This window comes from Eumetopias jubatus, unplaced genomic scaffold (assembly GCF_037043125.1).
Source record: "Eumetopias jubatus isolate StellerSeaLion01/CBP00866 unplaced genomic scaffold, mEumJub1_p1.0 scaffold_1, whole genome shotgun sequence".
Classification (NCBI taxonomy): domain Eukaryota; kingdom Metazoa; phylum Chordata; class Mammalia; order Carnivora; family Otariidae; genus Eumetopias; species Eumetopias jubatus.
Window position 1 is genome coordinate 200,221,660 of NW_028274807.1, and position 110,585 is coordinate 200,332,244.

The 110,585-nt window shown below is 41.5% G+C and overlaps 1 protein-coding gene and 1 pseudogene across 1 annotated transcript; both read left to right on the forward strand.

Annotated features, from left to right (window-relative positions):
• The first annotated feature begins 972 nt into the window (after positions 1-972).
• On the forward strand, positions 973-103,071 carry PRKAR2A (protein kinase cAMP-dependent type II regulatory subunit alpha). Its single transcript, XM_028124451.1, has 11 exons — positions 973-1,496; positions 54,754-54,789; positions 65,829-65,881; positions 68,604-68,687; positions 73,631-73,737; positions 75,569-75,722; positions 83,062-83,163; positions 83,332-83,406; positions 96,104-96,169; positions 98,636-98,777; positions 99,239-103,071. Exons 1-11 carry the CDS (start codon positions 1,244-1,246, stop codon positions 99,370-99,372), a joined length of 1,206 nt encoding a protein of 401 aa, XP_027980252.1. The 5' UTR covers positions 973-1,243; the 3' UTR covers positions 99,373-103,071.
• A 614-nt stretch (positions 103,072-103,685) lies between these two features.
• Positions 103,686-104,819, forward strand: LOC114224990 (ubiquitin-related modifier 1 pseudogene; annotated as a pseudogene).
• The last annotated feature ends 5,766 nt before the right edge of the window (positions 104,820-110,585 follow it).

A 110,585-nucleotide genomic window follows, 5' to 3' on the forward strand; every position in this document is an offset into this window, starting at 1 on the left:
TCCTATGCCCACTGGGACTTTCTTCAGCACTGTGACCCAGGACAATCACCTTTTTCTATTCCGTTTGATCTGGTGTGGGTGAAGGGGGCAACTTGGGAAATAGCCTAGCCTCTCCACTTCACCTATGCCCCCTCCCTAGGGGCAAAGGATAACTGCTTTGTGGTCTGCTCAACACCACCAAACGGTGTGGGCCCAGGGTGGAGTGTGGGAAGAGAAGAGGCCTGCAGAATCCTGGTGGGAGTGCTCAAGAGGAGGAAGAGACCCAGAGGTGGTTCCTGCTCTGCGCCTTATTCCAGTTTCTCAGGGTACATATTTGGCCTAGTGACTCTTCCAGGCTTATTTCTCTGCCTGTGGCTCCCAAATTACTATATCACAGAAACTCCTACCATCTACCACGCCTTTCCCGTCTGACATATCACAGACCTCCTGCCAGACTTCTGAAGGTCCTATTGTCATGCCACCATTCCACCCCGGGGACCAGGGTGGTCCTGACTTTTTACCAGCCCTTTGCGCTTGCTGTCCTCTGTGTTCAGATGGCTTTCCTCAAGATTTTCCTGTAGTCGGATCCTGTCCAGGCCTCGGAGTCAGCCTGAATGTCACCCCCTAAAGTGGGTCCTCTTGCTCTCCACGACAGCCGGAACCACACTGAGGTTGTAATGTGCGTGCCAGGCGTCTGGCTATCTGGCTCTAGGCTGTGTCCCTGGAGCCTACCAAGTGCTGGCAAGCAGAAGGCTTTTAGTGAATGTTGAAACAATATGTGAAAGGTCTTCGGGACTAGGTGGGAAGCACTGACGACTCCCTTTAGCGGGCAGATCTCTCATGCCCTCGACTCGACGCGGGACTGCACGGTACCGGCGGGCGGCCCAGCGGCGCACGCGCACTGGGGGCCGGCGGTCGGCGGGGGCGCGCACGCCCGCGACCGCGTGCGTCACAACCCGGGCTTCTGCCCCGCCCGTCCCGCCTGCCCGCTCGTCGGTCCCCGCGGCGGCGGCGGCGGCGGCAGCGGCGGCGGCGGCGGCTGCCCAGTGACAACGGAGGCGGCACCAGGCCGGCCGTAGAAGCTTAGGGTCGTACGGCCCGGAAACGCACACCCGGCCGAAGGGCGGCGCCGCTCGAGGAAGGCCAGAGCCGGGTCGCGCGGGAGGAAACCTCGCGGGCGCCGGGCGAGAGGCCGGCGTGAGGGAGCGCGGAGGCAGTGGCCGCCGCCGGCCCGGACCCGCCTGTTCTCCCGGCCGCCGCCGGCATGAGCCACATCCAGATCCCGCCGGGGCTCACGGAGCTGCTGCAGGGCTACACGGTGGAGGTGCTGCGGCAGCAGCCGCCCGACCTCGTCGACTTCGCGGTGGACTACTTCACCCGCCTGCGCGAGGCCCGCTCGCAACCCGCCAGCCCGCCCGCCGCCCCTCCCTCCGGCTCCCAGGTTCTGGAGCCCTGCCCTGGCCTGGTCGCCGACGCGAAGGCGGACACCGAGTCGGAGGACGACGAAGACCTGGATGGTAGGCAGCGGGCTGGGCCGACGTTCGCGGTGGGGGGACGGAGATGGCGGTACGGGGGTCTCCAGCGGCGGTCTAGAGGGGCTGCGGGGGCCGACCACACTGGGCCGGGACCTTGGAGCTCTCGAGCGGAGTTTGTCGGGGTTCCCCGAGCCGCGGGCGTGAGCCCCGCGTGCGCCACTTCCCGGCTGAGCTCGGCGGTCCTCCGAGCCCTGTAGCGCACCGAGTGAGTTGTCAGATTCAGCCTGGGAGAAAACGTGCGCGCCTTCGGCCCGCGTGGTGGCGCGGAGCCCACGTCGGCCTCGCCTCTGCTGGGGGACCCTTCGCCGGGTTTGGTTCCGAAGACAAGGAGGCTCACATCCACCGACTCGTCTTTAATAACCAGGACGGTAACTTTGTTTGGAAATCATTCATTTTGTGAAAAGTTATGGTGAAAACTTTAAGCATAGGCAAAAGTAGAGAGAGAAGGGTGAAATGAACCCCTATATGTCATCATCCATATTCAACAGTTTAAATATCTGTCACAAATGTTTCATCTCTACTTTTTTTTCTTTGCTCAAGTATTTTGAAGCAGATCCCAGTCAGGTCATTTCACCTCTGCATAACTGGATGTGGATTTCTTAAAATATTCTTAGTATTTCTTGAAATTTCTTAAAGTATTTCTTAAAATGTATGTAATATATATTTCGGCTTCGCTAAAACGATTGGATCAAACGATTGGTGAGGATAAACAGTTACTATCTTGTTTAGCATATAGGGTGCAGGAAAAAAAGACAAGTAACACTTTCTGTATCTGATTTAGGCAAGGTTGTCAAAAAACTCCATTTTCCTTGGTTGCTTCAACATAGGCTTTGTCAATTTAACAATAGAATTATCCTACTTTTGAGCCGCCAAAATTTAACAAAACAATGAAAACAGATAAAGTTAGAAGACTTAGTGTTATTAGAGCATGTGGGGGGGGGGGAGTAGTTCTGAGTCGAATCCACATTCAGGTCCGTTAGCAAGGAGTTAATTATCCGTCATTGCTGTTGGAGGTTGTAAGCTTCAGGGTTGTGGACAACTTCCCATAGTTTATTCACCGCCAAGAGTAGAAATGGTTCTGTTTTTCTTTGACTTTTTGTCCATTAAATTATGAGATTTTCACCTTAAGCCTAGAAATCAAATTGTTATTTTCCAAATCTCTTGCACAGATTTGTTTTGTGGTCTAAAACAAGTGGTTAAACCTGTTTGATTTCAGATTCACTTATCTTTAAAATGGGGACAGTGACAATGATCTCCCAGGGATAAATGTGTCTCTTAAAGTTTTATTTTTTAGGAGTGACTCCTACATTTGTTTGACTGTCATATCTATAAATCACAAAGCTGTAACCTGCTTTGTGAAAATTTTATGTGCACATATTAGTATTTTAGAAATTAGTCCCAGATGAGTAAAATGGAATTTACAGGTTTTGTGTTATGTCTACCTTCTTTGTCATCTTTGATATCTTTTTCAAAATTGAGTTGATTTTGATGAGTTGAGTTCAAAATTAAATCTTTGTAACCCTGTGCTTTATTTTATTGGCATGTAAATATTTGTTGTTTATATCTCTAACGTGGCTGTGCTATGTATAATTATAGAAATCAACACAAGGTGAACTTCTATTTACAGATAATAGACTAAAAATACATTGCACACAATGAGATACCACTTCACACCCATGAGAATGGCTATTATGAAAAAAATTGCAAGTGTTGGTGAGAATGTAGAGAAGTGGGAGCCCTTGTTCATTGCTGTTGGGAATGTAAATGGTCTGGCTGCTGTGGAAAAACAGTTTGGTGGGTTCCTAAAAAATTAAAGAATTACCTTATGATCAAGCACTTTCACTGCTATGTATATATCCCAAAGAATTGGGGAGTCATATATATTGTTACATGCCAGTGTTCATTGCAGCATTATTTACAATAGCCAAAAGGTAGAAACAATTCATGTCCTATCAGCAGATGAATGGATAAATAAATTGTGGTGTATACATACTATGAAATACTATTCATCCTTTAAAAGGAATGAAATTCTAATACATGCTACACCATGGATGAACCATGAACATATTATGCTAGTGCACTGTGCCAGACACCAAAAGACAAATGTATGATTCTGCTTATATGAGGTACCTAGAATAGGTAAATTTCACAGAGACAGAAAGTAGGATAGAGGTTAGCTGGAGCTGGTAATAGGGTGTTATTGTTTAATGGGTGTAGAGTTTCTGTTTGGGATGATGAAAAAGTTCTGAAATTGGATAGGGGTGATGGTTGCACAACACTGTGGATGTACTTAATGCCATGAGTTGTACACTTAAATGGTTAAAATGGTAAGTTTTGGGGCACCTGGATGGCTCAGTAGGTTAAATGACTGCCCTCGGCTCTGGTCATGATCCTGGAGTCCCGGGGTCAAGTCCCACATCGGGCTCCCTGTTCATTGGGGAGTCTGCTTCTCCCTCTGACCCTCTCCCATCTCATGCTCTCACTCTCTCTCACTATCTCTTAAATAAGTAAAATCTTAAAATGGTAAGTTTTATGTATATTTTATCACAATTTTTAAAAAGACAAATACATATCCAGTGATTAGGAACATTAGGGTAATAAGCCCACAATACCTAAAATAAGAACTAGGATATATAGAGTTGGATCTGTATATAGCAAGGGAGATTTTGTTTAGTATGGCTAACCACCAGTTCAGTTTATAAGATTGTATGCTAGGGGTGCCTCAGTGGCTCAGTCGGTTAAGCGGCTGCCTTCGGCTCGGGTCATGATCCTGGGGTCCTGGGATCGAGCCCTGCATCTGGCTCCCTGCTCAGTGGGGAGCCTGTTTCTCCCTCTCCATCTGCCTGCCACTCTGCCTACTTGTGATTTTTCTCTGGGTGGCTCAGATGGTTAAGCGTCTGCCTTTGGCTCAGGTCATGATCTCGGGGTCCTGGGATTGAGTCCCACATCGGACTCCTTCCTTAACAAGGAGCCTGCTTCTCCCTCTGCCTGCCACTTCCCCTGCTTGTACTCTCCCTCGCTGTCTGGCAGATAAATAAATAAAATCCTTTACAAAAAAAAATAAAAAAAATTAAAAAAATATTAAAAAAAGATTGTATGCTATTTGAAACTCTCAAAGTTACTAGCTGTTATTGGTTGTTTTAACAACAGTGTTTCAATGTGAAACGGCACACCAAATATTGTATTGTAATGAGTATTTAACTCTTGGGAAAGCCTGAAGACTTCAGACTTAATAATAAGTTACTGTAACTCTATCCTCACCAGAACAATAAATTGGCATCCAGACTTGATTCACTTCTGTACTTACCATAAAACATTTACATCTGTGGGTCCGCGCGCGCGCGCACACACACACACACACACACACACACACACATGGAATACAGTTCACATACTATATAATTCACCCATTTAAAGTGTTTAATTCCGTGGTTTTTTTCCCCCAGTGGTTTTATTAAAATCACATATGTGCAACCACCACCACAACCAATTTTAGAATAATCAATTTTCATCACCCCCAAAACAACCTCATACCCTAGCCATCAATGCCAACACCCGCATTCCCCTCTAATGTGCTTTCTGTCTGTAGATTTGTCTATTGTGGACATTTCATATAAATGGAATCATACAGTATATGGTCTTTTGCTCTTGGCTTTTGCTTAGCATCATGTTTTCAAAGTTCATCAGTATTGTAGCATATATTAATATGTTACTCCTTTTTGTTGCTGAATACTATTCCATTGTATGGATATACCACATTTTGTTTATCGAGTCATCAGTTGATGGACATTTAGGTTGTTTTCACTTTTTAGCTATTATGAATAATGGTGCTTTGAATATTCATGTGTACAAGTTTTCATGTAGATCTATGTTTTTGTTTCTCTTTGGTATATATATGTAGGGGTAGAATTGTTTGACCGTGTGGTAACTCTCTGTTTAACCTTTTTTTTTTTTTTAAGATTTTATTTATTTATTTGACAGAGACACAGCAAGAGAGGGAACACAAGCAGGGGGAATGGGAGAGGGAGAAGCAAGCTTCCCGTTTAGCAGGGAGCCTGATGTGGGGCTTGATCCCAGGACCCTGGGATCATGACCTGAGCCGAAGGCAGACGCTTAACGACTGAGCCACCCAGGCACCCCTATGTTTAACTTTTTGAGTAACTGCCAGATTGCTTTCCAAAAGTGGCTGCACCATTTTACATTCTAACCAGCTGTGTATTAAGGGTTCTAGGGGCACCTGGGTCATTCAGTTGGTTAAAAACCTGACTCTTTTTTTTTTTAGAGTTTTTTTTTTAAAGACTTTTTATTTATTTATTTGACACAGAGAGAGAGATAGTGAGAGAGGGAACATAAGCAGGGGGAGTGGGAGAGGGAGAAGCAGGCCCTCCGCTGAGCAGGGAGCCCGATGCGGGGCTCGATCCTAGGACCCTGGGATCATGACCTGAGCTGAAGGCAGCCTCTTAACTGACTGAGCCCCCCAGGCGCCCTTAAACACCTGACTCTTGATTTCAGCTCTTGATCTTGGGGTTGAGTTCAAGCTCTGTGTTGGGCTCAATGCTGGGTATGGAGCCTACTTAAAAAAAACAAAACAAAATAAAAACCCCAAACCCCCCTCAATTCTGTCCCACTGATCTTTGTATCTGTGTGCCCTCACTATTACGCTGTCTTGATTACTGTAGGTTTGTAGTAATTTTGGAATCAACAAGTATGAGTTCTCCAACTTTGTTCTTTTTCAAAATTGTTTTGGCTTTTGGGGTTCCTTGAATTTCCAAATGAATTTTAGGGTTAGTTTGTCAATATCTGCAAGGAGGGCAGCTGGGATTTTGATAGATTGCACTGAATTTGTAGATTAATTTGGAGAGTATTACCATCTTAACATTATTAAGTCATCTGGTCTATGAATATAGAATGTCTTTCCATTTGTTTAGATCTTCTTTAATTAAAGAAGATCTTCTAAATTAAAGAATAACACTTTTTTGTAGTTTTCAGATACGGGTTTTACACATCTTTTGTTAAACTTATTCCTAAGTAATTCCTTTTGATGCTATTGTAAATGGAATTGTTTTCTAACTTTCATTTTCAGATTGCTCATTGCAAGTGTATAGAAATAGTTAATTTTTTAAAATATTGATCTTGTATCTTGCAACCTTGCTGAACTTATTATTCTAGTAGTTTTTTTTAGTGGATTCCTTAGGAATTTTCCCCAGCAGTTTTTACTGCACAGTATATACCACATAACATAGGAGTTGGTCCAGACAGCATTAGCAGAATTTTTTTGGAACTGCTTAATAATAATATTCCTGTAGTTCACATAGTTGGATCTCTCAGCGGGATTTTGACACTGTTGAACCACCCTCTTCTGAAATTCTCTCCCTCTTGGCATTTGTGTTTTCATTCCCCTGGCTGTCCATCCAGCAGTTGGCTTCCTCTCTGCCCTTTAAATGATGGTTCATGATCTCCAGAATTTAGTTTGTTACCTTTTCTGCTTCAGAGCAACTCTCTTCCTGAGGTTTTTTACTGCCTTGAACCCGGACCTGCAAAATCAAAACTATCACTTCAAAACTTTCTCTGATGGTACACATACCTGTTTATGCTAATTTTGCCAGCTGGTTATCTCTCATTCATCTCTCAAACTCATATGCCTGAAATTGATGTTGTTAGCTTATTTGTCACACTGTGTGTTTCCTCTAAGTTTTTAAGCAATAAACCTAGGAATCAGTCTTTCTCTGTGTCTCTCACTCTCTCATTTTATTCTCTGGGCTCTCTCATCTTGTCCTTCCCCACTGTCCCTGTCTTGAGATTGGCTTTTATTGCTTCTCAGCTAGCTGTATGCAGCTGAGCATCTGTGGGCCTCCCACTCATCTCTCCTCCACCCCATCCATTCGCTACACCATCACTAAAATCACCCTTCTCCCACCCCTCCTTTTTAAATTGTGGTAAGATATACACCAAGCATCTTTCTTTGGCTCAGGTCATGATCCTGGGGTCCTGGAATCCAGCCCCTTGTTAGGCTCCCTGCTCAGCAGGGAGTCTGCTTCTCCCTTTCCCTTTCCCTCTCCCCCTCTCCCTGCTCATGCTCTCTCTCTCAAATAAATTAATAAAATCTTTAAAAAACATAAAGTGGGCATCCATGTCTTCTTCTTGATCTGGGGAGAACATTTTCAGTCTTTCAGAGAGAGAGGGAGAGAGAGAGGGCGAGGGCACAAGCAGGATGGGGAGAGGCAGAGGGAAAAGCAGACTCCCCGCTGAGCAGGGAGCCTGATGTGGTTCTTGATCCCAGGACCCTGAGATCATGACCTGAGCCAAAGGCAGACTCTTAACTGACTGAGCCACCAACCACCCAGGCACCCTGAGGAAATTCCCTTTAATTCCTAGTTATTGAGTGATTTTATCACGAAAGGGTGTTGAATTTTGTCAAATGCTTTTTGTGCATCAATTGAAATGATCATGTGGCTTTTTCCCTTTATTCTTTTAATATGGTATATTACACTGATTTTTGTATGTTGAATCACCCTTGCATTCTTGGGATAAATACCACTCAGTCATGGTGTAAGGTATAATCCTTTTAATATGCTGCTGGATGTAGTTTCCTGGTATTTTGTTGTCATAATGATTTTTGCTGCATTTTGTAAATTAAGTGAATATATATACTTAATTATTTTCCTTTTAGGTTGCCTCCAGTTGTTTGCTTGTATGAGTTATGTATATAGGTTTTTTTTCTTTTTTTTAAATTTTATTTATTTATTTGAGAGAATGAGAGACAGAGAGAGAGAGAGTTGGGTCAGAGGGAGAAGCAGACTCCCTGCTGAGCAGGGAGCCCGACGCGGGACTCGATCCCGGGACTCCAGGATCATGACCTGAGCCGAAGGCAGCCGTCTAACCAACTGAGCCACCCAGGCGCCCTGTATATAGGTTTTTAAAAAATAATTGATAATTTATTTTTTATTTTTTTCTTAAGATTTTATTTATTTGAGAGAGAGAGTGAGAGTGAGCGAGAGCACAAGCAGGGGGAGCTGCAGAGGGAGAGGGAGAAGCAGGCTCCCCACTGAACAGGGAGCCTGACCTAGGACCCTGGGGTCAAGACCTGAAGTGAAAGCAGACATTTAGCCAGCTGAACCACCCAGGCACCCCAGCAATTGTTAATTTATGGAAGTAGTTAATTTAAGTATCTGCAGTGGTGACTTCAACCTTGATTCCTGGCTCAATGCTGACAGAAGTAATCTGTTTAACAATCTCAGAACTGTGCAACTCAGTGAGTTGCTTATGGATCCTCATCTGAAAAAGATCCCATCTTAGTACCTTCACCACAAGGAGTTTGTTTGTTTGTTTGTTTGTTTGTTTCTAGAGGGGTGGTTGGAGCAGAGGGAGAGAGAGAGATAGAGAATCTTAAGTAGGCTCTATGCCCATTGTGGAGCACAACATGGGACTTGATCTCACAACCCTGAGGTCATGATCTGAGCCCAAATCAAGACCTGGATGCTTAACCAACTGAGCCACCCAGATGCCCCAAGGAGTTTTCTAAGTACTGATTCTCAGAGTCTTGTTAGGCACCTCCTGGTCCTTTCATTTTGAGATTCTTTTCCTTTGTCCTCTCATCAAGTCAGCATATACTGGAGGAGATGCATAGGGCAAGGTATATGGGAAGGGGCACAGAGCTTCCATGCCCTCTCTGAGCTACTACCCTCCCAGACCTCAGTGTGTTCAACTTGGAAGCTCTGAACCCATTTATTTAGAGTTTTTCTGGAAGTTCTGTTATGTGGGCATGATTGATTAAATCATTGGTTATTGGTGTTGAGCTCAATTCCCAGCCCTTCTCCCCAAGTTCCAATCACCTGGTTGGTTCCTCTGGTAACCAGCCCCCATCCTCCTTATTAGCTTAAGCTTAGTTATGGTTGAAAGGGGCTTATTAGGAATAACAAGACACTCTTCTCAGTCACTCAGGAAATTCCTAGGGTTTTAGGAGCTCTGTGCCAGGAACCAGGGCCAGAGACCAAACATGCATTTCTTATTATATCACAATATTACACTCAGAAATGTTAAGATTAATCTTTCTTCCTCCCCTTCCTTTCTTCCTCCCCTTCCTTTCTTCCTCCACTTTCTTCCCCTCCCCTTCCCTCCCTCCCCCCCTTTTTTTTCTTAATTAAGGGGAAGACAGAGTTGGATCTATTGCATGAATTTTATAGGTTTGCAGGGTGGCCAGTTAGAAATAGCAATGGTAATGACAGGCCTGGAACTGGGAGGCAGGTCAAGACTGGAAGAGAGGTGTGAGGAGCCATCAGTGTGGTATGGAAGTAGATGAGGCTCTCCAGGTTGACGAGAATGAGGCTGTGACATGATCCTGGGGACCTCTGACATTCTGGGTTTAAAAGGTATGGATAAATGCCAAGGTTTAAGACTTAGATTAGGATGGGGATGAGAGTAGTCTCTGTCTCTTCCCCACCCCCACTCTTTACATTCATCCTTTTGTAAGTTCTATGAAATACTGCAATTATTACCTCCAATTATTTAACCCTGTTCTACTAGCTTTGATTCCATATGTTTGATCAGTCTGTTTTGCTTTCTCTTTCTCTTTTTTGTAATTGAGATACAGCACATAAAATTTACCTTTTTAAATAATACAATTCAGTGGTTTTTAGTACATTCACAAAGTTGTGCAACCATCACCGCTATATAATTTCATAGCATTTTCAATACCCCCAAAAGAGCCCCTATACCCGTTATTGTCACTCCTCATCCCTCCCTCTCCTCTCCCCCTGGCAACCAGCAATCTATTTTCTGTCTGTATGGATTTTCTTATTCTGGACACTTCATGTACACAGAATCATATGTGTTCTTTTGCTCCTGGCTTCTTTAACTTAGCATGATGTTTTCAAGGTTTATCCATATTATAGCATCTATCAGTACTTCATTCCCTTTTACAGCCAAATGCTATTCCATTATATGAATATATTGCATTCTTTTTTTTTAAGATTTTATTTATTTATTAGAGAGAGAGAATGAGAGAGAGAGAGCACGAGAGGGAAGAGGGTCAGAGGGAGAAGCAGACTCCCCGCCGAGCAGGGAGCCTGATGCGGAACTCGATCCCGGGACTCCAGGACCATGACCTGAGCCAAAGGCAGTGGCTTAACCGACTGAGCCACCCAGGCGCCCTATGTTGCATTCTCTTTACCCATTCATCAAATTATCTATTTTGAGTTGTTTCTACTTTTTTTCTTTTTAAAGATTATTTATTTATTTATTTAACAGAGAGAGACACAGCGAGAGAGGGAACACAAGCAGGGGGAGTGGGAGAGGGAGAAGCAGGCTTCCTGCCGAGCAGGGAGCCCAATGTGTGGCTTGATCCCAGGACCCTGGGACCATGACCTGAGTCAAAGGGAGATGCTTAACAACTGAGCCACCCAGGTGCCCCAAGTTGTTTCTACTTTTTGACTGTGACAAATAATGCTACTCTGAACATTTGTGTTAAAAATTTTGTGTGAACATACTTCCCCCCAGTTTTATTGAGATACAAATGACATATAACATTGTATTACTTTAAGGTATGCAGTGTAATGAATTGATACATGATGATTGTGAAATGATTACCACAGTAAATTCAGTTAACATCCATCAGTCACCTCATAGTTAAGTTTTTTTCTTGTGATGAGAACTTTTAAGATTTATGCTTTTAGCAACTTTCAAATATATAATACAGTATTGTTAACTATAGTCCCCATGATGTACATTACATACCCAAATTACATCACATAAAATTTTGTGTGAACACAAGTTTTGAAATGCTCTTGAGTGTATATGTAGGAGCAAACTTGCTGGGTTATATGACAACTCTGTGTTTAACTTTTTGAGGAACTGCCAGACTTTTACAAAGTGGTTGCACAATTTGACATTCCCATTAGGAATGTGTGAGGGTTCCAGTGTCTCCACATCCCCACTAACAATTTGTTATTGTTTTTTTTGGTTGTTACTGTCTTTTAAAAAAAAATATTGGGGCGCCTGGGTGGCTCAGTCATTAAGCATCTGCTTTCGGCTCAGGTCATGATCCCAGGGTCTTGAGATCAAGCCCCATGTTGGGTTCCCTGCTTGGTGGGGAGCCTGCTTCTCCCTCTCCCGCTTACCCTGCTTGTGTTCTCTCTTGTTGTCTCTCTCTGCCAAATAAATAAATAAAATCTAAAAAAAAAATTATTGAGTGAAATTCACATAACAAAAAATTCACCATTTTATTTTATTTAAAAAATATTTAATCTCTACATCCAACATGGGGCTCAAACTCACAACCCTGAGATCAAGAGTCGCCCTCTCTTCTGAATGAGCCAGCCCCGCACCTCTAAAATTCATCATTTTAAAGTGACATTTCTCCATGTCATTGCCCACACTTGTCTTTTTGATTATTGCCATTCTAGTGGGTGTGAAGTGTATCATATTATGGTTTTCATTTGCATTTCCCTAATGACTAATAAGGTTTCATGTATTTGTCCATTTGTATATCTTCTTTGGAGAAATATCTATTCAGGTCCTTTGTCCATTTTTAAATTGGGTTGTCTTTGTTGAGATGTAAGAGGTTTTTACATATTTCAGATACTGGTTCCTTACCCAATATGTGATTTACAAATGATTTTTTCCTATTTTGTGAGTTGTCCTTTTATATTCTTGAAGAACACAAGTTTTAAATTCTGATAAAGTTCAGTTTGTCTATTTTTTTCTTTTGTTGCTGTGCTTTGAGTGTCATACCCAGTCTGCTTTTTCTGGGTCCCTGCCCTGGCTCTCCTCTTGTGCTTGGACAACCGCAGTAATTTTTTATCTCAGACACCTTGCCTCTCCAGTCCATTTTCCACCTAGTAGCCAGAGAGATTTTTTTATTTTTATTTTTTTTAGGATTTTACTTATTTATTTGACAGAGCGTGAGGACAAGCAGGGGGAGTGGCAGGCAGAGGCAGTGGGAAAATCAGGCTCCCCGCTGAGCAGGGAGCCTGATGCGGGACTCTGTCCCCGGACCCTGGGATCATGACCTGAGCTGAAGGCAGACGCTTAACCGACTGAGCCACCCAGGCGCCCCCATTCTTCAGTTTAACTCCCCTCATTGAAAGTGGAATGAAATCCACATATCTTCTGTGGTCTATACAGTCCTGCAGGGTTTGGTCCCTATCTTTCTCTCTACCTTCTCTCTCTAGCCCTACCCTTCCTTGCTTGCTAAGCTTATTTCTGCACTAACCTCTCTCTCCCCAACTACTTTGTGATCGTGGCTGTCCCTGAATCTTTCTCCCCTGGCTTTGACCAGCTGGCTCTTCTTTTAGGACTCAGCTTCAGAGAGGCTTTTTCTGATTGCCCTGCTTAGAGTGGGTCTCTCTGTTGAGGTTTAATGGCACCCTAGGTGGTTACATTAGAGCTCTGTAAAGATCTGGAATTCTCATTTGCTTTTTGTTGTTTCTCTTTCAGTAGCATCAAAGCTCCTTGAGGATGGGAAGCTTTCTGTCTTATTCTTTGTCTCCAGTGCTTAGCTTACACCTGGTGCATAGCGGATACTTAAAAGGCTCTTGTTGAGTAAATGAGTGAGTGTATGATGGGGAGCAGATTTTGGAGACTGGTATCATAGAGTGTACTGTGAGAGCACAGAGATGGGCACTACAAAAAGGACTGGTCATTCAGTAGTGTTGGAAGCAATGGAGAGAGCGACAGTGGTAAGGCCGGTGTTCAAGTGGTTGCACTCAGCTGTAATTCTCAGGATGTTGTGTGCTGGTCTCAGCCTGGTGTTAACCAGTGCTGTGGTTAGACTGGCCCTTGTACTTTTTATTATGATTGCAAGACACCCTTCAGCAATAACTATCAGGAAACTTTGAAAGAAACGTTAAGAAAAAAAAGAATAAAGTTTTATTATTTACAGGACCTGGAAATTATGTGGAACCACACAGCGAGAACGTTGTGTGGGGTGGGGGGAGAATGCGAGCACAGGCCTGGGAACAAGAGAGCATGAGCACACACAGGCCTGGGGTTCTACTTGTATTGGAGTTGAAGATGGGGGCCTAGGGTTTGGGGGCTCACTCTTTATTGGTGAATTTAAAACATAAGAGGGGGAACTCCAAGCATGGGAAGAGAAAAAAACAAGTGGCCCAAAGGACCGTTTAGCAAAATCAACCAAGATCTCCAAAACAAAGGAGCCTCAGTGAGGGGAGGCAGCCAGGGCTCTTTATCTACTAATCAAGTGGCTAGCAATGTGTTTATTCAAGATAGCCCTCTTGAAGTGGATGCCTCTTTGAAGTGAATGCTTCCTTAATCAATGTTTAAGTCAGTCACTTGCATTACAAAAAAAAAAAAAAAACCCTGCTTACCCTGTACTTACACTGGCTAGAGGCTCCATGCGGTTGTGGTGGAAAAGGTCAGGCGGCATTAGGGCAGGGAGTGTGTGTGTGTGGGGGGGTGGTGGTGGTGTGTGTGGTGGTGTGTGTGTGGTGGTGTGTGTGTGGTATGTGGTGTGTGTGTGTGGTGTGGGTGTGTGTGGTGTGTGTGTGGTGTGGGTGTTTGTGGTGTGGGTGTGTGTGTGTGTGGTGGGTGGGTGTGGTCTGGGTGTGTGTGGTGTGTGGGCGTGTGTGATGTGTGGGCTGCGGACGATGCAGCTAAGGAATGGGGACTACATTTTGAAGAAGGACCCGTGATAGCTTGAAGGAGAGGTGGGTGTGAGGGAAGCTTTTGTTTTTGTTTTTGTTAAGATACAGGCACCCCTAGCATGTTCCTATGTGGAGGAAGAAGAGCCAGAGGAGAGGTAGCAGCTGATGCAGCAAGGCTGGTTAGGTTAGAACGGGGAAGGAAGTGGGGACACCTCATATTCAGAGGGTGGAAAGGAGTGTTATTTGCCTTCTCTGTTATTTAGTTTAAAGGGTAATTTAAGGTTTTACTTCAATGAGTTGAATCTCAGAGGTGAATGTTTGAGCTAGGGGAAAATTCTCTCTTTGAAACAGGTTATTGATTTTTCTGGCTTGTCTATTGGCTATTTTGAATGCCATGGATCCATGAGAAAGAAACAAATGCGTTTTTAAAAAGGTTTTTATAATGCACCTTTTTTGGGGAAGGGCTCTTTTTTTTTAAGATTTTATTTATTTGAGAGAGAGAGAATGAGAGAGAGCACGAGAGCAAGAGGGTCAGAGGGAGAAGCTGACTCCCCACTGAGCAGGAAGCCCGATGCCGGACTCGATCCCGGGACTCCAGGATCATGACCTGAGCCGAAGGCAGTCGCTTAACCAACTGAGCCACCCAGGCGCCCTAGGGAAGGGCTCTTTTTAAAAAATATATCAACTTCTTCACGTTCTGCATGGAGCACTGGGTGTTATGCGCAAACAATGAATCATGGAACACTACATCAAAAACTAATGATGTAATGTATGGTGATTAACATAACATAATAAAAAAAATTAACTTTTTGGGGTGCCTGGGTGGCTCAGTTGGTTGGGTGTCTGCCTTCAGCTTGGGTCATGATCTTGGGGTGCTGGGATCGAGTCCCACATTGGGCTTCCTGCTCAGTGGGGAGTCTGCGTCTCCCTCTCCTTCTCCCTTTCCACCTCTCCCCCACTTGTGTGCGCTCTCTCTCTCAAATAAATAAAATCTTAAAAAAATATATCAACTTTGGGCCCGTGGGTGGCTCAGTCAGTTAAGCGTCTGCCTTTGGCTTAAGTCATGATCCCAAGGTCCTGGGATGGAGTCCCTCACTGGGCTCCCTGCTCAGCCGGGAGCCTGCTTCTCCCTCTTCTCCCCGCTTGTGTTCTCTCTCGCTATCTCTGTCTCTTTCTCTCAAATAAATAAATAAAAATCTTAAATATCAACTTCTTCGTACAAAATGTTTTATCTAGAAATTGATGAAAAGGCAGCTTATTGGAACCTCTTTAAAGTCTCAGAACTTCACTATCTGATGAGAGATGATGAGCTATTTCTGGATGACTTTATCTGTTGGAATTTTCCATTTGTTGCTCTTATAAACTTCTTACTCTGTTGAAAAAAATGGAAGAAAAAATAAAAGGTCACTATTATGATGAAAATATTTAGGAAGCAATTATGATAATGAGGGAATCACTAACATATTTCTAGAAATAGCCAGGGGGTGCCTGGGTGGTGTAGTGGGCTAAGCATCCAACTCTTGGTTTTGGCTCGGGTCATGATCTCAGGGTCGCGAGATGGAGTCCGCATCGGCTCCATGCTCAGTGTGAGTCTGCAGGAGGTTCTCTCTCTCTCGCCCTCTGCTCCTCCCACTTGTGCTCTTTCTCTAAAAAACAAAAACAAAACAACAACAACAACAAAAACAAAGAAAAAGAAATAGCCAGATACTCAAAATCAACAATTAAGTGATTGAATTATCCTTGGATTAGTTTTTTTAGTGGAGATACTTAATTGAGAATGCTGAAGATTGCCTGCTTTTTTCCCCAGCCTTCTGATTCTTACTATTAAAATATTTTCAATTTTAGAAAAAGAATGATGTCCCTCAGTGATCTGCTCACACACTGTTTTTATCATAGAAAAGAGCAAGACAGGCTCCAATTAGAAAAGTGAGTTATACAGTACTATGACTCACACACTGTTCCTCCTCTTTGAGAATGGCAACGTAGGTCCTGTCTTCATCACATCATAATGACCATGTCTGTGACTCTGGTGAGACTCCTGGGGCCTATATTCCCTGGCGGAAATGGGCGCTCATCAGCTTCCTGGGTTGTGACTATGTGGGGTTACTGCTCCTCAGGGACCCACCTCTTCACTTGTGCAACTAAAAGATAATGTGGCCTTCTTCCTTCTTCTAAGCTTTTACAGTAAAACTGAGAACTTATTGCCCTTTTTGAAAACAGCTATGAGAATGAGTTCTGTGAAAAATAATTTTCCAAATACAAGAGAAAAGGTGGGCTCTCTTTGTATCGTGGCCCTTACTAAGAAAATATGATTATTAAAAAAAAACTGGGGCCCTTGGGTGGTGCAGTTAGTTAACTGTCTGACTCTTGGTTTCAGGTGGGGTCATGATCTCAGGGTCCTGGGATTGAGCCCCACATCGGGCTCCCTGCTCAGCGGGGCGTCTGTTTCTCCCTCTCACTCTGCCCCTCCCACTGCTCGTGCTGTCTCTTGCTTGCTCACTCTCTCAAGTAAATAAAATCTTTAAAAAAAATAAAATTAAAATAGAATAAAATTAGAGGATGCTTAATCACAGAATACAAAGGATCTATTCTTTTAATACAAAAAAAAACTGAACTTTGTTAATGCATGTTTAGTAACTTATGGGCAGCTTTTGAAATGTCCTCATTCGAAGGACCAAATACATTGGAGATCACCAGTGTATAATATGTAGGCAAGGACAGGTTGGGCATATTTGCCCATTCCAGAGACTGAGGAGCTTGTTTTTATCATTTCTGGCACAGAATAGCCTTAGTTTACAGTTCTGTTGAAGGATGAGATATTATTTCAAGATTAAATGTTTCCTTAGTAAAATGGATCGAGGCTTTCTCTTCAAATAAAAAGCAACTTGAAGAAAATAAGAGGAGAAACATTTTACTCATTAAGTCTTTTTGTAATAATTTTAGATGATGTGGCTCCAGACTGAAATAGGTGTTGGCACAGCTATTTTTTGTCTATAGAAACAGGTGTTCTGCTAGGACTGTTCTTGTGTATTGTATCTTCCCAATAAGTTTTCCTCATGTCATTTTTCCTGTTAAGTGTAAAATTTAGTTTATGTTTCTTTGGAGTTAGAAAAAGGTAGGAGTGTTCAGTGTTCAGTTAAGCGGCTGCTTTCGGCTCAGGTCATAGTCCTAGGGTCCTGGGATCGAGCCCTGCATCGGGCTCCCTGCTCCGCGGGAAGCCTGCTTCTCCCTCTGCCTGCCACTTTCCCCTGCTTGTGCTCTCTCTCTGTCACATAAATAAATAAAATATTAAAAATAAAGAGTGTTCAGAGCCTGGTAACTAAAACCTTTAGGTTGTATTATTTATTTTGCATTTGAAGTTCCACTTAAATGAACTTAAGATCTAAAAATAGATGGCTTGAGTTTTTCTCAGTCCAAGCCCTGATACCTGCCTGGGAATTTGTCAGCAACAGTTTTAAGATGTGATACCCCACAAGATATTGCGTGTGAAGATAGTGACTAATGATGATGAAATTTGGATAAAGATTTTTTGGCTAAGCCAGTGGCTGGAGAATTATTGTTCCATTTGCAATGTTATAATTAAGCACTTTTGTTTTTTGAGACATCCAGTATTTTTAAAGACAAGTAAAATGATTAGAGGAGGATTTGTTTCATACTGTAAATAGACATACTTGTCACCTTTTGCCATGTTCTTGTTGACTCTTTTGGGAAAGATTAGTGAGGTTTTTTTGTTTGGTGACTCCATTATTTTTAACAAGGAGGTGATTTGTCTTGCCATTACCAGGCCAATGCTCAAATAATGGATTTTTCATCTGACAAAAGAGGAACCCCATTTGGTTGGTGATGTTAAGGGTTTTTTTTCCCTAGCAATCACTCGATAACCCTTGGGGTATAGTTAAATTTAATGCATAAAAAATCATTTTTATTTTAGAGAGAGCTTGAGAGGGAAGGAGGGGCAGAGGGAGAGGGAGAAAGAGAGAATCTTAAGCAGTCTCCATGCCCGGCTCGGAGCCTGATCTGTGACCCACTCTCACAACCCTGAGATCAGGACCTGAGCCAAAATCAAGAGGCGGACACTTAACCAACTGAGCCACCCAGGCTCCCCAATGCATAAAAAATTTTAAAAATGGTGCGTAGTCTAGTAGACCAGTGATATCTGAAATGCTAATAAATGAGAATGGGATTTAGTGCTCCTAAAATGAGTGGACATCAGTGGTCTTAGAGACTTTTTTTTATGTTTGTCTTTATTTTTGTAAGTTGGCTAGGGAATTTTAGCAGTTAGTTTTTGTTGCATACTAAAGAATATGTCTGGCCTTTGTACCTTCCAAAATTCTTAGAATTTCCTTCTTATTCATGAGTCCCTTGGATCACACCTGAATTAATGTTAATGAGATAATTCAGAATGGGCCCTGGTCACCAGAAAGACCAACCATATAATTAGAGGATTGGGACATTGAGCCAGTCTGACTTCTGGGGAAAAGTGGAGCTGGAGATTGAGTTTAATCATGTGGCCCATGATTCAGTCATGCCTGTGGAATGAAACCCCGAAAAAATCTTTGAACACCAAAGCTTGGTGGAGCTTCCTTTTTGGTGAACACATTTATGTTCTAGGAGAGTGACGTGCCCTGATTCCATGAGGAGAGGGAGGGGAAAACTCTGTGTTTTGGACCCTTCTGGACCGTAGCCTTTGTGTTTTTTTCATTTGGCTAATCCTGGTTTGTGTCCTTTATAATAAAATTGTAAGTATCGTGTTTTCTGGGGCTCTGTGAGTTGCTCTAGCAAATCAAACCTGGGGAGTTGTGGGAACCTCTGAATTTGTAGCCAGTTGGCCAGAAATGTGGATGGCATGGGGACTTCCAAAGTGCAGCTGGCATCTGAAGGAAGGGCAGTCTTGTTGGGGACCAGGTCCTTTAATTGTGGACTATGATGCTGCTCTGGGTGGTTAGCATCAGAATGGTAGTGAATCACACCAACTGGTGTCAGAATAGTTGTATATTCCTGTTATAATTCTACTTAAATTGGTGGCCAGATGTGAGTTGGTGATCAGAAAGGGGACTTGGCTTTTAGTCCTTTCCAGCGTGGATAATAGAAAATAATTCATTCAATCCATTTATATTTAGGTGTCTGTGTGTGCCAAGGTCTGTACTAGACAAAAGGTGGCAGGAAAGTCCCTATCCCTACTCCTTAGGAGCTTTTAGCGTGATGTGGTAAACACATGGAGTTTTTGTGTGCTATGAGAGAGAAGGAGTGCTCAGCCCCTGGAAGGGAGCTGTCTTCTTTGAGTCTTGGACGATGGGACTGGGTTAGAGATGGATCTTTTTTAGTCAGCGTGTACTTTAGGAGCAGAGAAATGTCACACCTACTAGTTAGTGTACATGGGGGCAGTGGTTGTGTGTGGCAATGGCTATTTCAGAATAAGAGACTGTGTTTAGTAGTTGGATATATGTGTTAGGGCAGTGTTTTGTAAACAGTGTGTAAATGAACCATCTGTATCAGAATCACCCTGCCCACTGGTTCTCCTCTTGCCACACAGAAATGCTGGTTTTCTTTTTTAGTTTTTTTTTTTTTTATGGTGGAAAATGTTAATTATTGACAGTAGTAAGAAGAATAGTGTAATAAACCCATCTACTCAGCACCCAACTTCATGGTAGTGATACCATGGCAACCACCTCTGATTTATAGTGTTTGCCAGATTCCCTTGGGAGTATTTACCCGTATGTTTACCTTGCTAATTTCAAGCTACCAACACAATTTCATTGAACAAGGAGTTGGGGAAAGATTCTTAGAAACAGTTCTCCTTTTTAAGCTTTTATTTATTTATTGACAGAGAGAGCACAAGCAGGGGGGGGAAAAGGGGAAGAGGGAGAAGCAGGCTCCCCACTGAGCAGAGAGCCTGACTCAGGGCTCGATCCCAGGACCCTGGGATCATGACCTGACCTGAAGGCAGATGCTTAACTGACTGAGCCATTCACGCACCCCAGAATCAGTTCTCCTGATCTGGTGTGAGCTTGTGTCAGCTCATGAGTCATTTGCACTCAGACCACCTTCCTCCCAAATTATTAAATACAATTCTAAAAAAAAAAAAGTAAAATAAATTAATAAAATTCTAGAAATAATTTTACCTATAAATATTTAAGCTTATATTTTTAAGGACTAGTTTTATTTATTTATTTTTAAAGATTTCCCACATTTACTGCACACATAAGGCTTTTCTCCTGTGTGAATTCTCCACTGTCGAATGAGTGTCCACCTGTTGTTAAAAGATTTCCCACATTCACTACACTCGTAAGGTCTTTCACCTGAGTGAACCCTTAGGTGTATAATGAGGTTATTTCTTTGAGTAAAGGACTTGCCACATTCACTGCACTCGTAAGGCCTTTCTCCATTGTGAGCTCTGTGATGATAAGGGAGAGCAGTATGAGTGATAAAAGATTTCCCACATTCACTGCACTCCTATGCCTCTCTCCAGAGTAAACTCTCTGATGATAACGGAGATCAGTACAAGTGATAAAAGATTTCCCACGTTCACTGCATTCATAAGGCCTTTCTCCTGTGTGAGATCTCTGATGATAACTGAGGGCAGAGATAGAGGTAAAAGATTTTGCACAGTCACTACACTTATAAAGCCTTTTTCCAATTTGAAGTCTACGTGGAATCAACACTGAGCTATGGCTAAAAGATCTTGCACATTCACTGCACACATAACTGTTTTCTCCACTGTGCCGTCTCTAGGGATGAATAAGGACAGACTTGTGGCTTAAGAATTTCCCACATTTGCTGCACTTGTATTACCTGGACCCAGTGTGAGTCTTTCCCTGTTGACTGAGGGTTGAGCTCTGCCTAAGGGATTTTCCGCATTCACCCACAAAACTTTTCTTACATCTAAAATAATGAACAATAACTCCTTAGTATCAATATTCAATCTGTGTTCAAACTTCACACATCTCCAAATGAGGTCCATAGGTTACATTTGGCTGCTTTATCTCTTAAGTCTCTTTTAAACTGTAGAATTTCTCTCTCTCTACTCCCCCATTCTCTCTCTTTTTCTTTTGGAGCTTATTTGTACAAGAAAATTTATTTTATAGATTTTTTTTCAGTCGGGAGTTTGCTGATTACATCCCCATGATGTTTGCATCAGTTTCTCTCTCTCATTTTTCCTCTAAATTCATAATTAGCACTAGAGCAGTGGTTACCAAAGTGAAGTTCCAGGATCAGCAACATCAGCCTCAGCTGGGAAACTTGTTAGAAATACAGATTCTTGGTCTTACTCCAGGCCTATTGAATCAGAAACTCTGAGGCTGGGGCCCTACAATCTGTATTTTTTAAAAGATTTTATTTATGAGAGAGAGAGCATGCAAGCAAGAGCACGAGGATGGGAGGGGCAGAGGGAGAGGGAGAAGCAGACTCCCCACTGATCAGGGAGCCCGACATGGAGCTCAGCCCCAGGACCTCGGGATCATGACCTGAGCCAAAGGCAGATGCTTAACCCACTGAGCCACGCACGTGCCCCTGCAGTCTGTATCTTTTTTTTTTTTTTTAAGATTTTATTTATTTATTTGAGAGAGAGAGAGACATAGTGAGAGAGGGAACACAAGCAGGGAGATGGGAGAGGGAGAAACAGGCCTCCCTCCGAGCAGGGAGCCCAATGCAGGGCTCGACCCCAGGACCCCGGGACCACGACCTGAGCCGAAGGCAGACGCTTAACGACTGAGCCACGCAGGCGCCCCTGCAATCTGTATCTTAACCAGTCCTCCTGGTGATTCTGATGCACCCTGAAGTTTGAGAACCATTGCTGTGTGGGCTTGATCAATTTCAGGTTTGTCCCCCTCCTGCTACGCCCACCACCTCCATCAACTATTTCAAAACTTTGATGTGTCTTCTCTTAGAAGGCACATGAAGCTAACTGGTCTTCTCATTTATGATGCTGATGATCATGTTGATTGTTGCCTAGATTATATTAATTAATTCAGCAAGGTTTCAGATGGCATTAATTCTATCATTCTTTCTTCATTGCATACTGGAATGCTTCTGTAGAGAAAAACTTCCTCTCATTAACTCTTAGGTCACCCAGCAGAATTCCTTTGTTCAGGAAAGACAGGATAAATGCTTGAGTCTTTCCTTTTATTTACTTGTTTTCAGAATAATAAGTTGGTTCTCTAGTATCCTCCAGTGATGACCAATGAAGTCTTTAAAAAAATACCATTATAAAGGCAAGGATTTAATTGTATTTGGTGTTTTAGTCCCTTGGCATCTGTTCATATTTGATGCTCATATTATCCCATCTTTGTGTAATGGGAACCTCTTTAAGTTTTCTTTAATTTATTTTGACTTGATCCTAGTAGTAGTTCATATCATCTCTGATTTCTGGTAGATTTTCCAGTCTCCTTACATGTTTAGCTCCAGACCAGGAATCAGCAATTTCTTCAAGGAGCCCTGTCTCCCTTTAGACAAAAATGGTGAAGACCACAATGTGGATGGTAGGGGTACTCACTGCTACTGGGGCTAGTCGTATGTCCAATTCAAATTCAGGACTATACTGCTTTCACTTAACCTAACGTATATCCTTTCTATAAGGCCAGAAAATTGCATTGTTCAATAATATAATTACTCATTTTCTTAATCCCATAATGCACATGTAACAGTCTCAGAATCATGAGACCAGCAGTATGATGTTTGAAGACTGTTTAAGATTTTCTTGAGTTCTTATTATCTATAGGATAATACCCCACTAGGATATCCAGATCAAGTCTCTTGAAATAGTTATTTGTGTGGTTCTCCTCTCAATTCAGTATACAGTTAATTTACTTTATGATTTGAGGATTACCTTTTCAAATTATTTTTGTAATTATGTAAGATACATGATTCAAAGTTAAATCTACAAAATAAGGTATATTCCTTAAGGTCTGGTTTCTACCCTTAAAACTTCCACTTGATTTCCTCCCTCTCCTGTAGCAATGGTTTTCAGCCTTGGGAGCTTTAAAAAACAAAACAAAACAAAAAAACAGGGGCGCCTGGGTGGCTCAGTTGGTTAAGCGACGGCCTTCGGCTCAGGTCATGATCCTGGAGTCCCGGGATCGAGTCCCACATCGGGCTTCCTGCTCAGCGGGGAGTCTGCTTCTCCCTCTGACCCTCTTCCCTCTCGTGCTTTCTATCTCTCATTCTCTCTCCCTCTCTCAAATAAATAAATAAAATCTTTAAAAAATAAAAAACAAAAAAATAAAACTGATGCTCAGACTTCATATCCACGCAATTAATTCATAGTTTGGGAGGAGAATTGAAAGAGAGTGAGACCCCAAGCATCAGTAATTTTTACAAGATTCCAGGTGATTCTCATGGATAGCTAAAGTTAAGGACAATTGATGTTTAATTTTTTAAACAATATATTCCATTAAAATCTGTATGTGCATGTGCACAGATGGAATACATCTCTTTTGGTTCTTCCTTCCCTCCTCCTTCCTTCCTTCCCTCTGAGTATAGTTGCATACAATGTTATGTTAGTTTCAGTGCACAGCAATGCTTCCACAAGTTTATACATTATGCTGTGCTTGCCACAAGCGTAGCTATCATCTGTCACCCTACAGTGCTGTTCCAGGATCATTGCCTGTATTCCCTGTGCTGTGCCTTTTATTCCCATGACTTATTCATTCCATAACTGGAAGCCTCTATCTCCCACTTCCCATCATCCATTTTGTCCATCTCTTTGCTCCCTTCCCCTCTGGCAACCATCAGTTTGTTCTCTGTATTTACAGGTCTGGTTTTCCTTTTTGTTTTTTTATTCACTTGTTTTATTAGATTTCACATATGAGTGAAATCATACGGTATTTGTCTTTTTCAGTCTGACTTATTTTGTTTAGCATAATACTATCTAGGTCTGTCCATGTCACAAATAGCACAATTCATCATTTTTATGACTGCATAATATTCCATTATATACATATTTACACACACACACATACACCCCATATCTTCCTTACCCATTCATCCATTAATGGACACTTTGGTTGCTTTTATATCTTAGCTGTTGTAAATAATGCTGTAGTAAACATAGCGCTGCATATATCTTTCTGAATTAGTATTTTCCTTTTGGTAAACACTCAGTAGTGGACTTATTGGACTATATGGTATTTTTATTTTGAATTTTTTGAGGAACCTCCATGCTGTTTTCTCTTCCTCTTTTTCTTAAACACAGGGAAATATACTACTGCACTCTTCACTGAATATGACCTGGAGAGAAATTGTGACACACTGTGCAGTGTCAGAAGCTCTTGGGTTATCTTGCCACCTGCTAAAGCTGGAGAATGCCAGTGTTACAGATGTTATAGGACTTAAAAAAAGAAAATGACGGTTGAGTAATTTTTTGACAATTGAGTATATTTTTAAGTATAAAATAAGGAATTCTAAACACTTTTATATAATTCTAAAAGCTAATGCTGGGGCTTTATGAACACATGGGTGACTTCGGATCTGCGTCTTACATTATGTGATTCAGAGTTACTGACTGGCATGATGTGTGATTTCCACTTAATTACTGGTCTGTGACATTGTTTTGTGTTCTTATTATAACTTGCGAAATTTTGTTTATAAGAAAATAAAAATGGCTTAATTTTTAATCTGTTTTTTTATTTGACCATAACGTTTACTTCATTGGATTTTTCTGCATTATTTTACTGAAGCCATTTTTTCCTCTTTCAGTCCACTCAGTAGATATTGTGAATGCCAGCTGATATTCTGTCAGTTTAAAACAGTTCTATGACCACACAAGTTTGGGAAATGCTGTTGTGAGATGGTGACCCATTAATAAGCTTTATAAATGGGAGGGACACCATCATGTTTGTACTGTAGGCAAGCAGTGTGAAGAAGTGGTCTGAAGCAGGGCCAGAGTGAATGCTGGGAGACCGTCCTGTAATCCATTGTAATGATACAAGTGAATGGTGATTAGGGCCTGAACTGAGCCTAGTGAAAGATAGTGAAAGGTAATTGGTTTCATTCTGGACCAGTTGAGTTAGGGGTTAGCAGGAATGTTATAAAAAAGGAATGTTTATGGGGCTCCTGGGTGGCTCAGTATGTTAAGTGTCTGCCTTCCGCTCAGGTCATGATCCCAGGGTCCTGGGATGGACCCCTGTGTCAGGCTTCCTGCTCAGGGGAGAGTCTGCTTCTCCCTCTTCCTCTCATTTGTTCTCTCTCTCTTGAATAAATAAATAAAATCTTTAAAAAAAAAATGTTTTCCTTGAGTTGAGTCACCACTTCTAAGATTTGTTTTTCAGGTCCAGAAAATAGATGTTTTAAATATACCCATACACCCATATATGATCAGTCCCGTGATGACTTGACTCATGTTAATTAAATTCACTGGAAACTGACTTACACGGCATCAGGCAGACCTAGGTTTATATCCTTGCTCTGTCATGGCTCTGACTTTCAGTATTCTCATTCTTAAAAAGGAAATTCTTGACTACTTTTCAAGGGTGGTGAGTATTAAAGATAATGTATGCTATGTACCTATCATAGTGACTGGTGTGATAACTATAATTGTTAGGCAGTCTTTGAATTGCCCATAGTAAAATCTTTAGAAAGTTGGATTATCAATAACTTTGATTGGAAAACATGGAATTATTATCAGCAATATAGCAATAGCTAAAGGGGATTGAAGTAGATAGGGGAAGTTGTTGTCCTAGTTCTGGAAAAGCTGGATGCAAAGTTGGTCTCTTTATCCTATAGCAGAGGATGATTCATCAGGGCCTGGATGGTTTGTGTTCCCAGAGTTGGTTTTGCCCCTGGGTTGGCAGTACTCTCTGCCACCTCTGACTTGACCCCCAGTCCCCACTGCTCCTTCTGACTTTGGCGCAGTCATGTCTTGTACTCAAGGCCCTCGGAGGTGTTTGGTCTCTTCCCATGAGGCATGAATTACCTCAGACTAACCAGGCCACCCTTGACCCACTGTTACAGCCTGTGTGTTTACAAGATCATGGGGAATAATTAAAACTGTCTGATGGGAGAGGATGGTGATGCTGCCTGAAAGGTAGGGAGCCTGGAGGAGCCGGAAATCTGAAGGTAATTGGTTTCATTCTGGACCAGTTGAATTTCAGATACAGTCCCTGAGGCTGGAATTCCAGCTGGCATTTAGCCAGCACTAGGAGTGTGATCTAGAGTGGGCAAAGGTCATGAGTCAAGCTCATTTTTCATGTTTCTTCTCCTTTGCATATGCCTTCCTTTCTGCTTGGAATGCGGTCTTCCCCCCTTGTTTGTCTGCTGAGCTACTACTTGTCTTTTACCAACCAGTTCAAGGGTTTCCTTGTCTGCATACCAGCAACCCTATAAGGTAGGTACTATTATTATCCCAATTTTTTTAGATGAGGAAATTGGGGCACAGGAGTTAAATAACTCATCCAAGGTCACACTGCTAGTACAGTGACGTAACACTGGGATTTGAACCCAAGTGGCATGGCTTAGACTCTGCTCATAACCGCTTCATCTTACTGCTTTCTAGTTACTCAGTAAGTCACTTAGTGTATGAGTCAGGTGTCCACAGTGCTCATCTTTATATGTGGGATTTAAGGGGACAGGTTTTTCCTCTTAGGACAATATTTCCAGTGAGACAGAAAGCAATTCTGAAGTGTTCTCTTTTCTCTATTCCTCTTACCATTGTCTTGGTTTAAGCCCCATCTCTTGTCAGGGCTATTGTAGAACCATTACTGGTCTTCCCACTGTGTGTCTTACTCTCTTGGTGTCTTTTTTCTTTTTTAATTTTTATTTATTTAATTTGACAGAGACCCAGCAAGAGAGGGAACACAAGCAGGGGGAGTGGGAGAGGGAGAAGCAGGCTTCCTGCTGAGCAGGGAGCCCGACGCGGGGCTGGATCCCAGGACCCTGGGATCATGACCTGAGCCAAAGGCAGACGCTTAATGACTGAGCCACCCAGGTGCCCCAATTGCTGTCTTTTTTTCATGGCTATTACTGGAATCATCTTTCTAAGATGCATATATGACCCTGCTACTACCCTGCAGAAGACCCTTCTTTGGCTCCCTAGTGCCTATAGCTTTCTAATCTAATCAAAAGAATGAGCGAGATTTCTCTTCTTGCTTGGCTTGTCTTGGGTCAGGTTCCCATTCTAGACAAGTCATTGTGCTGGGAGAGTGGAAACACTAGGATTTACCCAGCTTGGATCGTCCACCCTGTCCTGTGGCCTAGTTGGAAGTGAGGGTGAGGGGCAGGGTTGAGAGTGAAGCCTCACAAGGACTTCAAGTTTGAGAAAGGCCACTCCTAAATGATAACTCCAGATATCTAAATGGAAAGAGGAAGGGGTGCTGAGTGATGCCATGGGGTGGAGGTGGGCCTGGAGCTAAATCCTGTTGCAGCCTTCAGCTTCCCTCTGCATTCTGGCTTCAGTTGGGCAGATGCTCATTTTGCTGGGCACTGGAATACAGAAGAGAGGAAGAGCATTCATGCCTGCAGGAGCTTATCATCCGGTGGGGGCAGCAAGCAGGCAACGTGATGTGATGATCCCTCCACAGGAGCAAGCTGAAGAAGTCTTTTTTTTCTTTGTATTTATTTATTTGTATTTATTTATTTATTTGTTTATTTATTTATTTATTTTTAGATTTTTATTTATTTGTCAGAGAGAGAGAGCACAAGCAGGGGGAGCAGTAGAGGGAGAGGGAGAAGCAGGCTCCTCACTGAGCAAGGAGCCCAATGTGGGACTCGATCCCAGGACCTTGGGATCATGACCTGAGCCGAAGGCAGAAACTTAACGACTGAGCCACCCACGCGTCCCTTAAATTTTTTTTATTAACATATAATGTATTATTTGTTTCAGGGGTACAGGTCTGTGATTCATCAGTCTTACACAATTCACAGCGCTCACCATAGCACATACCCTCCCCAATGTCCATCACCCAGCCACCCCCCTCCACTCCAGCGACCCTCAGTTTGTTTCCTGAGATTAAGAGTTTCTTATGGTTTATCTCCCTCTCTGGTTTCATCTTGTTTCATTTTTCCCTCCCTTCCCCTATGATCCTCTGTCTTGTTTCTCAAATTTCTCATATCAGTGAGATCATATGATAATTGTCCTCTGATTGATTTATTTCACTTAGCATAATACCCTCTAGTTCCATCCACGTCATTGCAAATGGCAAGATTTGGGGTTTTTTTTGATGGCTGCATAATATTTCATTGTATATATACACCACATCTTCTTTACCCATTCATCTGTTGGTGGACATCTGGGCTCTTTCCATAGTTTGGCTGTTGTGGACATTGCTGCTATAAACTTTGGGTTGCACATACCCCTTCGGATCCCTACATTTGTATTTTTGGGGTAAATACCCAGTAGTGCAATTGCTGGGTCATAGGGTAGCTCTATTTTCAACTTTTTGAGGAACCTCCATACTGTTTTCCAGAGTGGCTGTACCATCTTGCATTCCCACCAACAGTGTAGGAGGGTTCCCCTTTCTCTACATCCTTGTCAACATCTGTTGTTTCCTGACTTGTTAATTTTAGCCATTCTGACTGGTGTGAGGTGGTATGTCATTGAGGTTTTGATTTGTATTTCCCTGATGCCTAGTGATATTGAATACTTTTTCATGTGTCTGTTGGCCTTTTGGATGTCTTCTTTGCAGAAATGTCTGTTCGTGTCTTCTGCCCATTTCTTGATTGGATTATTTGTTCTTTGGGTATTGAGTTTGATAAGTTCTTTATAGATTTTGGATACTAGCCCTTTGTCTGATATGTCATTTGCAAATATCTTCTCCCATTCTGTCGGTTGTCTTTTGGTTTTGTGGACTGTTTCCTTTGCTGTGCAAAAGCTTTTTATCTTGATGAAGTCTCAGTAGTTCATTTTTGTCCTTGCTTCCCTTGCCTTTGGCGATGTGTCTAGGAAGAAGTTGCTGCAGCTGAGCTCGAAGAGGTTGCTGCCTGTGTTCTCCTCAAGGATTTTGATGGATTCCTGTCTCACATTTAGGTCTTTCATCCATTTTGAGTCTATTTTTGTGTGTGGTGTAAGGAAATGGTCCAGTTTCATTCTTCTGCATGTGGCTGTCCAATTTTCCCAACACCATTTGTTGAAGAGACTGTCTTTTTTCCATTGGACATTCTTTCCTGCTTTGTTGAAGATTAGTTGACCATAGAGTTGAGGGTCTATTTCTGGGCTCTTTATTCTGCTCCACTGATCTCTGTGTCTGTTTTTGTGCCAGTACCATACTGTCTTGATGATTGCAAGCTGAGGAATTCTAATATACAGTATGTTGCTCCGGTTCCATACTTAAACTGGTGGAATTTTTTCCCAAAAATATAAAACAGGCATTGTATTTAATCACAGCTCTGCTTTTCCTGAGTTGTCAAATTTAGATAAAACACATCCTGGCTTAACCACTTTCTAGCTTTGTAACTATTTGAGGGCAATTCTCTTAGTCTCAGTCTCCTTAGCTACAAAATGGGATGATAGTATGGTTGTTGAGACAATTGCATTCAATGGTGCATTTGAAATTCTTGGCTCAGTACTTGCACATAGTGAAACTAAAAAAAAAAAAATGTTTGAACAGGGTACACATGGTGAAATAGCAGCTGTGAAAAAATGTGAAACTGAGCTCCAGTCTTTTAAAGACCTATAATTTTGAAAAAATACAAAATTAAACTATGCTATCCCTAGCATTTTACAGTCTTAGCACCTTCATACATAGGGTCATTGAATCCCTCCTCAGGTCATTTGTGGTAAATCATGCTACTCTCATTGAATTTATGAGGATACCAAGGCCTCAGAGAGGTTAAGTTCTACAGTTAGAATGCAAATCTGTCTTTGACTTCAAATCTTATTCTGACTCTTGAGGCGCCTGGGTGGCTCCGTTGGTTGAGCATCCAACGCTTGATCTCAGGGTTGTGGGATCAAGTCCCCAGCTGGGCTCCACAATCAGCGGAGAGTTTTCTTGAGATCCTCTCCCTTGGCTCCCCGCCCCCTTGGGTACACGCGCTCTCTCAAACAAATAGAGCTTAAAAAAAAAACATGACTCTTAGATTTGCTTCGTTCTGCAAAGCCTTGTCAAATATTAAGAATAAATAATTCATGGGGCGCCTGGGTGGCTCAGTTGGTTAAATGTCCAACCCTTCGTTTTGGCTCAAGTCATGATCTCTGGGTTGGGAGATTGAGCCTCGGGGAGTCCGCTTCCCCTCTCCCTGTCCCTTTGGCTCTCCCCACACTCACGCGTGCACACACTCTCTCTCTCTAAAATTAAATAAATAAATAATTAATGACGTTGTAAAATGACAGACTGAAGGTTGGTGGTATAGCTTTTGTCATTTGAAAATATGGCAGATACTTCTTATGCAAATAATTTGATAGGCTTAGTTGATCGGCTTCCAGTTTTCTTAACAGGCTGGCCTGATTTCTGTTGGTAAGAATGCCTTGGGTATGGTAAAGGTGGAAGTGAATGTTGACCCATGAAGGAAGATAAGGAAGCCTGACTTGCCTCTTCACACCTTTGCATCAGGGCAGAGGGCAGCCAAGGCAGAGTCTGTATTACTAGTACCTCTTGGGTGCAGTGTGTTTTCATGTTTGTAGACTAATTAGTGCCTTTGGGAGTGGAAAATGACTGACTCTCCCTCTTCTAAACTGCAACATTTCTGTACTTGGAGGATTAAGAATCTTCCAGTTTCTTAGTAGCATGGCATCTCTCAATGCCGGGTGCTTTCAAAAGAAACAAAACTCTGAAATGGAATATATACATTCAGCCTTTCACAAAAATATGCCAACACTTCTGAATATCGAAAGGCCTTAGAACTAGAGAATTGAAACCACCCATTTTCTTCATATCCTAAAAGACATGTTGAAATTCATGATTAAATATTTACAAAACACAAAGCTTGCGGGTACCTCAAGCCACCCTAAGCCAAGGGTGGCTTAGTTGGTTAAGCGTCTGCCTTCCGCTCAGGTCATGATCCCGGGGCCCTGGGATGGAGCCTAGTCAGGCTCTGTGCTCAGTGGGGAGTCTGCTTCTCCCTCTGCCTCTGCCCCTCCCCCCACTCATGCTCTCTCAATGCCCTCGGTCAAATAAATAAAATCTTTAAAAAAAAAACCCACAAAACTTAAAATGAGAAAATAAGAGTGGACTAGCTGTTTCCTACCAGACAGAGCTATGCTTTGAATTTCTGGAGAGCTGCTCTGACTTAAGGGCTTCATAATCTTTGAACGACTCTGATTCTGTAATATGTTACTGATTTACAGCAATGATTCTCTGCCCTGGTGCACATCAAACTTATAGAACTTTATGAAAATACAAATGGAACAAGGCATTGAAGAATGTTTAAAATCCGCAAAAAGGTCAAACTTAGTTCAAGATTCAAAATATGTCTTTTTTTTTTTAAAGATTTTATTTATTTGAGAAAGAGAGTACAAGCAGGGGGAGCTGCAGAGGGAGGGGAGAAGCAGGCTCCCTGCGGAGCAGGGAGCCCGATGTGGGGCTCAATCCCAGGACCCCAGGATCATGCCCTGAACCGAAGGCAGACGCTTAACTGACTGAGTCATCCAGATGCCCCTCAAAATATGTCTTTCTTAAAAGAAACTGAAAACCATAAACCTGTTCACTCTTTGGGTGAATAGAAAGGATTATAAAGTCAGTTGAATATCCTACTCAGTGACCCTTCACCATTAACATTCTTGATAACTTCTCCCACCCTTGCCTTATCTAGCTTTACTTAGAACCTGTAACATGGCTCACAGCAGCTACCTAAATCACAAACTTTCTGGAAATTGCAAAGAGTTTTGTCAATCCCAAGGAAGAATTGAGGCTCTGTTGCTCAAGCTCTATAATCAAGTGGACTTTTGTCTTCTATATCCGGAAGCTGGAGAGGTACCTCCTGTTCCTTTCTAATCATAATCATACCCCAGTCTTTATCTCTTGTCTTTAGTTCTTTGTGCTTTAATATGTAAAGAGTGTTATATTTAATTTGATTACTGTGACTAACACAAGATTAGACAAGTTTTTGCTGTCTGTAGAAATCGGTTGTGTTTACAAGTTCTCAGAGTTTAAAAAATCTGAGCACATTTCAGAGCTGAATTTTTTAAAAGTTTAAACAGAACACAAGGCTTTACTTCACATAAAGTAGTAGAAACTTTTTTTTTCTCACAGTTGTCTGTAATGCCAAATGAAAAAGGTATGATGAATTATTTTCTTCCTATTAATATACCTCTGAACTTACTGAGTCTGTGCCTTTTTGCATTATAGGATATGTTTGTTTATTGTTTGTTACCACAATTAGGTTATAAACTCTACTGAGGACAGGTGATTTGTTTGGCTCTCCACCCTAATCCCAGTGCCTAGCATATAGTAGGCACTCAATAAATATTCATTGAATGAAAAAGAGTGATATTTTTACCTGTTTTTCTCTTTACTCTGTTTCATTTCCTCTCCATGTTCCTTCCACTTAATATTGATATGAATCATGGCTAAGGGCTTTCAATGTTTTTTTTTTAAATGAGTTCTACTGACATAATAAATACAACATAAAATTCATCCATTTTAAGCACACAATTCAATTTTTAAAAAAGATTTTATTTATTTATTTATTTATTTATTTATTTACTTACTTACTTACTTACTTACTTACTTACTTACTTGAGAGAGAGCACAAGCAGGGAGAGTGGCAGGGAGAGGGAGAAGCAGACTTCCCGCGGAGCAGGGAGCCCGATGCGGGGCTTGATCCTAGGACCCCGGGATCATGACCTGAGCTGAAGGCAGTCGCTTAACCAACTGAGCCACCCAGGCGCCCCACTCCTATTTTTTTTCTAATAGTTTTATAGTTTTAACTCTTATATTTAGGTCATTGATCTATTTTGAGTTAATTTTCGTATATGGAGTTAGGGTTCTAACTTCATTCTTTGCATGTGGATATCCTGTTGTCTTAGCACTATTTGCCAAAGAGACTGTTCTTCCCATTGAATGTTGTTGGCACTGTTGTTGAAAATCAGTTGGCCATAGATATTTGAGTTTATTTCCGGACTCTCAATTATATTCTGTTGGTTTGTATGTTTCTCCTCATGCTTGTAATTGTAGTAAGTTTTGAAATTGGGAAGTCTCACTTACTTTTTCTTTTTTTTTTTTAATTTTTTATTGGGTGGGAGCGGCAGAGGGAAAGGGAGAGAGAGAACCTTCAAGCAGACTCCAGTGCGGAGTCCCACATGGGGCTCAGTCCCACAACTCATGAAATCACGACCTGAGCTGAAACTGAGAGTCAGCTCTCAACCAGCTGAGCCACTCAGGCACCCCTGTTTTTCTTTTTCAATATTATTTTGGTTATTTGGATCCTGTATAATTCCATGTGAATTTGAGAATCAGCTTTTCCATTTCTACAAAAGAGGCCATTGGAATTTTGATAGAGATTGTGTTAAATCTGTAGATCCCTTTAGAGAGTATTCCATCTTAACAATATTAAGTCTTCTAATCCATGAACATGAGATGTCTTCCATTTAGTTAGGTTTACTTTAAATTTTTGGTTTCTATGTTGTATATTTCTATAATGTTCCAACATTATAGAAATAGCTATAAACCAATAGCTTAAATGAGTCTATTTCTTTTGTTGGTAGAAAAAACTAAAGATAATTAAAAACTTTTTAAATCCAGTGTAGTTAACATATAGTATTATATTAGTTTCAGGTGTATTTCTTTCAGTGCTGTTTTGTAGTTTTCAGTGCATACATCTTACTTCCTCTGTTAAATTTATTCCTAGGTATTTTATTCTTTTTGGTGCCATTTAAATGGAATTGTTTTATTTTTTTCTTTTGCTTTCTTTCTTTCTTTTTTTTTTTTTAAGTAAACTCTATGCCCAACATAGGGCTTGAGCTCAGGACCCTGTGATCAAGAGTCACATGCTCTACGCACTGAGCTAGCCAGGCAGATGTTTAATGACTGAGCCACCCAGGTGCCCTGAAAGGTTTTCAGTTTTGCACCATTAGGTATGATGTTAGCTGTGGACTTTTATAAATACTCCTTTTCATGTTAATGAAGTTTCTTTCATTCCTGTTTTTTGACTCTTTTTTATCATGGAAGACTGCTGAATTTTACTAAATGTGTTTTCTGCATCTATTAAGATGATCATGTGTTTTTTTCCTTCATTCTATTAATGTGGCACATTACCTTGATATTCTTATGATGAATTACCCTGGCACTCCTGTGCTAAATCCTAGTTTGTCATGGTGTATAATTTTTTTTAAGATTTATTTATTTATTTGAGAGAGAGAGAGAGCACATGAGAGGGGGGAGGAGCAGAGGGAGAGGGAGAGACAGAATCTCAAGCCAACTCCTTGTTCAATGTGAGCCAGATGTGGGGCTTGATCTCATGACCCTGAGATCATGACCTGAGCTGAAACCAAGAGTCAGCCACTTACCTGACTGAGCCACCAGGCGCCCCAGTGTATAATCTTTTTAATGTGCGATTGGATTCAGTTGGATTTGTTAGATTTTGGTTGCTTTTTTTTTTTTTTTTAGGATTTTTCATCTATATTCATAAGGACTATTGATCTGAAGTTTTCTTGTGATATCTTTGTCTAGCTTTGGTATCAGCATAATGCTGGCATCATAATTATGTATTAGGAAATGTTGCCTTCTCTGCAATTTTTGGAAGAGTTTCAGGAGAATTGGTGCATGTTGTAAGTGAAAGCATGAAAAAATAACTCAGAATTTCCTAAAAAGCTCAATTTTATTAATAATTTCATATAATTGATTTTTGATTATTGCTTAATCAATTACATTTTTAATATTGGTTCCTAACTAAATGTTTAGGCCATCTTTCAGTATGTTAACAAAGGAACACAAATATAAAGTTAGCATGAAATGAGCTCATTGTATTTTCTTTTGAGAAGGTCACATGTTTCAGGTAGGAAAAGAATGTATGAGTTTTTAATAGATAAGACACTAAATTCTGATTCTCAATACTGTTTTCTCTGTTCACTAACAGAGCTGGTGGTTCATAGTTCTGTTTTGTTTCATGCTTTACATTAAAAGAATATATTTCTTCTAGCAGTAATATATTTTTACTTTTAAATTTGGAAATTATACAAGAGCATAAAGAAAATGTAAATTGTCCCTGATTCTACCACCCAAAGAAAACCTCATTAACATTTTGGTGGTTTTCTTTTTTATTTATGCACAGGTAAAAACGTGTATGTAAAAACTGACATTGTATAGCATATTCAGGCAGTTTTTGCTCTGATTAACCTACAAAGAGCATTTTTTCCATGTCATTAAATGGTCTCCAAAAACATAATTTTTTTCAACTAATATCTTCTTTTACTAAGTTAGAAGTTTTCAGGTTCTTTAAATTTTGTTAGTTAACATACAGTGCAATATTGGTTTCTGGAGTAGAATTCAGTGATTCATCCCTTACGTACAACACCCAGTGCTTATCACAACAGGTGCCCTCTTTAATACCCGTCACCCATCTAGCCCATCCGCCCTCACCTCTCTCCATCAACCCTCAGTTTGTTCTCTGTTGTTAAGAGTCACTTCCAGTGGGGTGCCGGGTGGCTCGGTCAGTTGAGCATCTGACTCTTGGTTTCGGCTTAGGTCATGATCTCCAAGTTAGGAGATGGATCCCTGTGTTGGGTTCCACATTCAGCGAGGAGTCTGCTTCCCCTCTCCCTCTGCCCCTTCTCGGGCTCAAGTGCTCTCTCTCTCTCTCTCTGAAATAAATCTTAAAAAAAAGTCACTTATGGCTTGTTTCCCTGTTTCCTTCTCTCCTTTTTTTCTTTCCCTCTTCCCATATGTTCATCTGTTTTCTTTCTTAAATTCCATATATGAGTAAGATCATATGGTATTTGTCTTTCTCTGACTGACTAATTTCACTTAGCATAATGCACTCTAGCTCTATCCAGGTCATTGCAAATGGCAGGATTTCATTCTTTTTGATGACTGAGTAGTGTTCCATTGTGTATGTGTATGTATGTATATATGTATGTGTGTATATATACACCACATCTTTTTTTTAAAAGATTTTATTTATTTATGTGAGAGAGAGAGAGATAGCGAGAGAGAGCATGAGCAGGGGTGGGGGAGAGAGAGAAGCAGGCTCCCCACTGAGCAGGGAGCCTGATGGTGGACTCCATCCCAGGACTCTGAGATCATGACCTGAGCCGAAGGCAGACGCCCAACCAACTGAGCTATCCAGATGCCACTATACCACATCTTATCCATTCATCAGTGGATGGACATTTGGGCTCTCTTGGCTATTGTTGATAATGCTGTTATAAACATTGGGATGCATGTATTCCTTTGAATCTGTATTTTTTTCCTTTGGGTAAATACCTAGTAGTGCAATTGCTGGGTTGTAAGGTAGGGTTTTTTTTTTTGTTTGTTTTGTTTTTTAAGATTTTATTTATTTGAGAGACAGCATGAGCAGGGGTGGGGGGAAGGGCAGAGGGAGAGGGAGAAGCAGGCTCCCCGCTGAGGGGGGAGCCCAACACGGGGCTTGGTCCCAGGACCCCAGGATCACAACCTGTGCCAAAGGCAGTTGCTTAGCCAACTGAACCACCCAGGTGCTCCAGGTAGTTCTATTTTTAACTTTTTTAAAAATTATTATTAAAGATTTTATTTATTTGACAGAGACACAGAGAGGGAACACAAGCAGGGGGAGTGGGAGAGGGAGAACCAGGCTTCCCGCTGAAGAGGGAGCCCGATGTGGGGCCCAATCCCAGGACCTTGGGACCATGACCTGAGCTGAAGGCAGACGCTTAACGACTGAGCCACCCAGGCACCCCTATTTTTAACTTTTTGAGAAACCTCTAAACTGTTCTCCATAGTGGCTGCAGCAATTGGCATTCTCACCAACAGTGCAGGAGGGTTCCCCTTTCCCCATATCCTTGCCAACACTTGTTGTTGCTTGTGTTGTTAATTTTAGCCATTCTGACAGGTGTGAGGTGGTATCTCATTGTGGTTTTGTTTTGCATTTCCCTGATGATAAGTGATGTTGAGCATCTTTTCCTGTGTCTGTTAGCCATCTGGATGTCTTTTTTGGAAAAATGTCTATTCATGTTTTCTGCCCTTTTCTTAACTGGATTATTTGTTTTTTGGGTGTCGAGTTTGGTAAGTTATTTATAGATTTTGGATACTAACCCTTTATCAGATATGTTGTTTACAGATAGCTTCTTTCATGCTGCCTTTTAGTTTTGTTCATTGTTTCCTTCACTGTGCAGAAGCTTTTTATCTTGATAAAGTCCCAACAGTTCATTTTTGTTTTTGTTTCCCTTGCCTCTGGTGACATGTCTAATAAGAAGTTGCTATGGCTGAGGTCAGAGAGGTTTCTTCCCGTGTTCTCCTCTAGGATTTTGATGGTTTCCTGTCTCACATTTAGGTCTTTCATCCATTTTGAATTTATTTTTGTGTAAGGTGTAAGTAAGAAAGTGGTCCAGTTTCATTCTTCTGCAGTTCTCCCAGCACCATTTGTTGAAGAGACTGTCTTTTTTCCATTGGATATTCTTTCCTGCTTTGTCCAAGATTAGTTGACCATATAGTTGTGGGTCTGTAATTTTTTTTAAGATTTTATTTCTAAGTAATTTCTAAACCCAATGTGGGCTTGAACTTACAACCCTGAGATCAGGAGTCACATGCTTTATTGACTGAGCCAACCAGTTGCCCCTCCAAAAACATGATTTTTGAAGGCTCTGTAATTAGTCATGGATCTGCTTAACCATTCTCTTAGGAATAAACATATTTTCTAATTTTCCAGATATCCATGTTTTCATTCAGAACTCATTTTAACTTCTTTTGAAATAATTTCAGGCTTATAGAAAAGTGCAAATAGAACAGAGAATTCTCATATCCACATTCCCCAAATGTTAACATTTTACCACATTTGGTATGTCATATTCTTTTCTCAGTTATGCACACACATTTTATTTTTTCTGAATTGTAATAGTAGGGCTGGGAAGCATGAGGAGAATGAGGCATTTGCCTTGGGCACAAAATTTGAGTGGGTACCAAAAAACTCAGGAATCAAGATAGATATTTTAATGCAATATTGAAATAAAAATTAATGTAAAATAATGTATGATTAATATAAACATTTTAAAGACAGTGTCAGTAATTGCAGGCATGATGCCCTTTTATTTCCTTTTTTTAAAAAAAAGATTTATTTATTTAATTTTATTTTATTCTTTTAAGATTTTATTTATTTGACACAGAGAGAGAGAGCACACAAGCCAGGGAGAGAGACAGAGGGAGAAGCAGACTCCCTCTCCTTCTGAGCAGGGAGCCCAACGCGGGGCTTGATCCCAGGACCCTGAGATCATGACCTGGGCCAAGGGCAGACGCTTAACCTACTGAACCACCCAGGCGCCCCTATTTATTTATTTATTTATTTATTTATTTATTTATTTATTTTTAAAGATTTTATTTATTTGACAGCAAGACAGCCAGAGAGAGGGAACACAAGCAGGGGCAGTAGGAGAGGGAGAAGCAGGCTTCCATGGAGCAGGGAGCCTGATGTGGGGTTCGATCCCAGGACCCTGGGATCATGACCTGAGCCGAAGGCAGACGCTTAACGACTGAGCCACCCGGGTGCCCCCCTATTATTTATTTTAGAGAGAGACAGAGAGAGAGAGGGCACGAGTGGGAGGGGCAGAGGGAGAGGGAGAGACTCCACACTGAGCACGGAGCCCGATGTGGGGATCGATCTCACCACCCGGGGATCACAACCTGAGCCAAAACCAAGAGTCAAATGCTTAACCGACTGTACCACCCAGGTGCCGATGCCCCTTTATTTCTAAATATTTCAGTGTGTTTCCTTTAAAAAGGGAGGGATGGTATTCTCTTACATAACCACAATACAGTGATCAAAATATAGGAAATAACTGATGTAATGCTAGTACCTAATATCTGTTCTACAGATGTTTAGTTTTTATCAGCTGTCCTAGTAGTGTTCTTTATAACAGAACAACTTTTTTCTGACTCAGGATCCTATCCAGGATCAAACGTTGAATTAGTTGTCATGTCTCCTTAATGACATGACAACTCTGAACTAAACAATGACATCCTTTGAACTAAACAGTGTTTATCCTTCATGACTTTAACACTTCTGAAGAGTGCTGACCATGTATTTTATAGAATGTCCTTTGATTTGTGTTTGTCTGTTATTTCTTCTTGATTAAATCCAGGTTATAAATTTTTATTTTTATTTTTTTTATTTTTTTAAAGATTTTATTTATTTATTTGAGAGGGAGAATGAGAGATAGCACAAGAGGGAAGAGGGTCAGAGGGAGAAGCAGACTCGCTGCTGAGCAGGGAGCCCGATGTGGGACTCGATCCAGGGACTCCGGGATCATGACCTGAGCCGAAGGCAGTCGCTTACCCAACTGAGCCACCCAGGCGCCCCAGGTTATAAATTTTTAGTAAGAATACCACAGAGGTAGTGCTGTGTCCTTCTCAGTGCATTGTATCAGAAGACACAAGGTATACTATTACGGGTGGTGTCAGCTTTAATCACTTGGTTAAGGATGCATCTGACCAGGTTACTCCACTGTAAAGTTATGATTATTTTCTAATTAGTTGGTAACTTGTGGGAAGATACTTTAAGACTGTAAAGATAACTGTTTCTCTTTGTACTTTTTAGTATCCATTGATGATTCTTGCCTTAAACAGTTATTTACTATGATGCTTGCCAAATGTACCTTAAAAAATTTTCCATCACTCCTTTCTCATTTATTGGTCAGAATTTTACTCAAAGAATTTTCCTTTCTTATGTATGTATTTATCATATTATTAATATTTATCAGTATGGACTCAGATTCTTCTATGAGTTATAATCCAGTACTATCATTATTTATCTTGTTAAATACAGGGTTTTGTTTTGTTTTGTTTTTTCTTGCTCAGGTCACAGTCTGATGTGCATTGGCAGGGCTAGGCCTCCTCTCCTCACACATTCAGAGACCCAGGCTCCTTAAACCCCTAGAGTAGCCCTTTAAACTGGAAGTCTGGGAAAATAATTAAGCCCTAATGCCTTAAGACATCTGTTGCATGCAACAAGGTAATTTCTCTATGATTCTGGAGTGGTACTACTTATATGCCATCCTTGGGAGAACTGAGGAATTAGTTATTCACGTCATTGCATTAAGGGCTTAATTCTCTCAGGAAACCCTGGTTGGGAAGGGAAGGGCTTCTCTGGAGACGCAGTCTTCTGCTGACTTCTCTGCAACTGGTTGAAAAAGGAAGGAAGAGAACATGGAGGATCCCATGGAGGGTTTTGAGGGGTCACACTGGAGTTGGCAACATCAATCACCAATATTCCATTAGCCAGAATGGTTCAGTATTGTCCCTAGCTTCCAGAGAGGCTAGGAAGCAGTCTAGCTGTGTGTCCAGTACAAAAAGAAAACAGGATTTGGTGAACTCAGAACAATCGCTGATATGCTTCCTTTACTCTGCTTCCTTACTCTGCTTTGCTTTTCTTTTTATCACTTATTCCTAACGTCACATGTCTATTTCTTGTTTGTTTCTCCCACTAGAATGTAAATTCTATTGATAAAATAGCTTGTTTCATTTATCTACTGATACAGTATCTAGCACATAATAAGCAAAATCTTGAATTAATTACCTCAAACACTACTGTATAATGTTCCAGCATTAGAGTGTTCTTGCCATCTTTAGTCTGATAAGACAGAAGGAAAGGGTATCTGGAGAAAGCTCATACAATAGCAGAGGCAATGAGGTATTTACCCCTTCTTTGTTGATGTGAGAAAGGTTGCAATGCATTCTGGAACAGTGATATTTAGCCTTCGGGTTGTAATTTACTACTGAGTTTTGAAATCTATTTATTTTTTAAAAGAGATTTATTTTATTTTAGAGAGAGAGTATGTGTGCATGAATGGGGGGGCACAGGGAGAGGGAGAGAATCTCAAGCCAGCTGCTTGCTGAGCACAGAGCTGGATGCAGGGCTTGACCTCACAACCCTGAGATCATTACCTGAGTGGAAATCAAGGGTCGGACACTCAACCAACTGAGCCGCTGAGGCGCCCCTGAAATCCATTTAGAATGCAATGACCAGCATTGTTTCTTTTAAAAAATCAAATAGAATAGAGAATACTAGAGTTTATTGCATGTAATGAGGTTATGTATTTTCAGTTATAATTGTATATGTATACTGGGTTGCAGTATTAAATGTGTTTAATTGTGGTAAGAAATATATAACATGTAATTTATTAAATATTTTTAAGTATACAGTTCCGTAGTGTTAAGTATATTCACACTGTTGTGAAACAGATCTCCAGAACTTTTTCATCTTCCGAATCTGAAACCCTGTACCCATTAAACAATTCCCTTTTTCCCCTTCCTCCTACTTCCTGGTAGCCACCATTCTCCTGTTACCATACATTAAATGCATTTTTTACTGTCCAAAATACATTTGAGAAATATTGGACTAAGACATCAGCAACATACTGCCTACTCCAGCTCAAACATCTGTGTGTCTCTTTTATGTCAGGCCACTGTGCTAGGTGCTGGAGATTTCAAGAAGAAGTAGACATGACCTCTGCTGTTGAGACATTCCCATTCTACCTGGGGACAAAGACCAACCAAGCAAGTGCTGTTTGCCAAGCAGAGAAAGACAGAAATATGTTGTAGGCCAGGTTAAGGGAGAAACAAAGGCACAGAAACCTCAGAGTACAAGATCTGTAGTTTGGGGAGGCAGGAAGTGGCAGGCATTAAGATTAGGGAGGTGAGAGAGGCTGCTGGGAAGATGGCAGAGTAGGACGTCCCTGGGCTGACCTCTTGCCGTGTGGCCACCTAGAGAGCACCCATGTCGGCATAAATAACTCAAAAAGCAGCCCGAAAACTGGCAGAACAGACTCTCCGCAGCCCGGCATAGACAAGAGGCCAAGCGAAGCAGATCCATCCCCTCTAATCGCTCTTGGCAAGATCCCGTCAAAGCGGTGCCACAAGCCTGGCAGTGTGTGCGCGGTCCAGACAAGGTCAGCACCACTCCAAAGTGAGTCCTGCCCCAGGGCGAGGGGAAGATAACCACACACCCATCTGACTGTGACCCCAGCAGTGGGCTGAGGGTAGGCAACTGGTCTGACTGCAGGCCCCACCCACCAACAAAAGCTTCTCTGGGGACGACACAGGGACAGTGCCTGCAGTTTGGTGCTACTGCATCTCTGGCACAAATGCCTGGTCTGACTCGACTCAAGCCCGAGGCAGCCCCGGAGCAGCCCACTGATACCGCGGGCACCAGACTCTCCCCACAACAGGCAGGGAGCCATCGCAGACAACAGGACTGAAGGCAAACACATCCCAGCCACAAGGTAGGACACCCCTGGAGCAACACACATAGGAGACGCCACCTGAAGCACCAGGTTCTGGGGAACAGACATTGCACTGCAGGACCTCTTCTTCATAGAGCCACTACTTTCAAGTGCAGGAGACGTAGCTGACTTTCCTAACACAGAAAAACAAACAACGCAAGAGACAGAATGAGGAGACAGAGGAGTATGTCCCAAATCAAAGAACAGGACAAAATCAGAGCCTGAGACCTAAGCAAAATGGAGATAAGTAATATGTCTGATAGTGAATTTAAAGTAACGCTCATAAAGATTCTCACTAGAATTGAGGAAGGACTGCAGGACTTCCTTGAGACCCTCCACCAAGAGCTAGAAGACGTAAAAAAGAACCAGTTAGAGCTATTGGACTCACTAAATGGAAATAAAAATAGACCATCTGGAATAAATAGCAAGCAAGAGGAAGTAGAAGAAAGGACCAGCCACCTGGAGGACAGAGTCATGGAAAGCAGTCAAGCCGAACAGATGAGAGGGGGGAAAAATATGCAAAATGAAAATAGACCCAGGGAACTGAGCAATGCTGTCAGGCATAACAGTCGCATGATAGGGATCCCAGAAGGAGAAGAGCGAGGAAAGGGGGCAGAAGATTTGTCTGAAGAAATAATAGCTGAAAACTTCCTGAATCTGGGGAAGGAAAGAGAAATCCAGATCCAGGAGGCACAGAGAGCCCCCAACACAACCAACCCAAAGAGGTCTGCACCAAGACACAAAGTAAATAAGATGGCCAAAAGTAGTGAGAAAGAGAGAATTTTAAAAGTAACAAGAGAAAGGAAAGCAGGTACATACAAGGGAAACGCCATACGGCTATCAGTGGGTTTTTCCGCAGAAACTTTGCAGGCCAGAAGAAAGTGGCATGATAAATTCCAACTGCTAAAAGGAAAAAAATCTACAGCCAACAATACTCTATCCAGCAAGGCTTTCGTTTAGAATAGAGGGAGAGATCAAGTTCCCAGAAAAACAAAAATTAAAAGCAAAACCAGCCATGTCCCTGTGACACACAATGCCATCGGCCTGTGGGTCCCAAATTCACGGTCCAGCCGCCCTGCTGCCCGAGTCAGCGTGCACGGCCTGCCACCTGCTAAATGCCAAGTCAACATGCCTTCACCTCAGATTGCTAAGGGCTCAAATTGACACTGTTCCCCTCAAATTTCAGCCCCTGTGCCCAAGTTTGTGCACAAAAGTGGGAATAATTATAACAGCAGAATGAAGCAACCCAAATATCTATTTCTGTGGAACATAGAATGGATAAAAGGAGTGTGCTAGGCTGAGAACATCTCCAAAAAGCACACGAACAATACATACAGCATGATTCTGGTTAGTTAAAAAAAAAAAAAAAAAAAAACCTGGGAGGAATAAAACAAGATGAAACCAGAGAGGGAGACAAACCATAAGAGACTTCTTAAGCATAGGAAAGAAACAGGCTTGCTGGAGGGGAGGTGGGGGGGATGGGGTGACTGGGTGGTGGGCATGAAGGAGGGCACGTGATGGAATGCACACTGGGTGTTGTATACAACTGATGAATCACTGAACTCTAAAACTAATATACACTATATTAATTACTTGAATTTAAAATTAAAAAAAAGGAAACCCCAAAAAAGAAAAAGATGAGGAAGTTGAAAGAAAAGATTGTGAAAAGTCCTTGAAAGAAATACTTTGGACCTTATTCAGAGGCAATGGCAAGTTATCAGAGATTTTATTCATTGGGGAAATGCTGTGGTTAGTAGTCTGTATTTGGAAGACTGTCTGGAGCTGCATGGAAGGTACTGGGGTGCTCTCTGGGGGTATTTTTAAAATTTTTAAAAAGATTTTATTTGAGAGTGAGTGAGAGAGAGCACGAGCAAGGGGAGGGGCAGCAGGAGAAGCCGACTCTCCTCTGAGCAGGGAGCCTGATGCGGGACTCGATCTTGGGACTCCTGGATCATGAACTGAGCTGAAGGCAGATGCTTAACTAGCTGAGCCACCCAGGCGCCCCTGGGGGTATTTTTTTAAAGTTGAGGCTAGAGAAAGCATAGAGAGTGGATGTGAATTTCAAAAGCAGACTCAATTAAGTCCTGGTGCCCAGTTGAATGTGTGTGGGGGTGGGGAAAGGGTGATGTGGTGAGGCAGAGGGAGGAGGTACAGACAGGCTTCCATGGTGATGGTGACAGGAAGACCTAGGACAGATGTGGTCTCAGCCATTCAAGTGCAAACCTCCAGAGGCAATGAGAAATAGAGGTATGGAGCTCAGGAACAACGTGGGAATATAGAAGTGGACTTGGTGTGTGCGGGTGTTGTGATGGCAGCAGCGGCAGCAGTCGTGGGGGTTGTGACAGCTACGGAGAGAAGGAAGCCTGGGGCTTTGCAACAAGAAGGGCAGCAGTGAGAGAGAGTGCCGCTGAGACCAGAAAGGTAGGAGGAAAAAAGAACAACGTTTTGGCCAAGCCAATGGAAAGGGGAATCCAAGAAAGCAGGGCTAGTCAACCATGTCAGGTGTATGGGAGGTCAAATACAATGAGAAAGGGGCAGAGGGTGATGATGGTGAACTGCCAGCCTCTTGGTGAGTGAGGAACATGGCGCAGCTGCATTGGTACTGAGTTCCACTCAGGAAGAAGCTTTCTTTACTCTCCAGCGTATGGCTCTACATGCTTTACCAGACAGACTGCCTGGGCCGTTAAGATGATTTATTTCTGTATTTGCTAACCTTAAAAGCTTAGAAACGTGTTTATTTTGTATCTTTTATGAAGTCAAAGTCTCACTATGAAAACAGTTACCATCTTTTTCATGTTATCTAGTTTTTTTTTTTAAGATTTTATTTATTTATTTGACAGAGAGAGACAGCGAGAGAGGGAACACAAGTAGGGGGAGTGGGAGAGGGAGAAGCAGGCTTCCCGCTGAGCAGGGAGCCCGATGTGGGGCTCGATCCCAGGACCCTGGGATCATGACCTGAGCCGAAGGCAGACGCTTAACGACTGAGCCACCCAGGCGCCCTTGGCAGTGTTTTTTGTTGGAAGATTTTCTTATACCTGCTATGCTAGTTGAATATTTTGTCTGATCCATATAAAGTCTGATGAGATCTGTTTTGAGCTCTCTGCAAACAGTGGTGAAATTAGAATAAGGTGGTCTCTTTGACTGCTATAATTGTTGGTAGCATTCTCTGGATGCCTTGGCAGTGTATCTTGTTCCAAGAGCAGCTGTTTCTTCTGGACCTGTAAAACCTTAGAAGACATGTACTAATTTAAAATTAAATTGCACATAAGTTTATCAGGCAGAATGTTCATCCACTCATTCATTCAAGCTAAAGGCCTTAAGACTCTTGTTTTTAATTACGTTTTCCACTGCAAGTCAACTTTTTTTACTTTTGAACTTTTAAACAGTAACAGAGAATGCTTTAGAAATTTAAAAAATCATTTGTCTTTTTTGCATGATTTATGAAAACAGTGATTTTAAGTTTGCATTTATTTATTTTTAAGTAGCATGGAGCCCAACATGGGGCTTGAACTCAACGACCCTGAGATCAGGAGTCGGACACTTAACCGACTGAGCCACCCAAGTGCCCCCCCTTTTTTGTAAAGATTTTTATATATTTATTCATGAGAGAGAGAGGCAGAGGGAGAAGCAGGCTCCCCAAGGAGCAGGGAGCCCAATGCAGGACTCGATCCCAGGACCCTGGGATCATGATGTGAGCCGAAGGCAGATGCATAACCTTCTGAGCCACCCAGATGCCCCACCCAGGTGCCCCTTAAGTTTGCATTTTTAGTTTATTTTATTTTATTTAGATTTTATTTATTTGAGAGAGAGAGAGACAGAGAGCACAAGTGGGGAGGAGAGGGAGAAGCAGGCTCCCCACAGAGCAGGGAGCCTGGTGTGGAACTCGGTCCCAGGACCCTGGGATCATGACCTGAGCCGAAGGCAGACGCTTAACCGACTGAGCCACCCAGGCGCCCAAGTTTGCATTTTTAAATTTTAGTTCAATATATTATGAAATAAATTCAGTGAATTTCAACATATTATTTAATTTACTTTAAAAACTATGCGTGCCCTTTTTTTATTTTAGCCATTCTGACAAATACAAGGTGATACCTCACTGTGGCTTTGATTTGCGTTTCCCTGATGATTGGTGATGTTGAGCATCTTTTCATGTGTCTTGGCCATCCATATGTCTTCTTGGGAAAAATGTCTATTCAAGTCCTCTGCCCATTTAAAAATTTTTTATTTTAACTTTATTTTTTATTTGAATATAGTTAATATACAGTATTATATTAGTTTCAAGTGTACATTATAATAATACAACAATTCCATACATGACTCAGTGCTCATCACAGTTAAGTGTACTCTTAATCCCCTTCACCTGTTTCATCCATCCCCCTCCTACCTTCCCTCTGGCAACCACCAGTTTGTTTTCTGCATATGAGGTTTTTTCGTTTGTCTCTTTCTTCCCTTGTTCATTTGTCTTATTTCCACATATGAGTGAAATCATATGTTAATTGTCTTTCCCATTTTTTTTAAGATTTTATTTTTAAGTTATCTCTACACCCAACGTGAGGTTCAGACCAACAACCCTGAGATCGAGAGTCGCACATTCCACCAACTGAGCCAGCCAAGTGCCTCTGTCTTTCCCATTTTTTAATCAGTTTGGGTTTTTTGGTGTTGAGTTATATAAGTTCTTTATATATTTTGGATATTAACTCCTTATTAGATACATCATTTGCAAATACCTTCTCCTTTCAGTAGGTTGCCTTTTTGTTTTGTTGGTGGTTTCCTTTGCTGTGCAGAAGCTTTTTATTTTGATGTAGTTTATTTTTGCTTTTGTTTCCCTTGCCCCAGAGACGTACCTAGAAAAATGTTGCCATGGCTGATGTCAGAGAAATTACTGCCTGTGTTCTCCTCTAGGATTTTTATGGTTTCAGGTCTCACGTTTAGGTCTTTAATCTATTTTGTTTATTTTTGTGTATGGTGTCAGAAAATGGTCCAGTTTCTGGAGGGTTTTATGCTGAGTGAAATAAGCCAATCAGAGAAAGACATGTATCATATGACCTCACTGATATGAGGAATTCTTAATCTCAGGAAACAAACTGAGGGTTGCTGGAGTGGTGGGGGTGGGAGGGATGGAGTGGCTGGGTGATAGCCATTGGGGAGGGTATGTGCTATGGTGAGCGCTGTGAATTGTGTAAGACTGTTGAATCACGGATCTGTACTTCTGAAACAAATAATGCAATATATGTTAAGAAAAAAGAAAAAGAAGAAGATAGCAGGAAGGGAAGAATGAAGGGGAGTAAGTCGGAGGGGGAGACGAACCATTAGAGACGATGGACTCTGAAAAACAAACTGAGGGTTCTAGAGGGGAGGGGGGTGGAGGGATGGGTTAGCCTGGTGATGGGTATTAAAGAGGGCACATTCTGCGTGGAGCACTGGGTGTTATGCACAAACAATGAATCATGGAACACTACATCAAAAACTAATGATGTAATGTATGGTGATTAACATAACAATAAAAAATTATTTAAAAAAAAAGAAAATGGTCCAGTTTCATTCTTTTGCATGTAGCTGTCTAGTTTTCCCAGCACCATTTATTGAAGAGAAGCTGTCTTTTCCCCACTATATATTCTTGCCTTCTTTGCCATAGATTAATTGAGCATATAAGTGGGGCAGATAGGCTCTCTATTCTGTTCCATTGATCTGTGTGTCTCTTTTTGTGCCAATACCATACTCTTTTGCATGCTATAGCTTTGTAGTATATCTTAAAATCTGGTATTGTGATACCTCCAGCTTTTTTCTTTCTCAAGATTGCATTGGCTAGGGGCGCCTGGGTGGCTCAGTTGGTTTGGCAACTGCCTTCGGCTCGGGTCATGATCCTGGAGTCCCGGGATCGAGTCCCGCATCGGGCTCCCTGCTCGGCGGGGAGTCTGCTTCTCCCTCTGACCCTCCCCCCTCTCATGCTCTCTCTCTCTCATTCTCTCTCTCTAATAAATAAATAAAATCTTTAAAAAAAAAAAGATTGCTTTGGCTATTCAGAGCCATAAAAAAGGATGAAATCTTGCCATCTGTGACTACATGGATAGACCTAGAGGGTGTTATCTAAGTGAAATAAGTCAGACTGAGAAAGACAAAGACCATATTATTTCACTCATATATGGAACTAAAAAACAGGAGAAATGAATAAACAAAAAATAGAATCAGACCTATAAATCCAGAGAAGAAACTGATGGTTGCCAGAGGAAAGGGGGGTAGGAAGCTGGGCAAATTGGTAAAGGGGAGTGGGAGATAACAGGCTTCCACTTGTGAAATAAATAAGTCACAGTAATAAAAGGCACAGCATAGGGAATATAGTCAGTGATATTGCGATAGCATTGTATTGTGACAGATGGTAGCTACACTTAATGAGCATAGCATAATGTGTAGAGAAGTTGAATCACTATGTTATAAACCTGAAACTAATGTAACATTATGTCAACTATATTCAAGTTAAAATATTAAATAAAAATTTCTTAAAAGAATAGAATTTACTTCAAGCAAACTAACCATGACTTTCTCCTATTTGACTTCAAACCAAAACATGTTTTTTAATACTTATATAAAAATATATATATATAAAATATATAAATATATATTTTATATATATATTGCCTCCTTTCTAGATATTTTATTCATTTTGATGGTGTTGTGAATAGAGTTTTAGAAATATTTTCTTTTGGATTGTTCATTTGCACCATTTATTATCTGTTCTTGTTTTTTCTTTTTAATGATAGCCATCTTTAAAAGGTGTGAGGTGGTATCTCATTGTGTTTTTCATTTGCATTATCCTATTTTTAAAAAAGATTTTATTTATTTATTTTTAGAAAGAGAGGGAGAGTGGAAGCTGGGGGAGGGGCTGTGGGAGAGGGAGAGAGAAAATCTCAAGCAAACTCCCTGCTGAACGCAGAGCCCCACGCAGGGCTTGATCACATGACCCTGGGATCATGACCTGAGCTGAAACCAAGAGTCAGAGGCTCAAGTGACTGAGCTACCCGGCGCCCCTGCATTTCCTTATTGGTTAGTAGTATTGAGTATCTTTTTTTTTTTTTTTTTAAGATTTTATTTATTTAGTTGACAGAGAGAGACACAGCAAGAGAGGGAACACAAGCACGGGGAGCAGGAGAGGGAGAAGCAGGCTTCCCGCGGAGCAGGGAGCCCGATGCGGGGCTCGATCCCAGGACCCTGGGATCACGACCCGAGCCGAAGGCAGACGCTTAACGACTGAGCCACCCAGGCGCCCCTTGAGTATCTTTTCATGTGGTTATCGGTCATTTGTATATCTTCTCTGAAGAAAAGTCTCTTCAAGTCCTTGTCCATTTTTTCATCAGCTTGGTTTTTGTTGTTTTTGTTGAAGGGTAGGAGTTCTTTATTCTGGATGTAACAGATAAATTATTTGCAAATATTTTCTCCCATTCCATGGTGTGCCATTTCACTCTGTTGTGTCTTTTGATACACAGAAGGTTTTCATTTTGATGTAGTCCAGTTTATCTGTTTCTTTTTTTATTTTTTGCCTACACTTTGGATGTTATATCCAAGAAATCATTGCTAAATCCAATGTCATAAAGATTTTCCTCCGTGTTTTCATCTAACAGTTTTATCATTTTAGCTCTTAATTTTATGTCTTTGATTCATTTTTAGTTAATTTTTATGATGAAAATGTAAGAGGCCAGCTTTATTTTTCTGAGCACCATTTGTTGAAAAGACTGTCCTTTCCCCATTGAGTGATCTTGGCAGTTTTTTTGAAAATCAGTTCACCAAAATGTGAGGGTTTATTTCTGGGTTCTCTATTCTATGGTTCTGGTCTATATGTCTATCCTTATGCCAATACCATATTGTTTTGATTACTGAGACTTTGTAGTAAGTCTTGAAATCAGGAAGTATGAGTCCTCCAACTTTATCTTTTTCAAGATTAGTTGGCTAATTGGGATCCCTTGAGATTCTACATGAATTTTAGATAGGTATTTCCATTCCTATAAAAAATAAATAAACACCATTGGAATCTTAATAGAAATTGCATTGAATCTGTACATTGCTTTAGATAGTATCATCATCTTAACAGTATTACGGCTTTTAGTCCTTTAACATAGGATAGCTTTCCATTTATTTATGTCTTTTTTTCTAGCTTTATTAGGGTATAATTGACAAATATGATTGTAAGATATTTAAGGTGTGCAACATGGGTACACTTACATCGCAAAAGGCTTATTTATGTCTCTTTTAATTTCTTTCAGCAATGTTTTATAGTTTTCAGTGTACAGATATTTTGCCTCCTTTCTAGATATTTTATTCATTTTGATGGTGTTGTGAATAGAGTTTTAGAAATATTTTCTTTTGGATTGCTCATTGCAGTAGTATAGAAAGACAATTTTGGGTGTTGATTTTATATCCTGCAACTTTGCTGTATTCACTTATTAAATCTAACTTTTTTGTGTGGGTTCTTTAAGGTTTCCTACATAGATGATCATGTCATTCTACAAGCAGATAATTTTACTTTTTCCTTTCTAATTTGGATGCCTTTTATAGTTTTTTTTCTTTCCTAATTGCTCTGGCCAGAACTTTCAGTAATATATTCAGTAGAAGTGACAAAAGCAGGCATTCTGTCTTGTTCCTGATCTTACGGAGAAAGCTTACAATCTTTTACCATTGAGTTGGTGTTAGCTGTGCCTTTTTCATGTTGAGGAAATTCCCTTATAATTCCCAGTTTATTTTTTTAAAATAATTTTAGCCCTATTGTCACTTTATTTTCATTTTCATTTTTTTAAAGATTTTATTTATTTGACAGAGAAACAAAGCGAGAGAGGGAACACAAGCAGGGGGAGTGGGAGAGAGAGAAGCAGGCTTCCCATGGAGCAGGGAGCCTGATGCGGGGCTCGATCCCAGGACCCTGGGATCATGACCTGAGCTGAAGGCAGACGCTTAGTGACTGAGCCACCCAGACATCACTCCCAGTTTATTTTTTATCATTAAAGAGTGTTTTGTCACATACTTGTGCATCAGTGAGATGATAATGTGGTTCCCCCCACTTCGTTCTGTTAATGTGTATATTGCTTGATATTCTTATTTTAATCCACCCTTGGATTCCTGGGATAAATCCCACTTGGTCATGGTATATAATCATTTTAATATGTTGCCAGGTTTTGTGTGCTAGTATTTTTTTGAGGATTTTTGTGTTTATATTCGTAATGAATATTTTCTTTACTTGCGGTGTCTTTCTCTAGCTTTGCTATCGGGTAATACTGACCTCATAAATGAGTTAGGAAGTGTTCCCTTATCTTTGATTTTTTTGGATGAGTATGAGAAGGATTGATGTTAATCTTTAAATGTTTAGTAGAATTTACAATGAAGACATCTGGTCCTGGGCTTTTCTTTGTTGGGAGATTTTTGATTACCAGTTCAATCCTCCTGTTTGTTATAGATTGTTGAGATTTTTCTATTTCTTCTTGAGCAAGTTTTAGAAGTTTGTGTATTTCCAGGAATTTGTCTATTTCATGTTTCTTTTTTAAAAAAAGATTTTATGTATTTATTTGACAGAGAGAGAGACAGCAAGAGAAGGAACACAAGTAGAGGGAGTGGGAGAGGGAGAAACAGACCTCCCGCAGAGCAGGGAGCCCAATGCGGGGCTTGATCCCAGGACCCTAGGATCACGACCCGAGCCGAAGGCAGACACTTAAAGACTGAGCCACCCAGGCGCCCCTATGGCCTGTTTCATCTAGGTTATCCAATTTGTTGACCTACTGCTTTTCATAGTATTCTCTTATAATTCTTTTTATTTCTGTGTATTCCATTGTAATGCCCCCACTTTAGTTTTAGTAATTTGAATCTTCTTTTTTCTTAGTCAGTCTAGCTAACAGTTTGCTGGTTTTGTTGATCTTTTCAAAGAACCAACTTTTAGTTTCACTGATTTTTTTTCTATGCTTTATTTTATAGTTTCTCTCCACTCTGAATTTCCTTATTTCTGCTGCTTTAGGATTTAGTTTGTCCTTTTTCCATACTTCCTTAAAGTGTACAATTAGCTTATGAATTTGAGACTTTTCTTCTTTTTAAAAGTAGGCATTTATAGTTATAAATTTCCCTCCAGCACTACTTTCAGTACATCCCGTAAGTTTTGGTGTATTGTATTTTTGTTTTCATTCATCTCAAGATATTTTCTAATTTCCCTTTTGATTTCCACCTATACATTTAAATCAATATTATTGTAGTAAGTTGTTGGTAATGATGTTTTACAATGATTTTTCCAGCATTTTTAGATTTTATATACCCAGATAGGGTGCCTTGCATCATAGTTTTTAAAATTTCAATGTGTTGTTTTTTTCTTAGAAGTTCCAAATTTTTTTCAAGTCTCCCTGTTTTGTTTTGGTTGTATCTTGTTCCTTTATTTATGCTTTTGATTCCTGTTTTTATGTCTTTGTTTTAAACATTCTGTTCTAGGGGCGCCTGGGTGGATCTGTCATTAAGCCTCTGCCTTGGCTCAGGTCATGATCCCAGGTCCTGGGATTGAGCCCCATATCATGCTCCCTGCTCAGTGGGAAGCCTACTTCTCCCTTTCCCACTCCCCCTGCTTGTGTTCCCTCTCTCACTGTCTCTCTGTCAAATAAATAAATAAAATCCCCCCCAAAAATTCTGTTCTCATTTTATAATAGTTCTTAATCTTAATATCTAACCCTTTGTTTGAGATATCCCCTGATAGTACCCATGCTAAATTGTTTCATTGTATGTTTTATAATTTTATGTTGTATACTAATGTTTAGTGGGATTTTAATTATGGAAATTCCATGAGGCCTTGGTTTGTCAGTTTAAGTTGGTATACATTTCATCTGTCTGCCTGAGTGACAGGAACATGTGTTTTAAGTGACCAAAGGAAACTCTCCCACATCCCTCAAGCTAGAATGCAAGCTTCATGAAATTAGGAGTCTTTGTTTTATTTACCAGTGTCTTCCAAATTGTCTACTGCAGTGCATGCCATTTACTAGGTAGCCTACCTGTATTTGTTGAACTGAATTTATCGTCTTTGTTTGCTGGTGGGTGGATTAATTTTGACAGATCCATAGTTTTTGTTTTTTTGACATATCCACAGTTTCATTGAGGAAGTAGTGAGGGACTATTCTATCAATAATGGCTACAGTTTTCTTTTGAATTTTTGCCTGTTTGTTGGTAACGTGACTTTTACCCCATGCTATATGCAAAAAGAGAATTCTAGTCCTGTTATGGTGAATGAACATTTGTCTCCTTCCTGGGTCTGTTTTTGTTTCAGAGGCTTCACATTAGTTGAGTTTGGCTCTCTGAGCCATCTTCAATTTGTTTTTCACTAATCTTCAAGTTTATCTTTTTATGGAGGGTGAGAATGGATATTTTACATAATTTTTTTTTAAATAAAAATAATCAGATTAAGCTCTGAAGGTTAAAACCCAGCTTGGGGTGCCTGGCTGGTTCAGTCAGTGGAGCATGTGACTCTTGATCTCAGGGTCATGAGTTCAAAGTCCACATTGGGTGGAGTTTACTTAAAAAAAATAAATAAAATCTTTAAAAATATCATTGTATTCATATGATATAGTTTAGTAGTGAGAATTTAGATAATCATCAAACATAAGGAACGATAGGTGAAAAGTAGAAGAGATTAGCAAAGGGAAAGCTTATGCGATTCTTTTTCAGCCTAAAGACATTTTTCTGATTTTGATACACTGTGGACATACTGACGGAGAACATAACTTAATGGTTAATTTCTTTTTCATTTTAGTGTAATGCTCATTAAAGTATTTTATTTTATTTTTTTAAAGATTTATTTATTAGAGAGAGAGAAAGAGTGAGCATGAGAGGGGGGAGGGTCAGAGGGAGAAGCAGACTCCCCGCTGAGCAGGGATCCCAATGTGGGACTCGATCCTGGGACTCCAGGATCCTGACCTGAGCCGAAGGCAGTTGCTTAACCAACTGAGCCACCCAGGCGCCCTCATTAAAGTATTTTAAAATGAAATTTAAAGGCTATTATCCGGCAGGTATTGGGATTATCTTTGAAAAACATTAAAGAAGAAAATTAACTATTTAATATCATAACATTACCAATAAATTTAGTAGACTTCTTATTCATTTGATATGATACAAATTAGATGGAACATGAATGTAAACAGAAAATTGCCACCCTGAGTACCTTAAAGTTATAAAGAGCTTGTTTTCAAAGATGTAAGTTCTTCCTTATATTGCCTTTTGTGATCATGTTGAACAACTATCTGTGGTTGATTAAAGAAGAGTATGAATTGACCCAACATTTGGTATTAAGGTGCTTTTAGTTCTGTTGTTAAAAATGGGGTCATGTGACATAATGATGACTAAATTTTGCTTCTTTGTTTTACAGTTCCAATTCCTGGCAGATTTGATCGGCGAGTATCAGGTATGTATTCTCTTTCATAACATACTGCTAAAATGCTGTTTTAAGATGGGATTATTTTAAATAAAAAACTGATCTTTTAAATAAAAAGGTAAGTTAGCATTACAGAACATTATAAAAATTACCTGTAGTTCCTTCATTCTGTTTCATTTTGAGTTCTGAGAATATATGTACATATTTGTCTCATTTATATCATTAATATTTTCCCATGTTTATAATTATGGCTTCTAAAAACTACTTTTTTTTTTTCCAATGCTTCCATATATCACCCAATGCTCTTCACAATAAGTGCACTCCTTAATCCCCATCACCTGTTTAACCCATCCCCACACACACCTCCCCTCTGGTAACTATCATTGTCTTCTCTGTAGTTAAGAGTCTGTTTCTTAGTTTGCCTCTCTCTCTCTTCCTCCCCTTTGCTCATTTGTTTTGTTTCTTAAATTCCACATGTGAGTGAAATCATGTGGTATTTGTCTTTCTCTGACTGACTTATTTCACTTAGCCTTATATTCTCTAGCTCTGTCCATGTCATTGCAGATGTCAAGATTTCATTCTTTTTTATGGCTGAGTAGTAGTCCATTACACACACACACACACATACACACACACACACACACACACACCACATTTTATCCATTCATCAGTCGATGGACACTTGGGCTGTTTCCATGATTTGGCTGTTGTAGATAATACTGCTATAAATATCAGAGTGTATGTATCCCTTTGAATTAGCATTCTTGTATTCTTTGGGTAAATATCTATTAGTATTTATAGCTAGATTATAGGGTAGTTCTATTTTTAACTTTTTGAGGAAATTTCATACTGTTTTCCAGAGTGGCTGTACCAGTTTGCATTCCCACCAACAATGCAAAAGTGTTCCCCTTTCTCCGAATTCTTGCCAACACCTGCTGTTTCTTGTGTTGTTGAGTTTAGCCATTCTGACAGGTGCGAGGTGATATCCCATTGTAGTTTTGATTTGCATTTCCCTGATGATAAGTGATGTTGAGCATGTTTTCATGTGTCTGTTGGCCATCTGGATGTCTTCTTTGGAAAAATGTCTATTCGTAAAACTCCTTTTCATATTATTATTATTATTTCTGGTATTCTAAATTATACTGTATTAACTACTTGCATACATTGTTGAGCCACTAAAACTGTTTATTCAGTTACAGTGCTGGGTAGCATTCTCTAGTCAGAGACTGAGCACTGCCTGAATTTTTTTCTGTATATTGCTATCCAGAGGCAGTCTACAGAATAGGCTACAGGGAGAAAGACACCCTACAAAGGCTTCTCTTCCACCACCATCTCACTAACATAGATGGTACCTATTTAATTTAGATGTAAAATAGTACTTCAGATTGTTTTATTTGGCACTCCTTTGATTATTAGCAAAAATGAATATTTTCCAAATATGAGAAATCTATTTTTATTTTCTTATACGGGAATAGTTTGGCAATATTTTCCTCGGTTATGATCCAGATTATTTTTTTATAAGTTTGAGTAAATTTCTTTTTTTTTAAGTTTGAGTAAATTTCTATCATGATTTTTAACCTTTTGAAAAATTTAAAAAAGATTTATTTGAGAGAGAGAGAACATGAGCAGGTGGAGGGACAAAGGTAGAGGGAGAAGGTAGAGAATCCCAGGCAGACTGTGTACTGAGTATGGAGCCAGACACAGGGCTTAATCTCACGACCCTGAGATGAGGACGTGAGCTGAAACCAAGAGTTCAACTGACTGAGCCACCCAGGTGCCCAACTTTTTGAAATTTTTAATGCAAAATTTTCCTAGTTGGTTGTGCTACTTATTTTAGTTTTGCTATTTTTTTTGTTGACTCAAACATTTTAACATGGGACTGGCTCCATGAACACTGCCTGGCACATAGCAAGCACTCACTAAATATTAATTGAATGTATATATATATATATGTATATATACACACATTTTTAAATAATTGCTCTTAAGCTGAGAAGGTCCTTTTTTTATAGAGCTGATGTATTTTCTAGAAGTTTCCTTATAATTAAAATGTTTGACTTTTGAATACATCTAGAGTTTATTTGATTGTATAATGGGAATGTTAATGTGCTTCAAACTGCAATGTGAGCTATATGTATCACATCATTCTTTCATATCCCCTCATTCTAGAAAGGTTTCTTGATTTTAAATTGTCACATGACCTAATATGTAGTGAGACTAGGAATCCCTTTTTTTTTTTTAAGATTTTATTTATTTATTTGACAGAGAGAGACACAGCGAGAGAGGGAACACAAGCAGAGGGAGAGGGAGAAGCAGGCTTCCCGCTGAGCAGGGAGCCAAATGCGGGGCTCCATCCCAGGACCCTGGGATCATGACCTGAGCTGAAGGCAGACGCTTAATGACTGAGCCACCCAGGCGCCCTTTTCTGTCCCTCCGTCCTCTTCTTTGAGAAAATCTGCTCATTTGTGTTTCAGAAAGCCTTTGGTAAGGTTGTACACCAAAGTCTGTTGAAAGGAGATTGAAAAAAATGTGTTCTATGTAGAGAGACATTACAGAGAAGAAATAGAGTGGGGATTAAAGGTTGGTACGAGATCCGTGAGCTATTATCTTCCATTTGTGTTCATCCTTGCCCTATACCCCCTTTTCCTAAATGATTAGTAATATCTCTTGACATCTGTAGGACAGATCTGGGAAATGGAGACTACAGTGACATCTCCTCCAGAGGTCACGGATGGCGTTCATGAATTGCTATTTAAGCTTTCTGTCAGTGTTGTTCAGGCCTTGAACTCTGTGGAGAACTCAGACAAGTACATGGTATTATCCCTCCTCCTTAGATTTAACAATCTAATTGAAGATTTTAAACTTTTTAATATTATTCAAGTGTTAAGTTAAAAGATTCTTAAAAGAATCCAAAATGATTATGCAGGAGAGAAAATAGCCTGTAGGAATAGCTAATGTTTTTTTTAATCCAGACTATGTGCTAGGTGCACAATTTTAGGGTCTCTCGAAATGCCTCCCTTATGTCATCGAACATAGTCCTCACATTAACACTGTGAGGTACGTGCCATGATTATCCCCACTGTACAGATGCAGAAACTGAGGACAAAGCAGAAGTCAAGTCACTTGGAACAGTCAAAGTGATAATGTGCCCAAAGGTAGCATGGGTCCTAAGTACTACCCTTCCTGTCTCTAAGGACCCTTTCTACCCTCTGGACCTCTTGGTCAGTTTTCATCTAAATCCCCTAAATTCTCAGCCTGTACACTCTTCCCTCTCCAGCCTTTCATCTTCTGGATCTAGCTGAAGGTTGGCTTGCCCTGCAGTCTTCTCAAATGGTGATTCTTCTCTTCCACCTTTCTTGTAACACGGACAGGAGATGGGTAAATGTTTTTATACTCCTTAGTGCTTCCAGACTGTTCTCCTACCTCCTCCCTACAACCCTCACCTTCAAACCTCACATTATTATATTCTATCAGCCATTTCTCCTCCTTGTTTTAGTTATCTAATAATGCATGGGCTGTTTTCTTCTGATTTCCATATAGATGATTCTTTCAGTGTCTTGCCCTTCCATTCCTTGACCTTTTGTCTTCCACCCTACTTTAGCTCCTCCTCCCCCTGGTCATACTCTGGGATGACAAGCATTACAACTCTTTTTTTTTTTTTTTTTTTTTTTAGGGATGGGGCAGACGGGGGGAGAGAGAGAGAATCTTAAGCTGACTCAGGGCTCAATCTCATGACTCCGAGATCATGACCTGAGCTGAAATCAAGAGTCAGATGCTTAACCAGCTGAGCCACCCAGGCACCCCAAGCATTATAGTTCTTCATACTCAATCAGTGATCCTCATCTCCCACCACCTGCTGTCGTCTGGGCTCTTGCTCTCCTGCTCCAGCCCTGACAACTTGATCTTCGTTTTTGTTCTTCGCTTCACCTTTTACTAACCTTAAATTCCTTGATCAGCGATTATAACCATTCTGTGGCACATACCCTCAATTTCCTTTTTCATTTTTACTTACTTGGCTAAACTATATTCTGTTTAAGCCCAGCTGTCCATTTATTCTGACTCTGCACCACAGCAGTACATGATTGAAGGAAAATACACAGCCCTGTTGACTGATCTTACTCTCAGTACCTGATCATTCACTAGTAGGCTCTGGATGCCAGCAGTCACACTGTGTCTCTGTACTTCTTTCGCTCTCCTGTTCTCCCAGATAAGCCTTTCATACCTTCTTTCTCCCAAAACCTGCACCTCCTCCTTAATCTTCATGCCTGGCAGATGATTTTGTTCTTAACGAAGAAAACGGAAGCAACAGAAGATAGCTTCCATAGACTCCCACCACATCTATCCTTCCTTACCTACCTATGAGTCCAGTGTCCACCTGTACATTAGTTCATCCCTTCATCCTGCATACTCTTTATCCTTCAGTGGGATTATTCTTCTCAGAGGAGAAACACAAGCATTGACTTCCAGTTCTTAAAAAATAAAGCTTTTTTTAAACCACTCTTTCCTCTCCAGCCACCACCCTTTTTTTTCTCCCTATCTTTATAGCAAATTCCTTGAAGGAGTTGTCCATATTTGCTGTATTTAAGTTTCTCTTCTATTCTCTCTTGAGTCCAGTCTAATCAGACTTTTGCTCCCATATCTCATCAAAACTATCTTTGTGGATTGCTTATTCACACCCTTCAGACCTTCATTTGAAAGACACCTTCTCAGGTCTTCAGTAAGACCCAACATACACACACACACACACACACACACACACACACACACACACACACACACACACACACACACACACACACACACACACACCCCATCTCCCTCACTTTATTTTCTTCTTACTGTCTGTCTCTCCCACTCTCTCCCCCTGTTATTTGTCCTATTTATTATCTAGTTCCATATGCTGGCACACACACACACACACACACACACACACACACACACACACACACACACACCCCATCTCCCTCACTTTATTTTCTTCTTACTGTCTGTCTCTCCCACTCTCTCCCCCTGTTATTTGTCCTATTTATTATCTAGTTCCATATGCTGGCACACACACACACACACACACACACACACACACACACACACACACACACCCATCTCCCTCACTTTATTTTCTTCTTACTGTCTGTCTCTCCCACTCTCTCCCCCTGTTATTTGTCCTATTTATTATCTAGTTCCATATGCTGGAGTGTAAGCTCCAATCAGGCAGAGAAGTTTCATCTGTTTTGTTCATTGATGCATATAGTTAACACTTAGAACAATGTCAGTAAATATGGATGGATGGATAGAAGAAAGGAACAAAGGAAGGGATCAGAAATCAGGAGAAGAAATTACTGTGGACAGAAAAAAATCAAGAGACATTTCTTTGAAGGAGGCAGAAATTGCACTGGAATTTATAAAACATGGTTACTGTTTGGCTAGTACCAAGAAGAATGTATTCTAGGTGAAAGAATGTCTTAAGACTCAAAGGGGGATGAACTGGATCTGGCTGCTCTGACTGTGGGTGAGGAGATAAAATAAGATTGGAAAGAGAGGTAGGGAATGGTGTTCCTTATGTGATCCAGGGATTTCAGCAATAACTAGCTGTGTGAGGACATGTGCTGTGTCAGAGACTTCAACAACAACTCAGCATGTCTGACTGAATCGTAGTCTGGAACATGAAGCAGCATAAAAGAGCTAGTAGTTGTTGAGTATCTCCTGTGAGCCCAGCCCTGTGTTTTATTTTTTTTTAAGATTTATTTATTGGGGGGCACCTGGGTGGCTCAGTCGTTAAGTGTCTGCCTTCACCTCAGGTCATGATCCCAGGGTCCTGGGATTGAGCCCCGCATAGGGCTCCCTGCTCCACGGGAGGCCTGCTTCTCCCTCTCACTCTCCCTGCTTGTGTTCCCTCTCCCACTGTGTCTCTCTCTGTCAAACAAAATCTTTAAAAAAAAAGATTTATTTATTGGGGCACCTGGGTGGCTCAGTTGGTTAAGCATCTGCCTTCAGCTCAGATCATGATCCCGGGGTCCTGGGATTAAGCCCCATGTCTGGCTCCCTGCTCAGTGGGGAGTCTGCTTCTCCCTCTGTCCTTTGCTCCTCCCCCTGCGCATGCATGTACATTCTCTTTCTCAAATGAATAAATAAAATCTTAAAAATATTTATTTATTTATTTGAGTGGGGGCAGAGGGAGAATCTCAAGCAGACTCCCCACTGAGTGTGGAGCCTGATGTGGGGCTTGATCTTACAACCCTGAGATCATGACCTGAGTTGAAATCAAGAGTCAGGTGCTTAACTGACTGAGCCTCCCAGGTGCTCTGCAGCCCAGTGTTAACCTTTTACATGATTTTAGTGTCATTATGCCCTCTTACCCCTGAAGAGACAAGGATCTGGGACATAGAGAAATAGTGAATGAGTGGTGGGTGGATCCACGCTCAGACACCAGTGCATGTAGTAGCTACAGAGATGAGCTCTTCCCCTCCTTGATGTTCTCTCTCCATTGCAAAGCAATGGAATTGAAAAGCTGTGCCTTCCAAGTTTAAGTTCTAGGAGAACAGCCCTATTACATGTGATAAATTCATTAGATGAAGAGAGTTCATAAATTCTTTAAAGGCAGCTTTCTTGAAATAGTCCTAAAGTAGTATTAACTGCCTTTGAGTTTGAAACGTTAGTCTGATTTGTTAAGAAACTTCATCCTCAGAAAACCCTTTCTTTTATTAAATACGTGTTGAAGCTTCAAAGCATTTTAATCAGAAATTTGTGTGTTGACATCATGCCACATTTGGGCGGGGAGTATCTGACTCTGGTGATGACTGACCAGTCAGTAGAGTCTGGTGCCATGGTGGTCACTCATGTCTGCATGATTGGTGCTCTTCCTTCCCCAGGTGTCCCTGCCTTTTAACGCTTACATGTTTATAATGGACTGAAATACTGATTTTTCTCTTGCTATCCTTTCACAATATTCAGTATTTTTTCCACCAATAGCTATCTTCAGGTGAAATATTACCAAGCATTACTAGAAATAATTTAGAAACCCAGTGTTACATACTGAATTGTGTCCCCCTCAAATTCCTACGTGAGGCCTAACCCCAATATGACTGTATTTGGAGAAAAGGCCTTTAAAAAAAACAGGCAGTTAAGGTTAGATGAGGTTATAAGGGTGGAGCCCTAATCCAATAGGACTGGTTTCCTTATAAGAAGAGCAAGAGACACCAGGAGTGCACCACAGAGACAAAGGGCCATGTGAGGAACAGAGAGCAGCTACCTGCGAGTCAAGTGAAGAGGGTCCCAGGAGAAACAAAATGGTGCCATTACCTTGACCTTGAACTTCATCCTCCAGAACTGTGAGAAAATAGATTTCTGTTCTTCAAGCCACCCAGCCTGATACTTTGTTATGGCAGCCCAAGTTGACTAATACACACAGGCTGAGTCAACTCTTCATGGGAGATGGCAGGAGAGCATAGAGCCTCAGGCTGTGACCAGGATCTGTGCTCATTTCTTTGTAGAAATGAAAGAGTTTTCTCTCACCAGCACATTTTAATGATTTACATTTCCAGGGGTGCCTGGCTGGCTCAGTCAGTGGGGTGGGCAACTCGTGATCTCAGGGTTGTGAGTTTGAGCCCCATGTTAGGTGTAGAAATCACTTAAAAATAAAATCTTTAAAAAAATGATTCACATTTCTGGATGACAGAAGCAGCATTTAAAATTTAGAAGAAGAAATTGTGCTGGATGGTCTCTTGTCCCTTTGTATAGTTTCATGTTGCTGACCAGTGACATCTGCTGGAGAACTGTGGCAAAACAAGTTCGCTGGAACAAGGGTTTGTGCTACTCTTTCAGTCTTCATTTTCAGTAGATCTTAAGCATCTCATGACACTTAATGTTGTTCTTGAGGCTTCATAGGGAATCACACAGACTCTGGGGCAACAATCACATAGACACTTAAAAATGGATTTTTATATGAAAGATGAGAAAAGTGATTTGGGGTCAAGACCAGGAAAAAGTAGGGAGGTTGGGTGGAAACGGGGAAGAGGCGAAGGGAGGTGAGTCTGGAGTTCAAAAGAAAAGGGAAAAATTCAAAAGCAGTTTTGAAAAATAAAATGCTTTTCCACAAATAGAAACATTAATAATAATTTTACTGGAACTACTTTTGTTTAAATCACAGTGCTATACCTTAAGACTTCAAGACTGTAACATCTCCTGCCTCAGTTATGTTTATGTCTAAAAATATAAAAATGAGGGATGCCTGGGTGGCTCATTCGGTTAAGCATATGACTCTTGATTTTGGCTCAGGTCATGATCTCAGGGTCATGAGATCGAGCCTGAATTGGGCTCAGTGCTTAGTGTGGAGTCTGCTTCAGATTCTCCCCACCCCACCCCACACACCCCCACTTGCTCAGGCGCACATGCACATGCTCTTTCTCTCTCAAAATAAATAAATAAAATCTTTTTTAAAGAAAGACCTTTGAGTCTTTTTTAAAAAATAAAAATATAAAACAAGCTAAGTCACTAAAGTACTTTCCTTCAAAATCAAAGGAAAAGCAAGCCTGAAAATAGGCTAGCCAAGACTGTGTCATTATCAGTAAAATCCTGTCAGTCTCAACCCTGCAGGCTTATTATTTTAAACTTTTTAAATGAAAATTTTCATACATACGCAGAAGTAGAGAAAGTTAGTGTAATAATACTCATGTACCCATCTGTCTCCAAAGTGAGGGTTTTTAAATGCATTTTTCTAAGAAAACATTTTTGAAGTAGAATTTGATGTATTCATTGGATAAGAGGTGAATGAAGAAAGTCCTGATGAGTTACAAATTTCTGATTTAGAAACCTGGGCTGCAAAATAAATCAGAGATAGACAAGTATCATATGATCTCACTGATAATGAGGAATTTGAGAAGCAAGACAGAGGATCATAGGGGAAGGGAGGGAAAAATGAAACAAGATGAAACCAGAGAGGGAGACAAACCATAAGAGACTCTTAATCTCAGGAAACAAACTGAGGGTTGCTGGAGTGGAGGGGGGTGGGAGGGATGGGGTGGCTGGATGATGGACACTGGGGAGGGTATGTGATATGGTGAGCGCTGTGAATTGTGTAAGACTGATGAATCACAGACCTGTACCCCTGAAACAGATAATACATTATACATTAAGAAAGAAAGAAAGAAACAAACAAACCTGGGCTGCTAATGACAACGTTAATGAAGAGCACAGAGAACCAAGAGGCTGCAGTTTAACAGTGTTTGCCTTCACTGCTGCTTCCTCGTTCCTTAGTCATTCCTGAGAGAGAGAGAGAGAGAGAGAGAGAGAACATGCAGGGGGAGCAGCAGAGGGAGAGGAAGAAGCAGGCTCCCCACTGAGCAGGGAGGAAAGTGTGTGTTTTAATCTTTAGGACAGATCTGAGATAAATGTAGCTGACCTCCTCTTGTGGAATCAGGAATGACTTGGAGAGAGTTAGTGAGTCATTATCTACATCCTGTTGTCACTTCCCTGGCTCAGCTACCCAAAGCCTGTACCAGCCGGAGACTAGGCGGACCTTCCTGCAGAACGTTACCTGATGCTGTTTTAGGGACTAGAATGGTATTTGTCCTCTTAATAACTCCCTTCTCCCTAATTTTTCTCTGTGTGAGGGTACGGGATCCCTGTTGGACAGGCAGAGTATTGATGGCATTACAGTACAGGAGGTGTGGCCCACACTAGAGTACTGTAGTCCAGGCAGGAGGGGCCTCATGTCTACATGACATACCATTTCTCAGGTGTTCCGTGAGTTCAGAGAGTCAATGGAAAGGGAAGCTGGCATGCAGCTAGACCAAGGCTTCAGTGAGTAAATGTGTCTAAGAAACCAGGAGTTAAATTGAGAGCAGTATGTATCAGTTTGTCCCCTAGTTGTTAGCCATCACACAAATGCATTGAATGTAGGGTCAGAAACCATTTGCAGTCCTTGCCTGCTAACTTCCTGGTTTATCCTTCTCTTGTTTCCCTTTGGAAAAATAAGTAGGTAAAAAAAAAACACAAAAAACAAAACCTTTTGTGTATATATTCTTATTTTTATATTTATTTTCCCCTCTTCTTAGCTCTCCTCCTTTCTCATAGAAGTCCTTTCTTATGGAAGGGATGGCATACTACATATATTCTTCACCTTGCTCTTTTTCCCTAGAATTCACTTTTAGCCCGTGGAGATCTTCCTCATTCTTTCTTATAGCATATTATTCAAATAGTTATGTCGTATTTTTTGGGTAGTTCTATCATTTCTGATATTTTGCTGTTATAAACAAATGTTCAGTGAATATTTTCTGAATCTTTGAATTGCAACAGAGACAAGTCCTGCAGGCAGCCAGCACAACAAACACAGGCTACCTACAAAGAAAATCAAGTTGATTTTAGATTTATTTAATACTGTACCCAGAACAAAGACTGACATATAGTATTCATTTTGTTTAACATTCGTTCTTATTTTTAAGTCATACATGTACAGAATGATGTTGAGCAATTTTAATTGATTCTTTTCATAATTATTCCATATCCATGTCCATGTGTTTGTATCGCATATGTTGTACTCTCTGATTTTCCACCCCTGTTTAAAAAATATTCAGCAGAGGGGCGCCTGGGTGGCTCAGTCGTTAAGCGTCTGCCTTCAGCTCAGGTCATGATCCCAGGGTCCTGGGATCAAGCCCCGCATCAGTCTCCCTGCTCAGTGGGGAGTCTGCTTCTCCCTCTCCCACTCCCCCTGCTTGTGTTCCCTCTCTCGCTGTGTCTCTCTCTGTCAAATAAATTAAAAAAAAAAATCAGCAGAGATAGTACCTCCTTGCTTGTCCTTGCCACTACCATGGGATTTACTCTATGATATCTTTTACCAACTCTCTCCTCTTTGGCACTACCAATCCCTAGAAAGCTGGCATTTTAGCACCTAATAGCATTCCTGGCATGAGTAGGTACTTAATATATTTATTAATTGATGAAAGGGCTTTAAAAATCATTATAGTTTTAGAAAACAGTAAATAACAGGAAACTGTGTTCACTTCCTATTTTTCCAGTAAAAGTACACATCTGTTTTATTCACTTTCTCTTTATGTTTTTCTCTCCAAATTTAGTCTGTGCTGAGACCTATAACCCTGATGAAGAAGAGGAAGATACTGATCCAAGGGTAAGAACTGCTGCGAAGGCCTTAGGTAGAATTGCTTTATTCCCCACTCACTCCCCTCCTCCTCTACATCATGCTGGTAATTAAATAAATACAAATTAAAATCTCAACAAGGTGCTATTTTTTTTTATCTACCAGATAAATATTAAGAAGAATGAAAGCAGGACTGGTTGAGGTTATGGTAAGATGGGGTGCCTAGCTGTAGCTGTCAAAGCCTTAAACATAGTCAAGCCAACTGACTCAGCAGTTACCTGAAGGAGAATTCATCCCTAATAAGCAGCTGGATCCTTCCTGAAGATGTATAAACAGAGATCATTGCAGTGTTGTCATAGTAAAAAATGCGAACAATGCCCCCAAAATAGGGGATTACCAGGGGCTAAATTATGGTGCATTCAAATCAAGAGAATCTGCAGCCATTTCCTAAAATAAAAAAATAATTAAAAAAATATTTATCTGGGGCATCTGGCTGACCTTTTTGGAAGATCAAGTAACACTTAACCTTGGGGTCGTGAGTTCGAGCCCCATGTTGGGTGTAGAGATTACTTTAAAAAGTAAATAAACTTTAAAATACACACATACACACATATATTTATCCATCCGTCTAGTATTTATTAGTACAAAGAATTATTTCTGGAAGGATATATCCCAAATGTTAACAGTGGTTGTGGCAGGACTATGGTTCACTTTTGGTCTTTTCTTAAAAACTCAGATTTTTTAAACTTTTGTACAGTTACCAAATTATTTTTATAAAAGCATATCTGAACCACCATTTTTAAAAGATTGATGTTTTAAAAGAAGCTTTAATGATCTTTCAAGTATGCCGTAAAATGAGCAGCCCATGAAAGATTTCTGAAGTATTCTAATAATAAAATGCTACCATTGTGTGAATATAATAGATATGTAAATTTTAAAAATTTATTCTGGATATTATAAAATTCTTGATGACTTTTAAAAGTTAAAGCAGTTAAGCAGTTTTTTGGGAGGGGCACCTGGGTGGCTCAGTCAGTTAAGCATCTGACTCTTGATTTCAGCTCAGGCCATGATCTCAGGGTCATGAGATGGAACCTTGCATTGGGCTCTGTGCTCAGTGTAGAGTCTCCTTGGGATTCTGTCTCTCCTCCTCCCTCTACCCCTTCCCCCACCAAAAAAATTAAAGCAGTTTTTTACTAACTTTTTAATATCACAAATTAAATTTTACTTAATACTTTTGACATCTGTTATTTCTCATCAGATTAAGAAATGTGCTTTTTTTTTTTAGTACTTAGGTCTCTAAATTATAACAGCAATACTAAGCACTAATTATTTTTTTAGTTCAATAAACACTTAATATCAGTAATAATAACAGTTTTTGAGCACCTACTAAATACCAGGTACTGTTTTAAATACTGCATGTATTAACTTATTTAATCCTTCTGACAACTCTAATTTAGTAGATTCCACCAGTACTGCTACTAAACTGATGTTTGGACTACAGCATGTACAGCTGTTGTTTACTTGCCATCTGCACTTAGATTTCAATAGGCAACTCACGCTGAATGTGAGCTCCTGATTATTTCCCTTTAAACATTCTTCTCCACCCATAGTCTTCCCCAGTTCAGTTTATGGCAGCTCCATCCTTCCAAGGGCTCAGGTCCAAAACTTGAGGGTCACCCTCAGCTCCTCTTATTTTTTTCACACGGGCATTCAGTTTCCAGCAAATCCGATGGGCTTGGTCTTCAAAACATATCCAGCACTCTACTACTTGTCAACACCTCCGTGGCTACCACCCCAGTCCTGACCACCACCATCTGGCACTGGAATAATCACAGTAGTTTCCTGGCTTCTACTCTTGCTTCCCTCAAGGCTGCTCTTCACTCAGTAGCCAGTGTTAGCCTTTAAAAACATTTTTTATCTTTTTAATTCTTTTTAATTCCTCAGTCAGAGCCTTCAAATTGCCCCCATATGGCTAGGGAAAAGTTGTAGTTCTGTGGCCTACAATGCCATCTGTGATTTGGGCATCACCCTCACCTAACTCCCCAATTTGGTCTCATCCTGATCTTTCACCCTTGCTCTGCATGAGTCACACCCATCTCCTGGTTCTTCTCAGACATGCTCTTCACCTACCACAAGGCCTTCTTTTCACTTACTGTTCCCTCTGCTTGAGGTGCTCTTCCCATAGAGATGTCCACATGACTCCCTCCCTCAGGTCATCCTCATTTCCTTGAGATCTTTACACAAAGTCACCTTCTCAATGGGGCCTCATCCGCCCAACTCCACACACATACACTTTTTTATTACCCTTCCCTACCTTAATTTTCTCCTTAGCCTTGTCACTCTCTAACATATTTTACAGATTTACTGGATGAGAGCAGTTATTTTGACCTGTGCATTTCCCGTGTCCCCAAAGGTATAACAGTGCCTGGCACCTAGTAGATGCTTAGTATCTGTTGAATGAACAAATCAATAGCCCTCTGCTTTACAGATGAGGACGCTGAGGCTCCCAGGGGGTAGCTGACTTGCTGCAAGTCACACAGTCAGTTAGTGGCCCCAAGGTAAGTGCTCTGCCCCCATCACAGTGCCCCTCCGTGATCAGGGCACTGCTTGGTATTTGTATCGAATGAAAGTCATAGTAAACATGCTCTTAATTTTCCCCACTTTTTAGGAGAAAGAAATTTACCGATCTGTAAGTAAAGTCAAATTTTAAAATGGAATAAAAATATTTCCCTGCTTTCATTTGGATTGGCAGGTGATTCATCCTAAAACTGATCAACAGAGATGCAGACTTCAGGAAGCTTGCAAAGATATTCTCCTTTTCAAAAATCTTGATCAGGTAACATTGGTTTTAAAAATATTTTTGTCTTTCAGCTTTTCTCCTATTTGTCATTTAAACAGTTTTTGTCGTCTTAGCCTAAGCTATATAAGGCAGAAAACTTTAGATTCATCTTACCTACAAATGTTTGCATTGTGTTGCCCATCATAACTCATAATGAGCTTTTCAGATGACTTCTAGTATTTCTCTGAATTGCTTTGGTACTTCCTCCAAGAAAATACCACTTGAGGACCATGCAACTTGGTCATGTTAAAAGGAAATGTTCAGGTTTGCATGACCGTGGCTTAGTTTGGAGGGTCTGAATTTATGCTGCAGAGTAATTTCTCCAAAGATGCAAGTTATGGAGTTCTCTTCTCTGGTAGCAGTTAACCCACTGGAGGTTTGTGACTTCTCAGGCCTTAGATGTGGGGCATCTCTTGTGTGCCTCTCAGCAAAGACCTCAGACATGGGGAGTGGTGTGTGTCAGCAGCGCTCTGGTGTGGGATCTATGCTTGGACCTGTCCTCCCTCCCTTGGTGGCGATAGAGAGCAGGGGCTACCTCATGAGGACAGAGAATCTTCAAATTTCATTACTTCTTTTCTTTGAGAGCCACACGCTGAAGCTGTATAAGTAGCTGAGGTACTGGGCGGAGAATCCTAGAATGTGCGGAGACAAGAAGGATGGGATTAGAATTCCCCTACTACACAGCTCCTGCAAATAAGTCTTTTAATGACGTCCTCACAACCATCCCTGGTATCTATAAACCAGTCTGTTTGGGAGCTGTGTGGCTATAAGAATAGCCAGAACTTCAGTCAATTTTATTAGTCTCAGGCTGACTAAAACAAGGACCCTGACCTCAAGGAAAGGCTGGTTGTGAGAAATGCTGGTCTGTGTCTCCTCTTTTCCCTAGAAGATCCATCTGTATCAATGGAAAGAAGACTTGCTTTTACCTACTGAACAAAACCCCTTGTAAATTTTATATCATCAGATGTTCTAAGGGCAGTTGCTATGTCAATCTAATATTCAGAGTTTTCTTAGTATTGAAGAAAACCATTTTACCATTTTATTTATAACTAAAATGTCAGATGTAGTGATTTTTTTTCTAACATTTCGTCATGAAAATACTCAAATACAACAAAATTGAAAGACTTCTATAGAACACACATTCATCCACTGCCTTGATTTTACGATTAATGTTTTACTGTGCTTGCTGTTATATGCCATCTACCCATCTTTCAGCAAAGGGGTCGGTAAATTTTTTCTTAAAGAACAAGGTAGTAAATATGTCTGTCACAACTACTCAACTCTGTTATTGTAGCAGGAAAGCAGCCACAGATGATACATAAATGAAAGGGTGTGGCTGTGTTCCAGTAAAACATTATTTACAAAAACAGGCAGCTGTTTGGTGGCCCCTGCGTTAACCCATCTTACTTTTTTGGGTTCATTTCAGAGTTAAGTTGCAGATACCATTATACCTTCCTTTAAAGACTTTGGCATGCATATCCTGGAGCTGCTTGTCCTGTTTATAGTCTTCTGATACAAAGTTTGTATACAATGAAATGTCTAAATTTTAAGTGAGTTCACTGAGATTTGAGAAATGTATACACTTGGGTAACCCAAATTCCCTAACAAGTTATGGAACATTGCCACCACCCCAGAAAATTCCCTCATGCCCCCTTGTGATCAGTTCTCGCCTCCTCTTAGAAACAACTACTATTTTGATTTATTCTACAATAAATTAATTTTGCCTCTCCTAGGGTTTCATATAAATGGAATCACACGGTATGCACTCTTTTGTGTGAGACTTCTTTCACTTAGCACAGTTTTTGAGGTTCATCCCTGTTGCAGGAATCAGTAGTTCATTCCTTTTCCTTTTTCACTTTTTATTTTGAATTAGTTTTAGACTGACAGGAAAGCTGCAAAAACAGTACAGAGTTCCCATATACCCTTCATCCAGCTTCCCCCAGGATTCACATCTTAACATAACCGTAGGACAGTGAGCAAAACCAGGAAATTAACATTGTTATAATACTATTAGTTGAACTACAAACCTTATTGGGATTTCACCCATTTTCTCACTTATGTTTCCTTTTTTTCTGGTTAAGGATCCAATCCAGAATCCCACATTGCATTTAGTTCTTTCTCTTCAGTCTGTCGTGGTTTTCAGTCCTTTCTGGTCTTTCATAATCTTGACACCTTGAAGAGTACTGTTTCATTATAGAATGTACCTCAGTTTGGATTTGTCTGATGTTTCTTCATGACTGGAATATGGATATACATTCTTGGCCTGACTGCTACAGAAATTATATTGTCTTTCTCAGAGCATCATATCAAGGGGTCTGTGATGTCAGGGTGCCTTATTGCTGGTGATGTTAGTTCATTCCTTTTTGTTGCTGAGTAGTGTGCCATTATATGAAAATACTAGTTTGCTTATCCGTTTTTTTTTTTTCCCTGTTGATGGATACTGGGTCTATTTCTTGTTTTTAGCTCTTATGAATAATGCTGTGGGCATTTTGTACAAGTCCTTTTTTTTTTTAAAGATTTTATTTATTTGACAGAGAGAGACACAGCGAGAGAGGGAACACAAGCAGGGGGAGTGGGAGAGGGAGAAGCAGGCTGCCCGCTGAGCGGGGAGCCCAATGTGGGACTCGATCCCAGGACCCTGGGATCATGACCCGAGCTGAAGGCAGACGCTTAACGACTGAGCCACCCAGGCGCCCTGTACAAGTCTTTTTGTGAACTTTTTTTTTTCCATTTCTCTTCAGTAAAATATCTGAGGGCTAAATGGCTGAGTCATAGGGTAGGTATATGTTTGATTTTATAAAAATCCGCCAGATCTTTTTCAAAGCGGTTGTACTGTTTTGCATTCCTTCAACAATATATGCGATTCCCAGTTGCTCCATATCCTTACCAACATTTGATACTATCTATCTTTTAAAATTTTAACCATTCTGGTGAGTGTATTTGTTTCAGTTTTTAAAAATTTACTTACACCTACGTTGGGTTAAAGCTTACTTAAAAAAATAGAAATAAAAATACATGAATAAAATAAAAATTTATTTCCCAAATTTCTGGTTTTAAGTTTTCAAATTTACAGAATAGTCAAAAGAATAGTGCCATGAACACTCATGTACCCTTACGTAGACTGACCAATTAACATTTTGTCACATTTACTTTCTTTTGTATGTGTATGTACACACACATAAGTATATATGAACTGCTTTTTTCTTTTGTCCTGAGCCATTTATGAATATGTTTAAGACATTTTGATTCTTAGCCACTAAATACCTTAAGATGTATTTTGCAAGAATGAGGATATTCTACATTAGCACAAAACCATTATTAACAGTGATGCAATAATGTTATCTAACACCCACTCTGTATTCAGATTTTCCCAGTAAAGTTCTCTACAGCTTTTTTGTTTTGTTTTTCATTCCTGAATTACATGTTGCCTTTGGTTGTCATGGGGTCATTTTAGTCATCTCCAGCCTAGAATCCTCCCCTTACACCTTATTCTGTATCTCATGACACTGATGTTTTTGAAGAGTCCAGACCAGAAGAAGAGTTACTCAGGATGAGAGGCTGCCAGTGGACAGCCCACAGGCCAGTTACAGCTAGTGTGTGGTTTGGCCTGTATTGTACATGAAAATTTGAATTGTTACCTGTATTTAAACATGAGATTTCTGGCAACACTGGGCTCACATTCCATGTGAATGTGGAATGCACATGAATAGCACTTCCTTTTTAGTATTTGTCAGCTTGTACAGTATTCAACACACATGGAACTGTGGAATTAAAGAGATGCTTTTAGTGATACTCAGTTATTTTAGGTAGCACAGTCACACTGACAGACACTAAATCACATGGACTTATGCAGCAATAAAATTTTTCCTTGCCACATCTTCAGTGCACATTCCTCCAAGGAGAAAGTCTTTCTTTGAGCTGAAGCTGGTATTTGTTAGTGCCCCCTGACAGTCACTGATCTCCCTCCCTGACAGAGGGATACTGGCCCTAGACTGAGACCACTGTTTCGTTAGAATTTAATAGCATTGGGGCACCTGGGTGGCTCAGATGGTTACGTGTCTGCCTTCGGCCCAGGTCGTGATCCCAGGGTCCTGGGATTGAGCCCCACATCGGGCTCCTGGCTCAGCGAGGAGCCTGCTTCTCCCCCTGCCTCTCTCCCTGCTCATGCTTTCTCTCTCTGTATCTCTGTGTCTCGAATAAATAAAATCTTAAAAAAAAAAAGAATTTAATAGCATTGTTTTGTTTTCATTATACTTACCAGTACAGTTAGGTACCTTCTGGTTATAGCGGGTGATGATAAGTAAGTAATTGTATGTGTTGTGTATAAACGTTTGAAGCAATAGTAGCTGTCCAATAATCTCAATTTTTGAGTTCCTGTTGTGTGACACTTTCCTTAGATTTTTCTTTTTTAGCCATGAAAATCAATGACATAGAAACTATTAAACCCTTTTTAAAATGTGAATTAACTGAGGCTCAGAGAGTTAAGTGATGTGCGTGGCTAGTCAGAGCAGTTGCTGTGCTGCTCTGTGAGGTAACCTCTAAGTCCATCCCAGCCATTTAGATTTGTAGGAAGCTGGCATCTCATGGCTTTACAGATGACATAGTGGAGCCATCAAGGCACCTGACTGACAGTCGTGTGGGTGTGACTAGGAGAATGGGCGCCATGATTTAGATACCTCTTTTTGCATAAATTATGGGATTTTTTTTTAAAGCAGTACTGCCTCAGAATACTTGGCAGCTGTGCTGTGTACATGGAGGTACAAAGCTGAATGGTCAGAGGAAAACATTTGTTTCAGATAGCTTAAGGATTTTGCTTGAATATGGAGAACAGTCTAATATATGTACTTCCACTATGTAGTCACAAAGTGAGATAAGCGTAATCATTTTTTCCCCCAGCAAATGTAAAAGCCTTCTTTTCTATTTGTGTGTATACCCTGCAGGAACAACTTTCTCAAGTCCTTGATGCCATGTTTGAAAGGACGGTCAAAGTTGATGAGCATGTCATTGACCAAGGAGATGATGGAGACAACTTTTATGTCATAGAACGGTAGGAGATGGAGCTTTGCAGATGTGTGGCTACACTTAATGAGATTCATGATGCAGGGCATGTACTTTACCCTATGCTTTGTTCAGCCGAGAGAGGACTTAGGACCAGGTGTACAAGCTTCTTAAAGCTTGTCTCTCTCCTCACTCATCTGTGGAATTTAAGAAACAAAATAGAGGATCATGGGGAAAGAGGAAAAAATAAAACAAGACAAAATCAGAGAGGGAGACAAATCATAAGAGACTCTTAATCATAGGAAACAAACAGGGTTGCTGGGTGAACAGATGGGGTAACTGGGTGATGGATATTAAGGAGGGCATGTGAGGTAATGAGCACTGGGTATTAAATAAGACTGATGAATCACTGACCTCTACCTCTGAAACTAATAATACATTATATGTTAATTAATTGAATTTAAATAAAAATAAAAAAATTTTAAAAGGGGGAAAAAGAGTTGGGCACTTAACTGACTGAGCCACCCAGGCACCCCAAGAACTTCTCTTAATAAAAAGACATCAAAAAAAAAATCAAGAAAGGGAAAAAAAAAGCTTGTCCCGCTCTGTCCATAGCCTGCCCCCTCTGTCTAGTGCTGCTGACCTGAGTTCTCAGTACAACCCATTATCAGTACTAAAAAGTCTCCCTTACAGTTAGGCAAGAAGTGAAGGATGTGCTTCGTAAACATGTTATTTGCCAGTGTTCAAGTGAATTGATTTCATAAACCATTTTGCTCTATTGTCATCTGGGTCTTTCGGTCCCAGCCTAATTTTACACATGAATACACTGCCTCAACTTCCATGTCGCTGGCCCCTTCTGGCTCTGTTCCAGGTGTAAGACATGTTGGGAGACATAAAATATGTGGGTTTGACCTGCTGGCCTTAGTGTGTCATAAGATCTTGAGCCGTTAATATCATCTTGGTGGCTCCTTCTGACCCCCTCTCAGACCTGAAGGGAACCACCTTCACCAGATTATCTCCTATAGAATGCATAGAAATTGTGTCTCTGGTAAAAGGGTCTCTTTAAGGAATTTGTTATATGTTGTTAATTATCTTGCAGAGACATTGATATATTTAAGTTTGCCTCAGTGATGTATTGAGAGTGCCTGTTTCTCTAAATGTTTATCAGTTCTGAATATTATTCTTTAGCATTAATTACCAGTCAATAGGTAGAATATTGTACCTTTTGGTTTCTTTATTTTAATCAGTTCTATATCCTAGTTTTCAACAAACTACAAAAGAAGACCCATATAGTCATTTCAATCCCTTCAGGAAAAGCATTTGACAAAATTCAGCACCTTTTCAGTGTAAAAACTCTCAGCAAACTAGGAATAGATGTGGTTTTTCACCAATTCAGATTAAAGGAATTTTTTTAAAAACCTATGGCCAACATCATAATTAGTAGTGAAAGATTGACTCTTTTCCCCGTAAGATCAAGAACAAGACAGGGATATCTGCTCTCATTACTTCTACTCAGTATTATACTGTAGGTCCAGCCAATGCAATAAGGCAATGAAAAAAGAAGGAAAAGAGGGAGGAAGGAAGGGAGGGCATATAGATTAGAAAAGAAAAAGTGAGACTGTCTTTGTTTGCTGATGACGTGCTCCTCCCTAGAAAATCCCAAGCTACAAAAAAGCTACTAGAACTGATAAGTGAGTTTAGCAAGGTCACAGAATACAAAGTCAAAATGCAAAAATCTATTATATTTCTGTATGCTAGCAAAAATCTTTTGGAAATTGCCTGTTTTATATCATATGTACCTTCTATTTCTGTACCACATGCCAGGTCTAAAATTTGTTATTAGAAGTAATAAATGAAATTATTTCTTGTTATACTTCCAGGGGAACCTATGATATTTTAGTAACAAAAGATAATCAAACTCGCTCTGTTGGCCAGTACGACAACCATGGCAGTTTTGGAGAACTTGCTCTGATGTACAACACCCCGAGAGCTGCTACCATTGTCGCCACTTCAGAAGGTTCCCTCTGGGGACTGGTGAGTTAGAGAAATGAGTCCCCTTACTTCAGGGTTTTCTGTCCTTGGGCTCTTGGTTCATGCTATATTTTATAGCTAGTTCTCTGAAAGACATTATGAAACATCTTGTACCAATGTGTTTTTCCATTTCTCTAAAATGATTTGTCAACAAACCACTTATTCTAAATTGCAGGGGAAAGACTGAGTCTTATGACCTTATAGTCATGTCAGTTCTTATTACGCTTTCTGTTTATGTTTTTATCAGACAGGTAGAGACAAAGGGGATAATTCTCTGTATAAGAGACAGCCTAGAAAAATAATTATCATAGAAAGCTCTGCCAACAATGTTTTCCATCTCTAGCTGTCCCAGAACTAAGTTTTCTTTATGGACAGCCATCCACTTGTGCATCGGCCCATGCCAACATCCAGTAGGTTTAGATGATTAGAAGGGCTGATGGCCATATCCTGGGAAAGAGAACTTTCCTAGAGTGTCTGTGGCACAGCACGACTGTGATCCCTTTCCTCCATTACCCATGGTCCACCTTGCTTCCTTCAGCATCAAGCCTTCAAAATCTATAACTGTCTTCCTTCTTAAACAAAATAATTATCCTCTTGTACAAATTCCAAATTTCACTTTTAAGATACTAACATCTGTGATAATTTGTTTCCATTTGCTTTATAAGCAGAATTAAATGTATACCATAGCATTATCAATATAGTTCCTCAAATGAAATCACAGTTTAGAGACATATTAGAGCACTTTCCTGTGATATAGTGATGTAGAACTAAGAACGTCTTGAGAAATGGGAGATATAATGCCTTAAGAATAGATCACACACTTGGGGGAACCCTAGTGATTGAAAAACTCAAGGATGGGGCGCCTGGGTGGCTCAGTTGGTTGAGCATCCGACTCTTGATTTCAGCTCAGGCCATGATCTCAGGGTTATGAGATCAGGCTCCACGCCTTGCTTAAGGTTCTCTCTCTCCCTCTGCTCGCCCCCCCCCCCCCCCGCTCACATGCTCACTCACTTTCCATCTATCTCTCTGTCTCAAAAAAAAAAATACTCAAGGTTAGATCATAGATCAGTAAGTAATGGGGGAAAATAAACTCAGTTTTAAAATGTATTGATGCAGGGCACCTGGCTGGCTCAGTCAGTAGAGCATGTGACTCTTGATATCAAGGTTGTGAATTTGAGTCCCACATTGGGCGTGGAGCCAACTTTAAAAAAATATTGATAACAACTACTGGTCCAGGTCAAGATGGAATAGCTCCATTCCTCACTAGTTTTCTCTCTTAAAACTAAGAAAGTCCAGATATCATACAACAAACAAACTTAGGAAGACCCTGGAAGATGGAAAAGAGAAGGTGGAATGGCTAGGGATCTTGGGACTTAAAGAAGGACAAGAGAGTGAGTCCCAGATGACGTTCGGAAAAGCCTACAACCTAGATCCACCAACCAAGTACATACAAAAACAACCCCAAGGAAACCCTGACCCCTTTGGCTAAAGGACCAGGAAAAGGGCAGCCTAGCAGAACAGATAATATCACCCTATTCCAGCCAACTACCAAAGGAAAAACTGTTTCTTCCTCCCCACAGTGTCACGGGGGCTAGCAGCAAGCTGAACTTACAGCCTCACCCAGCAGCAAAGAGGCAAAATGAGATGACATGTAGTGTCACTAATTGGCACTCCACTTTCCCTGCCAGGGTTGTGTCATTGGGGTCCAGAGGGGAGCTGAACATTCATTCCAACATGTACATGCACACTATGCCTAATAGAGTGCCTGCAAAAGAAGAAGATTAAATTGGATACATAATTCACAACATAATAGCCCAAATGTCAGAGGGACAATAGAAAACCACTTGTTGGGCGCCCGGGTGGCTTAGTCGGTTAGGTGTCTGCCTTTGCTCAGGTCGTGATCCTGGGGTCCTGGGATTGAGCCCCATATCAGGCTCCCTGCTCAGTGGGAGCCTACTTCTCCCTCTCCCTCTGCCCCTCCCCGCCCCTGCTCATGCTCTTTCTTGTTCACTCTCTCTCTCTCTCAAATAAATAAAATCTTTTTTAAAAAATCACTTGTTAATACAAAGAACAAGGAAATTCTCAACCTGAGTGAGAAAAGACAGTCAACAGATGCCAATACCAAGATGACACAGATATTGCAATTAACTGACAAGGGTTTAAAGCAGTTCTCATATAACCAAGAACATAAGCCATCAACTTATGGCTTATAAGCCAGCAATTATGGACACACTTGAAAAAAAATGAAGAAAAAAATAGAAGGTCTCAATGGAGAAATAGAAGACAGAAAGAAGATCCAAATGGGAAATTTTAGAACTGGAAAATATAATAACCAAAATAAAAACTCACTGGATGGGCTCAATAGCAGAATGAATATGAGAGAGGAAAAATATCTGTGAACTTGAAGGTAGAACAATAGAAATTACCCACTCTGGACAACAGAAAGAAAACAGACTGAAATGAAGTGAACAGAGTGTGTGGGATAATAACAAAAGATGGAATATTTGTATCAATAGAATCCCAAAAGGAGAGGAGAAAGAGTATAGAACTAAAAGATTCTTCAAAGAAATAATAGTTGAAAACTTCCCAGATTTGGTAAAGATAAAACTACAGATTGAAAAAGCTGAGTGAACCCCAAATTGTATAAACACAAATCTATGGCAAGACACATAATCAAACTTCAGAAAACTAGACATGACAAATTTCAAAAGCTACTGGAGAGAAAAAAATGCATTACCTCTAAGGGAATGACAGTTTGAATGATACCAGCTTTCCTGGCCATAGAGTCCAGAACAAGTGGCACAGCATTTGTCAATGTTGAAAAAAAACATAACTATCAGCTCAGAATTCTATACCTAGGTAGAATATCCTGCAGGGATGAAGATATTCTCAGATCAAAGAAAACTAAGAGACTTTGTTACCAGCAGGCCTACCTTTAAAAAAATGGCAAAAGAAAGTTCTTTAAACAGAAAGAAAGTGATAAAAAAAAGGAAAATTGAAACATGAAGAATGAAGAAAGAACAACAGAAAAAGTAAACTATGGGGAGCTACAAAAGACTATCCCCTTGAGTTTTCTAAATTGTGTTAGATGCTTAAAGCAAAATTATTGGGGTGCCTGGGTGGCTCAGTCGTTAAGCGTCTGCCTTTGGCTCAGGTCATGATCTTGGGGTCCTGGGATCGAGCCCCTCATCGGGCTCCCTGCTCAGCGGGAAGCCTGCTTCTCCCTCTCCTGCTCCCCCTGCTTGTGTTCCCTCTCTCACTGTGTCTCTCTCTGTCAAATAAATAAAATCTCTAAAAAAAATAAAGCAAAATTATTGTCTGATGTGGTTCTCAGTGTATATAAAGGAAATATTTAAGAAAATTATAGTCTAAAGGAGGGAGTAAAGGGACCCAAATGGAAGTAAAGTTTCTACACTTTATTCCAACTACTAAAATGTTGACATCAGTAGATTGTGATAAGTTACATATATCAATATAACCTAGAGCAACCATTAAAATAATCTGTACAAAGAGATGTATTCAAAAGCTCTATAAATCAAAATTCTAAAAACTGTTCAGGTAAACCATAGGAATACAGGAAAATGAAATGGAGGAACAAAAAGCAGGAACCCCAGCAGAAAACATATAGTAAAGTGGTAGACGTAGGCCCTAATATATGAATAATTACTGTAAATATAATCTAATTATACCAACTGAATGACAGAGACAAGTCACATGGATTTTTTTAGATGACCCAACTCTATTCTATCTGCACCAAACTCACTCAAACGTAATGATATAGGTAGGTTCAAAGTAAAAATACAGAATTATATATATACCATGCAAACATTAACTAGAAGAAAGCAAGGGTAATTATATTAATATCAGATAAGATAGACTTCATAGCAAAGAAAGTGACCAGGGACAAAGAGGAACATTACATAATAATGAAAGCGTTAATCTACCAAGAAGACGCATAGCAGCCCTAAATTATGTATACAGCAAACAACAGAACTTCAAAATATGTGAAGCAAAAACTGATAGAACTGAAAGAAGAAATAGACAAATCCACAGTTATAGTTGCAGACTTTTAACACTCCTCTTCTCAAGAGTTGGTGGAACAATTAGAAAATCAGGAAGGATATAGAAGAACTTAACCATCAGCCAGAAAGATCTAATTGAAATTTATAGAACATTCCATACAACAACAGTAGAGTACCCATTCTTTTCAAGCCTATGGAACATTCACCAAGATAGACTGTATCCTGGCATATAAAATAAAGCTTAACAAATTTAAAAGAATTGAAATCAGACTGTGTATTCTCTAAACACAATGGAATAAATCCAGAAATCCATAACAGAGAGGTAACAGGAAAATCTCCAAACACTTGGAAATTAAATAGCACATTCCTAAAGAATTTGTAAGTCAAAGTCACAATAGAATTTTTTTAACAAATTGAACTGTAAAACCACCTGCTCCATGGTTGGGGTATGAGAATTCAATAGACATAAGGGAGGCAGCTCCCTTGGGGTCTGAAAAAAGGGAGGAGATTACAGAATGGGACACCTGCTCTCCATGGTTGTGGTGCTGCTTATCACCATTCTCTTCCTGAAGCTCCCTCTCCTGAGATCCCTGCCTTGTCTTTCTGCTTCCTAGCCTGATCTTTTGCAGTCTTTTCTTCCTTTCCCTGCTCTCTTAAGCATCCTATCAAGATGCCCTTCTGGCCTCTGCTTTTCTCCTGCTTTGTTCATGTGCTTTAGTACCGCTTCCAAGAAAGTGACTCCAAGAGGCTCCTCCACAGCCTGACTTCTTGTTACCTTCCAAGGCCTTGGAAATGCCTTCTGAGGCCAAAGCAGGGAGGGCTTGGTGTTGTTACTTGAGTTTCTCAAATTGGATCCTACATTCTTTCTCTTACCGGGGGCAGCTGCCACCATGACCGCTAACAGTCTCTGCTCCCGTTCTCTCTTGGCAAAAGTGAAAGTCAATAGAAACTTTCTTAGGAAACGCTTGCAATCACAGGAAAGTGTAGTGTTCCTTTTCTCTTTTGAACCCTCAGGCTGTTATGCTTGACTCGGAACACTTGGTGCCTGAAGCAGCCACTACTTCCCAGTGGGAGTTTCCTCTTCACAGCTCCATTGGAAGCTCCCTGAAAGCTGGGTTAAGATCCGCTGCTTTTGCATGCCCTCCACAACCACAGGGGCTGGCCTTGCTCAGCGTGAGAGCTCTGGGAAGGGTGGAAGTCTGCATAGAAAGGGTTGGAACATTAATAAATCTGTCACTTTGGGAGATACCAGTTGTTTTCTCTTCAGATAGAAATAGTTTGCTATTGCAATTGTAGCAATCTTTGTGACATTGTAGAGGGATTTTTAGAATATTTTTTGATAATGCCTACTCAAATAGAAGGAAGAGAATTTTATAATTCCCATTTTCTCACTTTTGATTGTCCTCTTTCTATAGCATTCATGCCTAGATTGGCCCAGAAAACATGTAGAAACTGAATTCTAAAGATAATGGAATAATATTCCAAAGTATAACAGTAACATTTTAAATGATACATCTCTAACCTTGGACTTTAAAAAAGTAGTGGCAAATCATGCAGCCCATTAGAGCAATCAGAGATCGAATGGCTCTTTGCAAGCAGACAGATGCAGAAGAAATGGAGCAGAATCTGGCTCTGTGCTGAAGAGCAGATGATTTCTACAGCAGTTCAGGGGGAGGGTTGGAGTCTTCTGTAGCTCATACTAGGAGTATAGGGTGTAGTAAGTGACTTCTCTAGTAAGGCAGATAAAACATGGTATGGGATAGGGGCTGGGAATTCTGTAGCTAATGGACTATGAGCCAGTGAAACCCATTTGGACGTCTCAACTCAGTTGTCTTCTATGGGATTTCTCTACTCCACTAGCAACTTACAGTTAAACATGTCCTTACCTTGCTATGTTTCATTCTGCCAGCCTTGAGGATTTTATTATGTGCTTTCAAAGGAAAAAAAACAAACACTTTTCCACCCCTGACAGCCTGAGACGGACAAAAGGTGCAATTAACTTAGCTACAAGAAACCTAAAACTAAGCAATTAACATTCTCCTGTCTGTGTGTGTCCTTCCCTACACATACGTACACATATCTGAGGGGGACCTGACTGTAGCTCTGGTTAGCTGTCTCCTGATCTGAATCCATGACTTGCTGGGGCCAAGGGACCTTTCACGTTCCTGCCTTCTATCTTGAGTTTCTCCCCCTCTTTCCATTAATTTAAATCCTCCCCCTCCCTTAGGTACCCCCAAATTTATATTTTTTAAAAGTTATATTAAATTTTAAATAAATATTTATATATATAATACTTATATTACTTATATATATTATATATATTTATGTATTTGTTTTTTAAGTAGGCTCCACACCTAGTGTGGAGCGCAACATGGGGCTTGAGCTCATGACCCTGAGATCAAGACCTGAGCTGAGATCACGCTCCATGGGAAGCCTGCTTTTCCCTCTCCCACTCCCCCTGCTTGTGTTCCCTCTCTCGCTGTGTCTCTCTCTGTCAAATATGTAAATAAAATCTTTAAAAAAAAAAAGAGTTGGACACTTAATCAACTGTGAGCCACCCAGGCATCCCACCAAAAAATTTTTTTAAGATTTTATTTATTTATTTGACAGAGCACAAGCAGGAGGAGCGACAGAGGGAGAGGGAGAAGCAGACTCCCCGCGGAGCAGGGCGCCCGATGCGGGGCTCGATCCCAGGACCCTGGGAGCACGACCTAAGCCGAAGGCAGACACTTAACCGACTGAGCCACCCAGGCACCCCCAAAATATATATTTTTGCAACAAAAATATCCTTGATCACTCCAGCCTACTGTGATCTCTCTCTCTCCCTCCTCAGAATTCTTGTGGCACTTAACTCTTCTTGTTTTTAGCGTTCACCTAGCACATTTCATATGCTGTCTTGAACTGTAGATTTTTTATTCCCGTATATTTTGTATTGTCTCCCCATTGAGACTGTAAAGTCCTTCAGGGCAAGAGCTCTCTGATTGTTTTATCTCTTTTTTTCAAAGGTGCCTCTTTTCACATTGAACAGTGACTGGGAGCTCACAAGTGTTTGACTGGGAGTTCTGTATTTTGTATTCTGTTTATGACCCATAGGTGGCGCTCATGGAGTATAGATAGCAAGCAGTTCCTCAGGGGACGTCTGTCTGACACAGGTTACCAGTCTTTCTCTTCCAGGGGTGACTCTGATTAAAATATCATTAAACACTCAGTTGGCCCAGTACATTCCATAGTCCTCTAATTTTTGCTGTCATCCAGTTAATTAAATCATTGGTGTTCTCTTACAGAGGCATTTACCAGAATTTTCATGTTCTTTCTTGTAGGACCGTGTGACTTTTAGAAGAATCATAGTGAAAAACAATGCAAAAAAGAGAAGGATGTTTGAATCATTTATTGAATCTGTGCCTCTCCTTAAATCACTAGAGGTAAAGCGTATTTGAATAAGAGTGTTTATGGAGATTTAATATTTCAAAGTAATTTATTAAGTTTTCAAATTGGACTATTCTAACCCACTTCTGTGTTGTTTAGATATTATTTGTGACTTTCAATTGAGGTCTTTTCCTTGTAGTTTATGGGTATGTCCATTGTTTCAGGTGTCAGAACGAATGAAGATTGTGGATGTAATAGGAGAGAAGGTCTATAAGGATGGAGAGCGCATAATCACGCAGGTGAGCACGTCCTTGTGCCGCTCCTTTCCTGAGAATCACCTCCTAAAGGATTAGTGCATCCCTTGTCCTCTCACTTCAGGAGCTCATGTTGCTCGCTACTAGGGCACACTTCCTGCAGAGTCCTCTGAAGCCCATTGATGTTCATCTCATGGACACATGCACATCTCTTGCTTCCATTCACCTTTTGCTGGTTTCTGGTATTAGTTCTTTTGGACATCATTTTCTTTTGACCCTTGAGTAAGCTTCATCCGTTGGTGCTAAAGCCTGGAGAAGGTCTAAGGGTTGTGCCCTTTACCTTCTGTGTTGGGCCCAAAGGTGCCTTCTTAGCTAATCCAACATAACCCAGAGTCTTCAGTCTTCAGTGATTGGCCAGATTTGTAAGTTGTCTTTAATATTGCCTTTGTGCCTTTCTCTCATGTTATTTTGGGTGCTGTAAGGATCACCACACAGTGGCCTGGGTCATTGTGATGAGTGTTGTGTAAAAATTTTCCTTGTCTACTATCTTTGCATCTTTAATTATATGTAAAGACTTCAGGTGTAAACTTCTCTGCCTGGTTCTGGCAAGAACACTGGGAAAATATCTGGTTGGTCTGGGTTGGGCAGTGTTCCCATCATGAACCCAGAGCTGGAGCTCGGAGGAGGAAAGGCTCCTGACTGGTCAAACCTAAGTCCTGAGCCCACCCCTAGGGCCAGTGGGTGGAGTTGGCCCAACCAGCACTACAAGGACTAATCAGGCCTTATTATCACAGAAGGAGAGAGAGAGAAACTCCCAGAGAAAAAGGACTAACAAAAAAACTATGAGTGGCATCTTTAAATGCCTTTGTTTTCTAGGTACTCCTGCTGTTAATAATTCCTTCAATTAGAGGGATGCCTGGGTGGCTCAGTTGTTAAGCGTCTGACTTCGGCTCAGGTCATGATCCCAGGGTCCTGGGATCGAGTCCCACATCGGGCTCCCTGCTCAGCGGGGAGCCTGCTTCTCCCTCTGCCTGCCGCTCTCCTGCTTGTGCTCTGCCTCTCTCTCTGACAAAAAAATAAATAAAACCTTAAAAAAAATTCCTTCAATTAGAAATTGGTTTGATTCTCTATAGACATTTATTAAGCTACACACGTAGGACTAGATGTGAGCACTATAATGAAGGAACACGTGAATGTCAGTGAGAACATGTAGGAAAGGAAGTATTCCATATGGTTCTGTGGGGGAAATACCATTTGGAATGGGCTGAGAATAAGTGCAGCTTCAGCAGTTGAGGTCAGGGAAAGGTCTTTCAGGACAAAAGAACAATATGAGCAAAGGCCTGTGGGTGTGAGCCCTGTTCCAGGGCAGGTGTCCTGGTCTGTTAAATGGGATATGTTGACAGGTCAAATTTGCTTCTGATCCTGAGGTGCTTTAATTTACTCCCAAAGGACTTCTAGTTCATTCTGAAAGCACCAGGCCTTCAGGAGGTATGAGAAGCAGCAGTGTTTCTGGAGTGTCTGTCCTCTTGAAGATAGGAGTGTTAGGTGGCGACACAGAATGGGCAAGAATTAGGATGATCTCAGCTTATTCTAGACCCCTTTTGGCAATGTCTCTAGACAAGGGGTCTCCAAGTGAGGTCCCAGGAACAGCAGCATCAGTGTCATCTGGGAATTTGATAGGAATTGTTAGAAATGCAAGTTCTTAGGAATCAGAAACTGTGCTTTATGTTGGTCTGTTTGTTTTGGTCAGGTTTGTCACAGTATATTTTACCTACAATAAAATCACCAAGTGTATAGTTCTAGAGTCTTATAACCATCCCTACAGTCATAGAATCATAGTAGTGTAGGGCATTTCCATCACCCCAAAAAGTTCCCTCATTTATATTTTTAGTCAATCCACCGCTCCAGCCCCTTACTCTTGGAAACTACTGATTTATTTAACACTACAGAAATTCCTTTTCTAGAATTTCATATAAATGAAATCGTATAACATGTAGTCTTTTGTGTCTGAATTCTTTTTCTTAGCATAATGTTTTTAAGATTTTTTTTCATGTTGTATGTGTCATCAGATAGTTCCTTTTTATTGCTGAGTAGTATTTCACTATATGGATCTACCATAATTTGTCTTTCCATTCACCAGTTGACGGACATTTGAGGTCTTTCCAGTTTGGGGCAAATATGAATAAAGTTGCAGTGAACATTCTTATACAAGTCTTTGTGTGGACATGTGTTTTTATGGAATTGCTGTGTCATATGGCATATGTATGTCTAACAAACTGCCAAACATTTTAAAAACGGCTCTACCATTTTGCATTCCCCCAGCAATGTAGTAGAATTCCAGTTGTTCTGCATCCTCATCAACATTCAGTATCAACAGTCATTTTAATTTTAACCATTCTAGTGGATATGAAGTGGTAATTCATTTTGGTTTTAATTTGTGTTTGCCTAATGTCTAATGATGTTGAGTATCTTTTTCCTGTGACTGCTTGCCATCCATATGTTTTTTTGATGAAGTTTCTGCAAATCTTTTGCCCTATTTACAATTAGGTAATTTGGTTTCTTATTATTGAGTTGTTAGAGTTCTTTATGTAATCTGACTACAAATCATTTATCAGACAAATGGTTGGCAAATATTTCTCCCAGTCTGTGGCTGTGACTCTGGCTTGTCTCTTCATTTTCTTTTCTTTTTTTCTTTTTATTTTTTATTAGAGAGAGAGAGAGCAAGAGAGAGCACGAGCAGGGGGAGGGGCAGAGGGAGAAGCAGACTCCCCACTGGGCTGAGCGCCTGACTTGGGGCTTGATTCCAGGACTCTGGGATCATGACCTGAGCTGAAGGCAGGTGCTTAACCAACTGAGCCACCCAGGTGACCCATTTTCTTTTCTTTTTTTAATTATTTTTTCTTTCCAAACTTTTATTTAAATTCTAGTTAGTTAACAAACAGTGTAATACTGGTTTCAGGAATAGAACTTAGTGATTCATCACTTACATATAACACCTGGTGCTCATCATAACAAGTGCCCTCCTTAATCCCCATTACCCATCTAGCCTATCCCCCACCCACCTCCCTTGTCCCTTCACTTTCTTAATGGTAGTTTTTAAAAAGCAAAAGTTTTGGGGCACCTGGGTGGCTCAGTTGGTTAAATGTCTGCCTTCGGCTCAGGTCATGAGCTCAGGGTCCTGGGATCGAGCCCCATGTCAGATTCCCTGCTCAGTGGGGAGTCTGCTTCTCCCTCTGCCTCTGCCCCCCCCAACACACACTCTTGGTCTCTCTCTCTCTCTCTCAAATAAATAAATAAAAACCTTTAAAAAAAAACAAAAGTTTTTAATTTTGAAGAATCTAGTTTATAATTTTTTTTCTCTTGTAATTCATGCTTCTCATGCCCTATTTAAAAAAAAATCTTTGCAAGGTCAATAAGACTTTCTCCTATGTTTACCTCTAGGCCAGCACTGTTAAATAAATATGTAAAACACATATGTAATTTAAAATTTTTTAGCAGCCAAAATCTTTTAAAAAGGTGAACTTAATTCTAATAATATGATATATGTAACCTAATATCTTTAAATAATACCATTTCAACATCTAAGTGATATAAAAATTCAGTGATGAAATATTTTACATTCTTTTTTTTGGTTCTTGGTCTTCAAAATTTGATGTGTATTTTATACTTACAGCACATCTAAATCTGTAGAAGCTACATTTCAAGTGCTCAGTAGCCACATGCTACTGTATTGAGCAGGGCAGTTGTAGATATTTCACAGTTCTAATTCATGCATTTAGATCTGTGATTTTTTTTTTTTTTTAGAGTAGGCTCCATGCCCAACATGGGGCTTGAACTCATGACCCTGAGATCAAGAGTCACATGCTCTACTGACTGAGCCAGTCAGGCGCCCCTGATCTGTGATCCATTTTGAGTTAATTTTTGTACATGGTGTAAAGTTTTTACAGAGTTTAGCATATGGATGTCCAATTATTCCAGCATCATTTGTTGAAAAGATTGTCCTATCCCATTGCCTTGACAGTTGTATTGAAAAATATTTGGCCATATGTTTTTTGGACTATTTGTGGTCTCTGTTTTGTTCCATTGAATACTGCACTGTTTTGATTATAAAAGATTTTTATATTAAGTCCTAAAATCAGATAGTTTAAGCCCTCCAGATTTTTTTGTTCTTTTTCATAATTATTTTGGCTACTCTGTGCTCTTTGCATTTCTGTATATATTTTAGAACCAACTTAACAATTTCTACCAAAAAAGCCTGCTGAGATTTTTTTTTTATTGGGAATATGTTGAATCTATAGATCAATTTGGGGAGAAATTGACATTGTAACAATAGTGAGTGTTTTGTGTCAGTCTCAGGTCATTAATAGTGATGCTATCAGCTAGGAATGCCTGGGACACTCACCTACTTCTAGCAAGCCCCCACAGACAGTTCTCCAGACCCGTGTTGTGGCTGGACCAGCCCTGTGGTTCTTATTATGACTGCAAGATTTACCTCAGCAACAACCATGAGGGAACTTTGAAAAAACGGGTTTATTACTCACAGATCCTGGAGGGTACGTGGCACATCCAGAGCCACACAGTGAGGTCACAGGGTGGGGTGGGGGACCTGGAATTCTGTCTTTATTGGGGATGAGGGTGGGGTGTCCAGGGTTTGGTGTCCAACGCCAATAAAGGTTCACTCTTTATTGGCGAATTTAAAACGTAAGAGCAGGAATTAGGGTCTGGGAAGAGAAAAGTGGGGTCACTCCAGCAGTCAGTTTTCTACATTTCCCAGGGCTTTCTAAAAGGGAAACTTTATAGGTGGGAGCAGCCTGGGTCTTTATCTAGTTGTGTAGCTGGCAATATGTTTATTCAAGATGGGTGTCTTTGAAATGGTTGCCTCAATAATCAAAAGCTTAATGTCATTCACTTACATTACAATCAAAAAAGCTTATCGTCAGATACGTACACTACAGTGAGTTGGTTCATGAACATAATATATCTATATTTTTTAAATTTTTCTATATATTTTAATTTTTCTCTGTAATATTTTATAATTTTCAGGTATTTATACTTTTTTATACTTTTTATATACTTTTATTTATACTTTTCTATATATTTTAATTTTTCCCTTAACATTTTATACTTTTCAGGTCTTACACATCTGTTAAATTTATACCTGGATATTTCATATTTTTAACATTAAGTGGTTTTCCTTTTTTCAATTTTTAATTATTTATTGCTAGTGTATAAAAATACAGTTGAATTTTGCACATTGATCCTGTGGTATTTACAACCTTGCTAACCTCGCTGATTTTAGTAGCTTTTTTGTAGCTTCCTTGGGATTTTCTATGTAGATGATTATTTTATCTATGAACAAAGACAGTTTTACTTCTGTATACCTTCTTTTTAATTTTTAATTAATTTGTCTTATCGCATTGGATGTATCCTCCAGTACAATATTGAATAGAAACGCTGAAAACAGACATCTATGTCTTGTTATTGGTCTTGTTATTGATCTTAGGAGGAAAGCATTTAGTTGTTCACCATTAAGTATAATGTAAACTGTAAACTTCTTTATAAATGCCCTTAATCAGGTTAGGGAAGGTCCGTCTCTTCTAGTTTTCTCAGTTTTTATCATGAAAAGATGTTGAATTTTGCAAGATGTTTTTATTGAGGTGCTCATATGGGTTTTCTTTTCTAGTTAACAAGTATGAATTACATTGCTTGACTTTTTTTTTAACATTGATTGAATTTTGAACATTAAACCAAGCTTGATCCTGGAGTGAGTCCTACTTGGTCGTGATATATTATCCTTTTTATTTATTACTGGATTTGCGAAAATTTTGCTAAGTTTTTTTTTTTTTAATTTGAAGATCTTATTGGCTTTATTAAGTAATTCGTGAATTAGGCAGCATCCCTTCTAGCATGTAGTGGGTAACTCCCTTATTAAGGATTTTGGTGTTTGTTCATGAAGGATATTGGTCTGTAGTTTTCTCTTCTTGTGATGTCTTTGTCTGGTTTTGGTATCAACAACACCTCCAGACGATTTTAATGTTTGCTAAAGTTTGAAAAACACTGCTGTAGACTGTTCCAAGACTTGGTAATGCCCTTGCATTAAGAATACTTGGTGGAAATGTTTGAGAAGCACTTTCAAAGATTTTTGAGAGGCAAGATGTCACTGTGAGAATTGTATTCTTTTTTTTTTAAGATTTTATTTATTTATTTGACAGAGAGAGAGACAGTGAAAGAGGGAACACAAGCAGGGGGAGCGAGAGACGGAGAAGCAGCCTCCCCACGGAGCAGGGAGCCCTATGTGGGGCTCAATCCCAGGACCCTGGGACCATGACCTGAGCCGAAGGCAGACGCTTAACGACTGAGCCACCCAGGCGCCCCTGTGAGAATTGTATTCTCGAACCATAGTTCTGGCATCAGTGAAAAATGAATTGGCTTCAGCCTCATTGAGTAATTAGGAAGTGCAAATTAAAAACCACAGTGAGGGCGCCTGGGCGGTTCAGTTGGTTAGGCGACTGCCTTCAGCTCAGGTTGTGATCCTGGAGTCCGGGGATCTAGTCCCACATCAGGCTCACTGCTCAGTGGGGAGTCTGCTTCTCTCCTCTGACCCTACCCCCTCTCGTGCTCTCTCTCTCTCTCTCATTCTCTCTCTCTCTCAAATAAAAATAAAAAAATAAAAACCACAGTGAGAACTATTTTCATACCTATTGGCTTGGCAAAAAGTAGGAATCTGACAATTGCAAGATGTAGTAGGAAGTTTTATTTACTGTTAATAGAATAACCCCTTTTGAGAGAAATTTGCCCTTATCCTGTAAAGCTGAATTTATTCTATAATCCAAAAACTTATTTCTAGATATTTTCAGAGAAGCCCCCTTATACCTCAGAAGCTGTTCCACCCTCATGAGCTCCTTCCTAGTCACAAGCCCTCCTTCCTCCCTATCCTGACTTTTATGGTAGTCATGTATTTGCTTTCCTTTGTAGTGATTGCCACTGAGGTATACATCCTAAACAGTATGGCCACATCCTGCTACTTTCTTAAATTTCTAAATTGGAATTAGAAAGTATTCTTTTATTTGCATCTTTGTTTGCTCAGCATTCACCCGCATTGTTGTGTGCAGCTGTAGTTTGGTTTTCATTGCTATACAATATTCCAGTGTGTGAATAAATTATTTGCCTCCCCACTGCTGATGGACATTTGGGGTGTTCCTAGTTTTTAGCTGTTATGAACAAGGCTTCAGTGATTACACTGATTTGATTTTGAAATGTTAAAGCAGACTTTTGTTGCTGAGATAGACCAACTTGGTCATTGTGTAGTATCCTTTTCATATGTTGATGAATCTAGTTTCTTAATATTTTGTTTAAGATTTTATGGCTATATTCCCAAGTGAGACTGATCTATAATTTTCCTTTCTTACAGCAGCCTTGTCAAATTTTGATATCAGGATGTTAGATTCATAATGTAAGCTGGGATTCTGTTCTCTTCCTATTATCTGAGGAGTTTGTGTTTGTGTAAGACTAGTAGAATTCCTTGGGGTCGCTCAGTCCCTTAAGCGTCTGCCTTCAACTCAGGTCATGATCCCAGGGTCTTGGGATTGAGCCCCACTTCAGGCTCTCTGCTCAGCGGGGAGTCTGCTTCTCCCTCTCCCTCTGCCTGCTGCGCCCCCTGCTTGTGCGCATGCGTGCTCTTTCTGTCAAATAGATAGAATCTTAAAAAAAAAAAAAAAGACTAGAATTCCTTCGATACCTTATGGAACTTACCAGTGTTTCTTTTGTGGGAAGATTTTTGACTATAGATTAAATCATTTTAATTGTTAAGCTATTTAAGTTTTCTATTTCATCTTTGTCTAAAATTCAGTGTTTTTGGCATAAAGTTGGTCATAATGTTCCTGTAACACCTTTTATTTTTTTATATTTTTATTTGAATTTTACTTAGTTAATATACATTGCAATATTGGTTTCTGGAGTAGCATTCAGTGATTCATCACTTAAATACAACACCCAGTGCTCATCACAACAGGTGCCCTCCTTTTAACTTCCCCCATCTAGCCCATCCGCCCCCACCTCTCTCCATCAATCCTCAGTTTGTTCTCTATCATTAACAGTGTCTTATGGTTCCTCTGTCCTCTCTCCTTTCCCCCCACCCTTCCCAATATGTTCATCTGTTTTTTTTCTTAAATTCCACATGAAATCATATGGTATTTGTATTCCTCTAACTTATTTCGCTTAGCATAATACACTTTAGCTCTATCCGCGTTGTTGCAAATGGCAAGATTTCATTCTTTTTTGATGGCTGAGTAATATTCCTGCGTGTGTGTGTGTGTGTGTGTGTGTGTGTACCACATCTTTATCTATTTTTATCAGTTGAACATTTGGGCGCTCTCTCTATAGTTTGTTTATTGTTGATAATGCTGCTATAAACATCGAGATGCATGTACCCCTTTGAATCTGTATTTTTGTATCCTTTGGGTAAATACCTAGTAGTGTAATTGCTGGGTCATAGGGTAGTTCTATTTTTAACTTTTTGAGGAACCTCCAAACTGTTCTCCAGAGTGGCTGTACCAGCTTGCATTCCCACCACAGTGCAAGAAGGTTCCCCTTTCTCCGCATCCTCGCCAACACCTGCTGTTTCTTGTGTTGTTAATTTTAGCCATTCTAATAGGCTTGAGGTAGTATCTCATCATAGTTTTGATTTGCATTTCCCTGATGGTGAGTGATGTTGAGCATCTTTTCATGTGTCTCTTAGCCATCTGGATGTCTTCTTTGGAAAAGTGTCTATTCATGTTGTCTGCCCATTTCTTTTTTTTTTTTTTTAAGATTTTTTATTTATTTGACAGAGAGAGATAGTGGGAGCAGGAACACAAGCAGGGGGAGTGGCAGGCAGAGGGAGAAGCAGACTCCCCGCTGAGCAGGGAGCCCGACGCCGGGCTCCATCCCAGGACCCTGGGATCATGACCTGAGCCGAAGGCAGATGCTTAATGACTGAGCCACCCAGGCGCCCCTGTCTGCCCATTTCTTAACGGGATTATTTGTTTTTGGGTGTTGAGTTTGGTAAGTTCTTTAGAGATTTTGGATACTAACCCTTTATCTGATATGTTTTTTGCAAATATCTTCTCCCATTCTGTAGGCTGCCTTTTAGTTTTGTTGATTGTTTCCCCTATAACACCTTTTAAATATATACAAAACCTAGAATGATGTTCCTGTCTTCATTCCTGATGTTGTTTTGTGCCTTCTCCTTTTTTTTTTTTTTTTTTTTTTTGCTCAAGCTTGCGAGGGGCTTATCAATTCCTTCAGTCTTTTTGAAGAACCAACTCGCACCTTTTATTAATCCTATTGAACGTTTTCTGTTTCATTACTTTCTGTCTTTATCTTACTTCCTTTCTTCTACTTTGTTTTTGCTATATCCCCCTCCCCCATTCTCTTGAGTTGGTTGCTTAGCAGTTTAAAACTAGAAGCTTCCCAGCATCTGTGAAGATCAGTGATGATCATCAGCATTTAGAGATTGCTGCCTTAAGTCCCTCTTGACAGTTGTGCTGGGACTGCTGGGGCTCTTTAGCACCAGCATACCACTAGCCTCTTCCTGCAACCCAGTTGTTCTTTACATGTGGTTGTGCCTTAAGGTGGGTGCCTTGCTTAATGCAGGTGTGCAGTTGGCGCCCAGATACAGAAGAAAGAACAGAAGCCACTGCCTGTTGCACGGGATGGTGGGATGCTAGTGTGCATCTCAGCCTGTCTCTGGGTGTTCTCTAGACCATATGTGCTGTCAGGGGAGCCCCTGGCGAGCTGCCCCCTTCAGAGTTTCTCTTGTTACGTCCTTACAAATTTTTAAAAAGATTTTATTTATTTATTAGTGAGAGAGAGAGCACGAGAGCAGGGTGAGGGCAGAGGGAGAAGCAGACTTCTACCTAGGGAAGCCTCATTATTCCATGTGGTCTTGGTAATATTCCTTCCTATCTCCTCTCAGTCTGGAATCCACCAGTTATTCCCTTTGCCTCCTATGGCAAAGTTATTTATCTTTTGAGCTTCTGAGGAAATTCATCTGTAAAATGGAATAGCAGTAGTACCGATTTTATTGACTTCTTAGGTGCTCATGTGAAGCAATGTACATGCAGCGCTCACCAGAGTGCCTGCTGGGAGGGAGCACACAGCATTGGTAGCAGATTCTGCTCTATTTGAGCACCCCTGTTCATCTAACTTACTCTTTTTTTTTTTTCAAAGACTTTATTTATTTGACAGAGAGACACAGTCAGAGAGGGAACACAAGCAGGGGCAGTGGGAGAGGGAGAAGCAGGCTTCCTGCTGAGCAGGGAGCCCGACATGGGGCTCGATGCCAGGACCCTGGGATCATGACCTGAGCCGAAGGCAGACGCTTAACGACTGAGCCACCCAGGTGCCCCTCATCAAACTCATTCTTTTCATCCTGTAGACATGACTGAGTCTCTCTTGTCCTCAAAATACACTCAGATTCCTCCACTCACTGTTTTTACCCCAGCAACTAGCTTCTCATTCGTTTCACAGGCAAGCATTTTCAAAGTGCCATCTCACAATGTGGACTAGCAGAAGCCAGACACAAAAGTCAATGTGTGATTCCATTTACATGAAGTTAAGGAACAGCCTTCCTTTCCTTAACAGAAGTTAAGGAAAACTGCAAGGACAGAAGTCAGACACAGTTACCTAATAGGTGAAGTAGTGGTGGTTTTGACTGAGAAACACTCCGTAGGGTGGAGGCCAGAAAGATTTTCTGTTTTGATCGAGGGGGTGGTCACACAGCTACATACATGTATAAAAGTTCATCAGGCTGCAGCCTTGAAAAATGAGCACATCTATCTAAACAAAAAGAGCTCGGGCACCACCCTTCACCACCTGTCCCTTTTGTGGCTCAGTGCTGTCACTCACCACCCTCGTCTTGGTCACCGAATGTTTCCACACATTTGAATCATTATTACTCTTGACCTCCCGACAGAACTGAACACAGGTAATCACATCTTCCCTTATGAAACTCCCTTCTTGGACCTAGAAACCACTCTTCCTCCTGGTGACTCTGCGTCTGGCTCCCCCTTAGTTTCTTTCAGCAACTCGTGTCAGGGAGCTCTTTGTGTAATTCTAGAATTTCATGCTGATTTGGCTCTGCTGGGTACAGGGTACTTATCCCACACAGCACCGCAGAAACCCGCAGACACCTCTTTATAACGCTGTGACTTCTACTCACATGGAGCAGTGATTATTACATAGTGAACTGGGACTAGACTGACTCAGGAATGGCAGCCTCAGTTGTAAGGTGGACATTTGGAGTTCTGTGCGGTAGTCGAAGGACATTGAAGTCTTACACAAATTCAGAAGTGTAGATTCTTCTGAAGACATAAGACTCACGTGGAGGGGCGCCTGGGTGGCTCAGTTGGTTTAGCGACTGCCTTCGGCTCAGGTCATGATCCTGGAGTCCTGGGATCAAGTCCCATATCGGGCTCCCTGCTTAGCAGGGAGTCTGCTTCTCCCTCTGACCCTCCCCCCTCTTGTACTCTCTCTCTCTTCATTCTCTCTCTCTCAAATAAATAAATAAAATCTTTAAAAAAAAAAAAGACCCACGTGGAATGAGGACACATGATTAGTATTTAATTATCCAGTGTAGATGGTCGTTGCTCCAGATGTTAAGAGAAAGGTGTCAGAGACTGAAATGGGCCTGTGAAAGCCTTTTCTCCCAGCCTTTGCTCAGATCTCACCCTCTGATGAAACTCTGCTATCTATATACTGTAGCCATCTCCTCCCCCAGCACTCCAGATCCCACATTGCCTGCTCTGCTTTCTTCCCCTAGTACTTAATTGCCTTCCAATGCAACAGTATCATTTGCTGATTCACTATGTTGATTGTTTACAGTTTGTTTGCCCTATCAGACTGTGATTTCCACAAGAGTAGGGATATTTGTTTTGTCCACAGATACATCTCACATGCCTAAAACAGTGCCTTGGCACATAGTAAGTACTTAATTACTTGTTGAAATACCTGAATGACCGGTTCAGCCAAGTGGTTTAAAATCCAAGCAAGTGAAAGAAAAGCCTGAGGCTCATAAGGGTGACATCAACCAGCATCAAAGTACCTCCTTCACCAAGGCAGGGCTTTCTCCAGATCCACCCTGTCCTCTGGAGGGCTGCATTTGGTGGTCCAGATTAGTCACCTTAATACTGTCTGTAGCAGTCTTGTCTCTTGGTCCCCCGCCCCCCCCCCCCCCCCCCGTCCTCCCTCCCCTGGTCACAGGTTTCCATAGCAGACTAACCTGAGCAATAGTGATGCTGTGTGCAGCCTGGGCATATTCATGGGGAGAAATATGAATATTCCATGTTGGGAAGTGAGAGATGTGCATCAGTCATAGTTGGACTGACATTCCCGGTGACCAGGATCCTCTTGTTTTGTACTAAATTTGTTAGCCACTGGTTAATTTGTAGAGTTGGAAAATAAATACAAATCAGGGCAATGACGGGCGCCTGGGTGGCTCAGTCGTTAAGCGTCTGCCTTTGGCTCGGGTCATGATCCCAGGGTCCTGGGATCAAGTCCCACATCGGGCTCCCTGCTCAGCGGGAAGCCTGCTTCTCCCTCTCCCACTCCCCCTGCTTGTGTTCCTGCTCTCGCTATGTCTCTCTCTGTCAAATAAATAAATAAAATCTTTTAAAAAAAAATCAGGGCAATGAGAAAATTATGTATTTCTGTGTCCCTCGCCAATACGTATGTATAGCTCTGACAACCTTCTCTCCCTTTCTAGGGTGAAAAGGCTGATAGCTTTTACATTATAGAGTCCGGAGAGGTGAGCATCCTGATCAGAAGCAAGGTGAGTCTGTGTGTGATGGTGCAATTTATGCCAGGTGCATGCACAGAAAGTAGCTGCTTGCTTTAAATAATGTGAAGTGTGTCTAGTATAAAAAAAACCATCATTGTTCTATGAGGTATGTGACTGGCAAAGACCCATGTTTAAGTACCTCCAGTGGTAGGGATTTAGTATATTTCTCCTTGTTCCTATTGCCTTTGCCTCTGTGACATAATTAATGATATGAGAAATATTGGCCTATAAATCAATAAGAAAAAGATAAACCCCCTAGTAGAAAATGGGGGAATTACATGATAAAGGCATACACGTGGGTGTTGAATATGAAAAAAGCTTCCTTTCTAGAGCACTTGGGGGGAGGTCTTTAGGACCAGCATTACTGTGCCATTTCGTGGATAGGGAGGCCTAGAAAACTGATGACCAGTAAGTGGGAGGAATGATTCTCATCATAAATCCATTGTCACCAGATTTCCCTATTCCAATTTTTTTAAGAATGTAGAATTTGTTAAAATAGTTAAATATAATTCTAACCTAATATGAAACCTTTTACAGACTATCTTTAGTAAAAGTTAAATATGGAGAAAGAAAAACATGATTACTGCCTCTATTAAAAATAGATCTGCTGTTTCACATGAAACAGTAGGTTGAAACGTCTATGTTCTTTTATTGTTTTTGGACTAGTTTTATTGTTTTTGGACTAGTGATACATGTTTGTTTTTCAAATACTCATTGACACTTCTTGATCACAGCATAATGTTGGGTATGTGGGACCAGCAGCACTGTGGCCCTGGGGGTTGGGGGAGCTTGTCAGGAATGCAGTCTTGGACTCTGCCCCAGACCTACTGAATCAGAATCTGAATTGTAACAAATCCCCAGGGGGCTGGTGTTCATATGACAGTGTGTTAACTGCTACTCTAAAGAAGGGACTACTTGGGCACAAACGCATCTGCAGACCCAGAGAATGCTACAGAAATTGGAAGGAGAGTGTTGGCTCTGATGGAGCAGATCAACTTCAGAGCAAACAGGTTGGGGCAGAAGTGTGGAAGGAAGATTATCTGCCTATAACCTAAAGTGGCTCTTAGAGATTGAGACTAATTCTTACTAATAAATTCTAAATAATTTTTTTACTGAAATTATTGCTTAGCTTAGCAGATGGATTTGTAAAAAAAAAAGGAAACTCTAGATATTAAATGTGATATGCTACATTATTTTCCATAATTTGATAAGCACAAATTAAAACCTGCTTGATTTCTTTTTTTTTCTTTTAAGATTTTATTTATTTGAGAGAGAGAGACAGCACAAGCAGAGGGGAGAGGGAGAGGGAGAAGCAGACTCCCCACTGAGCAGGGAGCCCGATGTAGGGCTCCTTACCAGGACCGCAGGATCATGACCTGAGCTGAAGGCAGACGCATAACTGGCTGAGCCACCCAGGCTCCCCCCTGCTTGATTTCTTAATACAGAGTTAAAGCACTAAATATCCAGGTTGAACATTATAAAAAAATTTTTTTAGTCACTTAGCTCTTCTAAAAAAAAAAAAAATGCGTGTGGTGGAGGGGTGGGGAACCACTAACTTACAGAGCAGGCAGTACCTAAAAAGAAAACTTGTTACTGTAAAGTATTGTCCGAGAAAGGCATGGTCTCAGATAAAAAAGAAGTGACCCGGGATTGTAACTTTACCTAAGAGAAACATTGACATCATTTAGCAGGACTTAACAAAAGATCTTGTCTTTTCCCTTGCACCTTAGAAGTCAGCATCTACCAAAAGGACAGCATTCATATAATATATGTAAATGTATAATGTATAAAAATATATACGTAAAAATATATATTATATTAATATGCAAAAATATATATGTATTAATATATAATTGACACTATAATATGATCATATATATTGACATAATATATATAATGTATGTTATAATAATTATTTTTTTTCCTTTGGAAGATACATATAAATCTTCCAAAGAAAATGGTCTGCTCCCTACCTCTTGATATTTAGCCATTACCTGAAAGGTGTTGGGTCTTGGATGAAGGCCCAGGTAAAAGCCAACTCCTCTAATTAAACCATACCACTGAGGGCACCTGGGTGGCTCAGTCGTTAAGCGTCTGCCTTCGGCTCAGGTCATGATCTCAGGGTCCTGGGATCGAGTCCCACATCGGGCTCCTTGCTCGGCAGGAAGCCTGCTTCTCCCTCTCCCACTCCCCCTGCTTGTGTTCCCTCTCTCACTGTGTCTCTCTCTGTCAAATAAATAAATAAAATCTTTAAAAAATAAAAATAAAATAAATAAACCAGACCACTGAGATGAATTAGCCCCTGCAGTTGACATGGTACAGTTAGTGTCTCCGCAAAGTGAATTTCTCAGTAATTGTATTTTAAGTGTCCTGAGAAGGGAATGCAAGTGTGTGTAACTGGATGTGCTCAGCTGTGATTCTGGAATCAGCCTAGGTCATGTTTTCCACTTGCTCTAGACTAAAGCAAACAAGGATGGTGGGAACCAGGAGGTCGAGATTGCCCGTTGCCATAAGGGGCAGTACTTTGGAGAGCTTGCACTGGTCACCAACAAACCCAGAGCTGCTTCAGCTTATGCAGTGGGAGATGTCAAATGCTTAGGTAAGAAAAATAAATTCTTATGCACAAATACTTTTTTTTCTAACACGCAGTATTTTTTTTTTCCCCATCAGTAAGCCTTGACTCATTTCACCAGTTCTCACATACATCTAGGCTTGAACAGTCTGTGGGACTAACTAGAAATGGTCTGTACCCTTTGAGCAGACATTTCTGAGCACTGAGTGAGGACAGCCTGTGAGAAGAGCAGTCACAGAGGCAGGTGTCCAGGGCTCTGCTGGGACCGAGTGAGTAGGTGCTGTTGGGCTCTGCAAAGTTGCCAACAGATGACACAGTCTGGCTGTGCTCACATAGAAACATCCGTCCTTTTTCCAAGCACTCAGCATCCCCCAGTCTGATTCCCTGAGGTGAACAGGTATATGTGAGAAAAGGTTTGCATCAGGGAAATGACTTTGAATTATTGGTGTAGAGAATTCATTCTCTCGCGCCTCTTTTTAACAATGCAGTTATGGACGTACAAGCATTTGAGAGGCTTCTGGGGCCCTGCATGGACATCATGAAAAGGAACATCTCACACTACGAGGAACAGCTGGTGAAGATGTTTGGCTCCAGCATGGATCTGATTGACCCCGGGCAGTAGGCAGAAGCCCAGAGCCTTCTCAGTGTGACACCAAAACCTCCCAGTCAGCCACAGAACACACACAGAAGACAGACACAACAGACCCGTTCCTGCTGTTGCTGCCGCCGCCAGCTGCTATCGCTGTGGCCATGGGCATGTAGGACACTTGAAAGTCAGCACTACAAGATGGGCCAAGGTTCAGCCCACACCTCCTCCACTTTGCTTCTGAAAGCCCATTATTAGACCACTCGTAATGATTATTCCAACCCAGTTGTCACATCTTTGGTTCACAATGGCATGTCTCTCCAACAGTTTAAGTGCCTGATACAAAGTCCACAGCATAATCATCTTCCTTTCCTCTCTGGCTGCTACTATTGCTGTTGGAAGTCACCACAGGTCTTCACAGAGCTGTGTTCAACTGTAGACACCCGCCCCTGACCTTTCTCAAGGGAGGAATTGTCATAGCCCTTGATCTTCTTGTTTGTCCTTTGAGAAAGTCCGCATTTGTTCACACTGGTAGCCTTCGGTTTTACAGTAGAAGATGCGGCAGGGAGGCTGGAGGTCTGCGGGCCTGGGGCACCCATGACAGCTATCTCCAAATTCACAGCGATGCTGGGGGCAGGGCCCTGCCCCAGGCCCAGCAGCTCAGCACCCCAGAGCACACTGATTGGCCATGAAGACCCGTGTTAGAGCAGAGAATTTGCGATCAGCACATTCTTCAGGTAGCGGAGAGCCAGGGAAGGTTTTCTGGGTTGGGGGTTTTGGTTTGTTTTGTTTTGTTTCAGTAGATTTTGTTTTGTTTTATTTACTCTCTGTGCGGTTTGCATGAATGAATTGTTGTCCATTTCTAAGGAGCCAGGGTCTGGATGTGCCATGACTTTATCTGACCCAAATGCTTCCCTGGGCAACTCCTGCCATCTTATTTCCAGTTGCCCTACCAGCTGATAATGGCAGTGTGCCAGCAAGAGGTTGTACTACAACAAAGAGAGCCCCCTTTCCTTCTCCAGTGTTGTTTCATAGCTTTGCTGTTGAACTATCAATTTTTAAACTCTTTAAAGAAGAAGCAGCTATTTTTTTGAAATTAAAAAAATTTTTATTTCTGTATTTGGGGAATTCCTGTTGGACCTGGTCATATATATCAGTGTCAGCTGACTCAGGCATTCATCCTGAAGATCAACTCTTTGTTTTTAAAAATCCATGAAATTACTGCAAAGACCTTTCTAATTAAGGTGTTGGCATATTGGGGGTTCCAATTATTAACCCCAAAGGAAAGTAAATTAGCTTGTATTTTAAAACTTTTTAACCTTTTAATTATATCAAGTAGAATTGTGATGAATTATCCTAATTAACTAGATATAGTTAAGGATAAATTTTTTTTTGAGAATGACTTAGATGCTATAAGAGATCCTAAGAGCAGTGTGAAGTTTGCATAGAAATAAATTTGAATATTGTAGCCAAGGTTATATTAAATCAAGAGGCCCTTTCCAATATGATTTACTTTTTAAACTTGTGTAACTCAATAAACCCCTAAGAGATTGCATGCTGGGGCTTGAGTCATTCCTGTTGTAGGATAATGATAGAGCCCACATGGTCACTTCCATTGTCCATAGAAGCGGGGCTCTCTGCTTTTGCCATGGACAGCGTGGTGGAGGGATTTCCAGAGTGGTGACCCACCACAACCTTGGTCAAATCTCCCTTTTTCTTGTGTTCCGTGAAGTGAAAGCAGAAGGACTCTTTTCAGACCGCCCTAGCTAGGTAGCCTGCGTTGCAGCTCCCAGAATTATGAAAGGTTGTAACTAATACCCCAAAACAGGCAGCTAGCTATGGGAAAGCCCATGTGGTTTTTTTCCCCACGATTTTCCAAGGTTCTTTTCTAGGGTGTTGCTTTATTATCAAATAAATTAAGAAAGCAGATCTTGCACTTTAGCAGACAAGAATCACACCTGTTTCTTCCAAAAGTAGGTACAGTGAGCTTTAGGAGTGTCAGAGAGGTCTAGCCCCCTCTATTCAAGGACTCTTTAAACACTGAGCAGATGCCCCCTTTGCACTCCCATGCCAGCATTAGTCAGGACTGGCTGGGAGCTTAGTGCCAGAGTCACTCCTGCAGGCTGCTAGGCATGGGCTTCTCATCCTGCCTTCTTGCACATCCCAATTCAGTCTTCCCCCTTCACAGAAGCCTCTTTGGTACCCCCAACTCACTGATGGTTGCTGTTTTACAGAGTAGAATTCATCCAGGTTTAAGTCCTCCTGCTCTAACTACAGACTGACATATGGATCACGAGTATAGATCCTCACTGCATACAGCACCCCTTGGGGGTCTGGCTTGAGGAAGGAAGACTTTAAAGGGACCAGTGTGAGTGAAATAGTGCCAGGAGTCTGGCAGGGTTCCAGTTCTCTTTGCAGCATGGGGAATCAGAGGTGGCAGACCAAGCTCAACTGAGGGCTCTGGTGTCCACATTATGCCAGGCAAACCCTGCACTGTTGGTTGAGCCTCAAGGGGAGGAGTGTGTTGGGAAGAGATCCCTTTTATATTCTTCTCTTCCATGGGTTAGAGCTTCACGCCCTCTTTCCTGGCTTTGTTATTGATTTGGGATGATGGAAAATATTCCTGAGAGCCTTGAGGCCCAGCCTACAATATTATCCTTTCTTCTAGCCCCAGTTTATCACACCCACTCTCTTGTTTTGGTTGTAGTCTCTGAAGGAAGGGTTCATGTGTGCTGTCCTCTTAGTTGACAGTCTTACATATAATTGCTGTAGATTCGCAGGAGTCAGGGTGCATCTTTTCTTTGAGCAGTTTAATGAGTGAATTCAGCAGCAAAGTGGCAAGAAATGGTTCTCCGACCAGGAGAGGTCATGTTCATCCTCTTAATGCCCAGATTCTCTGCTCACAATGGTAATCAGTGAGAGGTGCCACTGGTGCCCAGCGGCACCCTGGGCACACAGCATTTCCATGTCAAGTCGCAGTGTAGAAACAGTCTTCTCTCATTTAGAAAAGTGAAAGAGCATTTTTGCACAGAGAAAAAGGAAAAAGACCCATGAATGTCATCTTTTGTTTTCAGTTGGCTAATGTTGGAATTTTTGTTCTTGACATACACTTGTAAACCAGTCTTGCCAAGATACAAGTTGTTTTGGTTTTTCACTACAATTACCTCTTGTTACTCCTGTCTTGACTGCTGACGTTCCTCAATGATTCTAATGTCTATTTTATGGGAAGCAGCCTTCCCCTGTGGGTTTCCTTTTACACACTGCAGGGCTATCTTTATACTTAAAAAAAAGAGAGAGAGAGAAAGGAGAAAACTGTCACTAACCTCATGGGGTATTTGCAGAAAACCATTTAGCCCACCTTGAGCAAAAGGTAGATTTCCTCACTGTTTTCTTAAGCTCATTGTAATAAAAGAAATCTAATTCAGCATTATTGTGCTACCTCAAAGGTAAAATGTTTTACGGTCTTTTTTTGGTCCTGAGTTCTACACATAGTGTTCGAAATGTCTTTCAATTGGAGTTGTTTTTAAATCATTGGGGAGAATCTTATTTTAACCGTTTTACACTTGTATTTTAATGTCAGAAGAATAAGTGATTAGAAAGTGATCAATTATTGCTCTGTAGTATTGAACATATAATTAAATCATTGTTTGCCGTAAACAAGATTGGGTTTTTTAAAAGGAAACTCTAGGGCTCGGCTTTGCTTTTGGTTAATAAAGGCTGACAAATCATGTCTGACCTTCTGGTGCGGCCCTGTGTTGTTTGTCCTCTCATTTTAGGGTTCCTGGCCATCATAGTACTCATCTGGCAGATATATTGTTGGGACTGGGATGTGAGCTCTTGAAAATTAGACAGGAGGCCTGGGTATATGTATTAGCGTTCTCCAGTAAGAACCAATAAGGAGTGTGTGTGTGTGTGTGTGTGTGTGTGTGTGTGTGTGTGTGTGTGTGTGCAGAGATTTATTATAAGGAATCGGCTTATGCAATTATGGAGGCAGGCAGGTCTCATGATCTGCAGGATGGGTTGGCAAACTGTAGACCAAGGAAAGCTGATGATTTCATTCCAGTCTGAGTCTGGAATGGTTCTTATGGTTCTCAACCCTTAAGAGCTGATAGAGTAGTTCCTTTTAGAACGTTAGCAGGCTGAAAACCCGGGAAGAGCCAATGCCCCAGTTTGGAGGCAGTCAGGCAGGAAAATTCTCTTACTTGAGAAAGAGTCCTTTTGTTATATTTGGGCCTTCAACTGATTAGATGAGGCCCACACACAATGGGAGAAGGCAATGTGCTTTACTCAGTCTACTGATTTAAATGTTGATCTCATCCCAGAACACCCTTACAGAAACTCCCAGAACAATGGTTGACCAAACATCAGCACCCCATGGCCCAGTCAAGTTGACACATGAAATTAACTATCATGGGGGCACTCAGTCGAGTAAGCCTCTGACTCTTGATCTCAGCTCAGGTCTTGATCTCAGGGTCCTGAGACTGGGCATGGAGTCTACTTAAAAATAAAAAAATTTGGGCTTCCTCAACACGGCAGCACCGTTGTCAGTGGAGGTGGAGTTCAGAGGTGGTGTGGAGCTCCTTTGCGACGGCGTAAAGAAACATCAGGTCACCTTACCTGGACAGGAGGAGCCCTGGAACTTCTGGAACCTCCTTGTCGGATCAAGAAGAATTTGCTTTAAGAGCGGCGAGAGTTGTTCATCCAGGGAGACAGCGTGCACCCAGGAATTCTGGTGCTGGTTAATGATGCAGACTGGGAACTGCTGGGCAAGCTGGACTACCAGCTGCAGGACCAGGACAGCATCCTCTTCATATCCACGCTGCATGGTGGCCGAGGGCCCTGCTCAGCCCGGGTTCCCTTGGGGTGGGGAGAAGAGCACAATCAGACATCCCCTGGGGCCCTGCTTCCAGGTCTCCCTGTCCCCTTTGGCCACTTTCTTCCCTGCTCTGTCACCCAACCTCCCTCCAGGCAGGGAAAAGAGGCCAGGTGCTAAAAATGAGCCTTTCTCAGGCACGTGAGTGGGGATGGGCAGGCTCAGCCCTGCCTCTCTCCGCAGCAGCTGAGGTAGGGGAAGGTGCCCCTCTGGTTTGTCACAACAGGAGCGGGCTCCCTGGCCAGGTGACCCAGCTGCCTTCCACTCGTGTCTCAGTGTAAACACCGAGTGACCACTGACGAGGCAGTCCAGCTCCCGGGCTGTAGTGTTTTCGTGGAGAAGATGAACGGACCGGAATAGCTGATAGGAGGCCCCTCCCTTCTCCAAGATGGGAGGAGTCTCTGCCTCAGTTTCCCCATCTAGACAGCAGAGGGCTCTGGCTGTCCCCCACTGATATCATTATGAAACCCCAGCTGGGGTCCCCTATTCAGTGCTGACTCCCCCCTCCCAGCAGCTGCTTTTCCAACCACACCCCTCCTCCTGCCCCCCCATCCCCAGCCCTTGACCCTGGCTGGCCTTCCCCCCCACAGGCCACCAGATGGGCTCCTAAGACCCTCCCCAGCAAAAGGCTGCCTGCAGCTCATTCTGGAGAGAGAGAAAGAGGAGCAGGCAGAAACTTGGACTAGCACATAGAGGCCTGGGGGGTCAGAGTGCCTCAGTTTCCTCCTCCACAGCAACTGAATGTTTATAAGTATCTGAAAGCAGGCGTGATCCTTGATGGCACAAATGTAGACTTTATCTCCCTTCCTACCTCCTGCTGCCTCCTGGGGGCAGGCAGCAATTGGTAAGCAGGATGGTTTGCCCCTCCTCCCTTCATCCCTTCTGGAAGTCTTGGGGCCTCAATGCCTACAACAGCTGGCCCTGGGCAAATAAAAGATGTTGTTTACTAAAAAAATAAAAATAAATAAAAATAAAAAAATTAAGGGGCACCTGGGTGATTCAGTTGGTTAAGCAGTATGACTCTTGATTTTGGCTCAGTTCATGATCTCAGGGTCATGAGACCACGTCCCAACCAGTATGGAGTCTGCCTAGGATTCTCTCTCTCTCCCTCTCCCTCTGCCTCACCCCCAACACTCACATGCTCTCTCTCTAAAATAAATAAAATCTTTAAAAACAAAGTAAACAAAAATTTTTTTTAATTTTAAATGTTTTTAAAAAATTAACTATCACAGCATGGTATTTGAGTTGTCAGGGATGCTGTGGAAGGGCATCAGGTATAACCCTTGCCGGGGAAGATAAACTGATCAATGAAGCCCAGCAGACAACATCTCCTGTCTGACAATATTACTTCTACCATTTCCTTCTCGGTAACATCGATAAGGAGAACAAGCAATGATCCTGTGATAACCCAGTAGACCTACAATTTCTTTCCAAGTAACCAAAAGAAGCTGTTCAACAAAATCATGTTCCAGTTTGATCTTGCCTTGACCTGGCAGTACAAAAGGGTCAGATAGTGGGTAAGCATTTGAGACAGCCCACGGAGCTCAAGAAACTGGTAGCTGAGCTGTCTCAAAGCCAAACTGGCCTTGTTTCAAGGCTTTAAAAATTAAATATGTCTTGGCTTCTGTGGTTTTAGTGGTGGTATTGCTATGAACAGTTAAGAAGGGCCAGGACAACAATAACAGCATATTGTCCACAGTCTCAGCCCTGAAGAGTGCATGTGACATGAGGACTTTGCTTTCTTATATGTTCTGTACTTATCACAGGCACCTGAATATATCCTCAGCAATCTTAGTGCATCCATTTTATAACATCAGAATTAAAACAGTTTACTGTGATTAAGGAATCTGTGTTTGTTTCACAAGGCCTCATGTTAAGTATGAATTTTGCTTCCTTTACCCATACCCATCCTCTCTATGGACAAATGCCCCATCACAGATGATGGCACAGATGGCACTGTTACCTGATTATTTGGGGATATGCAGATAAAATGCAACATGTTGACCAGGAACTTACTGAATAATGACTTGTGAATTTACATGAGTATTACCCAAGTACTGAATTAGAATGTCAGAAATTAAGTCTAACTCAACTTATTCATTCATTGAGCAAATTTTTTTTAAGGATTTTATTTATTTGAGAGAGCGAGAGAGCAAGCACGAATAGGGGGAGGGAGGGGCAGAGGGAGAAGAAGTCTCTCCTCTGAGCAGGGAGCCCGACACGGGGCTCGATCCTGGGACTACAGAATCATGACCTGAGCCGAAGGCAGATGCTTAACCGACTAAGCCACCCAGGCGCCCCTCATTGAACAAATTTTGATGACCTGATGTGGACATTCCTGACACTGTGTTTTTTTGTTTTGTTTTAAAGATTTTATTTATTTGAGATAGAGAGTGAGAGAGAGCAGGAGCAGGGGGGCAGAGGGAGAGGGAGAAGGAGAAGCAGGCTCCCCCCTGAGCAGGGAGCCCGATGTGGGGCTCGATCCCAGGATCCTGGGATCATGACCTGAGCCACCCAGGCACCCCATGATACTGTTTAAACCCCAGGAATTATCAAGAGTGATACTGAGGTCCACCTGGGCATTCTGGACCTTTCTTCCATTGATGATAGAGCTTATCCTCCATGTTTCTGGACTCCCATAGACAGCAGCCCTGGTCTCCTATTTCAAGGATGATCATGCTCCTGATGCCTTACTGTTGCCCTTGGTCATGCTGCCCTTCTTCAGAGCTGCCACTGCCTCTTCGTAAAGTGAGTGGTTTGGACACACAGCATGCACTGTCCCTCCCTGCTCTAGCCTACATAGCACAATTCTGGTTACACAAGCATCTGAGGCACTATAAAGGGAGAAAGACCAGATTTGAGGTTTGAAGGATACTCCCTCCAGGTAGGGACGTCTCAGAAATTGTCACCTTCACCCTAGTCATCCTAAACATCATGATGAAACTTGGCCAGAGATGGGTTTTGGGTCTAGTTTGCATTTTGTGATGCCATGGGCTCAAAATCAAACTTTTCTGAAAGTTTGTCTCTTCTGTGTGGCATTTCTACCCCTTCCTCTTTGACTTTTCCCAACCAAAATTCTTGATCCTGTGAGCACTACTTTCCCTTCTATAAAACCAGTTAACTGGGGGCGCCTGGGTGGCTCAGTTGTTAAACGTCTGCCTTCGGTTCAGGTCATGATCCCAGGGTCCTGGGATCGAGGCCCGCATCAGGCTCCCTGCTCGGCGGGAGGCCTGCTTCTCCCTCTCCCACTCCCCCTGCTTGTGTTCCCTCTCTCTGTGTCTCCCTCTGTCAAAAAAATAAAATAAATAAACAAATAAAAAACAGTTAACTGGCTTGTCTTTTTTTTAAAGATTTCATTTATGTATTTGTGAGAGAGAGAGCACAAGCTGGGGAGGGGCAGAGAGAGAGGGAGAAGCAGGCTCCTGGCTGAGCAGGAAGCCTGACGTGGAGCTCGAACCCAGGACCCTGGGACCATGACCTGAGCTGAAGGCAGATGCCTAATCGACTGAGCTACCCAGGCGCCCCAAATGGCTTGTCTTTAAGTACATAAAGTCAAGCAGCGCCCAGCCCATTTGTAGACTGCAGGGCAGGAGGCTGGCCAGGCTGGAATGTGAAACCAAAGGAGCTAACCCAGTCACCAGGAAAGCCAGCAGGATCTGACCCCACCAATCAGTCCATCCTGACAGGCAGAAGAATGGGCATTGGGCGGTCAGCTCTTGGGGAACACAGTTGAAATAGTACCAGCCAAATCTCCGTGGCCTTCTTGGCCATCGGCCCACCATTTCCTCCCTCTGCAGAATTGCACTGAGCCAAAGGTCACAAGTCACTGTGTATGCTGCTGGACGCCAGGATCCAGCAATCTCCTTCCTGGCCAGGTCCTCCAGCCCCCAGAATGAGGAGGCAGGGGTATACAGTTGGTTTTTTCTTAGTAAACTGGTAAAAAGGAAGAGCTAAAGTCTAGACCCACCAGATAAGCAAACCAGCACTTTCCAGCATAACATCCAAGCATAAACTGGACATTTTTTCTTTTTTCCCCCTTATTTATTTATTTATTTATTTTTTAAAAGATTTTATTTACTCAAGAAAGAGCAGAGCGAGAGAGAGAGAGAGCACAAGCGGGGTGGAGGAGGAGCAGAGGGAGGGGGAGAAGCAGACTCCCCACTGAGCAGAGAGCCCAACCCGGGGCTCAATCCCAGGACGCTGGTATCATGACCTGAGCCGAAGGCAGACCCTTAACCGACTAAGCCACCCAAGCGCCCCCAAACTGGACATTTTCATTCTGAAAAAGAAAGGCCTAGGCATGCAGGGACACCTGCAGCGCACTCTCCCATGCCTGTCACAAGCCCAGCCTGGGCAGCTGGAGGATTGGGGGACCTGAAGCTGAGGCTTGGATCTGCAGGACAGTCAGGGCAGAGGCCTTTGGGGCAGATGTGCATCAATTCCCGACAAGTTGGAATAGCACACGAGCCACGTTGGACTCCTGGCGTCCCGTCCTAGACCCGCGTGGCCAGGATGAGAAATGAGGCTGCACACAGGCTTATAGGACCCCAGGAGAGGAGCAGCCTTGGCGGCTCTGGAAGGCAGACTGCTTTCAAACCAAGACAGAGCTGGGGCACAGAAAGCATGGGACCCCCCAGACCCCCACATCAGGACACTGCCCCTACCTCAGAACTCAAGATGGTTCCACGGGGCTGGCAGCTCTGCGCTGAGGCTGGTGAGATAAGAATGAGTTGGAGACCCTCCAGTACCTTGGCTTGCTCCTCTGTAAAGAAGGAAGCAGGCTTATGGGAGGGCATCCACTCCGCTGCCCTTGGCTTTGCCCATATGCGTTGGCCCAGTGGAATTCCAGTCCAGCCCTTCACCTGCCTGGGCTGGGCCAAGGCCCAACTACAGGAGGAGGCTGGGGTTCAGTGGGACGCTGGGGTTCAGTGGCTGGTATGGTCTCTCCCCTTACGCTCACTTTAAGCTGGTCATCCCTGGCTCACAGCAAAAGCAGGCCCCACTCTGTGACAGAGAACTGGCCTCACAACTGAAAACCTATGTGAGTTATTCTCATACCCGGTAAACGGATAGAGCTAGTTTTATGTCCCAGGAGGGCTAGCTTTGCACCTGGGAACTGGTCCAGGGCCAGGTTTACAAAGTGAGGCAAAGGTACACGAAGCGTGCCAGAATGGGGCTCACTGAGACCAGGCAGGCTTCCAGCACAATGGGAATTTCTCAGTGTCCTTCTGGGCTCTTCACGGCCTGTACGCGGTGGGGACAGGGTGTGCGTCCAGGACGATGTGCTGGGAGCCGCCTCCACCCTGGCCCTGTGGGATCCTTTTCTTGGTGATTTTCCTGCCTTTGTTCCATAACAACAACAACAACAAAATCAGGAATGATTTGCAACCAGCCCCTCCGCATGTGGCCCACTTCCCAGGGCTATGGATTCAGGGGACGGTCTTGGGTGGTGGGGGACCTGGGTCCTGCCCTGTCCTGGTGGGAACATCGTGTTCTGGACTGGGAACTGCCCATCAACCCTTGGGAGTCGTGGGCCCGAGGGGGTGGAGTGGAGCAAGAAAGGCCAGCTTGATTTAAGAAACAGGCAGGGAAGGGGTTTTTGATGGATCACTAAGCCCAGGACAGCTCTGCCCATGCACTCCCTCCCGAACCTACCCCTGGCCCCGGCCCTGGCAGAGAAGAGCTCTTCCTTCCTCAGTCCCAGGCCAGGGCTGTGTGGGAAGAACGCAGGGATCCCCAACTGGGATCTTCAGCACAGAAAGGCCGCCTCCACCTCCTGGTCCAACTCTCACTCCCTCCACTTTTGGACAACCTCTTCACCCTGGCTGATGCCTGCCTGGGGCCTGGCTACTTACATCTCTGAGGCAAGGTCTCTGCTCAGCACCTCCTGCCCCCCTTCCTCTGCAGGCCCCTTGCAATGCTTGCTGCCTGGCCCTTGGCCGATCCTCTAACCTTTTCTGCCTCAGCCCCCCTCAGCGATGGCCTCATCTCATTAAAACAGAAACGTGGGCCAAAAGCCCCGGGCTCCTCCTCTGCTCCCCGTGTGCCCCTGCAATTCTTGCCCCACTGTTCTCCTTTCATGGCAAAAGCCTTGAGACTTCCCTGCAGTTGCCTCCTCGCCTCCCGTTCTGGCCACATAGCTCACCCCTGCGGTGGTGAGTCCCCATGTCATGGATCAGTCCCCATGGTGGACTCCCTTCTGCTGCTTCAAGGACCACCTTCTCAGGAACATCTAGTTCTCTGGGTTTTCTTCGCAGCTCTGTTGCCACTTTAACCCAGACTACAGTTAAATGTTGGAGTGTCCCAGGGCTCCGCTCCACTCCCCACCCTGGGAAATTTGTCAGAAGCATGGCTTTGGGTGTTCTCTCCATGCTGC

Bases quoted from the DNA above. Each gene is read 5' to 3' on its own strand.
- PRKAR2A (XM_028124451.1), top strand. From the start codon at position 1,244: ATGAGCCACATCCAGATCCCGCCGGGGCTCACGGAGCTGCTGCAGGGC. The intron at 54,790-65,828 runs GTATGTATTCTC...CTCCAAATTTAG, and splicing joins ATTTGATCGGCGAGTATCAG to TCTGTGCTGAGACCTATAAC. The intron at 65,882-68,603 runs GTAAGAACTGCT...TTGGATTGGCAG, and splicing joins AGGAAGATACTGATCCAAGG to GTGATTCATCCTAAAACTGA.